The sequence below is a fragment of the Poecilia mexicana genome, unplaced genomic scaffold, assembly GCF_051168715.1.
Source record: "Poecilia mexicana isolate PSO_F unplaced genomic scaffold, ASM5116871v1 scaffold_21, whole genome shotgun sequence".
Lineage (NCBI taxonomy): Eukaryota > Metazoa > Chordata > Actinopteri > Cyprinodontiformes > Poeciliidae > Poecilia > Poecilia mexicana.
Window position 1 is genome coordinate 5,837,169 of NW_028263390.1, and position 108,194 is coordinate 5,945,362.

At 39.2% G+C, this 108,194-nt stretch overlaps 3 protein-coding genes across 7 annotated transcripts; 2 read left to right on the forward strand and 1 right to left on the reverse strand.

Moving 5' to 3' along the window:
• The first annotated feature begins 1,791 nt into the window (after positions 1-1,791).
• Positions 1,792-8,883, forward strand: gtf2a1 (general transcription factor IIA, 1). 2 transcript variants are annotated; one of them, XM_015004146.2, is made up of 10 exons: positions 1,792-2,036; positions 3,353-3,454; positions 3,537-3,708; positions 3,881-3,945; positions 5,452-5,527; positions 5,654-5,778; positions 5,870-5,974; positions 6,066-6,377; positions 6,490-6,579; positions 7,163-8,883. In XM_015004146.2, the coding sequence occupies exons 1-10, from the start codon at positions 2,007-2,009 to the stop codon at positions 7,268-7,270; spliced, it is 1,185 nt and encodes a 394-aa protein (XP_014859632.1). In that variant the 5' UTR covers positions 1,792-2,006; the 3' UTR covers positions 7,271-8,883. The 2 variants fall into 2 exon arrangements, with proteins under 2 accessions (XP_014859632.1, XP_014859633.1); XM_015004147.2 differs by having other exon boundaries at positions 1,793-2,036; positions 6,069-6,377.
• A 6,465-nt stretch (positions 8,884-15,348) lies between these two features.
• Positions 15,349-39,652, reverse strand: tshr (thyroid stimulating hormone receptor). Its single transcript, XM_088001883.1, has 10 exons — positions 38,622-39,652; positions 33,643-33,714; positions 32,455-32,529; positions 29,008-29,082; positions 28,325-28,399; positions 27,634-27,711; positions 27,102-27,170; positions 22,193-22,270; positions 18,922-19,110; positions 15,349-17,451 (listed from the first exon to the last, which is right to left on the reverse strand). Exons 1-10 carry the CDS (start codon positions 38,867-38,869, stop codon positions 16,014-16,016), a joined length of 2,397 nt encoding a protein of 798 aa, XP_087858009.1. The 5' UTR covers positions 38,870-39,652; the 3' UTR covers positions 15,349-16,013.
• Positions 39,653-39,804: 152 nt separating this feature from the next.
• Positions 39,805-94,150, forward strand: cep128 (centrosomal protein 128). Of its 4 annotated transcripts, none has more exons than XM_014969445.2 (25): positions 39,805-40,824; positions 40,981-41,067; positions 45,760-45,886; positions 46,531-46,649; positions 46,935-47,026; positions 48,186-48,258; positions 48,694-48,807; positions 52,283-52,369; positions 53,205-53,279; positions 53,381-53,510; positions 54,991-55,130; positions 56,173-56,244; positions 56,421-56,606; positions 62,686-62,874; positions 63,525-63,986; positions 66,891-67,055; positions 68,451-68,615; positions 75,163-75,225; positions 77,045-77,237; positions 79,910-79,959; positions 80,972-80,995; positions 88,478-88,555; positions 88,710-88,823; positions 92,316-92,424; positions 92,590-93,433. In XM_014969445.2, the coding sequence occupies exons 1-25, from the start codon at positions 40,636-40,638 to the stop codon at positions 92,610-92,612; spliced, it is 3,126 nt and encodes a 1,041-aa protein (XP_014824931.2). In that variant the 5' UTR covers positions 39,805-40,635; the 3' UTR covers positions 92,613-93,433. The 4 variants fall into 4 exon arrangements, with proteins under 4 accessions (XP_014824931.2, XP_014824934.2, XP_014824929.2 ...); XM_014969443.2 differs by lacking the exon at positions 92,590-93,433 and adding an exon at positions 93,440-94,150 and having other exon boundaries at positions 39,808-40,824; XM_014969444.2 differs by lacking the exon at positions 92,590-93,433 and adding an exon at positions 93,440-94,150 and having other exon boundaries at positions 39,808-40,824; positions 75,166-75,225.
• The last annotated feature ends 14,044 nt before the right edge of the window (positions 94,151-108,194 follow it).

Genomic DNA, 108,194 nt, shown 5'->3' on the forward strand with positions numbered 1-108,194 from the left:
CACGAGAAAGCAGCAGGCCTCACTTCGCCTTCGCGCCGCTTCCCACACTTGCACGGCGGCTCCCCACTACCGGGGGCCCGCCTTTGTGAGACTTGAGAACTCTTTAATTTGCTCTCCAGCCTGACCCCAATCATTAACCTCACATATTCCCCATCAACAAGGGTCTTATCATAACCGGCGCTCCTCTTCCCAGTTAATTATTCATTTACCTCCTCTAATCGTTTAAGTTCAATACATTGCGATTAAAGTCTTGCCCACCTCCACCTCGGGGAGAGAAGTGTGTGTATGTGTGTGTGGAGGGGGGGAAAGAAACAGTTAGGAGTACTGAAGAGTTCCTCAATGCCTTATCAGTCTAAGTGGTGCCATTTCGGAGTCGTGTGGCGGTGGAAGCCCATTCATAATTGAAGCGGAGAGACCAGCTTAATCTTGAGCCACTGTGCAGCACGCTCACACCACAACACAACTGGAGCCAGCAGCTCCTCTGTTGCTATGCAACTATAGCAAAGAAGAACAGGGGTGCGTGCAGTTGGGAGTGGGGGTGGGTGTGGAGAGGGGTTGGGGGGGTGCACGTTCTCAACATCTTTTAGAGGGCATGCTCGGGAAACAGCCGTGGCCGACTTTTTTTCTGCTTAATCACATCCACAAACACTCCAGATGAGTCACATGGCCTCCGAGCATGTTTCACCTCAAAATCTTGAAAGCAGCAACCAGAAAGGTGAGCGGATTCAAGGGAACATGGTGGATGACCTTCTGTTTAAAATAAAAAAAAAACATAATGAAATAATAAAAGAGTGCCACTCCAAAGCATCAGGTGGACCGCTGCAGAACGGGTTACCTTCCTCATTTTCCCCCTGCTCCATATCATCCATAACCATAGAATGACCAGCGAAGCAAGTTTCCATGGAGACTGAAGTGGAGGTTACGGTTCTCCTGTCAGCTTAGATTTATTGCAAAGGTTTTATGTATATATATTTATTGTTGTTGTTGTAAATTTTCTCAGATACTCACAAGGATGTCTGCATATCACGATGAATTAAAAAAAATCACTTTTCTTTCTTTTTTTTGTTAATGAATGCCATATAAAGTAGTTGGATGCTATGATATTGTGCTCTGGAATTGGAAAGAGATGCGGTTCTCCTTTTATGTGGTGTGATCGCCCTCTGGTGGCAGCATAAAATATCTACATGAAAAAGTGATCAGCAAGCAAGAACACATCCAACATAAATGCTTGATCTTAATTTACCCATTTATGCTCCTTTTGACTGATGTTGATACTAATCTTGGCATTAATTTGAATCAGAATCTGTGGAGGGAGCTGCAAAAGAAGAACGTTGATTCAATTCAATTAAATTTAAAATATGAGTGTCATTATTTATTTCTTACCAGAAAGTTTTTTGTAGTAAATTTTACAGAACATTTAAGTATTTTCTTCCATTATTACTATTTACTGGATTAAAAATATAATGATTATTAGCATTACATGTTTTATTATTAGTAGGAAATATCTTCATATATTAACATCTGAGGTAAACTATGTCTACTTCCTGGCAGAATGTGATTAATTCCTGACATACAATAAGTCTTATTATTTGCAGTTGGCCTAATTAAATAAATTAACATCACAAAGCGTTACAAAACTAATGCGACAGTCGAGTATTATTTACCCCCTTTTCACGTGTAAACTACGTTTCCCAGCAGTCCCCGTGGCGATTAGTCATCGTTTCCCTCGTGCAGTCTCGCGATATGCGACACTTGACCCTGCCCTATGTTCGGCGCACTCGCAGCTCCATCGCTCAGTATATAAAGCAGGACAACGACGGGAGGAAGACGGCTGGGGAGTCGCAGCCCGGGGATTGTAAATAAGACCGCAAAAACTGTGTTTTATTTACAAAAGCGATACCGGCTCTTTTAAAAGTACCGCTCACAGTCGTTTTAAGTCTTTTTTTGTCGTATTTTTTGGCTCTGTCTCTCGCCAATTTCCGTGTGGTTTGTACACTACGCGTATAATGGCGAGCTCGGCTAACTCGAACCAAGTGGTAAGGATCAATCTCCGAGGACTGTCAGTGAGAGGGGAAGAATGGGGGGGTAAAGTTTATTTCTCGCAGTCAGATGAATGTGCTGTAACCAACTCACCACTGTTTAAGTCCATTAAAATGACAGAATCAACGTTCAGTCAAGCAGCCATTATTTTCATTTTGCGAAACTCGTTGCAGGGGTAGAATTTAACAAAAAACACTAAAGAATTAAGTTTTAAATGCAGATTAGGATTAAAAGTCATTTTGTTAGGTTAAAGCTTTATAAATTAAATTAGTTTGATTTGTCTGCTACAGTTATTTTCTTAGTTTTTTGTGTTGGTACTGGAGATATGAGATAAGATATTTAACGTTTAACTGGTTAGTATTAAAAGACTTGTGAAACGCAGATGTACCCAAAGCACAGTCACCATCCACTCTGGCTGAAATAAGCTTAATTTTCAAACATTAAAGCCTCATTTTGTGGAAAGTCTTCGACGCTCAGTCAGCTGTCTCATCTTTGTCCACCATTTCCACGACGAGAGGGCGCCGAAAAGACGTCCTAAACCACACATTTTATCCATAAAACGCCAAATAAGCCCTGCTCCCTAACGTCAAAGCCAAATTGCTTTTGTCTAAACCGAATATTTTAGGTAAAAGACGGAGGATATCTCCTCACGAAGCTTAGAAGAAGGCGGCTGTTTGCGCTGCTCCGTAAAATGGCCTCCCCGGTCTGCTCTCCTCTCTCGCGCTTCTGGCCCTCCTCCTCTCCGCTGCCTGGTTTTATAGCGCCATATTGGCCGTCTAATATAGACTGGCCGGGATGGGACGGTGCTACACGACGCTACGTCACTGGCTCTACATATAAACACCACACTGTGCTTTAAATAGTGGAGGAAACCGACGGGGGCCGAGTGTGGAGGGAAGGAAGGAGAAGACCGAGGTGTCCGCTGCGGACATCGGGGCAGTGCGACGCAGCGTCCTCGGTGGCTGACCCGCGGTGTTGTCGAGGACATTTTAACACTGCCGTGTTTGTTGTGAGCGCTGTAGCTCAGTGCTAGGGGTTACACTGGAGCTGAGCTGCCATTATCCATCAGCTATACGTTCACAGCAATGCTTCCCAGCTGGGAGACAATGTATTTTAACTCATAACATGTTAAATTCAACATTAGCATCTGATTATGGCTATTTAAAAGGCATTTTTAACGCCACATCCTCAGTTGTTTTTCTCCCAATTGCCAGTTACTTATTAATAATCTGATAAAATGTGTTATTTAACATCAGTTAAGCCCTCTTTTGCTTCCTCTTTAAAGTAAAATGTTTTGTTTGCCTTCTCCTAGCCTAAATTGTACAGGGGTGTAATCGAAGATGTGATCAACGAGGTGCGGGAGCTGTTCCTGGATGAGGGAGTGGATGAGCAGGTTCTCCTGGAGCTGAAAACGGTAAACCCAAACTACAGAAACAACGTTGCACACCCCCTGCCCCCCAGTTAGTCCTCTAAACCGTCCCTTCAATATGCTGCAGCTGTGGGAGAACAAGCTGCTGCAGTCCAAGGCAGTGGAGGGTTTCCACACGGACGAGCAGACGGCCCTGCAGGCCACTCAGCAGCAGCATGTTCAGCACGCCCCGCAGGTCCAGCAGGTGACGCAGCCAACGCAGGCCCAGCAGGTCATCCTGCCCCCCCAGCAGCAGCAAGGTAGGCTCCCAGGAGTGAAAAAGCACCAGCATTAAAACACATTCTTCATGGAGATGCAGTGGAAATGAATGCATCTTTGATTTATGAGTAGTAGTAGTAATAATAATAGCAGTTGCCTTGGGGGCCATGATGCTGAGCTGAACATGCTCTTTTTTTTTTCCTTCCCCCACAGCAACCCCGCAGCAAGTCATTGTTCAGGATCCGAAGATTATCCAGCACATGAGTGCAACGGGGATGGTGAGACGCTTTTTAAAAAAAAAAAAAGTTAATCTCACATTTATACATCTTTTATGACTTGCTCAATAGGAATGATGCAGGTTTTTTTAAATGCTTTTGCCAGTAAAACATCTGACAATGGTGGCAGTTTGCCACAAGCTAGGTGGCAAACGAAGCAGCATCGGGGAACAAAACAAATATGAGGAAGAAGATGCTTTGATCAGATGACGACAAACCTGCACACGTCAAGCCAGCTGTTTAAAAGTGATGGGAGCAAGGAAGCTTTATTTATGTAAAATGGAAATACTCAGAGCTCCAAAGATTTGTAAAGGTTTTAATGTGAGCAAAAAGTAGAAAACGTTTTGGCCGTCAACAGCTTGCACGCGTTCACTTTTTTTTCCTTTTTGCCCACATTGAAATGTTTACATATTTTTAGGGTGCTGGTTATTTCCTGTATTTTCTGTAGTTCTTCAGAACTGAGCACCCATTTACATTTTCTCTTTTTTTTAAAACTTTACTCCTCCACCAAATTCAATTCATACATTAATACACATCAAAACAGATTTACATCAGACAGGCTTAAAAATAAAGTAAAAAAAAAGAAAAAAAACTAGGTTAAGGCAACGACAACTAAACAGATTTTTAAGCTCGTTTTTAAAGATCAGAGTGAGAGTGTTCCTGCAGTGAAACAGAAGCTTATTCCAAATTTTTGTTGCGTAAAAACTGAAGACTGCAACACTTCATTTCCACCTGGACAACCCTAAACATGAAGCCACTGTAGAATCAAACACAGAATGGCCTAGCCAAAGTCAAAACCTGAATCCTGGACGAGGCGTCGTCCCAGAAGTTATGGGAATAAACAATATTACTGTTGTTTTCAAGACCATTTTCCAGTTATTTAATGCTAACGGCATGATAATGCACGTTCACCCTCTCAAAGATCAACAAACTTAATTTATATCAAAACATTTAACACTGGAACTGGAAGACATGTGAAATATCCAAAATAAACAAAACAAATAAAATTAACATTAAAGTCTCTGTAAACAAAATTTTCCCTCAAAACATGGACTAGTTGAGGTCAGTGAACCAGACTGAAGAGCTTCTGTCATCCAGTCTTTGGTAGAAAGAGAAAAAGAAACAAATCGTGCAAATGAAAATTATCAAGCTTGTTTTAATTTCTCATCTGATTAATTGATTTATTGCTACAGGCCTATTAATGTTGTGTTTTTTTTTTTTTTTTTTTTTTTTTGTTCACTCTGCTCCATCAGCTTTTATCTAGCTTATTAATAAAAATAAAATTGAAAACCTTATCTCTTACCTGTAGAATAGATATTGTTCTTTTCCCTCAGACAGTATTTACTTGCATTCATGACTCTGTGCTGTGAAACAAACAGTGCGTTTATCACGTCAGCCAGCAGAATAAGGGTCAAACTCTGTCCAGTTAATTTTTTTTTCCTTCCCGTTTTCTACTTTTTAATTCCTTTATCTTTTTGTTTTGTATGCACCCCCACCTTCCTCCTCTAGAGTGCAGCAGCTACCGCAGCCACTCTAGCTTTACCCACAGGGGTCACCCCATACCAACAGCTCATCACCAGCCAAGGTAAAGCACTCACATGCATCTGCACCAATATTAGCCTTTTAAACAGATGTATTTTAGCTCCAACTTGTCCTGGTCTTTGTCAGGATGTTTTTTTTTTTTTTTGACTCTTTGTGTTTGCTGATGCAGGTCAGATCCTGCAGGTGGTGCGTGCTCCCAACGGCACTCAGTACATCATCCAGCAGTCCCAGCAGCCAATCGTTCTGCAGCAGCCGATGCAGCCCGGTGGCGTTCAGGCTCCCGTTATACAGCAGGTTAGGAGAAGAGGTCTTTCTGTATGTGAAAGCAACAAAAACATGGCATGCTGGGTAAGTTCTTCACTTTTCTTTTTTTCCTGTTCTCTAGGTGCTGGCTCCCCTGCAGGGAAGTCTGTCCCAGCAAACCGGAGTCATCATCCAGCCACAGCAGATCGTCTTAGCTTCAGGAAACAAAGTCCAAGGCAACACGCAGGTCAGAGCTCCATCACTCCAAAGGGGAGAGTGTCCACTGACCATCTGGGAGTTTCTAATGTTAATGTATTTGCAACATGCCTTTCCACCAGCAGGTGGTGCAAACAGCAACCATGGTGCAGCAGCCCGGTCAGGCGGCAATGGCGGCGGCCGCTGCAGCAGGAGGGGCGGCGGCGGCGGCAGCACAGGTCCAGCAGGTCCAGCAAGCCCAGGGCGCAGCTGCACCGCAGGCGCAGCAGCAGAGCCAGCCGCAACCTCAGGCGCAGCAGCCTCCCATGATGCTCCAGGTGGACGGGGCGGGCGACACCTCCTCCGAGGAGGACGAGGACGAAGAGGAGGAGTATGACGAGGACGAGGAGGAGGAGAAAGACAAGGACGGTGGCGAAGACGGGCAGGTTGAAGAGGTTGGCTTCCTCCTCTACTCTCTGTTCTGTTACTCCAAACATGGCCACCCTGTGTTGTCCTGGAGACCAGAAACAGAAGATTGATGCTGATGGGTTTTGGTTTCCGCTTTAGGAGCCGCTGAACAGCGAAGACGACGTCAGCGAAGACGAAGATCAGGAGCTGTTTGATACAGAGAACGTTGTGGTGTGCCAGTACGATAAGGTAAGACACTAGGGCTGAAACGATTAATCATGATTAATCGATTGGTGAAATGATCATCAACTAATTTAGTAATGGATTAAAAATACAGTTTGCTGAGATATGCATATTGAGAGCAGTAATTAAGCCAAAGCTATACAAACATATCTACATTTTGCATATAAGATGAAAACACTTTTGTCTGTATTTTAAGTATTCTCAAGGTTCAGACTAAATAAAATAATTCTTTATTGTTCCTTTTTAGGCAATAAATTGCAAGATAGGATTTAATTATTTGTTTATTTGCATCTTTTCATGCATTTCCTATAATGTATAAAAAAGGCATAAGTGGTTAAACAAAGCATCTGTAGAATGTGCCATTTTTATACAGTTGTCAAAATAATCGATTAATCGGTTATTAAAAGTTAAAGATCGATTAATCGTTAGTTGTAGCCCTACTAGAAATTCCATCATTGTGAGGGAAGCTGTGTGATCCATCTGTGTGCGTGAGATGAAGAGATTTGATCCCCTAAAAATGCCGTCCATCTGTTCTCTACGCCTCCGACTCATTTCCTCCCCCCTCCCCACCCCACCCTTCCACCTACAGATTCACAGAAGTAAGACCAAATGGAAATTCCACCTGAAGGACGGAATTATGAATCTTAACGGCAGAGATTTTGTCTTTTCCAAAGCCACCGGAGACGCCGAGTGGTGAAGAAGGAAAATGGAAAGTCAAAAAGAAAAAAAAAAAAAAAACAACAAAAAAACAAAAAACAAAACTCTGGAACTCCTCCTGTCCATTTAACAAGACAGTCGAGCATCCTTCTTTCCATACTCTGTGACTGGAGAGAACTCCTAGAACCCAAAGGATGGGGAGGTACCGTAAAAAAAACCTGGATGTCAGCCTTGTTTGGGGGGTGGAAACACTCAATCTAGGCCTTGCGGGATGAGAAACCAACAGAGGAAGGAGGGAGAGGCTGGAAATGAAGAGTTTTCTTTCTCCTTTTCTTTTAGTTCCGTCTTCATCCTCCAGGGGGCTCCTCTGCCTTTTTTTTCTGGACAGAATTCACACCAAAAAAATAAGCATTTCACATGAAACAGGTGTAGTGGACCAGGGCGAGGTGACCCCCGTCCGGCCGCAGGAGGACCGCGGTCATTCACAACAAGCCCATAGATGAGAAAAATAATCTTTCTAATGCACTGTAGTCGGTTGACTGGGTTGACTCGTGTCTACGTGGAAGTCCAAACTTAGTGCCACCAGTCGAATGCGCTGCCTTCTAGAACGATCCCAATCACCTTTTGACCTTTTGGCTTCTGTGTTGTTTTTTTCTTCTTCTGTTTTTGTTGTTGTCGAGTCGTAGTTTCTCATCACGTTAGTCAAAAATGGTGCTCCAGAGTGTTTTATTGTAGTTATTCTGTTATTGTTTTAGTTTTTTTTTAAGTTAATGAAGAACAAGAAAGTAAAATAACATCCTTAAAAAAGTTTTAAATATCTCTCGAATTTAAATATTTTCTCCCCCTCTTCTTGCTTCTCTGGAGCTTCATTCCATCTTTTACCCCTCCATCCCCCCAAAAAAGCAACAAACTAAAAAAATTCATTTAAGATTTGTATAAATGGGAAGTTTGCCATTTCAGTGGATTGTCTTCGCTCTTATTTTAATTTTCTGCAGCCGTCTAAAAGAAAAAAAAAAAAGAAAAATTTGCACTGTTAGTTTATCAATGTGTTGTGAGGTCAGCCAGTTCCAATAATCAATAATGGCGTCTTCTGTTCTGTCTGTGTGTGTGTGTGTGTGTGTGTGTGTGTGTGTGTGTGTGTGTGTGTGTGTGTGAGTGAAAGAGAGCCACTGTGACTGATTGTACAGACCTTGGAATCAGTGTGAATGTGCGCGCCACTCCTCCCTGGAAGGAAATTGAGTTTCGTCCCTCCCCCCACCGTAACGTCAACGCGCCACAGTAAAAAGCGTAGAGGATGGTGTTCTCTTACCTATTTATTGCTAAAAGTTTGTGAAATGTTCTATTTTTTCAGCACCGAACTGTGCTCTTACTATTATCTCATAAGTGTTCCTTTTTATTCTTGATTTTCATTTTATTTTTTATTTTTTCCATCTGTTGGTTGATTGAAAGCTACATGACGTTGGAAATCATTTCATCCACTATATGTTCTCCTGTGCTTTCATTATACTCAGAACTTTTAAAATGATACGTTTTCTATCACTGTAAGTTTAACTTTGTGGGGATTTTGGGGGGCAGGGGGGCTGTGTGTATTTCTGCAGTTTTGTTTTTAGTGCCCCGTCACAGCAGTTTGAAATAAAAATGTTTCTTGACTCATTCCTGGAGTTCTTTATTTCACAACATTTCATATTTCATTCCTAGAATTGCGCCGCTCATGGTGGCAGTACATTATTTGTTGTGCTTTGTTATGTTAGTAATGGCCAGGCAGCAGTTTTAAAGTGGAGCGGCAAAAGCAAATGAGGTGGCTTAGCAGTTGTGGCTAACACCTGATGTGTCATCCAGGACATGTTACTGTGGAGTAGCGTCTGCTCCCTGGAATGTGATGACGGTGATAAACCTCTCACACACCAACAGTCTTCAGTCAGAGGCCTGTTCAGATTAGTTGGAAGACTGACTGCTACTGGAGGTCCTTCCTGTCCACAATGACCCTGAAGACACCTGGATGACATGCTATAACATTCATTTTCCCTTTTTGAGTAAAAGTTTTTTTTTTTTTTTTTTTTAAATAATTTGTGACTTTATCATCACAGGTTTCCTAAAATTCACTTTAAATTTCTTTGGAGTCACACAAATTTACATTAACCATCCATTTTCTTTACACCCTTGTCCCTAGTGGGGTCGGGACAAGGGTGTATCCAGCTAACGGAACGTTAGCTGGATACACCCTATATCCAGCTAACGTTCCGGGCGAGAGGCGGGGTCACCCTGGACAGGTCACCAGTCTGTCGCAGATCAACACAGAGACACACAACCATGCACACACACACTCACACCTAGGGGCAATTTAGAGAGGCCAAATTTACATTATATAGAACTAATTTTATGAATGTATTTATAAATTCAAGTTTTTGGGATTCTGTCATTTTTGGGGGGCTGTAAATAATGACAGACTGGTAGTGAGTTTCTCCATGTTAGGTCATTGCTAGCAAAAGTGATCTATTCTACAGCTGTTTTAGGCAACCTTTAGATAACTGGTGGTAAACGGCAGCAAAGTTCAAAAAGCAAGAACAAGGATCGCAAAGTGAAGTGTGTAACTAGCTGAAACTGCGCCAACATGCCTTTCCTCTTGGGATTTGCGTACAGCCTCGTTTACGGCGTGGTGCGCTTATCCAGTCAGCTTGAAACAAAAGGTGTGGATCTGTGTTTCTGCATCTCTTTCTGTCACAGACTGACAATGTAAGGACAATTTGCAGCAGACTGAATTAGCCATGGGGCTAGACTTTTGACTGTTGTAACTTGGGATTTTTTTTTTTTCTGAGCCAACTCTTCCTCGAACATCTTCACAACTTCATAACTCCCACCTAAACGATCTCAATCCCTATGACTTTCCTTCAGCATAATTAGGAGGAAAGGTGTGGTGTTCGGGATTACGGCTGAGTCAGAATCTACTCTGGGAGTTGATTGTGAATGGATTGGAAGCTAAATAAGACATCCATCTCACTTCACAAGGCTGTATTGACCCTCACACAGACCCAGTAGAGGAGTAATGGCTCCCCAGCTGCCTCTGATCAAGTGGCTCCTCCTGACCACTTCAAGACTGAGCTGCTGGCCAGTGGAGATGTTTACCTTTGGCCACAGTCACTGCTAATCAGCGGCGGGTGTTGGATTCAGTGGAGTTTGTTCAGGAACTGTTGACTGTTGCATAGTTTTAAAAATAAGAATTAAATGGGGCAAAGACCATTCCGGTTGTACTATTTCTTTTCATGCTAGACCTTCTGAATTGTCTGTATCTATAGACTTGGGGTACAGGGATTTTACACATGTTGCTTTAGTCAGATATGAATAAATCTCAGTTCATCTGTGGAGTTAGCTTAATGTCGTATTTCCCAGAGAGAGAAGGAGGAAGTTCAACCCATCTCCTTTATCAATCGTAATCGGAAAGGATCATATCCCCAACTCTAACATCTCTCTGTCCGGCTTTCTAACCATAGAGCCAGACAAAGATTGAAAGAGGAGTGGCAATAGCAAATGAGGACGCAGAGGCTTCAGGGGGTTTTAAGGAGAATCCTTGTGTGCTACATTTGAAGCTGTCTGCAATTACAGGGGTCTACACCAGATATCTGGATGTGATGATGCCTCTTCAAAGCTTTAAATCTTGTGTTGCATTCTTGCTCCTTACCTCAGTATTGTGCTTTCCATTAAGCAAATCTTGAGAAAATTAGAAAGAGCCAAAACAGTCCTCCTTAGAAATCAGCAGGCAAACAATTAGAACCATTCTTTACGCAGCTCTCGAGTTTATGTTTCTGGAATTTCTTTTCTTTTTTTTTTTTTTTGGTCACATATTTCCCATATTTTTCTTTGTTAGGAAAAAAAAAGTGGAATTTCCGGTATGCTTTCCATATGTATGGAGATTACAGGACGTAATGGAGAGGGCTTATTTTTATTTATTTCTTTTTTACAGCGCGTAGAATATGTTATGACCAGGATTTTTTTGTTGTTTTTTTTCAGAATATCTACTGTTAAACCTAAAACAAATCCCACCAGTCCTCCCTCTAAAGCTTGACACAAGGAAAGAACACATAAACAAGAAAGGGTGACTTCGGGCATTTAGCAAACTTCACCAGCCAAGCTTGTGTATTCCTCCGGCCACTGGTGGCGCTGTACAAGTTCCGTCTGTGCATGGCTGAAGTGGAGCTGTCACTTCTGCGTCCCAAAATAGGGTATATGCCACGGACTTCCGTTTTAGCACTTCCGCATGTTTTTTCCACATAGCCTGCTTCCAGTGCACAGGTCACTCTGTGTTAGAGATGGAGTTTTTCACTTGGTTCTTGCTGGATTTGCCCACAGTAACCGTTAACCATTTTAAAAACAAAAAGCAGCGGGAGGATGTAACTTCATAACCTCATTTTCTAAGCAGAATCTCAGAGAGAAAAAAAGAGAAATTACGTTGTGTAAAGCAAGAACAGATTATAGCAGTCAAGTGGAAAAATTCACTCTAACGTGGATAATAATTATGAAACGGCAAAGGTAGATAATCATATATTCGGTATTCGGGAAATACGTGATTTGCACCATTTGTTCTGTGGGTTTTTTATGTGGGTCGGTGCCACTTAAATGGCTGTAAAGCGAAGGTTTTGGACCTTAATCTGACTGACTTCTTGTGTGGTTTGGAGCATTGCTGCTCTCGGCTGTTTTTAAATTACCGTGCTCGGTATGGCTCCGACTGCATGTTAAATGTATTTTATATAATTGTCACATAAACAAAAACTAAGGAGTTGCCTAAAAATAATTTCATACTCCATATTACATAAACGCACATCAACACACACGTATTGACTTACCTTGTGCCGAATCGCTGCCTCTGTTCTCAGCCTGTTCCCGTTGCAGTGGATTTCCTCCGGCATTATTTTCCTCCAACAAATTATTCCACTAAACGAATCACGTACAACTCCCTTTATATCCCCCATCTTCCCATTTCTGACGCTGGATCTTCAATATCCTCAAGCTTTGAAATAGCAGGCAGCTACAAACCGCGTGTTAGCTGTAGTGGCTAAGTTTTGGCTACAGTCCGCTGTCGCCTTGATATCAGCTGGAAAATGAAAAAACTAAGCACTGGATGGTACCGACTAATTACTGGAAACAACGGCACACCACAAAACTCAGTCGTTGTACCAGCAGCTCACAGATATTTTAAGTTTTGCGTCTTTTTCATGGTACAGATCTTGCAGCTTCGGCCAAGAACAATAGGAGCAAGCAGGACCCGGAACCAACCTATGTGGAATAAATTCAAACGGAAATACGTCACCACCTCTCGTGGCATATACCCCATTCGATGAAAACGTGATATTAAGTTACCAGATTCAGCCGTGAGTTGCTTTACATTCAAGTTCCTTGGAGCCTTTTGTTCAGGGTTGGTAATTGTACCACTAGGACTTGTTTTAGGTCCCATTTAGCCTATTTTACCACTTCTGCGATCACAGAACATAACTCCTTAAAGGAGTTTGGTTATTTTTTGATAAGTTCGTGTATAAACCATTTAAGGTCCTGAAGTAGGACTACTGATTATTTGTGGTTAATATTTTAAGGGTCTTTAACAATTCAGCTTAACTGTCATTGGCCTATTTATTAATTTATTTTATGGTAGGTTTTTGACATCTTTTGAAATGCTAACGTTTGTAGCATTGCTAGCACCTATGGTGCCTGGGGTTATTTTCAGTTTATGCTAACAGAATACATTTTTAATGAATGACTTAATGCTTGTTTCGCAACATATGATTCAATTATTATTATTAATAAATTATTGATCTAGCTAATTTGTGACTAATGTAAAACTTAAATCTTAATGTCATCTTTGGGTGGATGAAACATTCCTGGAAACTATATTTGATTTATCTGCTGATTACCTATAGGATCAGTTATTAATTTATTCAAAACACTTTTTGGAGTTGTTCTCTAACAAACTTCTGTGGACTTCACAGATCAGCTGGGTTATACTGAGATTAAATTACACACAAATGGACTCAATTAAGTTTTATTAGATTTAATCTAGGGGAGTCAGAGTAAAGGGGGTTAAATACATATTAATGGCAGACTTCCCTGATTTTTGTTTGCAAAACAAATTTTGTAAACCCTATATGTGTTGGTCTGTCACCAATAAAAATATTAAGGTTTTAATGTTGTAAAATATGTAAAAAAATATTTCTATAAGGTAGTAGAAGTGAAACCACTTCCGAATCAATAGATGTTTTAACTCTTCTCTCCACTTTACTTGTCACTCAAGAGTTTTCTCGGAGAGAGAGGAGCTTCACAATGACCATCCAAGCAACGTAAGGAGTGACGACATCAAGACAAGGACTTCAAGAGCTAAATCTTACTCCAAATCCTTAATACAACCACAGTTTTTTTCCTTCAGTTTTTTTGTGTGTTGAAACCAAATCTGTTGCTGGTGAGGTGCATCTTGGGTCATGCCTTGCTTATTTGAGGAACAATTCAGATACTGGTTTATTTGTAATAAGGGGAAAGGAATGATCGGCGGATCCTGAGAACCAGCAGGAGGAAGAATTTTCAAATAAATGGAGTCTCATTCCGTCCAATAATTAGACTACGAGTCTACCCATGTTTCAGAGTGAAATTACACATAATCCCAAATAGGAAAACACTCTAAAGTTCATGCCACCGTCTCAAACACCTTCCACTTGCTTTGTGTTTCTCCAATGTTTACACTGACTTTGATTTCAATCTTCTTTGATTGAACTGTGAGCTGCAGCAGCACAGGAAGAGAGGAGAGGCCCTTGTGAAAGCAGCCAGGGACATCATCTCTTCAGCTCTCTAAAGATCCACATCTCAATGCTGGACTGCTTTTAGTAGACTGATTGGAAGATGTGGAAAATATAGACGCCTTGTTAGAAATTGTACAGTCCGACTCAAGTACTGATTACTGTGAGCTGATGTGACTCCTGTTTTTTTTTTATTATAACTAAACCTTACAGTTTTATGATTTTGGGTCATTTAGGTTTAGTAATGTGGCACATTTAGCAACTCCGGCTTTTAGGGGTAGTTCATAAATTTCTTTGTGTGGTCAAAGCTTTGGGGAGGTCATTCAGAAAGCCAAATATGCAATCACTTTCCAAAATGAGCTTGGATGTGCGTTTGAATCATTGTCCAGTTGGACAACCATTTCTCCCAAACTCTCAACTTCTGATGAAGACAAATTGCTTTTGGTGTCCAGGAACAATCAGGGATCCAGCAAGGCTACTGTGCCACCAGTGTCCCTGTCCACCAATGAAGTTAACTTGCCATCAATGTGGCCTGAGAGGGTGTAGCCCAAGAAATAATCCGCTGCCCCATAACTAAAATCTTGAAACTTGAATTACATTCTCAGCACCCCACACGGCCAGGCCTAATCATTTCTGGTAAAAGGTTTAATGGCCGAATGAAACAAGACTGACATTTGGAGTCAATGTGCGGCTTTCAAACTATCAGCTGTCAAGCATGGTGAGAGTTTGCTTTCTTGTTAGAGTTACTGGTATATTGAACAAGGCAGCTGGAGGAATGAAGGACGACTCCCTCCAAAGCCATACAACTTTCCCTAAAAGTCAACAGCGACAGTTAATTCCAGAAGTGTACATACACTCTCAGAAACTTATCATCAGGTGCGTGGTGCAACATGGAGGTTTCTGTGTTGTGCTTCACATGCATGATGGACGTTGGGGATGTGGTTGCTTTTATATGTGCTCTCTTAGATGAAGGTGTCCCTGCCGTCAGACACACTTCCACAGTCTCTCTTTTGTTGTTGCTTTCCATAACACTTTTGTTTTTTATGTTTTTACCTTTTATCTCTCGCTTGATTTTGTTTCCATCACTTTGCAGTGATGGAAACATTGCCATCACCTTAATCCTCTACAGATTCAAGTCAAGACTCCGATTGGGCCACGCCAAACCATCTGTATTACTTCCAGCCCATAGAAACATGCTGTTAAATTTAAACGATTACTTTAAACCTAACTCTGCCAGGGGTATGAATGATTTTTTACTTAACTCTACCGTTGCACTGTCTTGAACTGAATCAGCAAACAAAAAGCTACCAAATGGGATCACATTCCAACAAAATTCAATACTATAAAGAACAGAAGTGAATAAGTACTTTATTATTATCCACACATGCCACTAAAACAGGTTTCCAAAGACTTATGCATACTGTAAATACTTGTATCTGCTTTAAAATATTAAAGAACAGACTCAATTTCCCAGAAGAAGTATACGGTAAAATATGGACAAAATCCATGTATTTTTCTGTCGCTGTTGTATTGTTTTTCATAATTACAGAGTTGTGAATAATGGTAAATAAAACTATTTTTCCATACTTTAAATAAATGGTGTTTGTATGAAGTTTCCACAGTTGATGGGCACTGAGCCAGCAGGCAGTTGACGACGATATACGTTCAAATAATAGACTTCAAATAGCTCAAATTAATGTGATATATTTGTAATATTTAACCTATGCTAAATGTAGAAGACAGAAACTTTTGTCTATGCTTTTCTATTTTACTTAGTAAATACTTTCAGAGCTGTTCTACAAATGCTATTTAAATATGGGGGACTACAACTTGGATAGCATTTAATTAAATTCATAGTGATTGAAATTCCATAAACAGGGTCTGAAAAATAAAGTTGACGCAGATTACGGAGCTTTCTGTTTAATACTTTAACAGATCTGTCCAGAACTATTTCAAGGCTTCAACAAAATGAACCTTTCTTGGCTTTTCTTCCTCAAGCTGATGGTCAGCTCACGTGTCCAGGTCTTGGTTATCGTCAGGTTTGATTCCTGGGTGATAGGTTTGTCTGGAGAGGCTCTTCAGGTTGATGGGTATCTCTTCTTGTCCAAGGCTTCCGCCTTTCCTAACCTTTTCCCTCCGCCCCTGAGAAATCCCACTGCTGCCCTTCGATGAGACGGTCTGGCCTCTAAACAGCTGTGCCTGTTGCTGACACAGTCCTACCTTGCTGAGGAGAATGAATATGTCCCCTCTGAAGGCCTTTGTGAATATGGCATACAAGAATGGATTGGCACAGGAGTTGAGCGGGTAAAAGAGCACCAATAAGATCTTGGAGTTGGAAACGGTGATAAGAGGTCGGTTCAGAGCAGCCGACATTGCGTAGAAGGAAATGGGAGCCATGCATAAGAAGTCAGTGAAGATGAGGATAGCCATGCGCTTGGCAATGTTGGTGTCCTTGGATCCAGAGTGGTATTGGGGGTTGTGGACTGTGCAGTAGATCTTAAAGTAGCAGGCACAGATGACAAAGAAAGCCAGAATGTTCAGGACCAACACCAGCAAGACGTAGACCTGAGCTGCAGTGGACTGAGTGTCCATTGGGAGGCAGATGCTGACCTTCTGGTAACTGCTCACTCCAACCAGTGGCAGCAGAGCAAGAAGGAGGCAGAGGACCCAGCCAGCCACCATTACGGCTGCTGCGTGGTGTAGACGGAGTTTGCGGTCCAGCCGCATGGCGAAGGTGATGGCGTACCACCTCTCTAGAGTGATCACTGTCAGTGTGTAAACAGACAACTCGCTGGCGAAGACTGTGAAGAACCCAGCAAGTCCACAACTGGGGCCTGTCTGCCAGTCGATGGCGTGGTTGAAGTACTCAGAGCGGGTGTGGAGGTCCACAGAGGCGATGAGCAGCAGGTAAATCCCCATGCAAAGATCGGCGAAGGCCAGGTGGCACATGAGGAAGCGAGAGACTGAGAGCTTGTAGTGGCTGGTGAGCAGCACCAGGAGCACCACCACATTCCCCAAAACAGCCAGCAAGCTCACGAACCACACAGACACCCGAAGGAAGCCAAAGCCCATAATGTCCTCACAGGGATTGAACTCGTCGGGCACCGGTGCACACTCCACTTCCCCTCCTTCCTCGCACACCACATAATCATAACGACTGTCAAAGTCTTGGCTGTTGTCCTCCTGGGGGTTCTTGAGGGTCTCTCCAAAGCCCACTTCCTCGTCTGGCTGGCCTCCAAAGTAGGCGTGGTAGTAAAGGTTGCCATGGAAGTCTCCTCTCCCCTGGTCCTGCTGCGGCTCTTCATGACCTTCGTTTCTCTGCTCATGCTCCGGAAGCGTTTCCACGACTCCGTCTCCTTGAAGAGTTGGCGTGTCAAGGGGTCCCACAGACCGCTTGTGGTAGTGGTCATAGAAAGCAGTTAGGTTACAGATGATGTACTCCAAAAAGCTGGGAAACACAAACAGAGAATTCAATAAGACTGGGCTCAGTAAATAATGTTAAAATTATAACCCAGCAATCTTAAATGTTTCCACATTTTCTTGTGTTTAAACCACACACTTAAAGCCATAAACTGCATCAACTTTTCTGTGATACACCCACACAAGTAAAGCAAATGTACCCATGAATATGAGGTGATTAAAACCATTCCATTGTAACTCCAACCTTCCCCTCAACACAGCATGATGTCGCCACCACCATGTTTTCTCATAGAGTCCAAGGTAGTGTGGAGTGTTGGTGTTAAGCCAAAGGCCCAAAAAGTTCACATTTGCTCTCATTTGATTGGACACCACCTTTACATTTGCTGTGTCCTCCACATGGCCTGCGGCAAACTGTAAAACAAATTTCTTATAGCCCTTTTTCTTTGATAGTCCATTGTTCTATGGTTTACTTCATCTGAACCCTCATTGAAAAAAGATTGCTTCCTGGAGGTGTGGACTCTATTGAAGTTTTAAACAACTGCATCTTAATTTACCCAATCACTAATGTTTGGCTGTGGTGTATGTAATGCTACAGAGGTTATGAAGCTTACCGGAAATTATATGCACTGTAAACAACCATCTCCCACTCTGAAGAGAGTAGTGCCAAGCCGATCCACATTCCAGCAATAATATCTTCAACATTCCTCTTGTTCCAACTTTAATTGTTAAACATTTGGAAGCGTAATCAACATGGACTTCACGGCTTCGACTGCTAAAACTACAGATAGACTACAGTTCGAAAATTATATAGAAAACTGACGTCATCATTCCCAACTCGTCCTTCTTTTCCCTGATTGGCCTGGCTGAAATTCAACTAGAGAAATTGAGCTCAATGGGAGAAATCCCAGACAGTGCAATGAAGGAAGATGAGAATTGAGCGAAATTGTGTAGGAAGGCAAATCTGGATTTATTCTGAAGTTAAATTACAAATATCTAGGTTGCACTGAACTTTATATTGGGGAATCCAAGTACAGGGGGCTTAATAAAAAGGAATGCCACACTTTTCAGATGTTTGTATTGCCCTTCTACTTCCTAGTTTTGTGCTACTCTCTGTTGATCTCAGTGGATATGTTTTTTCATGCAGCTAGCCGTTTCCCTGCTGGGCGGTAAGTGGGCTATTAAACCGTTTACATATACAGATGAAGACGGAGGACTTCTGTTTTTGGAATCATTATGTGACTCAACCGTTTTTTTCCTCCAATAACACCAGAGAGTGACACTAATTATGGGAGCGCTGTGAGGAGCTATAGGTAAAGGCATCAGAGAGTTGATTCAATCCCTGCCAAGATCCACACTTTACAAGTGCGGTAGCCTCCCACTCGCTGTGGGAGATCATCCAACCCTATGCTACATGCACACGCTTCTGAAACCCCCACTTCTCTTACGTTTCAGCCTCCGTTAACAGAGCTGATTTTAAGGAAAAAAGAAAGAACTTCACCCTCGTTTCTTTTTGAGGTTTTTGAAGCCGCAGCAGTGGCTCGGGTAGGTGAGATCAGCTGTGATGAGGTGCTTGAAGGCCTTGATGGGCGGCAGCTTCTTGAGGGACCAGGTGTCGCGCGCCTTCAGCTTCCGCAGGGAGCCCATGCCTGTGGAGGGCAGCGATGTGATTCTTGTCTGGGAGACGTCTCTGAAAGCAACAGAAGGATTACAACACCTGAAAATAACTACACAAGATGCCCAGAGAACCAGTAGTGGTTTGAGGTAGAAGATGTGATGTGTTGCGCAACTGACAAATTAAAACAGCACATAGCGCTGTGTTCAATTTCATACGGCCGACTCGGGTCGTGACACGACTCGAGGTAACCAATCAGTGGTGGTTTTCTTACGTCAAAAGCAACCGATTGTTTACAGTTTCTTTTGCACGATGGTGCGAAAAAACAGCGTGCAGGAATCCTGTTATCAGTGGTTCTTAACAGTATCAAGAAGCTCAATAGGGAACTCATTCAAGGCCTTTAAGGGAAAAACTACACAATAAAAGTCTGCCAAGTTTGGTTCAGAACAATAATAGTCCATTATGATCCATATCTTTGTTCACGCACCACTGCACATTTCTACTTTTTCTTTGCTGCACATTAAGATTTTATGGAGAAGCTGATTTTTCACAAGGTATTATAGCAACATAGATTAATTTAAAGGGTGTAATTTATCTATTTGCGTATTATTTAAGTATTAAAGTTGGCACCTTTTAGTGAAAATTAGCAATAGGACACTATTGCTAAGGTATGCATCACAGATGCATACCTTCATGCATCTGTGACGTTTAACTCCCATCTACTCTTTAGTTTTTATGTTGGATAGGGCAAAGATTCTCCAATCTGTCAAAAAAGACAAAAAGTATAAGAAGCTGTTTAGAAGCACACGATCTAACACAAAAGTTGCTAAAAAAAATCAAACTTTTAGAAGTTGTAGTTAATCTATGTATGAATTATATATAAAAATTGATAGCTTCAAGTAATTTTTGCTTTAATCAATCTCTAGTTTGTTTGCTTAGAAAGTCTGGTTTGTTTGGGGAGATGTGAATGTGCAATTCACATCTTTTGATGCGAACCAAAAAAAAAAAAAAAAGTGAACTCTGGTCCATCTTGGTTTGGTTGAAGTGAACTAAAGCAGGAGGCGAACTGTAGTGCAGGGCATTCTGGGCAAATACAACCAAAACAAACACACAAGTCTACCGCTAGTGGGCGAAAAGTCTCGTGGTCTTTTACCAAAGAGAAAAGAGAAATCCTACAACCGCTAAAAGATGACACCACTCCATTTTTGTTTACATTTTGTGAATAAGGAAGTTGTGGTCAGTGTCTTCTTCAAGAGGTTTTCCGATTGTTTCCTTTAGTGGTTCTTGGTGCAGCGCCGCCACAGGCAACAGGGGGAACGGGTTCTTCAAAGAGTTTGGATCGTTTGTGACAAAGCAAACTGCATCAGCTAAAAATGTAATTTTGGTCCCCAATCGAACCGAGTCTACTGGACTATCAGGTGTGAAAACACTCCAAGTCATGACAGTGGAGGCCTAGACCCATCACCATGCGGGGTGATGAGGAGGTGTTGGTTATGGTGAGTCCAGAGGGCTCAGTGACAGCTCAAACAATAGTCTCCATCTGTTTCCTCAAATTAACTCCTCAGTTCTTCATCTTTCAGGAATTACATTTGGTATTTATTAAGCCACCATGCCAAAGTCAGGCCAACTTCTCTAAGGACAGAGACATGCAGGGGATTGGCAACTGCATCGACATCCTCCAAGGCTCTAAGCTCTCTGTTGTATTCTTTTTTAGTTTTCTTAACACATCTTAACTCAACCTAATGATTAATTTGATAAAATAAAGAAACAGCTCTGCATATTTTCGAAGAATCTGTCCTATTTTTTTGCTGTCCCATTTCCACACACTTCTCCGTCCTCTGCTCTCCTTTCCTCCCACGGGGCTCATTGTGTGAGGCAGCGCAGATTCTAGTGAAGGTCTGATTTTGTCATTTCCAGATGTTTAACTCATGACCTCATGAAGGTGACCTCACTCAGGACATGTTCCTCCGTGGAACAGAGGTAAACGACCTGCGTGCAAATCTGTTTACCCAACCGGATAAGATGCGGCTAAGACTAAACGGTTGTGTCGTCCAGGATGCTTCAGTGAGAAAGGAGAGCAGAAAATAACAGCAACGTCCGGCTGAACTTTCTTCATCACGTTTGCATACAATGCGTGTCAGATTTCCCAGTCACACCATCGCAGCTGTGGGGGAAAGATCTTTTACTTTATCCCGTCCTGCAGGCATCGCTCGTCTAGCCTGCGTAGTACGAAGAAGGACTTTGTTGAATTTTCACAGGAACTTGACACAGTGTGAATAATTACCAGACCGGGGGTATTAGTTAGGATTTTATTCGTTTGCCACATTTGAGTGGGAATTTTTTAATTTCTAAAAACACATACGAATAAAACCAAACCAAACGTTGCATACACAAAGCAAAGCAAAGAGCAATGCGATGTTTTCTGAGGAGTTTTCTTCAAAACATGGCACAAAATGTAAGGATATTTGTCACACAAAGATCTTCATGTTTAACTTGCAAATCAGGTCAAAGGAAAAAACTACAGATTGCTGCATCCGAGGTGCACAAAAGAAATATCCCAGATCCTTCCTCAAAGAAGGTGTTTCACTTCATAACCATTACTACTCCCAACAAAACTCAACAGGCCTTTATGACTCTGCTGTTATTTGCCATTTTATTATTCCAAATAGCTTTCCTACTGTTTGTGCAAATATTTTTGTAAAATGTCTACTGCTGTTTTCTATGCAGAAATACATATGCTGTACATTTTGTAAATACCATACGTATTTGTACTTGTTCAATGTGTTTTTTGTTTCTCATGTTGTTTTGAGACCATTTTCAAGTAATGTTAATGGGATAATAATACAAGTTCAAATCTCTTGAAGACAGCTAAACTTTAATTTTGTGAATAATGCTTCACACTTGAACTGGAAGACATTTTAAATATCCAAAATAAAACACAATAAACAAAACTGAAGTAAAAACCACACACAACCGAAGGTATAAATAAAATGGATTGTGATGTTTCTGTAAGCAAAACTGCCCTTCATAAAATATGAATCATCTCAATGGAAATTATTGAGCTCATTTTAATTCAACACACGATTAAGAGATCAATAGCTTATTGCAATAGGTTTAATACAAATAGTTGACTTTCTGAAACTGGCTGGTTACTTACAGAAGTGTCGGGCCACTGATGGTTCCTGCAAAAGCCCGGCCGTCCATCCTGGTCAAAAACACGTTTCTGTGTAGGTCGCTGGACGAAAGAGAGCACAGAAGTTCACAGGAGAAGAAGACATTCTGTGCATTTCTGTCCTGGTTGCCATAATATTTCCTCAAGCCTCATCACTCCACATTCCTGTTTATTTTCGTCTCATTAGTCGGGCGAAACATGACAGATGAAGGCCTCACTGATTTACCGCATGCTGTTGATTCTAATTGGAAACGATGAGATACGAAGGTGTTCTCCTTAAATGTTGAGCACCTTCAGACACGTCTCCTCAAATCCCTTAAATCTAATTAGAATAATAGACCAGCGGAGGGGTGTGTTTATCTTGGTCAAGCCGTGCTGGGATCAGTTCTCCTCACGGAGGAAATCGGACTCCCAACACAAACACCCGTGTGGTAAGACTCACGAGTTGCAAATCAGTGCTTTAATTGGACTCTTACAAAGACACAAGGACAGCGTTGGGGTTGTAAAATGCAGAAAGAGTCTTAATTTAATATCACTAATACCTCATATCCAAAACATGCAAGTCCCTGGACCAGAGGGTGAAAAGTGTATGAGGGGGGAAGAAAAAGGAGTGTGTTTCTGCTTCCTTATCAGTGTCTTACATTATGTTTGCTTTTTTTAGTCACACTTAAATGTTTCTGATCTTCACATTTTAATATCAGACAAAGATAACCTGAGTAGATGCAAAATATGTTGCTATAGGAACATATACATAACCCCTGGTTGTACCATAAAGTGTATCCCACATTCAATTGGATTTAGATCCAATTCAATTGTATTTAAATCCAATTGAATCTTATCAATAAATAATCATTTTTTAAAGCTATTCTGAGGTAGACCTCCTGGTGTGCCAGAGCATTGGCATTTTCCTTCAGGATTTCCTGTGAAGTCAGTGGTCCATCAGTTTTGTGTTCTATACTTTTATTTTATTTTTTTTAGCCTACTAAAAATTGGCAGACTAGGATGTTGCTACACCTGATAGTCTGATAGACTCGGTTCGATTGGGGACCAAAATTGCAACTCTTGTTACATTTTCAGCTGGTGTGGTTCGATTTCACACTGCTCCACATCAAACGATCCAAACTAATGGAAAAAGCTGTTCACCTCCTCACTTGTGGTGGCGCTGCACCAAGAACCACTGAAGGAAACAACACAAAAACCTCTGACGAAGACACTGAGCGCAACTTCCTTCTTCACAAAATGTAAACAAAGATGGAGTTCCATCCGATTTTAGCGGTTGTAGTATTTCTTTTTTGTCTTTTGCAAAAGACCTCGAGCCATTTCTTTCACTAGCTACACTCTTGCGTTTGTTTTTGTCGTATTTACCCAGGATGCTTTGCGCTGTAATTCACTTACTGCTTTTGGAATGTTCTCCGTTCCGCTTGGCAGGCAGATATGCATTCGGACTGCGCCAGAGTTCACTTCAACTTAACCGAGACTTTGGTTTTTAGGCGGATCAGAGTTTGATTACGTGTTCACATTTCCCCAAACGAATTGGATTTTTTAGATGAACAAACAAAAGTTTGAGCGGAGTGACCTGATCTGGGCTGGTGTGAATGCGCACCATGTGATTCCTTGTTTCTACAGGTTTGTGTGTGTCTGGTGACATCAAACCAAAATATGCCGTTAATTACTGTTAATTCATGATTTAACAAGGGATTGCTAGCTATATTTTCAAACTGAGACTTATTGATTTGTACATCGTCTTTTTCCTCTCAATCATTATGAGATCATTATTTGAAACAAATGGTTGTATTTATTCTAATCAATTTTGTCTGATTATAGAATTTGTTTGATGATCTGAAACATTTAAGCATGACCAAAAAAAAAAAGAAAAGAAGCAAAAATAGGAGGCATAGTTTCTCACATGACTGATTTCCACAAACATAAGAACCAATCTCACTTTGTTAGAGGAGATCTCTTCCACCGTTCTTCCCGTTAGCCACTCTTGGATTTTTTTTTCTTCCTCCACACAAAAATTCCTCCTTTCTAATCAAGAGCTGGACACGGACATTTTGAAGTATATATGAGACGGCTCAAAGAGAACCGGCTTTGATCCCTCTGCTTTCATAGTAAAATTCTGGGTAAGGAAACACACATCCCAGATGTCAGGGGTGACTTAATCCAAGCAAAATGATATTTAATGCATTTCTGGACAAGATGGAAGGTCCCTAATTGAACTAAAACCCCAAATCAAAAAGTTGGAATGCATGTATGATGGAGATTCAGAGTAGTGATGCTTAACTGAACTACTGCGTTTATGTACTGAGTGTTGTACTGGAGTTCAAGATTTTGATTCTAACAGCATTTAATATTCTGGATAGTTCTTTTCTGCTCTTTGCCTTTCAAAAGGTCAACATCTGACAATTTATTAGCTCAAATCCTGAATTATCTACACAAAAAACATATTTTCCCATTCTTGATGGTCTTTTCCTTTTGATAAAAATTAATGCAAGACTCCGAGGTAGTATTTATGAATTCAACACATGTTGTAATGCTTCCCGAAATAATATTTTGTCCACGCTGTTGTGACTGTTGAAACCACCCCAAGAGCATGACGATGACGGGAAACCATGTCTGGCATCTGCCCCTGGCCTTTACACCAGGAAATTCCTTCAGATTTCTGCAGTTGTTTATTGAAGTGTTATTCTCTGTGATGGGAGAAATCTCCTAATCTCTCCCAATCATACTTTGATTAGCCCAGGATTTAAACCGCTTAATCTCTTACACACATTTGCTGAGACTCTGTACATACCCAGTATATTTAGCTTGTTGTAAATGGCTTTTTACATTTTTTAAAATTGGGCTTGACATTATAGTCAAAGTAGAACCAAATCAAATTATGCATTTTACCAGGAAGCTTGTCGCAAGCTACATTTCAATCCAATTCGTCAAGTGAATTTTAAGAAAGTGTTTAAAATGTAAAAAAATATTAAATAAGCAAATGAATTGTGTTTCCATCTACTGGCTCGTAGTGAATCAACTAAGCTACACAGAGAGACATCGAGGTCTCAGAAAAATTGACAGTCCTTCCCCTGAAAATCACCTTAATGAGTGTAAAACTGTTTCAGAAAATTGAGGACATTATTTTGAATTTTGACGTTTCCATCAATCTTTTCGAATGTGATACATAAAAATGCACATAAAATAAATTTGATGGAAACATCATCAGAGTCACACCAGGGACTCCGTGTATAAATGTCTGCATACGCACAAAGAACGTTGCGGCGCAGTGCTTCATGCGCAAGTTGGTGTGAAAATGTGCAGCATTAACGCAAACCTTTAGATTAAAAAATAACAAACTTCAGTGAAATTTCCTGAAATATGACTACACTCTGTTATTTTAGTTAAGGTGCATCAAACCCTTGATTTTATCTTAAATGGTTTAAATCTAATCAATGAAACTGAGCCACATTTAGCACCATTCTTAATACGCCTAAAAAAAATAAATAAAATGATGAGAAAACCTCAATCGGATGTAAAGATTAAATTACTTCAGTTTTTGTCAGATTAGATGTAAATGCACATCAGTCTGTGCTCTGGTGCGCACGAAATGTGTAAAAGTTATTTAATGGGCACTTAGATTCTCATAAAAAAAAAACATTTTTTTAAAAGTTTTCTGGGCAGGTCCACAAAATGTGGGTGGTTTGAATAATGAGCTCAGAGTGGAGGATTGTGTCAGGCTCCAAGAAGAATTTGAAGATGAAATAGACTGCCATCACACTGATGCTTATTGATAAGAGAGGAGAAAAACAAATAAAGCCAACCATGAGTTAGCTTAGCTTCTCATTAGCCTTAAAACATCAAACAGCTCCGATGGTCTCATGCTAAATCAATGCTGTAACAACAATCGTCTCCATTACTCTTCAGATTTTTAAAGCAGATATAGCCTGTCAATGAAGTTAGAACCTTCACATTCCAAACAAAGCCCAAACTGTTTTCGTCTACACACCGTGGAAACGTATCCGCACCGCTTGAACATTCTCCCATTTTGTAACGCTACATTAACAAAGTTACATAATGCATTTTACTGGGATTTGATGTGAAAGAGAAGCAAAGAAAGGGCAAAACTTTGAAAAAACACCTTTGAATTCAACTACAGTGGCAATTGTTTAAAGGTACAGTTAAACCCCACCTCCTCAAAAACTCATATAACTACCTATTCTAATAGTTCAAACATTAAATATACCTTAATATGCATAAATACACAAAGTACTAGCCTTTTTAGCATTACCATAGAAGCTAACATCCATGGTCTTGGTTAGCTTTGCTCTTAAAGGTACAGCACTTTGCAAGCAGCAACCAATAACATGTTGAGTAGCACTGCATGTCTGTGCCCTGGTATTAAAGCTTTCCAAGCTGGATTTCATTTAAAAGCTCTTACATAATTTCTATGAAAAAACATTCACAATCAAATTCTCCAGATTTTTCGTGAATCATTTGCCGTTACGTTCCACAGAAAAATTCGCAAATAGGTGAATCCGCAAAAACGAAACTGTGAATAGCTGAGGCTCCACTGTTCAGGTCTACCGGTGTACATGATAGGTGACATAATTTGTTTCCAGTTTTTTATTTAAAAATAACTAAAGCTCAATCAGACTGGATGAAGAGCATCTGCTAACAGCAGTTTTCAGATCTAGCTATAGATACACAACCGCAACACCAGACCTAAACCTTTGCCCACTTGTAAATAAGGCTTGAATTAACCAAACAAACATTGGGGAGTTTATAACTGTTTATAAGAAGCTGAATAAAAAGAAATTCCCTGAAACTGATTCAATATAAATGAATACAAGAAGTAAAATAAAGCAAATTAAAAACGTTATCCTGTTAGACAAATGATGTAAATACTCACACTTGATCCAGCTTTGTCCCGTTAAAGGCGTGATGTCGTATCTCTCTGAAGCCATTGCCATACAGCATTCTGGATAATATTAAAAAAATCCCATTGAAAGTGGTATAATAAATGTTCTTGGATGTAAATACTTTCCATCTGCCAGCCGAGCTCAGAGGAATCGACTTATTTCTCACTTTGGAGTAAAACCGTCTGTGTAATTTTGTGGCTTTTACACCAAACATTTAGCTCACTTCCCACACACTTCTACACTCACACACGTGAACATGAGCGAACGTCTGTGTACTTGTTTTTGTTGTCGGCGTTCATGTGGGAACATGTTTTTAAAGTGAGCTCAAGCTGAGTGTTTCTTGAAGGGCCTATTTTAAGGATTTGGCTGGATTTAGAGATAATGTTCCTTAAATATTTACATATTTATTTATCTACATATTTATATTTGTTTTGGGGGGTGGGGGTCCTGCATTTTATTTTATTTTTTCTATTGTACATGTTTGGAGATATAGTTGCTGTTGGTGGCGTGCAAATGTCTCACACTGTCAGAAACTCGCTCGTGATGCCCTGGAATGAGTTGGCCGGGATCTCGGTAATGGAGGGATGATTAACAATTTCCCTGCAAACGAGATGAAAAGAACAGAGAGGAAATAAAATATGCAACAAATAAGAGGAAGAGTTACATCTGGGAATTAGATTCGGACAACGAAGGAGGAATTGCAGTTTATTTATCAAAAAGTTAATGGGATTAGTGGCAACATTCCAGGATACAGATGCAAATGGAGACACAACTTCAGGCTCATCCGACCAATACTGGGGATGGTAGAAGAATTGTCAAGGAAAACCTTCTGTAATATTTCAGCTAAGTCCCAAAGTCACACTATGTCACTCTGTGACCGAACCGTCTATCAAATTGTGATACATATTGGGATTCACGACAGAGGATCAAAAACACAAAAACATTATACACTGACATGTCCCAGAGACTTTGGGGTCATAATAAAACATATACTTTAGGTACACTTTAGGAAATAACTATACTGTAAAAATAACCAGAAACCTTTACAAAGACCTGATGCTTTTATTTTGATGTAAAGCAGAAACTGATGGTAACAACCTTTTTGCCTGTTACTGTGCAAACATGGTGTGTATGAATCCTTCTGCTTAACATCTGGACTTTCTAGAACTAACAGTACACAGATAGCTGTTATTGACTGTAAAACAAAACTTACAGTATGAAGTTCATGTCGTTTGAGTGGATGTTGTTTAAAGCAGGGAAGGAAGTCAGGCCAGTATTCAAAATCCCCCTGAATTACAAAAGAGTGAGAAACAAAGTTCATAATAAAAAGTTCAAAAATAGAGATTTAAAGACATCTTTTCATAATTTTTAGTGCTGAATTATACCTTTAAAATGTAGTACAACTGACAGCCATTAGGAAACACATTCAAATATATTTTTTGCTTCGTTTAAGATATACACGATAGAGGTCCATCTGAAAACCATCCCACAGTTTTGAGATTGGTATCATCATAAATAAATATTCCATGACTCCCCTCTCTTTGTTTATTTATGGCTCATTCAAAAAGTCAGAAGTCATTTATTTTGTGTCTCATTTAAAAAGATTCTTTAATTCTGGATTTTTTTTTTCACTGCAAACCTTAAGCGTAAAAACTGATAAATAAAAAATCAGTGCAGTAAAACCAAACAGCGTTTGTTTGAATTGATCTGATGTTCTAGAAACAAGTTGCTTTGAGATGACTATTTCCAGTCAGAACCTATCTCTATTTCTCCAAAAGTGAGACAATTCTGAATACTAATAGGAACTCCAAGGAACACCACTTTTTAAAAATATCTAAACTATGTTTTCAGTTTTAGTACCGTTAGAGTGTGGAAGTAACCTCTGAGAATACTTACAGGTACTTGAGGTTCGGGAGATGCTTAAAGGCTTCTGGATCGACATACGTCAACATTTTTGTGTTCCGAATCTCTCTGAAAAATAAAAAGAGGTTTCAGAAACTAGAAAAATATTTTATTAAATGACCTAATTACAAGTCTAATTAAGAGGCGGCTGAGTCTAATTTTTGGTTTTAGATCCTAAAAATTGGCATCCAACAGAGCTGGGGCTGACATCCAAGAGAGGAAAAACTACACTGGAAACAGGCTAATTGGTGATTAATTAGCATATTTCCCGTGTTGCCTGAACCAGAGCAAAACACCGACTGAAGCCATATGGCATTTAGGACTGCAGATTTATTTTATGTCTACTCTGGCTCTTAATTTCACTCCTTAAAATCATGTTAAATTCAAAAATATGAATCTGACAAGACTGTTTAACAATTGATAGTATAGTAAAGATCTTTTTGCCACTATTAAACTGTGAAGGATATTCCCAGCTGCAGAGGAAATTAAATGTTAAAATAATGACTGCAAGTAGGTTCAAAAACATAAAGGTGTGCATATTGCCAATGAATAATAATTAAAGACAAACCTAAAAAGTAAAAATAAAGAAAAAGCCTTTAAGTTCTACCAATTATTCAGTGGGTGTATCCAGTGGCTTCTTCCCTGGGCAGCATGGTATGGGGGGCATCCTCAAGATATAAAAAACTAAAAGTCACCTTTTTTCTGTCTTGTATTTTGGTATTTCATGTCCAACCAGTGGGAATAAGTGGCCCCTGTCGCTTTTCATTGTAAAATATTGTTTATCACTGAACAATGGTGAATTTAGTACATGACCATCATCAAACATGTTCCAATATGAACAGCTCAGATTTATTTATGGTATTCTACACTGAACACAAAATCTTTAAAACGCAGTTTGAATTTTGAAAAATTATAATTACATTTGTGAATACACAAGTGTTCTTAATGGCTTCTTGGCCTTAGAACCACCATAGGTTAAGAAAAGCGTTGTGTAGATATAGTTTATAGTGGGCATCTCTAGACAGTTACACTACCCTGATTTATGGATGTTTTTAGCAGTTTGCAGCAACACGTGGCATAGCGGTCGAGTGGGAACCATATATATGGAAGCTATTTGTCCTCAACAGATCTGTTGCACCTCTGTTGCATGTCTTCCTGCTTTTCTCAGCCCATTTCCTGTCTGATTACTTTGAATAAAGGCAAAAAGTGCCATGAAATCTTCAAGAAGCTGTCATTGAACGAAGAATTAGGTATATTTTGACACGATCTGGCTTCAGATCAAGTATCAAGTCTTTTCTTCTGCATGTTGCCTTCTTGTTCCTTGTCTTATTTTCCCAAAACAGAAGTCAACATGCCTGAATGGAAGAACAATTCTCTTTGCTTTAAAGTCTCCACAGAAAAATGCAATATTACCAAAGAAGGCATTACATCAGGGAAGATTTCTGAAGCAGTGGAATGATGCCAGTCCTCCAAATCCTTTCATGAACTGATTGCTGTAGATTGTAGACATTTATTTTCAGCATTTGTGAACAGTTTGAGTATTTCGGTGTTCTCATTCTGAGGAAGAGAAGCCTGTGCAGGGGCACTGGGTTTGAAGGTGCCAGTGGAGGCGTGGGATAAATCAATGCCTCGAGTCGATTCTGGCTTTATTAACACCCAATACAGATGGATACAAGTCATGCTTGAACTCCGCTGACCTAAACTGAACGGCATGTACCCTTCAATCTTCTCTGTGTGATGTCACTAAGTGTCAAGTCTACATTTCGGACTGCAGTTTTCCAGTGGCTTTCGAGATTATATTCAAAATCGCCACAAACCACAGCCTGTAAATAATCTTCCTCAGAGTCACTTCGGCTTCCATTCCACGTACCGCGATTGGTGTGCAACTTGGAATAAGGGTGCCATTCTTCTACCCAACCAATCTTTGTCAAACAAATGGAAAAACTAGGCCTGCACACAGGGCACAAACAGGGACAGATTTAGGAGAAAGTAAGATCCTGACAGTTCCAGAGTGGCTTTTAACTTGACAAGGCCAAGGCTCACTGCCATCTTGTGTGCAGTTTCTCTTTTGCCAGTATAGAAAGATCATTTTTTGACAACACTCATTGGATTGACCAGTGCTCAGAACCTGTAAAAGTACAGGCAACTCAGAAGATGTAAGAAGTAAAGCACCATCTTCAGCTACCACATCTTCCTTCTACCACTTCCTGTCGTCTTCTTTGTCGTTTCCGCCAGTAGTGACATCTGGTTGTTGATCACATGACTTATATGATGTGAAAACATGTTTCCATTGAGGTTTTGTGAAATACACTGATTTGGATACAGCAAAAACAAACAAACAAAAAAACCGGCTGTGCAGAAATTGGTGAAAAACTTGAGTTTTTTAGGAAATTGCAGTATTTAAGCTTGTATGGAAACACCTTCCTAAAAATAATGAGCAGAGAAATGAACTGAATATACAATATAAATAAAAAAACAACAAGAAAGGGATCAAGACACAAAGACCTGCAAACCATGATGATAAGCTGAGATCTAGAAAATGAAAAGGACTTGCTTTGCCATTACTCATGAAATGGATGTCTCAAATTAAACAACTGCACAAAAAAAAATAAAACCTCAAACTTCCCCTCCCCAACTCCAGTCCTTGATGCACAGCTGCCGTCTGCCAGGAGCAGCCAGCAGGAAGAGGAGCATTCATTTTTGTCTGACCCTGAAGGAAACCTGAGAGAGATCCCATTATCTTAGGTATGGCGCTAGATTGCACCAATCAGTGGCAAAGAGGCCCAGAAGATCCAAAAACACACACCCTCCTAGCCCAGATACGGCCCTCAGCTGGCAATTTGGATTACGGCTCCCGTCTGTGATGCCGAGCTCTGGAACTCAGCAGCTTTAAAGGAAAGACGAGGGCAATTAAGACGGAACCGTCGGCCAAATGCGGATTTAGGTCATTTAAGCTTGATTTCTGTAGTCGCGCTCCCTATATGTTAGCACAGATCGTTGTTTTAGAAAGTGCTCCAACTTGTAGCGACTCATCCTATAATATAGAACGCACAAGTGGGTTTTCCAGTGGAAAATGTTTTATTCAGACAGATGTGCAGCCATAAATCTCTCACTTATATAAGCTGATGGTTAACTTCTCCGCCCTAACACACTTTAAAGAGTGAAACCAAGAATAACATAGCTCACTTTAGTTAAACTCATTAGATTTGTTGCAAGTCAGGATCAAGAAATCCCCAAAATGAAATTTTTTTTTTAGGCTCCATAAATTTGTGGAGTTTAGCCACAGCAACTTCTGTGGCTAATGAACTTAGCTACCGACTCTCATTAGCCACAGGCAGCCTTCGAAATGAAGCATTCTGTTCCCTTCCACTGAGCAAATGGATCAGTTTAGTCAATAGGGGATCAATAAAGAGCACTTTTCCTTTCCCGTTAGCGACTTACATGTGGGTGATTTTCCTCAGGTTGTAAAACGAGTGCCTCTCCAGCCGCTGCAGCTTCTTATCCACGTAGATGTATCTGGAAGACAGAATCCAGCAAATATAGTCTGTTTTCTTCAAAACATGCATTGGGATTTTATGTTGTAGATCAGCAGAAAGTAGTGCATTATTGTGAAGCATAAAGAAAATAATGAATGGCTTTTTGTTTGCATGCTTGGTTTCTTGTCTTCTGACTGGAGAACCTTTGTCAATATGACTTCTGCCAAACATTAATATGGCTTCTGATAGTTTCGTGTCACATATGGCTGCTTTTCCATAAAGGTCAGATTTGTAGTGAATGGGAGTCGTGGGGGAGAGCTGCTCTGGGAAGCGGAAGCTCGGAAACTGCAGCTCTGAGGAGGAGCTACGTCTTGAAGGCGGGGCTAGGTCCACCCAAGCGTTTTGCACAGCTGAATGGTTGCCATGGGAGATTAAATGATTTCTCAAACATGCATGAAAGAATCAAAGCAACAATCTAGGTATGTTTTTGATGATGGAATAACATTATGACATGATGTCAAGCAGGAAAAAAAAATCAATTTTACCTAACACTGGCCCGTTAAGTTTCCTTTCTTCCACTTCACAGTTGTCATTTATTATGTAAGATCCCAGTAAAATGCTTTGCAGTTTATGGTTGTTTTGTTGGTTTTCAGATAGCATCACGCCATAAAAAATAGCTGCATTTTTAATTAATAAATTTTTTTTCTCATATCCTTCAGTCAGTAGGAACTTTAGCTAGAGACACTTGAGGCTCACAGAAAACTTCTCATCCGAGTCCATCTCCACTCATGCGGATCTTGGACATGCACCAGGCAGCTGAAGAGCAAGACTCGAGAGCACTGAAATGTCACGTCTTACTTCAACAAAAAATCTCCACCTCTACTGAGAGTCCAACACACACTCAATTCCCCAGTGAATGTCTGAGCCTGCTGTGGTTTAAGGGCCAATATTCCTACTGAAGAAAACCTTCTATAGGTTTAATTAGGGCTCAGAAATGGTACTGAAAAGAGAGCAGATACTGTACTTGGGTAGAGGGACAAAGGATAAAACATGGCAGCCCTAAGTCATGTTGCAAAAACAGCAGGTGAATGTAAAAAAAAAGAGATGTGAAGATGCATAGATGTGCATATAAGAAAGAAAAATAAGCACTTACATCCCTGAGATGTTGACCACGCTGGCAAAAGAATTCGCTGGAATAGATGAGAGTTTGGTATCAGAAAGCAATCTGGTGAAAGAAAGAAAAAAAACATAACGATCCTTCGTTAATTTTCTCTGCCGGCCTAATCCTGTTCAGTGTGGCAGTAAGATTGGTGTCCATTTACAGGAACCACAAGGTGGACTGGTTACCCCAAACAGGTAACAAGTCCATCACAGAGCCAACAGAGACGATTCAGACGATGTGTCAAAGTCATGTAAGAGGAAAAGAGAAGAGTCACGGAAAGAAATAAGTTAAGTATGTTATTATTAGCATAGCTTAACTTAGCTTGACATGTGTCACCTTAGTTTAGCATAGCAAAGTGCAGCTTTGAGAAATACTCAATACTCACACTAAATATTAACATTATAAACGTTTATAAACAGTGATTTAAAAGTACACAAAGATGCTTTGTAACATATATTACATCTAACTTTAATGCAAGGCTAATGATCACAGGATTTCTTTCTGGATTCTTGTTATTAATAAAAGACACTATTTCTCTACCAACATCATCAAAAACTAGACCAGGCACCTGTAACCTAAAATCTATCGAATAGCCATAAAAAAAGTGTTTGAGTAGTTATGAGAAACGATAAAGCTACTTTCGAATGAAATTCATGCAAATCCTAAACTTTAAAATTCAAAGGCAAATAAAGAACATAATTTTAAGATAAATGGATAATAATAAGAGGAAAATTGGGAGTACACATCTTTGATGTGACCTTGGCAGGTGACTTTCTTGTGGTGGATTGAGGAATCTTAACTGGGAATCAAGATTGTAGCCACATGTGAATCTGTCATGTTGAATTCCTGGCACCGAGGAAACGCAGACAGAGTTAATTCTGTCTCAGCTATGAACAGCATGTAGAATATACCTCTTCTAAAAACTGGTTTTAAAGCCAGCCTCTTTGTGTCCCTCTGGTTATTTAGAGAAACAATGGATGAATTCAGAAACCGAGATCTGGACTACAGGTCTGAATCACAGTGATGTGGGCAGATCAGCAGTCGGCAGACGGTGGAGCACAGCCCTCCGCACGCGCTCTGACAAACTTACACAAACAGAGGGACACAGAACAGATCCTGGCACCAAACCACCTTAGCTGGAAACAGAATGCAATTTCTCCCAGGAATGTAAGGAGAGGTCCGCGTAGCCCACCTAAAAGATTTAAGGAGAAAACTACCACAAGTTATTCTTCAGGATGGAACGTGTTATAACTAGATTGTCCAGGGAGCTTTTTATCAAGAGATTTGTCTCATTTTAGTATAGAATAGCCAACATTTCAAAGCATGAGTTACATATTATAATACAGATCTCACCCTCTGAAAAGTTTAAACTCCCTTCATTTCCTGGTTTATATCCTAACTAGGGTGCTCAGATGCAAGGTAGTTTCAAGTTAGCTTAGCATTCTGTTGTTTATAAATGATTCCCAACGGTCATTTATTTATCAATTTGAGAAACAGGATTAGGATGTCACTGACTTTTTAGGGATCTGTGCCGAACTAAGTTCAGAATTTATCTCATTCAAACTCCAGTCATAAAACTCAGAGGTTGCTGTGAGACTAAAACTATCCAACCTTTTTTCTTGGAGACTTCTTTTACCTCACTAAATTATTCTCAAATGGTATTCTTTCTCAGGGTGTTTAAGAAACGTGCTGTAAGAGGTAAATATTATATCTGAATGCATCGTCCAGACGCAGAAGGGTGTCACGCTACGCCGCCCTCTTAGTGTACTTTGCTTTGCTTTCCACATCTCTGACTCCCAGTGACACATGGAGTAACATTCACACATAAACGCACTTGCACACACACACAAACAAACTTTCACACACACACACACACACACACACACACACACACACACACACACACACACACACACACACACACACACACACACACACACACACAAAGGATTCCATACTGTAGAGGGCACACTCCACGAAAAAATAACCTCACAGATGTCTGTCATGCATTCACATTTCGTTCTTAAAAAACGTACTTTTACTTTCACTCATTTTTCTGCAAAAAATACATTCCATCAACTGCGGTAGATCCTTCTCTTTCTGGTAAATTTTAATAATTGTATTGCACAGCTTCCAAGACTGTAATTAATTTGTCTTTAATATTTTCATCTTTACAATGAATGGCAGTAATAATTACTGGCCTGGAAAAATATCTACAATAAATCATATCTATTTTAAACTCCTTAAAATGAGTACAGCTTTTCCTCTTAACTGTTTACTGTAGCTTTAGACATTTCTTTCATGTGGTTTAATGCACTTGTTCCTCTGGATTTGTTAAGGGATCTGTGTAACTATGTCAGAATACTTGCTGATGGAGCCCTTCTCATAGAACAACTTCTGTCACCAGTAAGGGGAAAGATAAAGTTGTTCTATTCCATTCAATAGAAATGATCCTACATTAACTGTAGATATCCTTCCTACAGACTCAATGTAGGTAAAATTGATTCGAAAGTCAAAGCTCATGAATGATGTCGCACCTTAGTTGAGTTCTAATTAGAAGCCGGAAAACCAGTGAGATTTGCTAACTGTTATGCTAGTGACCAGGCTACATTCTATTAGCAATTCAAGCTAACCAAATCTGCCCGAAATTCTGACTTCCAAGAACAAACACGCTTGTCATTGAGACATAGAGAAAATTTGTACTGTCACTGTTCCCTCATTAAAATAGTTTGTTTTGCTAATTTTAGCTGGTTGCTAACAAGTTGTCTTGAAAGTTGGACTTTCTGCAAGGGAATTGTGAACTATTTGAGCTATGTTAGCTAGCTAGCTATGTTAGCTATGAGCTAGCTAATTTTCTATTTCACCTGTACTCTTTTCATACTCTCTTTGATTCCCTATGCCTTAGGTGGATATGAATTTATTACTTAATCTCACAAAATTATGTAATTTTAACAGATTGAAGTCTCAACGGCCAGTGTGACAGATGGGTCATTTATTCCTCAGCAAGAATACAACAAAGTACAAATTCCTAACGTTTAATTTCCTAGCACATGCCAGTCAATACGTGATCTATTTCAGGCTTATGTGGCAGATATTTTTACCCGAGAGTTTTATATAGCGCTTGAGGGATGGATTCATGTCTTTTGTTCTCCTGAGGTTGCTGGGTAAACTTTGGGCAGGAATGTGAGGAAACTAAAGTGGACACTCAAGGCATGTGGGCCGGTGAATTGAAGCAGTGATCAGGGTATAATTTTATGTGATGGCTGCAATGCAAAGGGTTGTAGAAGGGATGAAGGGATATCGCGAGACATTACAAGGCAGGAATGAAGATTATGATAACATAGCAGAGAACCCTCTTTATAACTCGGGCTGCACTGAGTGAGTCCAATGCAAACGATTTATAAGCCAGAGAAGGATCCGTGTAACAACTTGGAAGCTTTGTAGTTGTTTTTAGATTTCCAACAATTACCAAGACCTTTAAGACACAAGAAAGAGGATAGCAAGGTATAGCATAGGAGACCAGGGAACACGGCAGACCGACCAGGTATAAAGCTGTGGAGGAGTTTCTAGAAAGATTAGTAATGGCTGTCTGTCTAAACTGACAGGCTGGAAAAAAAGAACATGTATCACAGAAACAGTGCAAGAGGGACGTGGTAACTCTGGAGGAGCTGCAGAGATCTGCGCTCTACAAATCTGATCTGATCAGTGCTATTTTTTTCTCTTTGTGTGTACACTCTGTTTTCTTGTGGCAGACATCTGTTCACACTGACCCAGGTTTAGGTTCTGCTAAAAGTTTCTTCTTGGTAAAGGGGAGATTTTCCTATCCACTGTCACCACATGCATGCTAAGTGTGAGGGATTGCTGTAGTGAATGCTACAATCAATATGATTCAGTCCTCTGGGTTTCCTTCAACGGAGCACATTTTTATCAAATGGAGTAATAAACTAAACTTGACTGCATTGTTTGATAATTGACTTTTTTTAGTAAAGTGCCTTGAGATGATGATGTGAATCAGCCTCGTATAAATAAACTGAAATAAATTGAATTAAGTTAACCAAGAAGATGTTGCAAGACTTTAAAACTGATGCTCACTGACACTTGCCATCAAATCCGAAAGAGCTTCAGCTGTTTTCAGAGAAGAATGGGCAAAAATATAGAGTCCAAAATTAGCACAGGCAAATCCCAGAAGACCCAGCGCTTCTGGGATTTGAAAATGAATTTTCATATTCATTTCACTACTGTTTCGGTGTTACTGGAAATTCTGCTTTAGGAAAAGGGAGGAGAATCGGGGTGCACTGTGATTTTTCACAGCTCTCTGGCAACTCGCGTCAGTAGCACTTTGGCTGTTAATTCATGCCGTTTTTCCCAATATTTTAAATGCCCATATGGAAGACTGTAAAATGTTACGTACACACTGGACGTCTGATTTCCTCCTCTTTCAATGATCACACGATACCATCTGGTCAATTTCTGTAGGTTAGAAAAAAATGCTGGCTAGCCTTATGCAATTAAAAAAAAAAAATCAACACATATAAACTTCCGGGAGTCAACGTGTGTTGATTGGAAAGTTGGCTTCTCTGTTTTCCTACAGTTTGCGTGAGAAATGCTGAAGTTAATTATTCATCATATTATCCATCATATTACGCCAGAACACACCTTGAAATTTTGCTTCTTTTTTTAATGTTCAGACATTTAAAAGTAGAAAAATAGGTTAGAAAAGCTGAATCTGCCTTAACACTAATGGACAGAATAATACCTGAAAAGAGAATAACTGCTTACTAAAAGACGGCCCTTAAAATCCCCGTGGGTGCACTTTGATGGAATATTATAGCGTAATGGTTTTCTTTCTTTTTCTTTTCTTTTTACCTCAGGGTTAAGAGCGCTTTTAACATTCAAAATGCATGAAAAAAGAAAGAAAGAGAGACAGCAGAATCGCTTTTGCAGATGCGTTTAGTACGCCTACTACTTACAGTGTTTCTGTGCTTGCTGGGAACCTCGGGAGAATATCAATGTCACTGCAGCAGATCGCGTGAGCTCTCCACTCGGAGCAGTTGCCCCTGTCCGGGCAGGAGTAAGGCTGCAGCTCGGTGCCGCTGATGGGGAGAGTGATGAGGGTCAGCAGCGCGCATGTTAGCACCTGCGTGGTGGGGCGCAGCCGGGTGGAGGAAGTGCCGATGTCCGAGCAGGTCGCCCGCCTCCCAAAAGTCCGCAGCAACATTTTTGTTTTTACCTGCTGAAAGTTGCGTGATGTCCTTTTTGTTGTGGTTGGTGTATTAGTCCTAAGTGCTCGCCGTGTCTTGCAGAGGCCCCAGACTGGAGGAGCTGAAAGGTTTTATTTTTTTGGGGTGGGGGGATGCTGTACCTAGGAGGTGGTCTCCGACTTAAGAAGAGGGTGGACTTACAAAAGGCAGAGTTAGAATGTCCCCATCCCGGTTTCCCCTCCTTCTGCGTGGCGTTGTCGGTAAAAACGTGGGTATTTTTTTGCCTGGTGTAGCCGCAGGGCCCGATTTAAAAGGACAAGGGACACTAGAGCCGGGTTTGGTGCCCTAACAAAAACAAACAAACAAACAATAATACGCCTTTTTTATCCACATATTTGTTAAAATTGTCACCATGTCATGATAGTATTCATATTTAGTAAGTTTTTTTTTTTTTTTTTTTGGGGGGTGGGGGGGATATTTTTATGAGTAGTTTCACTTCACTATGCTTTTTACTTTTATTTGAGGAATATTATTATGAACAATTGTTGCACTTACTTGATTAAATCTTCTTCAAAAAACTTCAGTGAAGAAAGTACAATTACAACCAAAAATTACATTACAACCTCGGAGTTCTTGGTTTTACACCAGTTTTGTTGTTGTAATGTTATTTTTTTTTTATCTGCCGAACCTGATAAAAAAATGACTCGCTGGGCAGCGAGTTAATTGGAGATAAATGAGATACAGTAAATATATATTGACATTTGAAGTACTCTATTCAAACAAAAATACATTACCTACTGTAAAGATTAAAGTTATGTGAAGTTTAATATTGATAAAAAATGACTTGAGAAAGTGTTTCTTCAGCTCGAATGTGTTATTTTCATTTTTTATAGTATTGTTTTTATTTTAGTCTTCACCAAGCTTTGCATGTAACTGTATAAGAGATTGCATTTAAAAGATTCAATTATTCAATTCAATTATTATTATAGGATTTCGTTATATAATCTATAACAATCATATTTATGTATATATTTATATATTATTATTTAATATTTCTTTATTTGTATAATTTATTATTTATTTAATTATTTGTTATGGTTTTTCAGTAGTTGTAGGCGTTCTTTTCTTGTTTTCTTTCTAAAGAGCGGCAGCACCGGCGCAAATTCACCCTTTTGGACAATGTAGTCCAGCTATGATACATTCTTACACAGTTCCAATGCCATGAGCCTACACTTCCCAGCGTTCCTCGAGGATGCTGCGCTCCGTTGTTTTCCCAGCTCAGACGCGGCTAGTTCAAGTTGCCATAGCAGAATGAAGTAAGGAGACTCTTCTGTTACTTATCAGTGCTGAAAGAAACTCGACCGGCGCCGTCTTTACAGTACATTTCTAGCGTTATTAATTTACCTCATTAGTTTTTATCTAGTCGTTTTGACGTTTTATCCGAGGGTTTAATTTGTAGGCGAACGTTTGGTTAGCTAGGTGGCTAACGTTCCCTGTAGTTTCCACTTGTTGCTAACCCGTCGGAGCATCCTTCACAACAATGAGATGGACTGCGGTTGACGGGCTCAAGCGCAGTTTCAGCCGTCGTCACTTAGTCGGATAGCGCTGTGTCTTAGCTTAGAAGTAAAATGACAAAGCGTCAGTGTAGTTTTCCGACGTCATGTTTATGTTCAGTAAAAAAAAAAAAGTTCTCAACTATCCCACCCTGCTGATTAACGTTAGAGCGAACAGTTAGCGTTTCTAGTTGTGGCCGCTGCTCGTCGCTTTGCGCTGTCCGCTGGACATGTCTCAAGCCATGGACACGTCCAGCGAGTCAGAGTCGTTCGGAAAGAAGGTGCGGGGACACAGGCCGCGGGGGCGTGAGACCCACCGCAGGTCCGGACGGGACAGAGGACGTGTCAGCGGGGGCAGAGAAGACGTGCGAGCCGCGGAGATCTCTGACAAAATCAGCACCCTCGCCAACACCTTACAGGTATGGTTACAGACTATGCTCGGATTTTACACACTTGTTTTCGTAGATTTATTCTGTTATAACAGCCTGTGGAAAAAGTGATGTGAATATTTAATCTATTAATCAAAATCTCTTAAATTAGCACTTCGGATAAACTTTGCTTTGCATATGTTTCAGGACACAAGTAGGAACCTGACCCAAGTTGACAAAATGTTGGGTCAATACAGGGATCACGCAGATGATCAAGTTGAAGCCATGACACTGGTGAGACATGCTTTTATTTATTATATATATCTTTAAAAGTCTTTAAAAAGATGCTGACTTGGTTATCTTTTCCATGCTCCCTGGGCACTTTATTTGGCAAACCTATTTAGCTTTGTGACAAAATTATGTTCTTTCTATAAGGCTGGGCAATAGATATGTGGCTTAAAAATGAAATATTGATTTTTCTTCTTGCTTTCTTTTCTAAAAAAAAAGAAACTACCAACAACAGGAGATATTTTCAAAGAGTGGCTTTTATTTTTATCGTCCCTTCTGTGACTTTTATGATGGAGAATTAGAGCCTGGCTGCAAAAATGTTTTGCTTAGTTACAAGAATATAGTCATAATATTTAGCGGAATGGTTTTACCAAAAGAACATCTTAAAATTATGAAGAAACCCCCCCCCCCAAAAAAAAACAACAAACTTTAAAACTACTACTTAATTCTCCTAATATGACTTTATTTTGGTAATATCAAGACAATTCTCATATTATTTTGACTTTATTGTCATGTGACTTTATTCTTGTATTATTACCACTATGTTCTTGTAACATTATGACTTTATTCTCATTAAAAAAAAACCAAAATCTTAGCCTGACCCTTATATTTTATTGTAGAGTTGATCTGTACCAGCTGTAAAGATGGCTGCTTGTAGTGCAATGATGATAATGAACATTGTTGCTGACTAGCTCTGCAAAAATATTTTATTTATACCATTAGGTAGATTTAAATACAGTGAGGCGCGTCAGCTTTCTTGCCAAACGGTGAATTTCACATAAACATGCAATAAATATAAAAATGGTTCCCACAATAAAATTCAACCACTTTTCAAGCATTTTCAAGGTAAGTTTTCAAACTTTTTCCATCCAAACCAATACAGATTAACTAAAAAAAAAAAGACTTTCAGTTCGCTATTATATTGCATCATATAATTTATTGTTATTAATTATGTCTTTTTCTACATTCTACAGCAGGGACAAATCAGACTAATATACAACAAAATTTTATGTTCTGAATCTGAAATGTCTCTCTCACACACACTATCCACCTGAAGGTCCGATAACAAAACACAAATTTAACCTCCCAATTTCAACACAGTTGTTTAATGTCTAAAGTATAAGACAGCCTTTATGTGAGTAACATTGATCAACTAGAAAATTCCCGAAGAAATTTAACCGGGGACTGCTAAAGTGTGCCCGTCGGTTCGGACCCAGCGTTCTGATGCTAAAAAAAGTCATCAATGCTAAGCTTAGCTAAATTGTAGTCAATAACCTGTGGAGAGGCAGATGCATGTTGACTAAGCTGTACTTGTACCATTCATTATGTTAAAATCAATGAATAACCTAAAATTAGCCAAAATGCTAATGTTAGCGTGAAGGCTCTCACGCTAACATTAGCTTGAGAGCTAACATTAGCGTGAGAGCCAGTAGCATGTGAGGCCACATGCTACTGGCCCCACATGTCAGTAGCATGTGGGGCATCACTGGCATGTTGTCTGTCATTGACTTATTCCATTTAGTATACTAAACATCGCTAATAAGTAAGAAAATTAGCTAATAGGTTATTTTAGGTAAAGGCTAATGCTAAGTCAAGGGCAGTGAAATGCTAATTTTTGTGCTATCCTGAGAATAAAAAACATAAAAAAAGCTAAATATTATTGCACCGCCTATGGCGGTGCACTGACGTAAGAGGAATAGGCAGGCTTTTATTTTGAAAGTTTCAATAAGCTTCATTTTAATGACCACACTAATTCATTCTGTAGCAGTGGTTTGTTTAAACCAGTCATATAAAACCCAAAAGAGCAATTACCTGATGTGAAAAATGTCAAGGCTTTTATTTTGAAATTTTCAGTAAGCTTCATTTTAATTTGCCACACTAATCCAATGTGTAACATTGGTTTGGTTAATCCAACTATATAATGCCCAAAACAGCAAGTAGTTTTAAATGCCAGCTCAACTCTCCTCTGTAATAATTGAGTGTTCCACCATGTTGTAGTTCTGACCTTTTGCTCTGCCCTCTGTATTAAATGTTCCGCCATGTTTAGAACTACAGAGTCTTGGCAGTCCAAACCAGCAGCTCTGCCTTTCTCTGTATTCTGTTGCTATAGTGATTAATCCTCTGCTAACTGTGTGTGAGAGACAGAGGTGGAGAAGGATTTCTATCTTTATGAGACACCCAGTCAATTTTGGTGAAAAAAGCAAAAAGAACAACTCCTTCCCATTCAGGATCCGTAAAAGCAATCCGAAAACCGTTTGAAGCATATGAGAGGGCTATTTGTCGGCTCCGACAGTACTGCGGTTCATATCTCTACCTCACTCACAGTAATAACAGCGAAGAGACAAAGATGGTGTGCACCGAGCTCAGAAATTTTTCAGGAATGTTTGTAAAACACTGGGGTGGAGCGTCAGTTAGTCCTGTCCCATCACTTTGCTCTGAAGAACCTGGACAGAAAACCGTAAGCCCTAGGGAAATTTTGAAAACATTTTACCGGAGCAGACACGCGTATCAATGTCATGACCGACTTTCATACCAATAGAGCAATTTTTGCTACCATGAGAGCGATTTCAAAATTATTTTGAGGTCAAAAATCTACTCATTTTCTCACTCTAAAAAAGCGGCAGTTGGTGTCAGTTAAACTCTAAGGGTGCGTTCACACTGCAGCCTGAAGTGACCCAATTCCGATTTTTTTGACGTAATGCGACCTGTATCCGATCTTTTCATGGCAGTGTGAACAGCACAGGTCGGATTCTTTTTCGAATGTGACCCATATCCGATACGTATCCGATTCAAATGCGGCCTAACGTTCAGGTCGCCTTCATCCGATTCTCAACAAATCTCAGTATTCTGTGTCCTGATACGCGCAAGCGGGAAGAAAAACAACAACCATGACGGACAATATGAGGATTAAATTGTTAATATGCTGTTCTGGCCGGACAACAACTTCAAATATGTAAGCTAAGCTCCACCGTTAGCCTCCATGTTTACTTCCGCAAACATTGAGCACTACTTCTTTTTATGGCGGTTGGCAGAACACTGAGAACGCTGACGCTATTGCGCCCTCTATTGCGCATGTGGGACACTTTCAGATCGTTTGCCCGTTCACACTGCAGAACGCATACAGGTCGCATTTACTGGCAGTGTGAACGGCCCCGGCAAAAAAATCGGAATTGCCAAAAAATCAGAATTGGGTCACTTCAGGCTGCAGTGTGAACGCACCCTAAGGTTCGGCAGTTGGAAATTTTGCTCGTTTTTAGCTTTTTACACGAAACCCCAATAAAAATAATAGCCCGGATGCTGATACCTTTTTGTGCCGTTTCTCGCAGCGGTATGAGCCGCATTAATGGTGACAGAAGAATAATAAATAAATAAAGAGACATTCTATTTGGTGTAGAACAATAGGTCCCTCCCATGTAATGCTATGGGCAGGCCCCAATAACTCATTGCGCCATTAGTAATAATAAATATTCATCATAATGAAACAATCCAAATGAATGTTAAGATAAATGACTGCTTTATGCTCAAATTAAATGCTTAAACACAATATACAGAGAAAGATAGTTTAAAGAAATCTCTAAAATGTTTTAAGTTTATTTGCATTTAGCAAAATAGAAATAATTTGGTGATTCTAACTGACAAAACAAGAAAAGTTTGGTCTGATTTTAACTTCAGACAGAGAGAAAATAACATGTATGTGTCTCTTTGTTTGCTGTATGAAAATTTCTAGTTTCAGCTGTTTGCCCAAATTGCTTCCCAAATTGAGATTTTTAATCAAATTTTAGATTGCAATTTATCACGAAGCTTTGCAGTTTGATATTCAAGCACTTTCATGGACTCTTTACAAAAATCAAGGACTTTCCAAACCTTGAAAACAGCTAATTGAATTTTGAGCCTTTTCAAGGATTTCAAGCACCCATAAAAAACCCTTAAGAAGAAAAAGATAAACAGTGTTTAAAATATGTGAAGTAGAGGCATTGGGTTTTAGAAAAACATGAATTTAGATAAAAACATTTTTGGAAAATTGTGATGATGATATGAAGTGAAATGAAGCCACGTTTCCCTGGTGATCACTATGTTTACATCACTATCTCTGAGCTTTAGCTTCTGACTCAGTTAAATTCTAGATCTATATAAGTTATTGCTGAGCAGATCCACTACAAAAGCAGTAAGCAAGCTAATTTGTATGATTAGACTGCAAGTTTGAATTGTTTTTTGTTACTAAATCCGTGTTTTCTGGCAGAACTGTGAGTTAATTAGTACCTTATTATATAATGACACTGAAATGTACGACTGTACAGGACTGGAATGTTTCTCAGAAAAAATTAAGGATTGCGAGATGTGTAAAAAAAAGAAAAAAAAAACGATTATTAGTGTCAAAGATTTTTGAGAAATGTGAAGAAAAGAAAGCTGCATCACTGTGAGAGCCAAATGGATTGTAGCCCACCACGACTCTCCCATGCAGTTATCTCCTTATTTATTCCACTCTCATCATTCATTTCAAGCCCTCGCTCTTTTGTGTCACGCTGTCCCGTTCTCATCTGCAGTTATTTCATTTAGGATGCATGTTCTGCCCGTTTTATTTAATCACTTTCTGTTTTTCGCCGCTTGCCTCGCCTTGCTAAAGTGATTTCTGTCTTTGTGATTTGTCAGTAATGCGTACTATCTTTTTTCTTCGTTTTTTTCCCCCCTGTCTATCAGCTCAGGGAGAGCTTAGAGGATTCAATCAATCAGCTGCAGACACGGAGGCTGAGCAGGACCAATGGGGTCCGCAGTTCCTCCGTCTCTTCCCTCCACAACAGTGACCTTGAGGCCTACTCAGGGTCAGGTATGGTAAACAACTGATGCTTTTCTTGTTTGTTTGCTTATTATGTCCTTTTTTCGTATATGAAATTAGGCCCTTATTGATTGCCTAAAATGATTAATCAGTAACAGAATTCCTTTATTGTCATTGTTTAAGCTAGCACAATGAAATTTACAAAATAACGGTGAAAATAAATAAATTATAATAAGTTTATTTAGATAAATATAAAAGAATGCAATAGAAACACACAGAAACAACCGATATGTTAAGAAAATGATGACCAGAGTTTGATGAATAAGCGTTGTTCATGGCAACAACAACTCCTGAGTAGAAACTAGTTTTTAGTCTGTTTGTTCTAACTCTTGATTAATTGATTAATCAATTAATCAATTAATTCTTGAAACAATCAATTTAGTGTGATTAATCGATTATTGAAATAATCAATTAATTGTGATTGCTTGAGTTCCGAAATTATCAGTTGGGATCAATTGATTAGCGAAATGATCAATTGATTCTTGAAACAACCAATTAATCGATTAACAAACTAATTAATTAATTGTGATCAATCAATCATTTCGATTTGGTTGTGACAATAATAAATTACTAACATAATGGTTAGTGTCACGTTTACATTTTTACCATAATTTAAGGCACCGTTGTGTTTCCAGAGGAGAAGCGCTTCCAGCCCACCTCCCCGCTGAAGGATTACGGCGGCAGCCCCAAAGGCAGAAGGAGGTCTCAGTCTGCTGGCGTTCGCTTCAGGGATTCCACCCGGGCTGCAGACGACGTAAGTAACAGCATCCCCTGCATCTGATTATTACAGCTTTGCAGTTCCGTAAACCTGCCACAAGAGGGCACACTGAGTCAACAACATTAGCTGTTGTGTTCTGCCGCTTTGAGACAGAATCTTTTTTTTTTTTTTTTTTTTTCCTTCTTTTCAGATTAGTAAAATGTGTGAAGAATTTAGATTGTGGTGTGTTTAAGTCAGCCTCTGATGGTTTGAATTGAGTCTGGAGGTGTGTGTGTGTGTGTGTGTGTATGTGTATGTGTATGTGTGTTTTTTTTCTCACAGATTCATTCGGTGCACCAGACCCTGCGGGACCTGTACTCCGACCAGCAGAGGATGTCTGATGACCTGGATAGAGAAATCCTCCGAAGGAACAGGTACCTGCTGCTTTTAATGCCGCTATATTCAATACTGCAGTTCACTCACAGCTGATAGGGTTTTTTCTTGAAATGCTCTTAATCAATCAACCTAATTTAGTAATTAGTGGAAGAGGAAAAATGTCTGATTTGAAAAGCTTGTAGAACATGGAGAAATGTTTTCATAGCCTGATTGGCCTGAAGCCTGTAATGGATGCTCTGTTCACCAACTGCTGCTGCATATTAACTAGACTGAGGCAGATCTGCCTCTGTTACAGTGAAACTCTGAATGAATGCGCCGTTCCCTTCAAATGGAGGGTTGGAGGGTTTGAGTCTGGCTTTGTTAATCCTAATTTACAGGATTCCAGACCAGACCAATCTGGAATAGCCTGGAGTTTAGGTGATTTTTCCAGGCCTGGAGGAGTTTGGAAAAATACATTCAAGAATGGAAAAAGTCTTGCATTTCAAGTACAGCTTGGAGTCAGTATTTTCAAAGTTACAATTTTAAATGTCATGCATCCTCACTCTGTACATTTATCTTATATTTATGCAGTGGAATGGAGTCTAACTTTAGTTCCCACCTTGATGCAAGTTTTTTAGTGACCAAGTTTGTGTATAGTCATGGCAACAAATCGTAACGATACCGAATGAAAAGTGTCATGGAAACGATGGGTTCGTCATAACTGATGCCTCAATATATTAGTCATCATCGGTTTTAAAAGTCTTGTCTGTTGTTTTTGTAGCTAAAGTCTTCTCCTCGTGTAAACCCAAATTTATCATGTTCACTATTATTAAGGTTTTACTTTAATCTTCCACTAAATCTTTGATTCCAATGTCTTTAAACCACCTTAATAAAAACAACGAAAAGTCGATGGAAATCAGAAGAGATGCAGCAGAGTCGGGCGACCGCAGATCATTCCCCCAGCATAGATTAGAGTTTGACATTTTGAAGTTATTAAAAAAAACCTCTCTCCTTCCTCCCTCCCGCTTCTGACCAGAGCAAATTGATCCCCCGTCATATTTCAACATCCGAAGCTGAATAATTATTTTCCCGCTGCTTCAGATTATGCCTTCACATCCAGATCGATCGTGTTGCGAAAGAAATAATCTTTCCGAGGAGATTCTGTCGCTTCGATTTGTCTGTTTTCTCTTTTTGTTTTTTTTTTTTTCTGTTTCGAAGGTCGGACATTGACACCAGGCGGGCGATGGAGAACCTGTCGGAACACATGACGGTTTCCCAGAGGCAGGACTCGGTGAGTCGCAGATGGAAGACAGCATTAAACTGATGCATTTAACGTATTCAATGCTGATGTTTTCTGTCGAAGTGGAAAAAGCTGACGGCGTGAACATATAGTTCACTCTAATTTCCAAGCACATCGTCGTCGTCATCATCAGCTCTCTGGCAAACATGCCAAATGACAGCCAGTATGTGTAATATTTGTTATCTGTTCCTGTCTGCGGATGTGATGAGATAAAGGTACGTCGTCTTTTACAGGACGACGTGCTGCTTCCTGATTAACATGGGGGATGTCGGGGGTGTGGGGGGGTGTATTACTGCCAACCAGGCACAGTGGAGTTTTTTTTCTTCTTCACTCCCACACATTCATTTCCCGTCGTCTCATTAATCGAGCCGCCGCGGTGCCAGCGACGTTCGCGTGACCCGAGGCGTCTTCGCTCTTCTCCTGCAGGTGTCATCCCGCGTGGAGAGACGTCTGCAGGAGCTGGAGAGAGAGATGAACACAGAGAGAGAGAGAGAGAGGAGGGCGGAGTGGCGGGCGGCCAGGGATGATGACCAGCAGGAGGTGAACCTCCCCCCTTCCCCCTTCTTATCTCATCTGCTGCCATTCTTCCATCACACTTTAGAAAGAGCTTGTAGTAAAGAAAAACCCAGCATCACAGTCTGGTAGATTTCAAAAGGCATGGGTGGAGGCTCAACTTCCTGCAAGACGGTGACCCTATAGCCGCTCAATATATTAGATCACATGTCAAACTCAAGGCCCGGGTGCCAAATATGGCCCGCTCGTAGCTTTTTATGTGACCCTCTAGACTCCAAATTACATCAATAAGTACCTCCAGTTCTTCACAAATCCACAAAATTCACACAAAGTTAAAAGATCTCCACATTTTTTCTCAAAATTGGTCAAAAACATTGGGTTTAAGTGACTACTGTCTCAGCATTACTTGATGTTAAGTTGTAGTGTGTGATTGACATGATTAAAAAGAAAAGTCACATTTAACGTCATACATTAGCACAAACATCACACATTTTCCCTCATCTAAAACATACCTGTAGTGTTGCCTTGATTTTTTTCGTGGATGCTTGAGAAGTCCTTGAATCTCCCGTGGCAACCATTAGCAGTACAAAACGCCCGGGTGGACCTAAGTCCTCCTCTGAGCTGCAGTTTCCAAGCTTCAGAGCTTCCATCTCCCCCACAACTCCCTCTACTCAGCTCCTTCAGACTAGCTAGTAGCAATTAGCAAGCGCCTGGTGGAACTGCAACAGTTTAAAAAAGCGAATTATGAGATCTCTATAAACAAAAGTTCCTGAGACAGAAAACAGGCAAAACTGCCACAAAAACAGTCCATTTGAATAACTCACCCAGCATTTCTCTGGCCTGTAACTCCTAACAGGACTCATAAAGGAGTGAAATAACGAAATTACTCCAAAATATTTGGGGTTAATCATAATCGGTTGCCATAAGGATTGTCTTGTATATGTGCAACTTTCCAGATTCCCTTCTACTTAACAATTCCGCCCTACTTTGCCTTGATGTGTTGCATAAATCCCACCAAAATACTTTGACGTTTATTGTTGTGACACAACAAAAAACTTGGGAAGCCACTGGTGAATCTTCTTGGTAACGACTTACCACACTTCCTACTTACGTCGACATGCAGCTACATCAGTTCAGTTCGCCAAATATTTCAACTCAGTCGAGACGGTTGAAGGTTCAAGTGCTGAGAGACGGAGATTATCCTTCACTGGCTCCGTCTGGTGGACGGACTTTGATGCTAATTTCCCCCTCACAAGTCTCTGGTGAGTCACTCCCTTCCACACAGGGAGAAATTCTGCTGATAAAAGAATGTCAGCAGCACTTCACTTTGCATAATAAAGGACTTGCAGAAGCAGAGTGATTTTTTTTTTTTTTTACACATTGCTGGTATTTATACAGTTTAATGAGGCTCAATTTTCCAAGAAGGCGCCAGCCATCGGAGCCGCCGTCTCTGGGAAGGAAAGTAGCAGTATAATTGCGTTTCTAAATGACAGCTGAATTATTTTTGTGATCTCTCTTGAGAAATTCTTCCTCACTCTGAAAACGAAGTCGCAGAAGATTTCCTCCACCACATTAATAAAGCGGTGCAATTAGAAACGAGAACCAGTGAATTGGTTAATTCAGTGCTTTTTAATGCTGTTTCTTTTTTAATATTGTCAGGGTGCCTTTTCTTTCCACAGCTGTTCTTCACACCCCAATCCAACTATCCTATAGCATCTGAAGCAAATTTAACTTTGTACTTTAACTAGACCCCTGCCAAGCTTTATATTGCAGCAATTTATAAAATATGTACACATACAGTTTTCTTTTTTAAAATCAATGTTTCATCCATTTTAATTTTATTTTCTTTTTATAAATGATTTTTGTTTGAACCATTAAAGAAACATTTATTTTTTTATTTATTGTATTTTTTAAATTAATTTATATATTTCAGTAATTTTTTTATTTTTCTATTTTATTTTAGTTTTTTTAAATTATTTTTTATATTTCAACTATATTAAAAATGAATTTATCTTTAGTTTTTATTTCATATGTCAGCCATTTTTTATTTTTTGTTTATTTCAGTTTTTCTTTTTAAAATTATTTTTATATTTCAGCCATGAAAAACATTTATTATTCTTTTTATTTATTTTAATTTTTTATTAATATTTTAATATTTCAGCTATTTTTTTCTTTTCTTTTTTTTTTTTAGTATTTCAACCATTTAATAAAGGGGCCATTGCTTTTTCACATAGAATCAGGTTTGGATACATTTTTTCCATCATTATGTAAAACCAAAGGTTTTCTTCATGTTGAAGAAAACCTTCAATATGAAACTATTGAAACTATTTTCACGGTCTGAAAATTTCAAGTGCGACAAAAATGCCAAGCTAGAAGAAGTTCATAATGGTACTTTTTAACTACTTAAAAAAAAAGTAGTGTTCAAATTCAGTCTCTAGGTTAATATAAAAACACTTGCTGATGCATTGCATGTTGCCATGGTTACAACATTAACTTTAATTCAGCACCTGTATTGTCAACGTTATCACACACAAAATAATATAGTAAAGTGGCTCTATTCAACAGTTTCCCACTTCAGGGCATTGCAAGGCCGCTGAGAGCAAAATGGATCTTAACTAACGCGTGTTAAATCAATTCTAATTATCATTATATCATGGAGTCCACTCATAAGGGCCTTCATAATCTGACTCCCTCTTTCCCTCCCCACCCTTGACTAAAATTAGGAGCACAAGTGTGACATTTTGCAGCACTTTTGAACAAAGAGAGAGAGAGAGAGCGCCGCAATTGGGTTGTCTTTAAACTGATTGGCACTATCCACTTAGCCACAGAAATGATTCACGCCTCAAACGCTCATGCTCATGTTTGCTAATTTTTTTAATTACCCCAAGCACTTTTTGTCTTTGACTTTCTCTCCTCCTTCCCGCGTTCTCCCAGTTGAACCACAGAGGGGCGCTGTGTAGTCATGCGCTGTCCCACAAAACCTCCTTGCGAGCAAGAAAGAGTTTTCTCTTGATTCATTTGCATCCCTCCACAGAACGTTTCCCTAATGGGACACCAGCGGCGCCCTGGGGTGGCGGGACATAGTGCATTTGTCCCAAAAAAAACCAGAAAAATCCAGGGTAAATAAACAATGAGAGGAAATGAAGAGGAAAATAGTCTCTTATATACTAAAGGAGTAAGAGAAGAAGGAGAGCAGAGGGTGCGTTTCTTTCCCACCGATGGGCCCGCTGTGATGTGAATCAAACAGATGATGAGTCACTCCGGTGGTTGTTATTGCGAGCAGGCGGTAATTCATCACCACGGCCCACTACGGATGCTTTGGATTGAGTGGGATCTAAGCTCTTGTTACACATCCGCCACAATGTCTCTACGCTGTTCCAAGAAAATTAAAGTGAGGAGGTTTGTTGGGGGGGTTGAGAGGAAGAGAATCAACAGTGTAGCAACAGCACTTCCTGTGTTGCATTCTTACAAATTTGATTTTTTTTTTTGTTTGATTTTGTAGAATTTAGGGAGGTGCCAAGTTCGACCTGATGAAAGAGAAGACGCCTTGACAGCGAGACTTCTACGAGCAGAGAGGGAAAAGTCCAAGGTAAAAATCAGAGTTTTCATCACAAGATGTTGCAGAAGTATTCAAAAGTTTTGTCAAAGCCGGAGGGTTTGGTGGATCTTATTCTTTGGATTGTATGTGAAGCAAAACACAAAACAGCTAGTAGGCCCCGTTACAATAAATTTTGCTGGACGATGAATTGTCCCAGAAGTTATTGCGATAAAATTTCTAACACACATCTGACACTGATGCCTGAAGACATTTTAAGTATCCAAAATAAATCCACAAACAAAATGGCTGACACTTAAATACATTAAATTAAATCCTCATTAATAACTCATTATTATTGTATAAGAGTTTATCATTTTCTAAGGTAGAGCATTTTTTCAAACTGTTCCATAGTTTTTAAAGTAGTGCATGCAGTTTTATTTCTGTTATTTCTATCACTTGAGCTTAAGACAAAAAACTTTAGCTTACTAACCATTGATAATCTGTTTCTAGATTTAAACATGACAATTACAATTTTTATATTAACAAAGTTCCTTAATTTCAAGATATTTGAATAAATAAACAATTCATTAGTCACATTTATTTGTAAAGCACATCATAAAAACAATACAGTCACTAATAATGAAATGAAAAATAAACGTATTCTATTAAATCCCATCATCAAGGAAATACAAATGAAATATATTGAATGATATTCCAGTTATTATGAATCAAAAGCGACTCTGAACAGGTGGAGTTTTTAGCCTCGATGTAAAGGAACTTGGTGCCTATAAAATATGTTTTCATTTTGAGGGGTATGAATAGTCTTAGGAAGCATTTTGGGTTTGCTGCTGTCTCTTAGTCCAGATCGTTGCTGTTTTCCTCCTAGATGGAGCAGGAGCTGGGCAGAGCCAGGAGGTTACTGGAGCAGTCGGAGGACAGAAGGGAGTCCCTCGTTCAGCAGGTGTGCGTTTGTGCCTGATTAACGGGGGAAGGAGGCCAAACGTCACAAAACGAAGCAAGCCGTGAAATGTCTCTCCTCCGGTTTTCTACCCCGTCCTCCAGGTAGAAAACATGCGTGGTGAGCTGCTGAGGACGAGGGCGGAGAAGACGGCAGTTCACCGGCCGCAAACGGAGACGTCTCAGCTTGGTGCCCAGCTGTGTTCCAGCCACGCCGAGCGAGAAGGAGACAGAGGTCAGCTACACGGGTCGGGTAGCTGGGTTGTCAGGGGAACGGAAGGCGGAGGAAATGATCGGGTCTGTGATTTTTGAGAACACCTGTTTCCTCCTGTGTTACGACTTCATTTTTATATTTTTATCATTGAAACAGCACTTTAGATCATTGCTCAGTGTGATCGAACAACTTCTTCAAATGTCTTTTTTGTTGACTAATAGAAATACATTGATGGGTACGATGCAAAATCACAGGATCAAATTTAAGCAGATTTTAACCCATGAACAAATCCGCAGACATCACACACACATGCAAAACTAAACAGGGGTAAAATAAAAAATACATTTGCACAAAGTAGAAAAAATATACAACAAATAAACCTATGACAGTAAAATGTGTTATCCACAAATATGTATGAAGAGGAAAATAATAATAAAAATTAATAAATTATATAAAAGTGGGAAGGGGGACCATTTAGAGACAATAGTAGTACATTTCTCATAAGGATGCCAAAACTTTATAAAATCTATTTTCTGAACCTCGGACAGTGAAAGTCCACACACACAACATAATAACCTTTATCCAGCGTGAATGAGAATGTAGAGCTGGATCTTTCTGTGTGACCAAATTTCGAGCGAATTATTACGAAACATGACTAAACTGAGAAAAAAAAAAGCAAAAACAAAAAAAAAAGATTTTTCTTCCACTAAATCATCCCCTAACATTTTGATTCTGGTAAAGATTTCACCTGAAATCCATCTTGCTAGCTGAATTAGAAGACGGTTTCCAATGAAATAGGGACAGACAGAACAAATTATTATTTTGAAAGTGCGCAAACATCATCACTTTGCACACTTCAGAGTGTTGAAAAGGGTTGCACATGGTAGGAGCAGGTGAGTAGGAGAGCATGTGGAAGGACAATGAAGAGACGACCTTCAAACCAGCATCCTTGTGGCAAGAAGCAAAGCAACATCTGTCAACGAAAACTACAAGGACACGCTGAAATTCTGCTGGAAGCACACAAATAAAAAGGACATTTATTCTGATACATGGAAGGTCATTTTCCCCCCACAAAAAAGTAAAGAAAAAGAAAATCTAAATCTTTCATCAATCAGGTAATCAATGCGCGCTCTCCAGCATGACGAAGCAAAGTATCATGAGGCAAAAGTAATAAAATTCTCTAAGAAAACAAAGTGTGATCAGCTCCAAGCACAAATAAAGATTTGACCCAGAGATTGATTCCCGGCCTGCGATAACTCAGAAGTTACAAAGAAAGTTTTGACGCAATTTTACAACTCCGAACATAAATTTGAAGTATTTCATTAGAAAAAGGTTGGAAATATCATAAAAGGTTTTAGGTGTCTGTCGGGGAATGAAAACACGTTGAAGCTTTTTGAATGTGTTCTCCTTTGCTGCTCAGACCTTTCTGCCATGAATTCAGTCAACGTGTGTGTGTGTGTGTGTGTGTTTGTGTGCGTGTGTGTGTGTGTGTGTGTCACAGATTACAGTGAGCTGGAAAAAGAGGTGGCTGAGCTGCGGGGGCAGCTCAACAAGGCCTCGGTCCGGAGCGAGGTGGAGGAGCTGAGGAGGGCCCTGGAGAGTAAGGAGAGAGAGAATCTGCGGCTCAGTTTACAGGTCAAGGTGCGTTTCAGAGAGACAGGCGTCGGCCATCTTTTTATTTTCTCTGGAGATACGGGAGCATGTGAGGTTCCTACACAGTCTGGAATTTGACTTAAGTATTTTCCAGATCTGCCATAAGAATGGGCAAACTATTCCTGGTCATTGTCTTCCATTCTTTTGTTCAATTCTTTACTTCCTTCCTTCTTTCCTTCCCTCTATCCTTTTTTCTTACTTTCCTTCCTTTTGAGAAAGATATGTAGGAACCCAGTTAAAAAATAAACACAATTTTTAGCTTGGGGATGAACTCCAGATTTGGTGACTGTCCAAGTAGAGGGTCAGATGTTATGACTTCTTCTTCTACTGTATTATATCGCTTATAATTCAGTAGAAGACAGACTGTATTACACACTTGACTGTAAAAAGGAAATCCCAACATTTCGTGTTGAGACTCCAGATTGAGTCTGGTTTCAGCAATGCCAACTAATGACTATGTTTTAAGCTTTTCGGCACCATCTGAGCTCATTGAAATCGTGTCTAAACTCCCACACCCAGCCTGTAACAGATCAGGTATGAAGCCATGTGGTGGGTGTCTGCATGCATCACCTGGGGCTCCTCTCATGGATTTTACACTTGGATCAAATAGACAAGAAACGTTTCCTTTTGGAGGTAAGCGAGCAAAAATGAAGCACAATGAGCCGGATGGATTTATATGTAGACGACTAATCAGCGTTTGACTAATTACCCCTAACTGACATCCTTATTCAGCGGAAGCATCAAAATGGCAGCCATGTTGCTTTGCCTTGTCTTTATTCCGCTGCCAAACTCGAAACTTCAAAGTCGTCTTGATTTTCTCTGGGCCACTTTTCAGTGTTTAATCGTAAGAAATCCAGATGTTGGAACAACTGAACCTTCTCTGACCCGTCTTTGAGAGAAGATGAAGAGAAGCGGTTGCTAGGTGGAGCACGGACAGAGACAGAAAGTTCCCAAAATGTCTTTTTTTTTTTTTTTTTTAAATCTCCAACCGAGGTTTCTCACTTGACCTTTCTTTTCCCCAACATGGAAGGAATTCTCATCTGACATGGAGGGGCGGGAAGAGCAGCATCTGCGCATTCTGGACCAGCTGAAAAGCATGCAGGTAATTTAAATTCAATCAAAAGCCCGCCACATGTATGTGTAGTGTAGTACCTTTGTTCTGGGACAAAGCATTGTAATAACGTGAGCTGTAAATCTTTTTTTCCCCCCTTCCATTGTGGTTACGGGGTCTTGAGGAACGAATGTGGGCTTTATTGAAGAGCTGAATGGTCGTTTCAGAGCCGCGGGCAGACAGAGAGGAAGGAGATGGAGGCCTTGGTGCTGGAGAGCGCGAGGAGCAAAAACGAGCTGAAGACCAGGGCCCAAGAAGCAGTGCGCCAGTGGAGGGCGAAGTGCAGGAGGCTGCAGAAGGAGCTGGAGGATGCCGAGGTTCAAGGTCGACTCCATGAAGAGAAGGCCCTGCAGGTCGGTCCAGCCATCACTCACAAACTTCTCCACAGTTTCAGTCCAGCTTCAGTTGTGTGCTTTCAATATTTGGGGGTGAAAAAAAAAGTTCTTACTGTTTCACAATATTAAAACTGACTCTGACTGCTAACTTTGTTGCACAGCATGTGTAATGCTGCCGAGAAACAAAGTGCAGTTCTAAGTGCAGGAGTTTCTGCTGGTTGTATCATACATGTGATGAAGAAGTTTTTTTTTTCTTTCAAAGAAAACATTCAGACCGAGGCTATTACAGTTAACTATAACTAAGAAAATAACAAAAACTGGAACTGCGAAATCGTTAACTGTGATAAATAAAAACAGTAATTAATGGGGGGAAACTATGACCAACTGGGACTATATGGGATGTTTATAAAACTAACTAAAACATACTGAAATTAGAGCGCTAATATCCCTCGGTTTGCTGTTTGTGAATCTATTTATCGGCCTTTCGAACTGCCACATTAACCAAAAGAACACTATAGCTGCGGGGAAACATGGTGGTGGCAGTGTCATTCTTAGGTTGCTTTGCTCCAAAACCTTTTGATATCTCTATAGAACTGATTTGTTGACTATTTTCTTGATTAATGATTTTACATCCAAAATTGCTTAATAGGAGATTTTCTTTTTACAAAATGTGAAGCAGGTGAAGCTAAAGTTATGTCATTTGAGGAGTTCTGGGTAGAATATATTTGCAGACAATGTTTTGGTTTATTCTAAAAAACAAAATGTATAAATTTTTGTACAGTTTTGGCTTAACTGCTACTCTGAGGGTGTTATTCTATTTAAAAAAGTGCAATTTTTAAGCCTTTATATTCCAATTAATGATTAATCAATGACTAAATTTCAATAATGGATTCCTAACAATTCATTTGAATAATCGTTTCAACCCTAGCTGGTAGCCTCAATAGATGTGGTGGTTTGTCATGGTTGTATGCATATTGGTTAACTACAATATAAAAAAGGCTACAGGAGAGTGTGCTGTCTCTTATTTGCTTTCTAACTCGCATTCTGTTCTTTGCTGACTTCCTCACACTTCCTGTTAGGTTGGAATGTCAATAAGGTCTGAGAAACTAATTTGACTTTAGACAAACTTTCCCTTAGACCCCCGTAGGTGAGACGAACCTTTTTCCGCTCGTTCACCAAAGTGAGACGGCCCAGTTCTGATTCACCGTGTACTGAAATTCAACAGAAGAGAGAAACAGCTGGTTGAATCCTGGAGTGTGTGACGGTGCCCGGTCAGATCAGCCAAAAGGCAGCAGATTGGGATGCTGTCCCACACTACAAAATTATCCAATTACCAAGTCCGTCACTCCGCCAGGTTTACCGAGCTGTGTGCTTCCATCTGAAAAGGAAACAAAAAGGCAGGCAGATTTCTTTACCTACCGTCAAATACCATCCGGCCAACAAAAACACGGGTGTGGAAAGCACCAACGAGCTGGAAAAATACCGACTTTCACCCAAGAGAGCAAGCAAGTCACACCAGGTTGCTCAATGTCCACAGGAAGTGGTAGCTTAGCTGGGCTGAAGATACACAAGCAACAAGAGGCAGCAGATAAAAGCTAAGCTTAGTCGTTCTTAAATAACCCATTTCAATGCACCATTTAGGTAAAGTAGTTCCAGTAAGAACACAGTTTTTACTTATACTAATTATTTTTATAGCAAGACACCGTGACAGTCACTAAATTGGCAATAATGGGGTGACTGCTGTTAACTGAGCATGTGCAAATGTAACCTGGTGGGTGGGTTAGTCAGTTTTTTTTTTTCTTTTAATATATTGATATTAATTGATGGTCTATTGGAACAAGGACTGGTATTTGGTATTTTATGATTAAACTGCATTAGAATCCAAACTATGATATCAGTATTTGGGCTTTGCAAGAATTATTAATTAGAACTTACTATTTTCAGACTAACCCACAATTATTATCCCAATTTTCTTTAATCTAAATGATAAATGACACCTAGAGAGGCACAATGTATCAGCACTAACATCGGTATCAGCCAATATCACAATTTTTTATTTTTATTTTTACCATATCCAATAATTAAAAGTTGCCAACATTAAAAACAACAATAAATCCATTTTGTTGTTTCCAGAAAGGGAGGGGAGGAGGTTGGCCATTTGATATTTGTTTGGTCAGGTGACAGTGATGCAGCGCAGGATTGTGGGAAGTTTAAATGAAGTATTGGTGAAGCCAGCAGTGTGATTATTGCTTTTCAAAATTTCGAAAAGGTAGTGATATGTTTATAATATATACAATATTAGTGAAGATTGGTTATCGTCCATAACAGCAATATTGGTTTCGGATATCGATATCGGCCCAAATTTTCATATCGAAACAACCATTGGCTCAATTTCCAGATGTTATTGGTATTTATTGGGCTTACACACAAACTCTTGATGGCACAATCAACATAAACAAGCACACAGGTTAAAACGCTGCAGTCAGTTATCTTTTTATCTCTTTCAGCCTTCATCTACTCTAGCTGAACCTCTCCATCTTGTTCTATATTTCACAGCATATTGACTCTATGGGCCGGACCAATGATCATGTAGATCTCCTGGGTTTTTTTGTTGCATCATCTTAGATAGAAACTGTGGCTGATGCACGACTTCTATAGCGTTGATGCTCTGAGACGTGAGGAGATCAATGATGCTATAGTCCTTCTCAAATCCAAAAGTGATGCCTTCAGGCTATGAGGAGAAAACCAAATATTTCTCTACCAGACTCTCTTTCTGCAGTTCTGAAAGTCAGATCTGTAGAGAATGGATAGTTTAAGACATTTAAGACGCTTTACAACAAGTTACAGAGTATTCACTTTGATTTGATATGTGAAATACTTACCTTTCTTTTGGCCTGTTTTTCACCCTTGGCATTAGTTTTATTTTGAGCTTTTCTCTCCTATTTTTTTGATAAAATATGTATCTTTGATCTGTTGAACCTTGCGAGGCACCAATAGACTGAACTTTATCAACTATTTATGGAACACACTTGCCTCTTTTCAGTATTAATAGTTTTAGAGTTGTATTTTTATCCATGTTATCAGCTCTGGATTGACGTGTTCTTAAATTTGTTCAGTAATTGGTTCATCTTAAGGAGCAGAAAGCCTTTTTGTCAAGTGAATTTATCAATTGGAAGACATTCAGGTATAAGACTATCTTGGAGTGAGAACTACTTCTCTTAAAGGGGCAGTTTTTTTTAGTTCTACATCATAAATATGATGCTATTCCATTATCAAAAACATACCTGGTTTGTTGCACCTTTCCTCCGCGTCTGCCCCACTCAGCTCCTTCAGACTAGCCAGCAGCAATTAGCAAACACCTGATGAAACTGCGCATCTGCTGAGCTCATTATAGGAGCTACTTGTCAGTGCAACACTGGCAAAGGGTTGTTAAAGGGTTAATGGTGGAGCTATGTTGTAATGACTTCCTGTAGGTGGATAGAATTAGATGTAAGCCCAATTTCAAGGCATTAATTTGCAAAGTAAAATTTATTTTAAGTCATATTTGATATATATATACATATAGCAATTTTATAGCAGCTGAAGGTAATTATGGTGTAAAATGGCACTATGTACCTGGAAAATACAAAATACTGCCCCTTTAATTATTTGTATCTGATTTTATTTAGAAACCTGAGTGAAAAGCGGGGAATTATTCACACAAAATCCCAATCAAATTTATTAAAGTCTGTGGTTTTAACATTAAAAAAACTGAAAGGATTAGGGGTATGAACACTTTCTCCAATGTGTGCTTCAAGAAACGCTTCAGTTAGTTCAGAGCTGGTAGTCGGTAACAAGGTTTACTGACAGGTTCTTTGTAAATGTAGCTCAGTCTGAAGCTGTGCTCCTCATACAGCCCTCTGTTTCTCCACTGGTCTCTCATTGCAGGCACTCCTTTGTGTGACTGGAGCTCTCTTTAGCACAGCATCCCATCTATTTCATTCAATTTGAAGTCTCAGGTTTTTTTTTCCCTCTGACTGATCCCTCCATCTGTCTCACTGAAACTCAACATAATGTCTCCGAGTATAGACATGAGGTGCTTTCAACACCCACATCCTCCAAACACACTAATCAGCATAACAAGGCTGCCCTCTTTCCATTTTTGCAGTTCTAAATGTGAAAACACTCTGTATCTCATAACACAGATAGGAAGATTAACAAATTTACCTGAGACTTTCTGCATATGTCTGAATCAAGCTGTGTTTTTTTTTCCCCCATCTGCTTCCCTATTAATTAAACTCTTGATCATGTATCTTAAAATGACCTGCAATTGCCTTTTTTCCCTGTGATGGCTGAAAAAATAGGAACGCATAAAGAAGAGCTAAAAAAAGACAATGTGACAGATGACAAATTAGGCCCAGTTTTCCTGATGAGTTTTATTTAGTTTGTTAAAGATCAAATCACTGAAACTGAATGTGAAACTGAATATTTTCATTTTATTGCTTTTTTCCAACATTGTCTTTATCTTCAAATTCAAGATAAAACTGCGGAGTGATAACTATGGAATATACCAAAAAAATTGAACATGCTACAGACCATGCTAGAGAGGTCATGCACTTATGTCAGTTTTTCAGGTTGCGTTGCTAATACAACATGGCTCCCTTTGTTGGTTGCTGGATTTGGAGAATAATAAAAGAATTCCCAGTGATTGGCACTATTCCTCTAATGTGCATAAAGGTGAGCCAATTTTTTACTTAGCGCTTTAGTGCGCTTACTTTCCTCATTCAAATTCTTACAGATAAATTTTAAAGCTCTAATTTTTTTGGCCATTTTGTAAACTTTCAGTTAAATAAAATTCTACATCTGTGTTAAAGTTTTGGGTATTGACTCTTAAGCCCAACTGTGGTGGATTTGGAGAAATTAGCAACAGAGTTGGCAATGCTCAACAACTATAAAACTGAAACCAATGCAAACATTTTAAAAGGACTTAAAAAAAAAGCAATGCTTATTAGCCTGTTGGAGGCATAAGTAAAGCCTGGTGGCCCGCCAGGCTTATAATACACTGGAGGAGACCCTGAGATTTATTCTTCATATTTATTCCATTACTGCTCAGTTTGTGTCAGTTTGAACAAAGCAACCAAACAGAACAGATCAAGACAAAACCTAAACGTTGTGTGAGCCAGTTTTATTTGCACTGACCTTCTATGACCTACCCTCCTTGTGAAGGGGCTTGATTACTATTTGCTGGATGACTGTCAAGTCAGCAGTTTCCCCCATGAAGCCATAAGGTTTTGCATAACATTTCTGTATTTTTTTTTTGTTTTTACTTATTTTTCAGATGCTAGTTTATTTTTTTTTTAATTCTTCTAATGTTATCCTACTTTGAGATGCAGCTGTAGTGTGCAATCATCTCTTGATAAATGGAGAGCAGTGGATTTCTTCGGAGTTTTCAAACACGACGCAGCGTTACAGACCCAAAGGTACTTCATTACAGCAATACATTTGCTCGGTTTTGTTCCAGTGGTTGGATTTAGCGGAATAATTAATAGCTGACAGTTTTCATTAGCTTAAAAAGTCACCTCCCAGTGTTTTTTCCAGTCCATTTGTACCGAGAGAGTCACCTCCAAACTCCCAGTAAGCAACCGTCACGCTTCTTATACCAGGAAGACAAGACAAGACAGACTCCCACCTGGCGTATTCTACGTGACGCGAATTAATTACGAAATCATTTCTGCCCTCTTAATGAATTAGGGGAGAGAATCAAGTGCTCAATTAAATGATTAGGTTCTGAGCTGCCGCAAAGTCTTTGCAAATTCCAGTCAAAGCCGGAGCATTAGCAGCAATCTGCCTGGAACAGACCTGACCATTGTCCCTTTATCGAAACGCTGAGTGTTGGCGTTTTCCTATCAGCTAAGAGCTGGTACTGCATATGTTCCTCTCGCTCTGTCTCTCTGTTATTCTTTTCTTCCTCTCATCATTATTGTTAGAGCTCCTTTTCGTACCTTCTTCTCTTCATTTGTCATTACTCATGTCTTCCTTTTTTCTTTTTTTCTCCCACTCATACCCCTACTATCGTCTCCTCCTCCTCCCTCATTTGGTTGCGATTTTCTCCCTTTAGGTCTCCAGGGAGAAGGAGAGCTCCGAAGCCCAGCTGAAGGCGCTGAGCCAGCAGGCCGAGGCATCCCGCAGGGAGCTGGGCGAGGCCCTCGGCCGTTTGGCCCTGCGTGAGGCAGAGCTCCACCGTAAGGGCGTGGAGCTGTCGGAGGCCCACCAGAGGCAACTGGCGCTGCAGCAGGAGATCCGGGAGGTATGTGGCTCACCGTCTAGAGATAACTCTGTTCTCATAGTCGTCAGGAGTCTGGAGATGTCTGGGATGATGATAGAAGCTGTTAAGTGTGGATGGTGTGCTTTTGTTTTTCTATATTGGAGACACAATATAGAAAAAGTGTTTCTGTTTCCAATCTCTAATTTGTCATTGTCATAGAAATTTCTCCTTTCTTTCCTTCCTCCCATCTTTCTTTCCTTTCTTCCTTTTTTGTAATTTCTTTTCTTTCTTCTTTCCTTCCTTACTTCTTCCCTTACGTTTTTCCTCCTTCTTACCTTTCTTCTCTCTGTCCTTTCTTTCCTTCATTCTTTTCTTTCTCCCTTCTTTATTCCCTTCTTTCCTTTCCTCTGTCCTTGTCTGCTGTCTTTCCCACCTTCCTTCTGTCCTTTATTTCCTTCATTCCTCCCTTCGGCCCTCTTCCCGTCCTTCCTCCTTTCCCTTTGTTCCTTTCAGCTATCTTCCTTCCTCCTGCCTTTCCTTCCTTCCTTCTGGCCTTACCTCCTTTCCATACTTTGTTTCCTCTCTCCTTCCTTTCTTCTTTTCCTCAGTCCTTTCCTCCCGTGAAAGGCCAAAACTAATGCCAAAGGAATTAGCTGAAACCTGTAAGTTGCTAACATTGATCCTGACCCCAGGTGAAGGAGGCCTCGGCCGCCTTGCATGAGGAGTCTCAGCGTCAGACCTCCACCATTGCGAGACTGAGAGAAGAGAACCACATACTGGAGGAACAAGCTGACGTTCAAGCCCGCCGTCTCCACAGGGACCAGGAGGATAAAGCTGAGCTCCAGACCACCTTGAAGCAGATGACAGCCGCGCACGCCCAGCTGTCCCTACGGCTGGCCGAGGAGGAGAACGCCAGGAAGGACATGCAGAGGGCCACAACGGAGCTGCAGGCCAAGCTGACATTGCTACAGGAGGAGCGCACCTCTCTGAGCCAGCAGCTGCAGCTGGAGAGAGAGGTCCATCAGAAGGAGCTGAACAACATGGCAGCGACAGTCAAAGATGACCGGACTAGGAAGGATCGGGAAGTGCAGGAAACGCTCAGACTCTGCCGACAGGAAAATGATGAACTGAGTACACAACTAAGAGAAATTAAGGTAGGAGATTTGCTCTTCATTAGATCTGAGCTATTTTAAGAGTCTATCTCAGCTTAAGGAATATGACCTCTACCTCAGTAATTGGTATGATTACAAGCACCAGAACATAGCAGTGTTATCTTTTTCTCACTATTTCAGGGTGTCCTGAATTACAAAGACACCCTCTCTTAGTCTTAGTCTTTCTTAGTCTTAAGAAAACTATTTCAAAAACTTTTTAAGTCTTTAAAGACTTAAAAAGTCTTTAAAAAAATCTTAAATTTTTGTATCTAAAATGAAGGCCTTGAAATGTCAAATTCATCAAAAAAAATGTTAAGCTTTCCTTAAATTCATTTTCCACAGGTCTTGAATTTTGTCGTTGCAGTACTATTAATCACATACATTTCTTTATTTAATTTCTCGTGGGACTTTTCTGTCACACAACAGCTTGAGTCACTTGTAGACATCTTAATTGCGTTCTGTGACTCAAGGTGGTTAACTAGCTAACTAGCTGCTAATATATTCTTGTAGCTTACTAGCTTTTTTTTTTTTTTTGCATCTATCATGGATAAGGACAAATTTATGTACCAGTTTGCTGCACTGGTCATCTTCTGTAAGTTGACCAGTGATCAAAATCAACAGCTTTTAAGCTTGACACCTTGAGGTAAAGGTGGTAGAGAGCAACATGAACTATGATAAAGCAGGATGCCCCAACAACTGCCTATATTTATATTTTTTCTGTCTTAAACTTCATTCAAGATGGCATTACAAAAGGTTTTAAAAGTCTTAAATTAGATTTTATGAAACCTCTAGTTCATGCCTCCAACCCCAAACAACCCCCTATTAGTCTCCTCTCACAACGCTGGTCGTAATCTCTTTATCTGACTCTTGTCAGGGGAAATTATTTAGTATTTCTTATGAAATCCCAATCAAATCCTCTTAAACATCCAATGCCACCTCTATCGCCGCATAATGTTTCAGGTGTAACTGGCGTCCTTAATTTGTGTAAATCTCCTTAAATGTTTAAAATCACAAACCAGCCACAGGGATTCTGTTCACCTCCCACCCACAACGCACCTATTAGCGATCAGATTCCGATTGGTTCTTGCTGAACATCTGGGATATTTCCGACCCGGCGACACACGGAGGAAATGCTCTCATTTAAAGTAATTTCTTTCGTCGGCTGAAACTCTGTCTTCCGAATACACCCAAGGATCGCCGGCGTTCTTAATGGCGTGTGGCGCACCCGCGGTTCTTCAGGGGCCGCGCCAAACCTCCAAGCGTGAATATTTAAAAAGAAAAAATAAAACTCCACATATCAGACCTCGGTCGTCTCATCAAGGCTGCACCGGAGATAGCAGATGATCTGCTTAACTCACCCTCCTCCCTGATGTTCAATATCTCCGATGATGAGCCCCTCCTCCCTCCACCCCTCGGGTGAGGGGCGCGGCTCTCCCTGATATGCTTGAGTTTAGCCCATTAGCCGCTCGAATGGCATTAATATCTGACATAGCTCATTGAAATGGTCTCATTTCTTAGTGCGGGAAGGACAAAGGCATTTGCTGGAATGTTTTTAAAAACTTGCCTGAGGGTGTGCACCAAATGTCCCAAAGAACCCCCCACCACACACACACACACACACACACACATCTAGAAAGCATATATGCTGTTGCGATACAGTCACTCGTCAGAAAATAGCTTACAATATTCTAATTTCCTTGTTCCCTCGTGTCACATTTTTTCTCCACTCTGTCTTCCCCCTACTGCTGCCTCTCTCTATCTTAATCCTTTTCTTTCTGCTTCCCTTCAATTCTAATTTGGTATTTCACATTTCCAGCTCCCGGTTTTTTTTTTTTCTTTTTTAGCCCTTTTTTTTGTTTCAAGTCGCTCTTATCTCTTCTTGTCTTTTGTCACTGTTTTTCCTAACACTTTGATTTGTTTGTGAGTGTAACGTTATTTTTCTTTTACCAAACTCCCCTTTCTGAAGCTTTTCTTTAAAACTTTTCAGACATTGTGGACATACACAGAGTCAGCAAATGTATTATTATTCTTTGAGCTTTTTCATGTGTTACAACCACCAAGTTGAAAGTATCTTTTGGGAAAGTGTGGAGGAGTAATATGATACACCAACACAAAGTGGAGACATTATGAAGTGGATGAAAAAACATCCTTTGTAATTTTATTTTGGTACTTTATTTATACAGGAGCCTGGAGTTTTTAAAGACATATTCATGACTTTACTTACACACCATCCCGCTCATTGTACTAATGCTTTAATTTGCCGTTTGTTCAATAATTCCTTTCCTTCTGGGATGGCTTTTCAAAAAGTTTAGTAGTACCTTTATATCCAACATCAGGCACTGATGTTGGATAAGTTTCAGCTCTAATCGATTCCTGTTCTATTGTGTTCTGTTGCGTTGAGATCAAAAATATGACTTCAGCATGAAGGCTGAAATGATTAATCATCGATTACTGAAATAATCATTCACTAACTTAGTAATTGATTAATCGCTAGCTGGAGTATACAGACAAAATAAAAAGGCCAATTACTGAAAGAACAACATATTCAGAGTTGTAATTTAGCCTTAGCTGTACAAAAAATAGGTTTAAATAAACTTTGTAAATATTTTCTACCTAGAACTTCTAGGTAAAAGTTTTAGCTTCACCCAATTCAAATTCTGTAGAAAGAAAATCTATTAAGCATCTTTTGATGTCCAATCAGTCGGTTAATCTAGAAAATAATCAACAGATCAGTTGTGACTTGACAGAACATAGATAAGTTCATTGATGCACGACCACTTTTGGACCTTTTTTGCACTTGACCTTTTTCGACCTGCAAAATCCTACTGGCATGGTTGTGATGAGCTGAAATGATACCTGTTTGTACACGGCGGCTCTGAAAACCAGTCCCTGTCCATCCTCCTGCAGGCAGACGCGGTGTCGGACAAAGAGCTGCGCGTGGCGCTGCACATCAAGTTGGACAGGATGAAGGATGAGTGTGATAAGCTGGTGGCGCAGCTGCACACTAAAGACGACGCATATTCTCTTCTGCAAAGAAAATACCAGCAACTCAAGCAGGAACTGAAAGACAAAGTAAGCCAAGCTCGTCTAGTTGGGATTTGGGGTTTGTATCTGTGAATGGAGGCCATTTTATTTTACAACAGTATCTGCATAGTGCAAACTAAAAACATGCCGACTTCAAACATCACCGGCTTAATGCGTCATATTGAAAGCAAACATGTATATCTTGCCCTTTCTTATTCCTTTCACTTGATTGTATATCTGTTTGGATTATATGATCATATTATCCTAGCTATTGCTAAAAAAAAAAAAAAAAATCATATTTATCAGTGTGACTTTAGGCGTTTTTATAAAGTATTGACGCCAGCTCACCTCCTCGACACAGACCTGATAAGTTGTATGTGGATTTTTCCTGGGCAGACGTGTATTGATTTATAATTTGGCTTGTGCAGAAAACCCAGTTCCTATTCATGAAACATGGGAGGGTTATTATCTCGGCGTAGAGATAGTGATTCGTATTCCCACGGCGGCTCTGTTCACTGAGGTTCCTGTCCTGTGACTTATTGATTGGCTTTGTCCTGGAAGAAACCCGGAAATATTGGCGATACTAACCAAACATAAAGAACACTGCTGTATGTTTGACTTTTTTTTCCCTCTCTATTTTTAAACATTGGAACCACAAGATTTCAATGTGTTTCAGTAGAATTTTACAGAACCTTTAAAAAGCATTCATCTCCTTGAATATTTCACCCTTTTATTACTTTTACAAATCATTCCTGATGAACATAGTTTGGCTTTTTTGATGGAAAAAAATACCACAAAAAAAAGAAAAACCTCTTTTATATCAAAATGAAATCAAATTTTTACAAAATAGTAATAAATAAATAGAAATAAGTGATTGGCACAAATATTTCCCCCATTTAAAGTGACTGACCTAATTCAACAGAGGTCCAGTTAATTGGTGCTGGTAGTCTCACAATGAGTGGAATGGAGATCATCTGAGTGGAGTGAGCATGTCTCAAATAATTGTAGCATAAAGACACTAGTGTCTGGATTAATCACTATCTCTGGCTACCATAACAGTATGAAGACAAAAAAAACTCTCCATGATATTTTGTGGTACTACTTAGCCTGTCATGCTAACAAATTTTACCTGATGATAAATTGCCCAAGTAATAAATGATAATGTTGTTTTGAGACCATTTTCAAATATTAATAATGACTGTTAATGATGCCATTATCTAAGACCAATAAACTTTAATTCACAATGGTCTTAAAAAGTCTTATTCTGAACACAAATACACTCCGCATTTTCTCTGACTTTTCATTTGAAGAAAATGTTTGAAACCCATTTTCCCTCCACTTCTCCCACTCTTTAAAAACGCAAATAGAATTAAGAATGCTGATGATGAACAAAAGTTATTGATGATTTCTAATGATCAAACTCGACTCTGCCATCCTAATCAGGTGAGCGTCGATGAGCAGAGACGTGTTTCCGAGTCTGAGCTTCTGAGGCTGGAGAAGAAGATTGTGACGATGGAAGCAGAACGAGAGACGGTCCTCTCTTCTCTCGGGGAGGAACTGGATGCAGTCTGTCGGAGTCTGGTGAGGAACGGACAAGACAAACTGCAGGTACTGGTCTTAGTTGTTTTACTTTTTTTTTGTACTTTAAAGGTTAAATTTAAAATACCTACAAGCCACCAATTTTATTTGAATACCTCATAGAAATCCTTTTGAAATCAACCAGAGATAAAATACGAACAAGCAAACTAGGAACTTGACCGGTCATGCTGACCTATTATTATTGTTATTGCTCACCGTTCAGGAAAATAAGCTGAGTTAAAGATAATAAAAGTTGGTTCACTTGGTTTGAGTCACCCTGCGTCCTTATTCGCAATCCATTCCTGCAGTTCATTAGAATTTCCTAACAGGCATCGTTCTGTTTGAGAACGCAGGAGAGTCTTCTGGAAGGTGAGGGTGAAGTGGGGGAGGTGGGGTTGGCTTGGATACGGATGAGAGAAATCCCTGTATAAAGGTTTGATTATGCCTCCTGTGTATCTTTGGTTAGACGGCCAAAACTGTAACTGTGAAAATATGTGGACTCATTTAATTACTCCCAGGTGGAGTTTCGAGTTATTTTTTGATCTGATAATCACATAAGCTTGATTTGTTGGGTTGAGTCCTTATTTGCTGGACTCAACGTCTTGTTGAAATGTAACACACTCCTTCAGTTTTGGCACTCTTTGTTAAAGATGTGTAAACAGCCTTACAATAAATCTTATGGCTTCATATCACAATGGATGTCTCGTTGCACACTCTATATTATATTATTATTTTCCTGAGACTTCTTACAGTTGTTTTTATACATACAAGTTTAAGGTCTGGGGAGTGGAATGACCTTGAAAGAAAGTTGAACTGAACGATTTCTGTGTTGATTTGACCAGATTTGTGGATTCTCTTGAAAGATCAGGCTTCAGTTTTATTTAAAACATTCAGCTGTCTTAAAGAGTTTATGGTGTCAGGCACTTTAACAATGTTTCTAAGGCCTTAGGAAGAGAGCTGCCCAGAGCATCACAGGTCCTCCACCATACTTAAAAGTGTACATTTGTATTTTCACTCTAGACACATCTGGAGTGTTTTGTATAAAAAAAAAGTAGAATCTTTCAATCAAAAAGTTGAATCTTTTGCAACTTCAAGCAAGATCAGATTTTGTTTTTCTTTCCTCAGTTTCAACTTTTTCATTTGAGCCTTATCGGCCCAATTCCGATCTTTTCACCAGAAAAAAAAATCAGATTTGAGCCACTTCCATATGCAGTGCTAAATTGGATATGTTTCAGACTTTTCGAACCTTTTTTAATCTGAACAGTCGTGTCAGATTTTGTATGATTTTTACATCAGTGATGTGAGACGTGCGCCATATTTCTACTCCAGAAGAAGCCTGAAGTAGAAACTACAAACCTAAACAATGGCTGAAGTACAAATATTGTGCAAATATTGTTCTTAAAAAACATTTATATTTGTCATCTACTTAAAAAAAGTGTGATTTATATTACTAAATTGCACACAGTAACTGCACTTAATCATATTTTCAAATTTACAGATATTTATTGATGGTCTGGTGGAACAAGCAGTAGAGAAAATAGCGAAAATAACATTTCTGATCATAGTGTTAGTTTAGTTTTTTATGTATCAAAGCTACAGTGTAATGATAAGTCAAGATTTTAATCGAGAATGCATGTTGGTCGCATTAAATTAGTAGCATCAAGGACTACGCAAAAAAAAAAAAAAAAAAATCATCAAGCATCAAGACCTGCTGTGTGAACGTAGCTTTAGTCTCCTTAGTGGACAAAAAGGGCAGTTTTCATTCACAAACAACCTGTTAGCATCGAGATAGCGTCTAATGGTTGTTATGGAGACCGAAAGCTGGGGAATCGTTGAGGCCCCACCTGTGTCTTCTGGACTTTCTGATGTAACAGATCAGGATGAATTGTGTTAAGTGCACTGGAGAAGTCAATATTATTTATTTTCTGTCTTCGCTGTCAGCCCATCAATTCCCCTAGATGTCAATTCACACACATCACTTCTGGTTCACGACTAAACCTGACGAAGCATCCAAACCTGCTGGTTTTCATCGCCTAATTTAAAGCACTGCTATACTTAAGACTCTTTTGGCCTTCAGGAATTTTTATATCTGTGCTCCTTTAATAATGAATCATACACTTTCTCTGCCATACTTGATTTAACATTAACACTCTGGCAAATAAATGAACACGGCTGGCTGTTGCAACACACACACACACGCGCACACACACTGAACTAAATGTGCTGACTGTGGCCTGGGGATTCTGCTAGCACAGAGCAAACAAAACCTGCAATAATACTTTAAATTTTTAAGAAAATAAACAAAAGGAACAAAAAAACCTTGTTAGCAAAATTAAATATTGATTCAAATGGATTATCACAGATTACTACCTGTGCCAGCCTTGATATATAGCAATAAGACTGCAGTTTATTGTTTTTACTAATTGAAGACATTATCATTGATTTAGCAACTAACATTATTGCTTTGCGCATGTCCCCCTTCATGTTTACATGGCACACACACTCTTAGATTCTTGCTCCTAGTGTCCCAACCCTGCTGAAGGCTGATGAAGGCAGCCTGTTTTATCTGCTTATAGATTTCTTGCTCTGGTCCAGTGGTGATGCAGTCTGACAGCCAACACCTTGCCTCATCGCTCATCCATCATGTTGAAAAGAAGTCAAACTTAGTAGTGATCAATTTAATGAGGGGTATTATTACCAGTAAAAGGGTTTATTAGCAGTAGATTTTTTTCCCTGCACAGCCTCCACCTTGGTCATTTTGACTACGATAATGTGTTGAACAACTGGAGAGTCCCCAAATGTGAATGTGAAGTGGGAATTTAGTACAGGATTGCTGATGAGTGATTGATTGTAGATTATTTTTTGTGTCAAGAAAATAACTTTTCTGAGTTAAAGGAAAAATCAGTATTTGGTTGTTGTCAACTGTTAAATCTCAAGATCAAGTTTTTTTTAGAGGTTTTTCTTCAATGGTTTCTAATCTGTTCTATAGTCAGACAGACCGTTGCCTTGTATTTTAACTTATTAAAAGATGAACAACCTTCTGTCTGGCCCTTTAAATCCAAAATTTACAAGTACACTTGAATAGACAACGAATGCAAGAGTTGGGCCAGAATTACTTGCTTGATGGCTCGGGCTTAAGTTTGTGTTTAATAAGCCTACAATACAAACAGCACAGAGAAATCCAAACGAGAATCCAAGATGTAAAGTTGTGTTAATCTACTTATTATACAGTAAATAGATGAATAGATAGTTTAACCTGTTGAGGAAATAAAGTCAGAGTGGAGAAGTCATTCAGACTCTAAAAAGCGTAGTGCACTGCATGCATATGCTGCTCCACCCTGCTCCGCTCCAGCAGCAGCGGAGATAGAATCCTACCAGTCCCACATCCCAGTTGATTTGCACTTGACTCACCCTGTGGTTTACAACAAGCAACAAGATGGAGCTGGAAGACGTTAAGAAAAAGCTAAAAACGGGAAAGGTTACTCTGCTCACTTAAATGGGAGTTTTAAAAACGAAAGCGCTAAAATCATAATAAGAATAATATGTCGGGTTCACTTTGGGTTTAGGCCTATAATTAACCCCATGGTCTTAGAACGACTCATGAAGAATCCAGCGTGGGCAGATACTGTACAGTCAGACCGTCACTTCCCAAAACCACATGCACACATAAAAAAAAACTTGTAAACGTGTTCGCGGAGTCGGTTTCATTCAGGACTTTACCGCAGGAAGGTTAAACTTACTTGGTCAGACCGGGCTCAGACACAGTGCCTACTGGCTCAGGCCAGGTCAGGTTGAATTTTTCTAGGCCCGATCTAAATTCTAGAGTACATTCTTGACGATTTTTCAGCCCATGACAGATTTTATTTGGAGTGTCAAAGCAAAAAACAGCAAATAAAACAACAAGGAAAAAATCAGACATGGTAACTCCGGTGTAAGAATAAGTCGACATTGACAACTATTTATCTTGGTGTCCACAAATCTGGACTTATTTAAAATTGACATAATAGGACAAAAGACAGAGGCTTTCCCTCCAATCTAACTTCTAACAGTCCAATCGTAATACATTAAAGGCTGTGATTGCAACTTGACAAGATATAAGGTTTGAATATTCTTCTAAGGCACTGCATCATTTAACTTCATGCACCTTTTCTTTCCTGCATCTTCCTTCTTTGCGCCTGTTCTCTTTCATTTCTACTGTCTTCTTTTGTCAGATGATTAGCGAAGAGAAATACCAAAGTGGAGATCTCTTTGAAAACTTCCTTCTTTGACATCTACACTGCCTTGTTAGTCTGAGCGTTTCTCTCCATCTGCTTCTATCTCAGCGTTCCCGTCTCTTTCCATTTTCCCAGTGGGAGGTGAAACAAACATATGGCTTCCAAAAAAACCAAAAAAAAAAACACACCACACACTTCCTCACACTCTGAAAGAGACATAAACCAGGCAGTCGTATATTTGAATTAGAGGTGGCAAAACCTCCTACTCCACGGCGGCTCCGTTTTAATAAAATAAAAAATAAAAAGAAAGAAAGAAGTAGTGGCAATATTTTCCCCCTCCCCACTTCAAGCCCACAGACGGCACTTTCAACTCCCTGCCTACTTGTTGCGTTTTTCAGCAGTTTCGCCTCCTTTTTTGTCTGCCGCCGAGCCAAACAGGCTTTGATGGTTCGAGGAAAAAGTTGAGAGGAGCCGAGACGTGTCTCATCCTCCTCCCACGCGGTCACATGCTCTGCTCTGGCGTATCGCCGCGCTCTCCCAGAGATGGAGACCTTTGCACGGCGGTGCCGCGCTTTGAGACGCCAAAGCAGAGAACCTTGAGGAATTCATCTTGCCTGGTTTCGAATGACAGTCGGAGGCAAGGTGGAGGGAGAAGGGTCTTTGAACATGTGTGACAGCATTGTTGTTTGGTACAACTCAGGACAGAGGGGGGTTCAAGAAAAGTCTGCTGTTTATCCAGTTCAGTGTGCATAAACACCTTGTCACAAAGGTGTGTTTACAAGGTGTGTTGTTTTTTTTTTTTGTTTCTCACCCCCCCCCCAATATTTTGTCAATGCTTCTCTGGTTATGTATTGTTGTTATTTCATCCATTACACCCTGAAGAGATTTATGGTTTTGTTTTTGTGATAAAGAGAAGGACATCCTCAAATATCTGTTTCCATTTCACATATTGCAGCTTTAGTGGCACCAAGTTTGTACCTATTTTTACAGGTGTGAAGTTAGCCTTTTGCTTGTATTACTCTTTTTATTTTTTATTATTTTACCTTTGAAAATAAAACATTTGCAAATGCACTTTCTCCTCCTTGGAAGTGAAAGGAGCATCCTAGCCGTTGTTGCCGCTTTCAATTTGAGTGGATAAAAATTAGTCATTTAAGGTCAGTATTTGCATTTCTTTGATTTTAGATAAATTTCAACTAAAGGTCGCAATTGCTTTTACATACAAGCTGCTGACAAGAGTAATATCTGCCATGCAGTGGACAGTCACTTATTGACCGGGTTCAGACTCCACAAATACTTATCATTTCTTATCGGGGTTTCCCAAAGTTTTAAAATGTTTCAACAAATTTTGTTTTAACATTTTTATAACAACTTAACATAGTTACCTGATTGTGATATAAAATGGCACTATGTGGCTGGAAAATACATAATACTTCCCCTTTAATTTTTGTCTTTCACAACTGAGGCATCCCACACCTTTTGGAGCTACTACAAATTAAAATAGACAACTAAACTTAATGAACTTATTGTTTTATTGTAGAGAGAATTGCTGTATTACTCTATTACAATGACATGCACACATAGACACTAGGTGGTGCTAGAGCACCTGTCCTTTTTCCTCTGGACAAAGTGTCCCTCTGAAATCTTTCCTTTATTCCTTTTTTTTAAACAGTGTAGTGAGATAAAATGTCTGCACACACCACTGCTCTACACAGGGAAAGCTTTTGGAAAAAATGTGTTTTCTGTTATTCTTTTATGTACCAGTGTGAACATGTGTTTGCTGTTTCATGCAACAGAGGTGATGAAACATTGAGTGGGCTGGTAACCCGCACAGCTGTCTCATCTAAGCATTGATGGACGGATGCTCTCCAACGAGCGTCACAGTTTTGCTTATCTGTGTATTGTTTTATGTGTGTGTGTGTGTGTGTGTGTGTGTGTGTGAATGTCAGCACTCATTAAGAGCTGGCAGTCAGTTTGCATCGCTGATGCTGTCAAGCTTGTCCAAGAAGACTGAAACAGAGTCCCTGAGCTAATTTTTTATCACAAACAACCTCTATTCAAAGGTGTGCATGAACCAGTGTGGGTAGTGTCATACGCTGTTAAACACATGTACTGCAATTTAAGTTGACAGGAGCTTCTCACCGAGGTTAAGGGTTCGACATCTCTCCTCTATCTGGTTTGTCTTCCCACCTTTTTTTTTTTTTTTCTCTTTATGTTTTGTAACTGGTAGTTTCTCTTTAGATATCTCTTGGTCCTTGCTGAAACTTCCCTAATATTCAGACTTCAGAATGGGCAGCAGGATTCTGCAGGGTATAATAAGAATGGTACTCCAGTTCATATTTGCATTTATTTTTATTCTGGTTTAGCAGGTGATCTCCCAGAGACCTGGATTAGTGAAGGATCCGCATCATTGGCTCGCTGAGACAAAGGTATGCTAGCTTTGCTAGAACTCACGCAATGATGCAGATGTTTCTGTATCATTTGTGTTTAGATATGTTTTGCACAGAATCTGAAAATCTGTAAAATTTCACTGTTTACTTTTTCTACTTCCGGATTCTTTCCCAAGTGTATTCCTGCTTTAAGATGAGGCACAAAATAAAGGCAGCAGAATTGCCTGTATTCCTAAGCTACAACAAAAACAGCCTTTCTTCACAAAAGTGAAGAAGGTTTGTTGTGTTTTGATTGGTCAGCTGAGGATTAACTTTTCCAACTGTTGCAGTGTTTATGTTACCGCCTCTTAAACAAAAAACAAAACAAAACAATAATTTCTCCACAATCTATTTCCCACGTCAAAACTCTCTCCAATGTCGGTCCTTCTTATAGTTATTTTCGTAAACATAATGCTTTGTCACAAAGCTCATATCAAATTAAAGCACACTGCTGCGTTGTTTCACCCAAAGCAGAACTGGGAGAGAGGACGGTTAAAAATACTGGTTTATAATTAGGCTGAAAACACAGGAAAGATGTGAAGAAAAAAAAACAGTGAAGTGTTCATGCTAATTATCTTGCATAATATCTGTGTGATCATTTGTCTAATTAACCCACTGCTACTGTCTGTGTATGTTCCCCACGTGTAGCGACTGTGCACTTTATGTAAAAATTTTCCAACTAGTTTTATTACTGTGTAAAACTCAGGTAAGTATCAGGTACAATATTTTAGTATTTTTTGTTGTTGTTTTTTTTAGCAGAAAACTACTAAGCTTTTCACTTGATAGTTGAAGTTGAATTATTTTTTTTTTAGCTAAAGATGCATCCCTTGCTACAAATAATTAAATGTACACTAAAGGAATGCTTTGTTACTGCATTTTAGGCAATAAATGTTTGCTTTCTTATTTAAAAATGAATGGAATCATTTGAGTTAAATGTGATTTTATTATTGTGTAAAATCGTCTTAAGAGGTTAAATGAACAATTTGCGGAATGTGGCAATTTCTTTTATTTGGTTAATCGTCAGCATAATTGATTAAGGTTGGGCGATATGGTCTTAAAGTTTTATCGCAATATTTTCTGGTACTATTATGATAATAAAAGTGACGATAAAAACTAACTAGAAAATTTCTGAAGAAATTTAAACGGGGAATGCCAAAGTGTGCCCCGTCTGTTGGAACCCAGTGTTCTGATGTTAATGTTACCATCAATGCTAAAGTAAGCTACAATGTACTCAACAGCATGTGGAGAGTCACAAGGATGATGAGTAATATGGACTTACTCCATTCAGTATGTAAAAATTTGTGTATAAGCTAAAATTAGCCAAAATGCTAATGTTAGCCTAAATGCTGCCAGTGGCATGTGGGGCATCACTAGCATGTTGTCTTGCATTAACTTCCTCCATTCAGTATGCTAACCATGAATAATACATTAAAAAAAATAGCAAAAACACTTATTTTAGGGATTATCCATTATAGGACCCCAGTTATTTAATGAAGTGTGATTTGTGTCGCTAAACTGGTCGCAGTTTATTCATATTTTTTATATTTATTGATGCTTTCATTGAATAAACAGTTGAGAAAAAAGTAAAACTAAGAATCCCGATGATATGGATGATTTTGGCGGGTTTTAAAAGTCATTAACTGGAATTTATCTCAACAATAAATCCAAATTCTTATCATGACAAGTATCATGATAAATGATAAACGATACGATATGATAAATCCCCACCAGTATCACCAACGCACAAACTAACCTAGAACGGCAGTTTCAATGTACACATTTCTCATTTTCCTTGCACACTACGAATGAACCCAACCAGACTAAGCTGCGCTGGCTGAGCGAGGAAGTGCGAGAGCGCGATGCGAAGGAGCGGCGCCTGAGGAAGCAGCACCAGCAGACCAGAGATGAGCTGAAAGCTCTCAGGCAGAGCCGCAGCTCGGAGCAGGAAACCCTACAGCAGCGCCTGGACCAGCAGGAGAAGCTGCTGCTCTCCCTCAGCACGGAGAAGAAAGGTAGTCCTTAACCAAAAGAAAAAAGAAAAAAAACACCCTTATGATGATGATAAATCACTTGGCCCCTCCATATCTGCTGAACTTGTGATGGCAAAAAAAAAAAATAAAGGATAGGTGAGGATTTCTCCTGCCTAGCTATCTTTGATTCACAGACTCCTCCAACTGATCTCTCTAACACGGCTGAGTCAGACTCGCATCTTTCTGTCTGCTCACACCATCTGTATGAGCAGTAATTCCTTTAATTGGACGCTTTTTGTCACTGTGTTTTGTTTTCATGGAAGCTTACGAAGATGCCTGCCTGTGCCCTCATGTGAACTTAGTTCTATCTTTCTTACTGTTTTTATGCATCTGTATCCTTGCCATTATAAATGTTTGAGAACGCATCCTAATGATTTTGTATTGGAGTTCTTTTTAGCCTACGGCCTCTATTTTCTTTCTCTTTCTTTCTAGCTTTCTTCCTGTCTTCTTTTTTTCCTTCTTTTTTTCTTTTTCCCTCTTTCTTGTTTTCTTTCCCTATGATGTGTTTCATCAAGAAGAGAAAAGGAGTTTAAAGACAGAGTGAGACAGGTAGAGTTGGGTAGCCATTATGAAAACAGTCGTGTCACTTTTTTATGGTGTTTTGTAGCATTATTATAAACTTTGGATAAATAGTCTAAATTAAAGAAACCCTATGCATGGTGCCTCCTGTCGTACAGACGGTAATTAAACACATGCTGTTTACAACCACAGAACATATGCTTCTAATAAAAAAAAATGGCTGAAAGATGCTCTGTTTAACACAATCTCTGTGCAAAGCTTGGTTTAAAGATGAGATTACTTCTCTTGTATACTGCTGTCAAGTATAGTTAAGGTCAAACAGTTGTTAGATTTCTTTTTTTTTTTTTTTGTCAGGTCTTAAATTTCAATGTTAACACTGAGGGTAGCAGATTCTTGTTTTATTCTTCTCATAAAAACAGAATTTCAGAGTTTTACCTCAAATCATTCTAAAACTAAAATAATCATACAGAGCATTTATTAAACTGCGGCAAAAATCCATACACATTTAATAATGGAATCCAATAGGCATTTGTTGAGAGTAAATACATTCTTACACACACATTCTTACATTTGTTTTTTTCCTTGACCCGATATTGCCCCCCTTCTCCACAGAGAAACAGTACTTTTATTAGCTTCTAGCAGCAATCTGTCTATTTTTTACAGTTCCTCCTCATTGGCCTCTTCACTTGAAAGCCACTCTGCCCTGCATGCAGAGATAAGAGCGGTTCTGGTTTTAAAGACCCCAGCATGGCTTTCAGGTGAAATGGGACTGAGCTTGAGTCAGCAAAGATTGCACTAGGCAACTATGACTATCATCCTCCAGCTGGTTCCAGGTCTGATTAAAACAGACTCGGACTATGGAGGCTCCAGAAAGTTGTTCCACAGGAAGAAATAGTCTTTTTGACTTTAGTCTTTTTTTCCACCCTGTTTCTGTAAATTTGGTTGTGGTCAGATCTATTTCAGGAAGAAAGCATTCATCTTCAGGATTTTATATATTCTTGAGATATATAAACTGATGTAAGCTGTCACATAAATTATATAATATTGCTGTAGGCAGGAAGAATCTCCGGTAGCAGTCAGTCTTACAACAAACCTGAAGAAGCCTTTGACTGAAGACTGTTGCTGTATGATTCGTGACATGCTAACTCATTATCATTGATATTCTTTATAAATTACTTTATAGGTATGACTTTTGTTGTATGATTTGTCTGAAAAAAATTTTCTGATTACACACTTAGAACTTTGTATTGATTTCCATTCATTTTAATAAGTGCATTTATGTCTAACACTAACAGTATATTTCTAAGTTTAACCTAAACTTGATTCACATCATACCTCTAAACCTAACCCTTGGCCCAGAAAAATGGGGTTCGGTTTATTAGGCCCAAACTTTGGTCCTCATAAGGTCCATCGGTCCTCAGAAGGTTAGTAAATATACCAAAGAAGGATCTAGATAGGCTTCAAACAAGTATACACACACATCAATATGCACATTCACACAATGAGCTGCCAAACCGCTCATATTTAAACTTAGAGGTCGACCGATATTAGATTTTTTTTTAAGAGTCTTGACATTGCACACTGTTTCTGTAAACAGGCATATCTTTTGACAGCACATCATGTTGACACAGGGATGCAGTCAGTCTTACACAATCTGTCAGATAGTTCCCAGAGGATGTGCTCACTTCTAAAAATAAAAACATTACCATGAGTAAAAACAGGAAGACATCTTACTATTATTTTTATATTCATCTGTATTTATAAATATAAGCAAACATATATTTTTAATTAAATTAGCCCTATGAAATTACGCCACTACATTCTACGTTCACCATGGGAACGTATGCAGAGTACTTGAGCCACGTCCAGTCATTTTCAAGAAAACTGTGAAAGCTCTGTTCTAAAGATGTCAGAATAAAATTGAACTGTTTGCAGTTTTTGTATCGGCTGTAACTTCACAAGTCGCACAGCAAGAACTGGATGTTGGAGAAAACAAAACCAGCAAACGAGCAGAGCGCACTCTGGATTAATAAAGCTAGCTTGGATTTCAGGGAGCGTTTTCAAAGTGAGCGTGGATCTGAGAGCTCTGCTTATCAGCCGCAGCATCTTATCTCACGCAGTCTCCTCGTTTTCAGAGCTGCTGGAGAGGAGTCGCGCGAAAGAGGAAGAAATGAGAAGCTTTCAGGTCAGATTCATGTATTTTCATTAATCTGTGCTGGATCTGTTTGTAGATTTAGTTTTTATTTGTTTTCGTCTTTCCCCTCTTTCCACTTCAGAAAGAGACAACACATTTTTCCCTTTGTCTTTTTCTGCACGTCAGCTGTTTTTCCAGCCGAATCACATTTCTCTGATGCTGCCCCCTTCCCACCCCCCTCCCCCACCCATACCCCACTCTGCTGCACAGCTGTGCGCCTGGCAGACTCCTCCAGGGCTTGCTTGAGCAAATAGCTAATTACTGCAGACACGAGGCCTTGCAGTTTAAAAGTCACTAAAGGCCTTGTCGGTTTTTTTTCTCCTTTTGGCAGGCCACCCACTCACCTAAGCCGGAGTGGACCGGCCCCCGCCGGAGCCTCGCTGGCGCTTTTACACCCCATTAAAATGCAAAGCAGATGCGCGTACGCACATAAACACACTGAAGCGCGTCTGCGAGGATGATTTACATGTGAAGAGGCAGAAAACGGAAAGCACGAGGGACACAGATGAGTTAAAACGAAAGATGGGTGGGGGGAGGGGAGGAGGAAAAAAGAGGACCCTTGCTGGAAAGCATCAACACATTGCAGAATAAGGGGGTGAGAGGGATGCCTGCTGCACGGAGAAGCAGGTGTGCGTTTGAGTGGCAGATAAGAGCCAGAGCATCACTTATGCATCGTTAGCGAGGGAACATCAGTCAGGAGCTGCAGGAGAGGATGGAGCATTTTGTCTTTGTGAGCGTGATAAGAAGAACTCTCCCCAGCCACTGCGTTTACTTCCCTTGTTATGTTAGAACACCCTATTCCTCTCTTCTTTCAAGGTTTTTTTTTTTTCTCCTACAGACATCTGCTGAGTTTCCCTTTTTTTTTCTTTCTTGCTGGTGCTGAGCTCTTACCTGGACTTAGTTTTGCACACATGGCAGCATCCTGTGTTTGAACTTCACTTGTTCACGTTCAGGTTTCAGTTCATCCTTAATCCTAATCGATTGCGTTTTATTTCTGTTTTAGGATCGTGTGTTGGATCTGGAGATGGTAAGATTTAATTTCTTGTAGAATGTTACTATGGAAGTTCAATTGAGGTTTTATTTAAATGTCATATTGAAGTTAAAATTATACCAGCATGATTTGATTTAGCCACATAAACTGGTTCACCTGAAAGTTTATTTGGAAAGGTCAAACTTTAAGACCTTCCCGTGCTACAGTTTTCAAATATTTGTTGATATTTTAGACTGATTTTGACACAAATGTCCAGTGTGAGTTGGTGTATATGTAGAATCACAGCCACCTATAAAAGCCATAAATCTTTATGAATAAGCATGTGTTTCTGAATCAAAACATCCAGATGTTGTGCACAGAAATTTATTTTCAATTTCTCACATTATGAGATAATGACTGTTTTATTATCTCACTATGTTGAAATAAAGAGACTCAGTCTTGCTCTGTTGAGGAAGCCACCAAAACACCTCACCTCAAAATAACACCTCAAGCTTTTTCATTATAACCTCATATATCACTTAGCTTAGAGCTCTTTCAGTGTTCTGGTATTTTTGATTTTTAGTGCTCACTAAGTTGAGATAACAATGCCATAAGCTCTTTTACCTTTGACAGTTTTAAATTTCATTATTTGGTGATAAAAATACCGCAACCTTGTTTCATTTTAGAAACATTTCAGTTGTTTTAGATCAAACTAAAGCTTTCCCTTTTTTTGTGATTTGGGATAGTGTGATCTTAAACTTCTTTGTTCCTGTTCCAGTTTTAATTTCTCATTATTTGCAAGATAATGGAATCTCAAGCTTTTTTTTTTTTTTTTCTTTTTTTTTTTGACACAGTAAGTATTGTTGTCTGATTTGGTCACAATAACCTTTATTTTCTTATTCTGTGGAGATCATATTTGAAGCTTTTTTCATTATCTTAGCGTATTGTTAGAAAAGGTTTTCTTACCTCATTTCTACATAGCAAAACGTCAAGGCAGGGGGTTTAATATTAATAGAAAAAAAAATTAATTTTTTTTCCATAAATTTTTAATTATTTAAGAAATGTTATCCCTTATATTCTTAACACTGGTTACTGTACAGAAGCAACACCCCAAAATTATTTTTTTAACTGAGCTATAAACAACCAGGACTTTTTTTTACAAAAGACTTTTGGAATCTTTGTGGGGATAAAATCCTAAAGTCAAAGTTAAATAAAATAAAATGACTTAAACTTCATAACAAATAAAAACATGGCAGCCTCTACAAGAAGGTATGTTAGCAAAATGATTTATTTTGATAAAAATATGACAATTTCCATGCTCTCAAAGTACAAATATGTCTCATTATCTCGCTATCCCAAAATAACCTATTGGGGGAAAAAAATTTAAGTCTCACTAACTTTATTTTTCCTTTTCTTTGCCATTTTATGGCAGTTCCGTTATTCTTATTATTTCAAGATGACAAAAGTTTGAAATACTTTTGTCATCTTGACAAAAGTATTTCAAAAAGTATAAGTCAGTATAAGTATAAGTCCTCTAATTATTTATTCCTCTAATTATGTCGAGATAATATCTGTACGATAACGGTTCCATTATCTCGTTTTCTTGAGATTTCAAAGCTTAAATTTATAACGGATCAATATATTTATTTCATATATTTACAGAAATGATAGACACATGAATCTAGCTTAAAATATCCCATCATAAACCAATGCAATGAAGAGAATGCAATACTCTTCAGAACTGGATGCAACAGAAGAACAGCTCATTTTTGCACCAAAATCAGCCTGTTAACTTATGATCCATAGAAAATGACTTCAAAATGAATCCCAGCAGGTGTAGCTGCATTCAGCTGGACAGGATAATCAATCTGAAACTTAGTCCATTTATTTTAGAAAGTTAGATTTTCATATTTTCTCTATTTTTTCTATACTGATATTGAAAATGCTGGAAGGAAATTCCATATTTTGAAAACTACGTAGTAACCCTAAAGATTTATTTATTTGACTGCCCATGAAGACTAACCCAGGGTAAGAAATGATTGTTTTAGTTGAGGCTCAGAGGCTCCGTTAATCATTACAAGTCTTGCTGATGGTGCCCAGAAGTGAGCCTTGCTGACAATATGGTATCAATTCTACCATCTGCACTATTAATGATCACCGCCAACATCCTTAATCAGCAATTAGATGTCAGATAGGAATTTGTTTGCGCTGATCAAAGGTTGCATTGACCCGAGCACCTTTAACAGCCCTAAAAATAAATTAATAAATTAGTGTAGGAACCTGTCTAACACACAGCGACCCATCTGTCACAATTATACACCACGCTTGTCAGCTTCAGCCTTCAGTTCGCTGCTACAAGACGGAATAGGAGAAGTCTCGGACCTCCATCAACTCCCGCATTTTCTGCCGGCAGCGGGGACACATCGACCTGTTCTCCACTCAGCCCAGCTGCTAGAATCACCCAGCAAATCTTACTAATATGTCAGTGTGCCATTCAGCGTGACAGTCGGTGATGCCTCCTAACAGCCAGCTTCCTTTTGCTGCTTAATCACACCAACCCTGAGTAGGAACAGGGCGATTTCTGAAGCTAACTGAAGAGGTGTGAATATAGCAGCGTAGGCAGATCTCTGCTGATGTAAACATAGGGTTGCGATGAGTGAGTTGAGCCAAAAATCCTTGATTGCATTTTGAATCGACCAGGTAGTATACAGTTTGTCATCGTGCTTTCAAGGTGTCCGCACATCCTTAAAACGTCCCAAAAAGTCTTACGATTGTGCATATAAAAGTAAGGCTTTAAAATGTCTTAAACTCATTTTAAAAAAATAGTCTAAGTTGGCCTTATATGTTCATCCCAGCTCCTAAATTTGTCGTGGCAGGACTATTTAATCTAGTCTATTCTGTGTAGTATTTATTTTTGTTCTGTCAGGCAAAAGTTCGAGTGGCGCGCAGACATCTTCGTTGCATTGTGTGACTCAAGACAGTTGGGGCTACTACTAACTAGCTAGGTTTTTTGTGTTAATCATGGATAATTGAAAATGTATTGCTTGTTGGATAGACGACGTTAGTCCTCCTCACCATTGGCTCACTTCTGTTTTGCTTTATGTACAAATATGCTCAGCACTAGGGGTTAAGTCTGTAGAGAGCATTGCTACATATGCAATTGTCTTCATTTCTGTCATGGTACAGGTCCTGTTATTACTACAAAGTCACTGTAAAGTTGAATTTCTGTAAAATAATCAAATATTCTGCCACAATCTAATCAGTCCCATTTAAAAGCAGAAATTATATTTGGGGTTTCCCTTTGACAAATGTTATCCATTAGGGAAATAAGGATACTGTTGTTCTGCCTGACTGTAGATGTAGATGATTCTTAATTATGAATCATCTACATCTAACCCTACACCTAATGTTAGAACACCTCTAAAAAAAGATGTTCTAATTTTGTTCCTTATGTTTTTCTTCCAATGATCTGGTGTTTTTACTTTCAAGCTTTTCAGTAGGTATAAATGGGTCCATGAGGATGCTGGTGTCCTCATGGACCCATTGGTAAGTGTTTTAGGGGTGACAGTTAAGGGGTTAAGCTTATTCTGCTTTTTCAGCTTTCTTTTTGTCTATTTTCTGTACTGATTGTAGTTTTGTAATGGATCGTCTGAAAATGAGCAAAGGCAGACAAATGGAGAATAAAATATGGGGTGTCAGGTCTAAAAATTGTTTGCAGCAAATACTAGTATCCGAAAGACCCATTTTTGGGAAATTGGTAAGAATCTTGTCGAGACCCAACAGTGGGCCTGACAAATCCGTCACTGTTTAACTAAGACTGATGCAGTAGTTCTCAAATTTTTGAAAACTCGTATCATCCCTGTATATACTGAGGTTTCCAAATAGCACATCGTCACATAACTGTAGTGTAACAGAACAAGGACACTGGCTGGTTCTGCTTGTCAAAAAGAGAAAAGTAAAAGTCTCCATTCATTGTCATTGCTTTTTGGTTGGAGGTTGTATTTTAACTGCATTGTGTTTTACTTCAGTCAAAAGTTAAAAGTTCTAAATTACAACAAAAAGAAATCTGATTTAAAACCTCAAAAGTAGGAATGCCTGATATTTCTCACCAGTCCCATCCTCTATACCCAGTTTGGCAGTCTCGCATTTAAAGACATTGTAGTGTAAAGCAACGTGTAACAGTTGATCTTCAATATATTTATTCTTACTCCTATGGAAATACTTCATTATTCTGACCAAGAATTGTAAAAAAAAAACGTATTAGGTTAACACTAGATTAAACCAAATATGACTCTTTAGCTTGCCCAGATGCAGTGACTACAAATGTATCATTGTTCCCTCCTTTGCTGGCAATATCTCAGAGAATGTGAGATCTACACTGGTTCCAGATGGTGATATTCTCATGCATTTTGAAATTCTCAGTTCTCTGAAAAGAGTAAACAAATGGTGCTGAAAAATAGTAGAATATTTTTCTGAGCAGTTATCTAACAGATGTGGCAACAACTCTGACTTGTGTGTCCTTTTGAGAGCAGAGTCAGGGATGGGATATGATGAAGCATGGGGAAAAGATGATTGACTGCCCAGCCAGCTCAAGCTGAGATGAGACAATGCACCCAATCAGACTAACCTGGCCTGGATCAACTTGGTTAAAATTCGATTGCATTGTTTTATTTACCAAAACTTCTCAGTCTCTAAGCAGGATAGTTTTTTCAGAATGCTTAATATTTAGAATTCCAATAGAAAGAAATATTGCACATCCTTCCAGCCTCAGAGTGAACTCCCTGGTTAGACAGCTCTTTGGTGAGTAGCTGGCAAATCTTTCTGGCCAAGAGAGTTGACAAAACCTGGAGCAGAAGCCCAGACTCATTCTCAGAAAGTAAACAGCATCTGAGCTAAAATGGATGCACTTCCTGTCCTGTCTCATAAGGTTATTTTCTAACTACCAACCTCCAGGCTTTCCTCTGTTGCAGCCCCTATTAATAAACCCCCATAGGAGGGATACATGATATATCACCATTAACATTGTTATCAGCAGATGTTAGTCATTTTTTAACATCTTGGTATTGGCTTGATTACTAAAACTAGGCTGATGTTAACAAATGTTTTATTTTCATCTTGGTGCTATTTGTATTTCTGGAGGAGGTTGGTCATGTGGTTTTTGTTTGGCCATGTGACAGTGATGCAGCGCAAGACTGAGGAGTGCTTAACTGAAGCAGAAAAGCAATGCCAATGGTGTGGTTGTTTTTTCAATGTCGAAAGGGTAGGGAAATAATATAATATACTACATACAATACATGTAAATATCGGTAAGAAAAATAATACTGGATATCAGTATTGGTCCAAATTGTTACATCTGTGCATTGTTACTTGTTATTTTGCTGGATGACAAATTGTTCCAGAAGTTATTGCGATAAACGATAACATTGTTTTGAGACCATTTTCAAGTAATATTATAATGCTAATGCCATAATAATGCAAGAACACAATCTCAAAGATCAATAAACTTTGAATTATAATGAACATTTAACAGTGGAACTGGAAGATATTTTAAATATCCAACATATATTAACAAAATAACAGAAACAACAAATGAAATGAATTATGCCCTTCATAAAAAAAGACCTAGTTGAGAGCAAATCACCAGACTGTAGACTTTTGTCATCCAGTTTTTAGGAGAAAGAAAGAGAAAAGAGAACAACTATAAATCACATAAGTTGAGTTTATTTTAATTTCTCATGCGATTAATTGATTTATTGCTTATTGAAACAGGCCTAATTGTTACCCCATAGTTTTTCCAAAGTTACTTCAAGTATTTAGAAATCTAAATTAGATATTCAAACTGTGAGTTTAACCATTTTGATGAAATTTAATACTATCACAGATAAGAAAACAAGAACATCTATTGTCCAACACGTTAAGAAATCTTGATGCTGAAATTTGATTTTGTCTATCAATCTTTTCTGTCCACAATGGAGAGCAATTTCTCTTTTGTAGCAGACTGTTGATATTGAATAACCGAAGCATTCAAATCAAAGTTTTCTATTTGTTTTGACAAAATATGAAAACAACAAATGCTGATATTCAGAAAGCCAGGAAATATACGGATTAGACGGCTTCGAATCTTTTTGATAGGCAAGTCTTGTTTCTGACAGGCAATCTAAAGAAGTCAGAGGTGAAGCACATTTTGGTACACTAGAGACAAAATGATTATATTTTGTAGCATGATAGTGATTTACTAAAGTTACTATAGCTAAAGAGAATAAAACCATTCTTTACTTTTGAATACCTAAAAACTGCCTGGATAAACATCTGCATATAGTCTAAAGTTTTCCATGTGCATAACTTTTCAAGTTCTTTTAAAGCAGTGTTATGGAAATTTCATTATCAAAGAATGAGAAGCTGTTTCAGTAATAAGAGAAAGATTAATCTTTGTCTTTAAGTTTCTTTATTCGAAGGCAAAAGTGTTCGAAGACCCATCTCACTGAGCGCAGTCAGGAGAAGAGCCCTGAACAACACACATCACATCGTTATATAGTCACAGTAAGACAAAAACCCACCCAAAGTCTGATCTTATCTCTACTACCAGATGGACCACAGAGACAATCCTGACCCCCACCCCATGAACTATCCCTCACCTCTTGGAGGGGATGATTTTATGGCAGGAAAGAGAGCTGATAAGGATTTCAGGAGAAACTTCTAATTCTTCTTTGTCAGTTAGTCATGGGTTCAGGTCAAACAGGGTACAAACTACATTCCACACATCGGCCCTTTAAGACAATTACCAGATCAAGCATTTTACCCAAGATGTCTTCAGGCCTCTTCTGCTATCACAACTGTGGAAACATCTAAACATTATCTGTAAACTTATTTAATGGACAAACACATCTTGCAGAAATACAAAAACAAAGCAGATGTAATCCGTAAATAAATGGTAAAAAGTATCATCAGTTCCTTCCAAAATGAAATAAGACTGAAAATAAAATTTTCTATTACAGCAGTTAATCTTTCCAAAATGTCTAACATATGAAACTGTAAAATAGGAAGGCATGAAATCTAGGCAACCGTACAGCTAACAGAATCTGCTTTAGACTTTGTCTGTTTTTATAAAGCTGCCAGTTGACTCTGCAGAGCTGAAACACCCATAAATATCTCATCAGAGTGTGCAGCTGTCAGAAGTTATCTTGTTTTAATGTGAACCTTGAACAATCTCATTTCACGCTGTTTGATTATTCCATCCTCGCTACTCTTTTTTTCAGGTTTTTCTTGGTTATGCTTGCACTTATTTTTAATTTCTAGATTTTCTTCCGTACCTTATGTACCTTGAAGGTATCATTAAGTAACAGAGTTATATGCAATGTATGGGAAGTTAAAAAATTTAATCATTTTTAGACAAGTTCTTAAGCATTGCAGTTCTTATCTTTTAATTACAAGATTCAGATTCCAATATGAGATAAGTGGATTATGTTTCCTTGAACTCCCTCCCTGTTAGAATTGATTTTATATACATATATATGTGTTTGTGTGTGTGCCTGCGGATAGAACACGAGAATAGCACTGGAGCACTTGGAGTCGGTTCCAGAAAAACATTGTCTGCTAGAAGACTTCAAAGATTTGGAGGTGGGTTGATATCAGGTCCATGCGGATCTTTTTTCTAACTGTTTTGAATTCAGTGCTCAGCACTGCTGAGGCTTTAGGAAGCTCCGCTTGGTTGGAAACAGCCGAGTCTCACGTCTGCTTGGTTGTGACAACAGCCTCTGTTCGGTTTGTTCAGGAATCACGGCAGCAGATGGCGTTTGTAGAGCAGCGCTGTGGTAGATACAAAGAGATCGTCCGGGACCTGCAGGACCAGCTGGACGAGTCCAAACGCAAAATCCAAGAGTACAGAGTAGGACACAATATAGACACACACATTTGTATTTATGTCTTTAAGCTGTTGCATTGACTTCGATTCATTTAAATAATGCCATTTGTCCCAAAAAGCTGACTAGAAATGTGGAAATCAGAGAAGTGTTTATCAGAACTGCTTACCAAAGAAGGCCTTGGTTTATTGTCCTGGGAACCCTGGATCTTTAAACAGTTTGGATCAAGACAGCTCAACAGACGGAAGAGCTGCTAACTAATTGTTAATAATAACAGGACATTCAGTGAGTTAATAGTTATGTCTGTAAAATCCCTCAGTAGTTCAGGCTATAAAACTGAAAACTGTTTACCTTTACACCTCTGGATTGATCCCTGCTGTCTCTAGGTTTGTGTTTCTGTCAGTTTCTGCTGTATAAAACGTTCCCAAGGGTGTCGACCTTTTTTCACATTGCTCCTGGAGGATTTTGTTGCAGAAAGCAGGGAAATCTCCACCTTTCTCAAGAGGACTCGGTCTCATTGGCAATTTGTCCAGTCTTCTTTGTCTATGGGCCAGTAACCATTGGTGATAGGGACAGGGTTCTTACCTGACTAGTTGTCCTTGACATAATTTGATTCCCCCCATGGCTATGGGAGTATAGACTAGGGGTGTCCAATTTGTGGCCCTTAGAATGGTTTTATGTGGCCCTCGATCCAAATTTGGCTCATCAAAACAGGTGTTTGTTTAGTATATAGGTACACTTTTTAAAGAACATTTTTTGTGGCAAGATTTTTACAAATTACATTTTTCATAAAATGGAAAATTATAGGTAGAATCCTAGTTATTTTAATTAATCACATTGTAGAAAATGTAGAAAACTGGACGCCTTTTTTTAATACAGCATTTTCATTTTTCGTATTGATGTGATTTAGAGATCTCTTCACCAATCATACCACTTTGTTCATTTCATGAAAACATCATGTTTAGTTGATTTTATGGGGGGATGGAATGATGGATGTATTTCCGCATTTCTATTTTGTTTTTTTTTTTAAATCTGATTTTTATGTCCTTCAATTACTTTCATCTTGAAATTCCATATGGCTAAGCTTGGACAACTCTGCTTTTGAAAATGGATTGTTGTATTTTATTTACAGTCATTTCTGCACCTTGATGTTTGTTGATGTCCAGTTTAATCAGGGAATCAAATGTTTTGTCCCAATAAGGCCTGTTGATCTGAAAAGGTCCGGGAGGTCACATAAACAAGAACACACACACACATGCACACGCACACACACAGAGTGAAATGTTTAATTCCTTTTAAAAAACTGGGCTTCTCACCAACACCGCCCTTTATCCAGGTCCACCTAATAGCACTGCTTTGTTCGAATAGCGGCAGTTTGGATAAGGATTTTCTAACTCTGACAGCATTTTCATGAATAACTCACCCACACACAAGCTACTGCATGTACCGCACCTCATTTACAAGTTCTATGAATAAATGAATAATTTCAGGTGGCAGTAATGTCTCGTAGAAGGTCCGAGTGCGCAGCAGCGCATGTGGACGTTCAAATGAAACCTAACGATTACCAGTCTCCGTTAATTGCCCCATTTATGTTCTTTGCTGGAAAAACAGTCGGGGGAGCCATTAAGACATCACTGTTGACAGCTGATTGCTATCAGCAGTTTGCAACCTCCTCTAAATAGTCGTGCAGTCACTCTATAAGTGGTTTTGCTCTTCTAGATTACCTCTCACTTTGCTTAATGACTCCCATGATAAGTGATAAGTGACATTTGCATCAGCTTAATGACTGCTGCTCACTTGTGGTTTGTTTAAACAAAAACAGGTGGAAGAAAACGTTCACAGGTTCAATTGTTGATCTGTAATCTATGTACAGTTCCAGTCAGATGCTTATATGCTCACATCATCAGCAAGAATGGTAACTTGGGGCTTTTAATGATTCATTTGAATTTTACTTTATTTCAGGGTGGACTAGTAATAAAACAGACAGACTTTCTTGAAGAATTTGTTGCACTAATTTCAATTTTGTATTTTCTATAGTAATAGGCCCTAATAATTACAGTTTTGTAAATGTATGTATTACTTTTGGTGGGATAATTTGATCGTCTGATAAGAATGAATAGAGCTTACTTAAAAAAGTTAGTTTCCTGCCATAGATTTTTAGATTATTATTTGGGTTGAGGGCCCTTCCAGAAGGCTAATGTTAGCGTGCTAAATCTATTTTTATGTGTATTTGGGATTATTGTGCTGTTGGAACAGCAAAACTGTCTGCCTCAGATTAAAAAAAAATATCAGAGGTCCGTACCACTGCAAAACGTTAGTTGTATTAACCCTAAAGCAGTAGTAATGAACATTAGTGTCACTGACGCTAAAGCGCTATGCCAGCACAGTGTTTAGCAGAAGCTAAAGCTAACTTCAAGTTAAAGTTAATAGGGGAATTTTTAAAAAAAAGAACGTGAGAAGAGGAAGACGGACTGCTAATTAAACTGTCTTCATCCACTTTAGGAAAACAAAGCATGAATATAAACGTACATCAGAACAGTTTTTTGGAATTAAATCAGACAAACAGTAGCTTTTTAAAACAACTCGTCTTGACCCTATTGAAAATTTGCGAGCTATACTTAAAAGCCAGGACCGTACTGGGAAAACCAACTAATTAAAATGGGCTGTACCACTTGAGATAAAATGAGTACTCAAATATGCAATTAAAATTACACCAAGAGCTTGTTGAGCGCTACAAAAAGTGTGTGGTTTCTGCCTAACTGCCATTTAATCAAATATAGCTAAGAAAGTATATTTATTGGAGCCCACATTAATCATTTTGACATTGTGTGAATTTTTCAGAAAAAATTTTACTTGTGCTTCGAGTTCATGTTTTTAAAAATATATTGAAATTATATTCATTTTTATAAACCCAACTGGTGAAAAAAAAGTTCAAATAAATCATTAAAAGCCTTAAATTAATCTGATTTTGTCCAGATGTACACTTAAGCAAAAACAAAAACTACACAGTGGGTTTGATTTCCTTTAGTCTTCATGTTGTGTTTTTGCTGTGTATCGACATTACTAAACATAAAAACATATTAATTGCTTTAGAAGCCCAACAAAGTCAAAAAAAATTACTTTTTTGTTTTTTTTTTAGATCAAATTGTGTTGATCCCAGATTTCAATTTCCTTACAAACTTTGTTTATTTTTGACTGTCTGTTCATTCAATTTGCCACTTGGTAAGCAAATAACATTATCGAACAAAACTTTAGAAATGCAGCAGTTGCACAAGCCTGGAGTCTGACCTGCAGTGATCACATACACACACATCTTTGTGACAGTTTCAATAAAAGCTCCATTAGCCTTGCCTCTGATTTCCAGCTGTGAGAAAGCAACTGAAGTTTGGCCTTAAAAAATAGTTATTTCAGGTACCCAGCAGATAAAGTTGCCCCACTATTTATGCCTCATAATGACAGTCTTTTTTTGTTTTTCCCCACAAAGTTTTTTTTCTTCTTCCATCTTTTTGTATTTCCAGGAAGCAAAGTTAGATGCCACCTCCAGGAGTCTGAGACTAGCTGCTCTTTCTTCTTCCATCAAAGGCCCCAGCACATTCCTGAGCAGCACAGTGAGGCCTGACTGTCTCTGTGAGTGTGCATCCCTTTCTTGCTGGGAACCTTTTGATCATAGCTCTCTTTCCTCCTTTTAATCTTTTCCTTTTGTAATCAGATTTTAAATCTCCCATCTTTTCCACCTGCACATTCATTTCTCAGCCCTTTCTCGGATCTCATAAGGATATTTATTCTCTTCAGTTTTCCCAAGCCAAGTCGAGTAGAGGGCAGCACGCTGAAAAACTTAAGTCCAGCTGGATTTGAGTGTGTCAAAACAGTGCGGCGTGAATGCAGCAGGTTTTAGGAAATCTGTTTGAAAACATGGACGCTCCCTGCAGAAGGACCTCGCCTCCTTCTCTAAAAGTATGAGAAGATGTTAACATGTAGATTTCAACATTTAGTTTTGCTACTTCTTGCTTAAAGATTAAATATTTAAATATGTATCACAAAAATCAGATAAAGTGCCTGTCTGCAGCTTCTTACTTCTTCCACAACCACAAATATGAAGATTTTTATATTCTAAAAAATGCAAAGACTCACATTTACCTTGACATATAATTAGTGTTGCAGTTATTGATGGTCCCATTTTTCTAACTGGTAACATTTGGGAAAAATGTCTTGCTGTAAATAAAATGATCTGCCAGTGGAACTGGAATGTTTTTATCAACAATATTAAGGAAATACTGACTTAAAACAAGCTTCTACGTCTTGCTGAGAGGTTACTTGTAAGTTATTTTGACTATTTGAAGCATATTAAGACATCTACATTCAAAACCAGACCAAAAGTACTTGGTAAGACTTAGTTTTTGCAGTGTATGGCACAACTTAACACACCTGGAAAAGACCCAACTGTTATCAAAACTGACAGGTTTTTACTGATATTTCCATGCTACCTTTTAAAATTGCCTACTTTCTGAGTGAGAAAGCGTGGATAACAGGTAAACACGCATGACAACTTTCAGAAGACGGAGCAGAACCCTCATCAAGCACTAAAATACTGAGCATGTCTGTTTACGTTTGGCTTGTCGTTATTTATTCCTCCCTGCCGCAGCCCCTCCCCGACGCCTGACCGCCACAGACCTGGATGATGCCCAAGGCGAGGGGTCTCGATCTCTCACGCATTAGTTCAGGGATGACCAAACCTTTATGCAGATCTCTACAAACCTCAGCATCTCTTGCCACTTGATGCTCACCCACAACCTGCTCCGCTGTGGGAAGAGGTCCCCGGTTCAACGCTAATCCCCCTCCAAGTACCTCAGGAACGTTAGAGACATTTCTTAAACACTGAAGGAGTAGCGGCTTGTCTTTTCGCTGTGAGAGAAGCATAACTGTGAAGACTTTTGATGTCATTTAAAAGAACCTGTATTTAAAATATTTATAAAGCTTGAGGCCAAAATATATTTTACTGTTACACGTGTCGCTGTTGTCATCTGTCATCATGCCAATGTGTTTGTGCTAAAACTTTTGAGCGACCAACAAAACTCTGGTGCCTTTTCAACAAGCTGCAGTTGTTTTTCCTAACTTCTTGTACTGTGTTCATCATGAAATGTTTGACCATTTATTCATTTTTGTGTGATGCAGTATATATTTAAGGAAACGAGCACAGATGTCTGTTTTTATGAATTGTTCCACAAATGCACTGCGAAGTAAGGTCACAGTTTCTAATATGTATTTTATAAAATGTCTTTGCTTTTAAATGTTCTTTGTTTTTAACCTTACATTTATTAAATAAAATTTATATTTTAAGCATTTATTACCATAAGCTGTCAAAGTACATTTTTTACTAATATCTGTCAGGAATTAAGTTAAAATCATTACCCCTTATTTTACATTTGTTAAAAATAACATTAACAATATTAAACTATTTTTGCTATTTTTTTATTGCTCCATGTTGCTAGTGATGGCAATATTCATATCCAAGCACAATGCAGCAGAGAACACAAGTTTTAAAAAAGTGTTACATTTTGATTATCAAGTGCCGACATTGCTGCATAAAACAAAATCAGTGACACCAGCTCAAATTTCAGGTTATAAAATTAAGAGTTAGATGGAGATTTTTCCAGTTAAGAGAAGAAAGGAAAAATGTCAGATATTAATAAACTGGCACCCTGTGGAGGGATTTAAGAACATTTTCATGAGCCCAGTTTGCCTGCAATTCTTCACCGTGACAACCAGAATAACCTGGTTTTTGTACGTGAGCCATGCAGCCGTGTAGCAAGTTTCACTTTTCTCCCAATCAATCTGTTTTCCTTGAGAGGGTTAAGCTACACTTTAAACTGTGAGAAGGTTTTTTCAAGGACTTGTATAGCTGCGTTTTCATTGACCAAAAATAACAAAAATTTCCAATTATAAAGATAGATTCGCTTAATAGAAACATGCCTATTTCGAAATAAATGGAAGCACTTTCTGTGTCACACCAGTTTGTACACACATTTATTTGTTGGTGCTGTCCTGCTTTGACGATGTGCAGCTGAGCCCTTGTATAGTTCATCAAAAGTTGAGTTTGTCATTCAAGTTTTGAATCCATCGCTTTTATGGATCCCAAGGTCCCAATAATAAGGACCTTGTCGCTCCAGTGCCTGAATAAGATGGCAGCATCTCTCTTTATGACTGCTGATTAGCATCAGTCCCATTGCTGAAATATGGATATAGCTCATGTACTTACGTCTGTCACCGCCATAAATTTTAATGACTTAAATGTTTGTTCATTGAATGGAAACATAGCAATTGCAAAGTTTTTTTTTTTTACATTAGCAGATTATCGACAAAGCTTGCACACATTTGTAATGAAAACACATCTGTTGTCTGGCTCTAAAACATCACTTCAAATCACTGGTACTGCTCTCCGGTCAGACAGCAGCTGAAATCAAGCATTCACTTGGCTCAGACACTGAGAAAATCCCTTTATGCAATTGCAGCATATTTGGAAACAGCTGTTTCTGATTTAAAGCAATTTGTTGAACATCATATGTTTTGTACTCACAGAGGACACAAAAAGTGAAAAACACTGTAAAGGAAAGTTGCTTTTTTTGTTTGTTTTTTTTGCCTGCTGAACTTTATTCCTGCAGCTACCTTGGTGGCCTTTGCTTTCAGAAAGTAACCAAAGGCTTTTTTTTCCTGTCCAAAAAGTGCTTTAAAATCATGATCCACTTAGAAATTGTTTTAATACTTTTATTTTCATGGCTCTTAAAGAAGTTATTAAAACTTCCTACAGAATACAAGAACATTGAAAATATTTTAGGCTCCAAATCCCTTTATCAGTGTAAACGTTTGCCTCTTCCTGCTAGCAGAGAATTCAGATATAAATATTAGAAGGTTACAGACACTTCCTGCTTTTCCTCATACAGAGTTCCAGATTTTCTGTGTAACTTGAGACTGAGACTTTTCTGACGCAATTCTTCAGTCCTTTTCCTTTATCTTGTTTAAAATTTAACTTAATGGATCCATAGGGGCTCAAAAAAGACAAGAGCAGGTCTTCCTTGACTACTTGCATCCTGCATGGTTCTAAAATTTAGCAGTTGCATATACTTAAAGAAAGTTACAGGATACTTTTTCTTATTCCAGCTTCTTCTATTGGAAAGTGTTTCAGTGCAATCTCTTCACCTCCTGGTAAAAATAAACACAATGTTATATCTTGTGCATGACTATGTATCACCTCTCTCTCTCTTCTAAAGTCTATTTTTGACTAATCAGACACAGGGCCTTTTTCTTATTTTATTATGTTGCAACCACAAAATTTACAGCATTTCTACTGATTGTTGTGCATATTTGTGAAGTCCAGGATAATTTTTTTCATTTCACAAGATTTTTTTTCTCAGAAAATCACATAACTGGCATATATTTATATTAATAGTGTTAATTTTAATAGTGTCTGACACTACGTTGTGTCGGTGTTGAGTATAAAATTCTAGTACGATACATTGAAGTTTGTTGTAATGTGACAAACTGAAAAAAGTTTCAACTTGGCTCTCTGGTTGTGGCAGTTTGTTGACTGATCCTTCACTTTCCCTTGAGTTGTATGTTACTTTTAATCTTTAGGGGGAAAGAAAACACATTTACTACTCCCAACTTCTTAAGAGAGTGCTCGTGGTGCTTTAAAGGGGCCAGAGCTTTGTGTTCTTGTGTTTGAAGCTGCTGTGGGTGTCTTTTGTGCTGAAGAATATAATATTCAGAGAAAGAGAGAGAGAGAGAAAGAGAGACAGAAAATTGTGACAGCTAAGTGGCCGCTTCTAAAAGTCAAAGCTTATGAAAGCTTTGGCATTTTGCAGTTCTAAAGCCCTCTTATCTAAACATTTTCTAAATGGAAATGTCTCATTTTTAAAGGACTTAATAACAAAGTGGAAACAAATTGCTGTGCAACCCGTGCAATTATGGGGCCGTGTTACGAGTCCTAGCTTTATGAGGCAAAGTCAGCTGAGCCCGGAGCTACAAGCCTCCATTCAGGCCTCACTGCAGTGTTTCCTCCCCTAACTTCTGACTTAATCTCAAACACAGGTCTAGTGGGAAAACAAAGTATACAGTATCTGAATTATTTGGACCTTTGAGGGTACAAACTTCAGCGTCATATTGTGACTTAATGGGACAGTAGAACATGGGCAGTATTACGTGTTTTCCAGCCACAAAGTCCTATTTTAGCAACTGATAACAGAGTATAGAGAGTACAAATATATATATCAAATATTACTTAAAAAAATTTTGTAATTTAATGCCTTGAAATTGGGCCTCTCTCTCTTTAAGAAACTCCAGCTCTTTCTGAAACTCCGCCTTCAGCATGTCATCACAACTTGGCTCCTCTATTAACTTTTAACAATGTTTTTACCTGTGTTTCACTGAGAAGCAGCTTCTATAACGAGTTCAGCTGATGTGCAGTTCCACCAGGTGTTTGCTAATTGCTTTTGGCTAGTCTGAAGGAACTGAATGGGGAAGTCACAGTGGTAAGCTGCTCTGTGAGGCGGAAGTTTAGAAACTGAGCTTAGAGGAGGAGCTGTGCCTTGAAGACGGAGCTATGTCCATCCAGGTGTTTTGCACAGTTGAATGGTTGCCATAGGAGAATAAAATATTTCTCAAATGTGCATGAAAGAATCAAGGCAACACTCCAGGGATGTTTTTGATGAGGGAATAACATTAGAACATGATAAAAAAAAAAGCCCCCCAAAAGTCCCTTTAAAGAAAAGGACAAATTAATTTTTTGAGGGGGAGGGTCGGAAACGTATGGTGCACATTTGTTTTCATTCCTTTTTGTTCCAAAAGGCCCCAACATATATGAAACTTGGTGAGGTCCAGATGTTTTGGGAAAGCCTCTGCATCTTGATAGAGAACATTGCCATCACATAAACCAAACTACAGGCAAAACATATCAGAAAATTAGCACTGCGCATGCGATTGCTCATGGACGGGGCTGAGTACAAACACCACTCGTTTTATGCTTTAGATTCACCTTAGTGTTATTTCCTCGCCTTCAAACTGCTCAGGTTTACATAACGATGATGAGTAATCTGAAAGTCATTCATCCTTGCGCTGATATTCTCACATCCGCTGAAGCACAGAAAATCTGCTATGTTTGGCTGAGTCACTCACGCACAATCACAAGTAATCAGCCTTCCGTTCTTGTGATCTATGTCTTGGTGCACTGTAGGTACATCCCGTGGAAAAGCAGCCCCACTTTGTAAAGCGCACTCAGACTACAGGATCAGTTCTGCAGCTCCCAACAGACTGCTCTCCGCATTTTTATTCTGCCCCACCATTAGTCTAACTTAACTCCACTTTATCCGGGTAAGACACTGATGAATAAATTTGCCGCCTCGCCTTTGGTTCGTGTTTGTGTTTCCCAGCAGAGGAAGATCCACCGTCTACATGAAACAACAACTATAGGAGAGTTTTGCAATCCTCCGACCTGAACGCACATCTGTCAGAATGGATTGCTGCGTGACATACAGAATAATTCAGCTCTCAGACTTATTCATGAGCTTACAATCGATTTCTCCACACACACATCCATCCATCCACGCATGCATTTTTCTATACCAACCACAAGTGTATATGCAAATTTGCTGAGCAATCAGGACCTAACCTGAGTCGGAGGCAGTGATGAAAACATGCAAATGTACAAAAATACTCCCAACTTAAACGTGTAGACAGTTTGAGGCTACTCCTGCCCTCCTCTCTCCAGGCTGGCATATATTCTCCCTCAGGTCTGCGCCACCAGTAGCTTATTAAGAAACAGAGAACCCCTCACCCTCTGCACTGACATCCAGTCTGACCTCTACAATCTGTTGCTGCACCCTGAACAACACAGTGATTAGCTGTGATCACTTTCTGAAGTCACCTTGTGCTTGTTGCTTCCAAAGGTCCTTTACCTAGTAAGTAAGGAGATAAGTATTTAGCCACCATCCTGGTTAGATACATTGCGATGGGGTTGAAGCAAACCCTTTCACACTGCACTTCATCAAACAATCCAAAGCAATTGAAAAACCTGTCCTCTTCCTTGCTTTTGGTGGCGCTGCACCGAGAACTACTGAAATAAATTCCTAGAGCTAGAGAAGCATATTTGTTTTGGTTGGATTTACCCAAAATTCCCTCCGCTATAGTCTGCTCCCTGCTTCTAGAGCATTCTCTGGTCTGACATTCACCAGAGCCACACCACAGTTCACTTCAACTGAAACAACACCTAGGTTTTAGGAGTACCAGAGTGCGATTGTGCATTCACAGGGAGGGGACATCAGCCCTGTTTAGTCCACTAGAAAGTCCGATTTGTTTGGAGAGGATTGAATGACCAATCGAACTCGGATGTGGACCATAAAAGCAAACGTTTTTTTTTTTTTTTACACCTCAAAACCTAGGTCTTGGTTCGATTGAAGTGGTGTGGTGCGGTTCGAATGCATATGTGAATGCAAGCAGACCGGAGACCGCTCCAAAACTGCTAAAATCTCACGCTACTCCATTTTTGTTTACATTTTATGAAAAAGAAAGTTACCTTCAGTGTCTTCATGTTGTGTCCTTCAGTAGTTCTTGGTACAGCGCCACCACAGGCGAGAGGGTGAAGAGGTTGTTCAAAGGGTTTAGTTCAATTGACAGAGTCAAACCTAAGTCCATAACTAAATTTAAGTGGACAAATTACCCCAACAAGGATGGCCCTATCTTGACAAACTGTATGGATAGAAAGTTTTAGTTCCCCTGCAACTTTTGGCTGTTTACGGAAACAGTTGTCTATTTGACAAAAGAAAAAGGAAATTGCAAAGCATTAAGAGGGCCTCCTAATTAACTAACTCATGTTTGGTTCTTTCAAAGTTAAGTCTGCAGTGAAAAGATATCTAATCTTCACTAATGGTCTGTCACAATCAAGTGACTCAGGATTTAAAGCCGCAACATCGCATTCATCACCTTTTGCTTCCAGCTAATATTTGCAACTTTAAGGCTCACTGGATATTATCCCACTAAAACGATCATTAGTAAACACAGCAACTCCTCGGCGTTGCTTCTGCTGCTCACAGGCAATCAGGACATGATGGGGTGGTTGCCATTTCTGTTTACTGCTGTTCTAATGCCGGCGTAAGCCTCTGCAGCCATCACCTCCGCTGATTCCCATTAGAACAAATCTATTTGGCTTGCATTACAAACCCATTCAATCAGACAAGCTGGCCTGCTCTTTCATTTAAGCCAGAAGGGCTGAGTGTGTATCCAGCCGCTGTCTTTTCAATAAGCAAACGGGTTATTGCACCCGAGTCTCAACATCAGGCTCATTTTCTCTCCTGAGCCTAAAGAAAATATGTTTCTGTGCAATTGTTTACTCTCTATTTGTATTTATAACCCTCGTCGAAATAGAATATGGCGCTGGATGATGTCTTTGGAAGCTGGAAATATGCAAATGTCACGGGGCAGAGAGGAGTGATTTTCATGTTTAATGGCAGACAGGTGGAGATGCAGGCAACCATTCGGCCTGCCGCTCGTTATGGCAGAATGACCTCTCCTGGCGCTCTGAGTGGGAGACTCATCTCCCCCCTTTATCCCTCCATCAAGCGTCATTACGTCTAAGGACCAGTGACTGCGCTAAATCACGCGCAGAAGCCCGCGTGCGCGCGCAGCTCCACGGCGACGGTTAGGATGAAGCTAGCAGCAGCACTCGGTGTTGTGAGGCTATCACTCGCCACGTCTAATGAAAACAATCCGAGCCTGGAGTCCAGGGCTTTCCGTATTAACCGGTGTGTACGTTCTTAGTTGATTTATTATACTTTTATTTCATGCCGCTCTGCTTTTTTCAGAAGGTGTGCGTATGAAATTTAGAGAGCAAACGAAATAAAGCTCGGTCGGTGCGGCCGCTGAATGATGCGTGACGAACTGGAACGAGCAGGAATTAGTTGTGAACAGATAAGTGAAAAGGGGAGAGAAGGAAGGTTTTAAAAAATGTTTTTCAAGGAAGAAATTCCAGACTTAACTTTCCAGAGTTCTGTGTCCTTTGTTTTTTTAGAACATCTAAAATAAAATTTTAAAAAAAATGAAGGAGAAGGAAAAAATCCTAATGTGGAATTATTATTGAAGACATTTCTTGAGTGGGCAGGCTTTACGAGTCGGATATAAAAACGAAACACATAATGAAAGAAGGGAGGTAGGGCACAGAAGGAATTAAGGAAGGGAAGCAGATGGGAGGAGAAGAGGGAAGGCAAACAGAAGGAAGAAAGGAACGAATTAAGGTCTCAAGGAAGGAAGGATAAAAGAAGGAAGACACTAGATAATGTCTACTGAAGAGATTCGTGTTATACATGCTTTCCATAGCAGGCTGGGAAATAAGAATTAGGATTTTTTTTTTTTTTTTTCCCTCTTGTCAGTCCATTTTTGGGTTTAAACTCAAACTTAAACTCAAATGTTGGGTTAATCAACTGACGGCTGAAAGAATCTGTTTATTTTTCACCCAAAACTGGGTTAGCAAAATGACTGTAATAGCTTGTTTTTATTGCAGCAGTTTTAGCGCCTTAAAATATCACAGTAATATTAAAGATTATTTCTAACCGAGTTAGGTTGAAAATGAGTGTTTGTCCACTGTTATCTAACAGGATTTCTAGTCTCTCTTACATGACACAGTTTTCATAGAATGTCAGGGACAAAATCAAAAGATCCGACTGAAAAAGAAAAAGAGTAAACACACTGATTATGTTGGGCATAGTTTAGTCCAGGGATGAATGAGTGAACAGTATGAGGAAGAGGTTAGATCTGTTTTGACAGCAGTATTTTTTAGCCCCAGGGCTTTTGGGTGCAGACAAATTTAACTAGACCACATTTTATAGAGATGTTTTCTCCCAGTCATCAACAAGTCCTGATTCTTCTGCCTCATCTACACCATCAGATTGCTTTTAAGAATTTCATCCCAACCTGGCGGCTGAACGAGGGTTTCTATCTAAATTAATGCCAGACATTTTGGATCTGATCAATTCATCTTTATCGAGTGTTTGCGTAACACATACCTTTAGGGTCAGCGTAATTAAACCTTTAACTTAGAAACCCAGCAGTCTCTGCTCGTTGGAAATCGATAACTAATTTGAAAAAGTCTCGGACAAAACACGTCCCTAATCAACAACACGACCATAAACGGCGCCGACGTGTCTGGACCCGGCGTGCTCTTCTTGCTGGAGATTGCACCATGAATGTTTCCAACAATACTGAACTCGGAAACCGAGTTCAGAGCGTTGATTTTACACACAGTGGAGCAGTTTAGTCCAAAATTATTCACACCCTGGATAGATTTAAAATTATTTTTATCCAACCATGTTGTTCCCTGAATGAAATGACACAATATACAAGAGGTATTATTGGTTTTTAAAAAGTTACTCACACTTGAACTGTTCCAAGTTCAAAAGTACTCATACTCTTCTCAAAAATCAATCAATCCTTGATGATCTAACTACAAGCAAGAAAAGAGGTCTTATAGTTGCTGAAAACTCATTCATTTTGGAAGTTTGAAAGGTCTCCATACCATAACCCTGATCATTAAGCTGATTTTTTTCTAGTCAACCATTTCTTCACTACTTTAGCTGTGTGTTTTGGGACATGGTGTTGCTGAAATGTCCAAATCTTGCCCAAAGTCAAGCTTTTTTGGTAGGTTGCCTATCATGTAAATATCTCCCCCAAAACATGTTTCCAACATCTTTGGGTTCCTTTTTTATGCTTAATGAAAAATACAAACTTCCTACAATGTTCTCTAAAATTTGCACAATATGGAAATTTTCACATTTAATTTCATGTTTTCTATGTCTTTGTACTATTGCCACTGGAACTGGGAAACTTTTATATAAAATGGTATAGACTATTTGTGTTTAACTACAAATTTTTCCACTGGTTCAGACATGCTATGTTACATAAAATATAAGTTAAATATAGAAATTCATGTTTTGCTTAAATCTAGGGCATATGAGCTGCAATTCCATTAACCCTAAATTTGTGCAAATTTAAATTATAAAAATATATTTGCTTAATGGAAACATGGTAATTTAAAAAAAATGTTACATGGACTAAATATAAAGTTGAAACAAACTGAACTGCAATGGAAACACGTTTTTCAAATACAGAGTCACACGATTGGCTGTTACTACTGGTGGAAGCGACAAAGAAGACGACACAAAGTTGTAGGAGGTTGATAGTTTATTTTTTGGGGGGTTTCAGACAAAGCTGTCTCCACCAGAGCTCTCACAGCATCACACAGTTCATAAAAAGTTGTGTGTCATTCAAACATGTGGAATCCATAACTTCTCTGTAAAATTACCAACTATAATTTCTCCAAAACACAGCATACGCAGCTGCTCCAAAGTATAAGCTTGTTGCTCCGATGCTTAGATAAGACATCTCTTGATGGCTGAATTATGAATATAATCTCTGCTTACTTCCAACAATGCCATGATTTTAAATGATTATGGTGTGGACAAACTTATTCACGCGTGACTTTAATTTAATTTTTTATTTAATGGAAACACTACAATTGTGAAATTGTTTGATTTTTTTTTTTTTTTTTACATTAGCAGAATATCAACAAGGACTTGCACACAAGTTTAAAGATTGCTTCAGCTCTCCAAAAACCACAAGTATTAATATTTCTGGACCTCGATGTGGGTATTTATTCAGAAACTTTAACAACTTAAGTGTCTTATAGCTGAGTTTCTGTGCACTAAATATATCCATCCAGTAAAGTTCAAAGAAAAGCTTCAATTAAAAGAAGAGTCAAAATGAGGTTTTTTCTTTCCCACCGCCATGATGAGAATGCCTGTTTGTGGCAGCCAGGTCAAACCTGTGCCGCTTTCAAAGCGCAGCAGAACCGATTTGAGTGGCATACAAAACCGCCTCTTTAGACAGCATCACCAATTATATGCCAGCATCAATTATCATGTTTTCCTGCTGCTTTTGCCGCAGTCACCTTCACCTGTTTGAAGTTTGCTCGCCTTGTTGCATTCCCAGATTTCAGTGCCTCCCATCTGGTTCAGGTTGGGGTGAAAGGAGGAGATGGCGGGGGGGCGGCGGAGGGTGGAAGGTCTGGGGTTGAGACACTTATTATTTCATTGGGATTCTCGCAGGATTCAATCACACTGTCAAGCTTGGACAGGAGGCCCGTCTTCCCAAAGCGGCGGGTGAATTACACATCGAGTTGCAGGCAGAGTTTTGAACACGGCTTCCTGACAAGTACAGCTTGACGTATTCATGGAGCCGCTGCCGGCGTCACGGTCTGCTGTCGGCAGCCTCGCACGCATGATGATGCTCAACAGATGACAGCGGAGCAACGGCGAAGCAGGTGTTTTCATATGTAGCTCACACACCCTCAGCCTCATTCGAGGAAATGTTTCTTCTTAATTATGTAACAGAATTCACACCACTTGAACTTTTTCACACTTTGTCACTTTGCAGCTGCACATTTGGAGTTACTTTTTTGGGATCCTAGGTGGCAGACTGACTGAAAGGAACTGAAATTAAAAAGAGAAACAGTTCCAAGATTCTTTACAGATAAAGATATAAAGAAAAATGTGTCTGCCCGTAACATAGAAAAAATAAACAGTTTGGCTAAAGCAATACATCAACATGGTATTTAGTTGAAGCTAATGCTAAAGTGCTAATTTCAATTCAAATTATATTTGCCCTTAAAAGACTATAACCTTTGAGCATCAAATTAATTGTTCCATTACGCCTTTATATATTTATGTTATCATGTTGTGCACAATTAGTCTTTTCTGTTGTTCCAGTTTCTTGTATTGTTACTAAACTTTGCTCAACTGAAAGATCAGAAAACCAAATATATCAATGCTTTAATTTAATTTATGTAATTTAAGAATTTATAACACTTTAACGGGGTGGGCATAAGACTGACATGAGACTGTCATAAGTATGACACAGCACCCGTCATAAAGATGAAGGAGTCTTCACGAATGTTTACGACTGTTGTCATGAAGTATCATTCATAAAATAATGACCCTGTTAATGCAAACTTGTATTAAAAGTCCAATAAAGCACCTTTGCTTGTTAGTGTCATTATTTACCGAATGACACTCCCTAACCGTTGTAAACATTCGTGAAGACTCCTTCATGTTCATAACAGCTGTTATGTGATGTTTATGACATTCTCATGTCAGTCTTATGCACACTTCGTCAAAGTATTACCGAATTTATATAAGAAAATTAATTTAGGGGAAGCTAAGTGTGGTGAACGTTTTCAAAGTTAGCAAAAGTGCTAAACAAAAAAATTAGCTACACTAATTAGCGCGTTAAAACTGGGAACTCTGGAAAATCTGGAATTCTTACATGAAAAGTAATACATATGTGGCAGAACAGTTTGGGTTGGTATGTATATGTACATCCATAGTATATACCATAAGGTGTTCTATTGAAAGTCCAACCTTTTGACCTCCATTACAAAATAGGTGTAGAGAACTAAAGCCGAGTATCATCCTAAACACACAATCTTCATGGTGAATCCTGGTGGTGGCAGCATCATTATTTTGAGAATACTTTTTTTTTTTCCCAGCAGTAACAGGGTAGTTTTTTTTTTTTAGAAATGTTTGGAGTATATATACTATATGGAGCTCAGGTGAAGATTCAGCTTCAGGCAGGAGAATCAGCGTAAATGTACAATCTGAGCCACAACATAATCTGAAGCTTTACAACGTGTTAAAATGGTCCAGTCAAAGTCCAGAGCAATTTGCAATTTTCTGTGGTAAAACAATGGCTCTCTCTATCCAGTCCAAATCCAGATGAGCTGTTTTGTTTATGTAGAGATGTAACCTCCAACAAATGCAGCAGTAGTAGGTAGTAGGTGAGAGATGTTTTCAGCAAGTTTAGATGTCTTCCTATCGGTCAATTAAGCAAAATCAGAAGAAAAAACATTTACGTTTGTGTTGGTTTTGTAAAAAAAAAAAAAAGTACTTCTGCAAGCCAACAGTCAGCCTTTGACAAAGCTTTCCTACAGTCAGTTATCTCTCTTCTAATTATTACTGTACATCCATTGCATCAAACTCCCTCAGCCCCGACCCAGCCGGATCCGCTCCCTAGATGGCGCTGTGTCCACCGGGCAGCAGAAAGCCCGATCTGCTATTTATCATGCAGTTGTGGCAGCCCGCAAAAAAAAAAAAGAAGCTTTTGTCAGAGGAACTGAAGATTTAAAGCCCAGATTAGCGCATTCATATCTCTGCAGTTAATTAGGAGCGAGGCGCTAACTGGAGTGGAAGAATAGGAGGAGGCGAGCCTCTCGCAGAGACGCACAAAAAGAAAGTGCATTTATGTATACCTGACTGTTCTGCTAATGTATCACCAAGCGCGCCTGCTGAGATGTCTGAATACGAATGCTTAACCCACACTTACCTTTTTATTTATTAGATATTTTTTTCCCTCCTGCAAACTTTGTTTTAACAATGCCACACACGTACACACACCTCTGCAGCCAGTCACACTTCTACCTGAGGTTCACGCATGACTGTATGTGCGTGTCCTTCATAACGCCGGTGTTAAGGTCAGCAGGCTCATATTTTACCTGTCAGGAGTGATCACCGTCGGCTTCACAGCTGCTTTGCTTTCGGTCTGTGGAAGATTCAGCTGTCCTCCTAAATCTTTATCGAGGGAGATGGAAAGAAAAACCCCCAAAAAACAACACCACAACTGAGTCCCGCAATCTATTCAGCGGATCCATCACAATGCAGATGTGGAATGCGCTTTTAGAGCGACAGAAGCCGCAATCGGCGACGGATCAGCCTTACAAAGCTGCTGTTTTACATGAAGGAAAACATCCCATAAAGTGTTTAAATGGGATTAACCAGTTCATTAGCTGGAGTAAAAATTTCATGACAGGTCAGCTGTCAGCTGTTTAATGCATGAGGGGGAGCCGGTTTCTGCTCCGCAGAGCCTACAGGCCCGCAGGGAGAAAGGCCCGGCTAATGCTGCCGAACGCACGCAGAAAGCCATTTGGAAAAGCCATTAGCAAATGTAGATTGTTTTTCTGTCAATTAAGATATGAATTATCCGGCTGACATCAGCGCGACTGATGTAATCCACTTCTATTAATTCGACTGAAAGGACAAAGTCGTCACTACACAAAATCCAATCAATAAACTTTGTCTGCCAACAGCCGTGTGAACAAATTAATATTTGATGGATACGTTTCATCGGCCAGCGTCCCGCTGATGCAAGTGGTGGACAAAATGGCCAATAACAAGCCTTCTGATTTAAGGATCATGATGATGTTCGCTTTTATTCCAGGAAATGCTTCACTAAGCTAGCATGTCTTTGTTAATTTAGTTTCCTTGAGCTGTTATTAATACTTTAATCACCATCACTGTGGTTTCTCAGTTTGAGCATCCTAATAATTCTCTAATTACAGTGGCTTACGAAATTATTTTTTTCACAATTTGTTACAAACAACAAAAAAATGCATTTAATTGTAATTGTAAACAACAGCGCAGCTCCAGCCATCTATAGATGCGTTTTAGCTTCAACATGCCTGATTCAAACAGTCCAAACACATCTGTCCTCAGCAAGTCAGACATCTGCTGAAGCCTGCTAATAAACAGTCATTTGAATCAGGGAAAAAAACAAAAACATGAACAATGCGAGGTTTGGAGGACATTAAGTTGATTAAAAATAAATTTAGCTGAAGCCAAGTGTGCTAAACATTTTGGAAGTGAGCAAAAATGCTAAAACGCTAGACATTTTAGAAGTTAGAAGAAATGATAAAGTGCTAAACATTTTTGTAAGTTAGCAAAAATGCTAAAGGGTAAAATGAGAAATTAGCTCTGCTATTAGCGCATTAGCACCCCCCACTGATTCATTGTTATTGGTGTCTTTACATAATAAAATCTGGAAAATCTTGCATGCATTCTTATTCAGCCTCATCTACTTTAAATCCACTTAGTAAAATTATGTGCCACCAACAATGAATATTGTATATCCACACAATATGCGTTGTTAAATAGTCACACTAGAAAATAAACATGTATAACATATACTCAGAAGGCTATCTGTCAAGGAAAACGAGCTCTGGACACACCCTAGTCACGTGGTGGTGGGAGTCACGTTGGAAAAAACAACAAAGAAAACAGAAATATGAGTTTAGTCAAGCTTAATGTAACCAGTTACATGCAGATTTGGGTGCACCAGCTGGATTTTAGAGTAAAAGTTGCTGGATATTTGTGGTCCTAATTAAACTGATTAGTGTGACAAATTTAGAGCTGAATCTATGAATATTATTTCTATTTCCATTTGTAAGCTCCATCAATCTTCTAAATCCTGCTTGATATTTTGTGTTTGACTCCCATTTGCAATCTAGCTGGTTAATACTGATCAAAAAGCAG

Coding starts and splice junctions, on each gene's coding strand:
- gtf2a1 (XM_015004146.2), top strand. CDS start 2,007: ATGGCGAGCTCGGCTAACTCGAACCAAGTG. Junction 3,455..3,536: donor TTCTCCTGGAGCTGAAAACG/GTAAACCCAAAC, acceptor AATATGCTGCAG/CTGTGGGAGAACAAGCTGCT. Junction 5,528..5,653: donor ACAGCTCATCACCAGCCAAG/GTAAAGCACTCA, acceptor TTGCTGATGCAG/GTCAGATCCTGCAGGTGGTG.
- tshr (XM_088001883.1), bottom strand. CDS start 38,869: ATGTTGCTGCGGACTTTTGGGAGGCGGGCGACCTGCTCGGACATCGGC. Junction 33,715..38,621: donor CCAGCAAGCACAGAAACACT/GTAAGTAGTAGG, acceptor TTCTTTCACCAG/ATTGCTTTCTGATACCAAAC. Junction 22,271..27,101: donor GGGACAAAGCTGGATCAAGT/GTGAGTATTTAC, acceptor TCTTTCGTCCAG/CGACCTACACAGAAACGTGT.
- cep128 (XM_014969443.2), top strand. CDS start 40,636: ATGTCTCAAGCCATGGACACGTCCAGCGAGTCAGAGTCGTTCGGAAAG. Junction 67,056..68,450: donor AGCAGGAACTGAAAGACAAA/GTAAGCCAAGCT, acceptor CATCCTAATCAG/GTGAGCGTCGATGAGCAGAG. Junction 92,425..93,439: donor AGTGAGGCCTGACTGTCTCT/GTGAGTGTGCAT, acceptor TCCCTGCCGCAG/CCCCTCCCCGACGCCTGACC.